The sequence below is a fragment of the Vigna unguiculata genome, chromosome 1, assembly GCF_004118075.2.
Source record: "Vigna unguiculata cultivar IT97K-499-35 chromosome 1, ASM411807v1, whole genome shotgun sequence".
Taxonomy (NCBI): Eukaryota; Viridiplantae; Streptophyta; class Magnoliopsida; order Fabales; family Fabaceae; genus Vigna; species Vigna unguiculata.
The window spans coordinates 5,287,191-5,409,359 of NC_040279.1; the positions used below are offsets into that span (position 1 = coordinate 5,287,191).

At 33.1% G+C, this 122,169-nt stretch overlaps 7 protein-coding genes across 8 annotated transcripts; 3 read left to right on the top strand and 4 right to left on the bottom strand.

The window, feature by feature from the left end:
- The first annotated feature begins 5,827 nt into the window (after positions 1-5,827).
- On the top strand, positions 5,828-18,272 carry LOC114185162 (beta-glucosidase 42). The gene is made up of 13 exons (XM_028072723.1): positions 5,828-6,067; positions 7,303-7,369; positions 7,480-7,538; positions 7,904-7,979; positions 9,640-9,714; positions 9,793-9,880; positions 14,527-14,752; positions 15,136-15,251; positions 16,559-16,773; positions 16,855-16,889; positions 17,346-17,445; positions 17,676-17,784; positions 17,880-18,272. The coding sequence occupies exons 1-13, from the start codon at positions 5,954-5,956 to the stop codon at positions 18,073-18,075; spliced, it is 1,476 nt and encodes a 491-aa protein (XP_027928524.1). The 5' UTR covers positions 5,828-5,953; the 3' UTR covers positions 18,076-18,272.
- A 2,561-nt stretch (positions 18,273-20,833) lies between these two features.
- LOC114187450 lies at positions 20,834-24,770 on the bottom strand. The gene is made up of 7 exons (XM_028075713.1): positions 24,613-24,770; positions 24,376-24,530; positions 23,603-24,285; positions 22,968-23,182; positions 22,297-22,802; positions 20,914-22,229; positions 20,834-20,869 (listed from the first exon to the last, which is right to left on the bottom strand). Exons 1-7 carry the CDS (start codon positions 24,768-24,770, stop codon positions 20,834-20,836), a joined length of 3,069 nt encoding a protein of 1,022 aa, XP_027931514.1.
- Positions 24,771-28,982: 4,212 nt separating this feature from the next.
- LOC114187459 lies at positions 28,983-36,008 on the bottom strand. Its single transcript, XM_028075724.1, has 11 exons — positions 35,928-36,008; positions 35,495-35,849; positions 30,831-30,927; positions 30,659-30,747; positions 30,457-30,541; positions 30,147-30,279; positions 29,913-30,067; positions 29,702-29,822; positions 29,456-29,635; positions 29,278-29,355; positions 28,983-29,192 (listed from the first exon to the last, which is right to left on the bottom strand). Exons 1-11 carry the CDS (start codon positions 36,006-36,008, stop codon positions 28,983-28,985), a joined length of 1,584 nt encoding a protein of 527 aa, XP_027931525.1.
- A 7,028-nt stretch (positions 36,009-43,036) lies between these two features.
- LOC114187470 lies at positions 43,037-43,507 on the top strand. The gene has a single exon (XM_028075734.1). It carries the CDS (start codon positions 43,037-43,039, stop codon positions 43,505-43,507), a length of 471 nt encoding a protein of 156 aa, XP_027931535.1.
- A 7,484-nt stretch (positions 43,508-50,991) lies between these two features.
- On the bottom strand, positions 50,992-54,128 carry LOC114191950 (protein PNS1). The gene is made up of 5 exons (XM_028081427.1): positions 53,821-54,128; positions 53,461-53,733; positions 52,343-53,257; positions 51,701-51,934; positions 50,992-51,569 (listed from the first exon to the last, which is right to left on the bottom strand). The coding sequence occupies exons 1-5, from the start codon at positions 53,836-53,838 to the stop codon at positions 51,393-51,395; spliced, it is 1,617 nt and encodes a 538-aa protein (XP_027937228.1). The 5' UTR covers positions 53,839-54,128; the 3' UTR covers positions 50,992-51,392.
- Positions 54,129-68,758: 14,630 nt separating this feature from the next.
- LOC114192815 (pheophytinase, chloroplastic) lies at positions 68,759-72,158 on the top strand. Of its 2 annotated transcripts, XM_028082639.1 has the most exons (6): positions 68,759-68,947; positions 69,164-69,938; positions 70,167-70,393; positions 70,833-71,024; positions 71,127-71,283; positions 71,761-72,158. In XM_028082639.1, exons 2-6 carry the CDS (start codon positions 69,234-69,236, stop codon positions 72,013-72,015), a joined length of 1,536 nt encoding a protein of 511 aa, XP_027938440.1. In that variant the 5' UTR covers positions 68,759-68,947; positions 69,164-69,233; the 3' UTR covers positions 72,016-72,158. The 2 variants fall into 2 exon arrangements, with proteins under 2 accessions (XP_027938440.1, XP_027938448.1); XM_028082647.1 differs by lacking the exon at positions 71,761-72,158 and having other exon boundaries at positions 71,127-71,289.
- Positions 72,159-73,280: 1,122 nt separating this feature from the next.
- LOC114162108 (late embryogenesis abundant protein 3-like) lies at positions 73,281-75,203 on the bottom strand. The gene is made up of 2 exons (XM_028045888.1): positions 74,771-75,203; positions 73,281-73,615 (listed from the first exon to the last, which is right to left on the bottom strand). The coding sequence occupies exons 1-2, from the start codon at positions 75,164-75,166 to the stop codon at positions 73,442-73,444; spliced, it is 570 nt and encodes a 189-aa protein (XP_027901689.1). The 5' UTR covers positions 75,167-75,203; the 3' UTR covers positions 73,281-73,441.
- Positions 75,204-122,169: the final 46,966 nt, after the last annotated feature.

A 122,169-nucleotide genomic window follows, 5' to 3' on the forward strand; every position in this document is an offset into this window, starting at 1 on the left:
TTCAAATTCATAAAACTTGTATTAGCAGCTAATCCGCTTTGTAATTTCAATTTAAAGAAACATTCTTTCACCCGTGGCACGCTTGTATTGTTCATTAAGACCTCCGTTTTCAATTATTAAATACAAAATAAACATGTTTTATGACATTGACATGTGTGTCGAAATGTCTATACATGTTTAGTGAAGAAAGAGAATGTCTAGGAAATGTTAAAACAAGATTTTGAATCCAAGAACAAAGAACGTTCTAAGAAGAAAACATATATTTGCTGTTATATTTAAATATACTATATCCAAAGTTAGAAATTATGTGTCAAATAAAGTTAGATAGACAAATTAATGTTATATTATCAATGAAGTGCATTAGGGAAGTGTATTAAATATAATTTATACCGAATAGTGGCCGTTTTTATCCTTCTCATATCGTAAACGATATTAAACAATAGACACTCGTAGCTTCTTGCAAAAACTTGCTTTCAGAAATAGAAGATATGACAACAATCCATCTATCAATTTTAACTTTTCTATAAATTGTATTTCTTTCTTTGAATGTTTTCCTTACTAACCTCAATTTAATCTTTACATTTCTCTATCTAATTTGCTTCTGTGTGGTACCTTTTTTCATATTTATTTGGAGTAACAAACAAAATTTGAAGGGGTTAAGAGAATACCTGAGGGTGTGCACATATTTCAAATATGCTATTGTAAAAAAGTACTTTGAAATTCATTTAGAACCTTTTGTCATATTTATTTGGAGGAACAAACAAAAATCGAAGGGGTTAAAGAGAATACTGGAGGATGTGTACCTATGATGCACAAATATAATATGTGTATTAAATATAATACGTATATGATATGTCAATATGTATATTTTGAAAACAATAGGAAATGATGTTATAGACACTTAATAAAAGAATATTGAAAAATGTACAATAATTTTTAAAACATAACAAATATGTAATTGTTATTGTGTGAATCTAAATCAAAACTATATATACTAAAGTTGTTAATATAAAAAATATAAATTATTATCATCATAAAATTATTGCTACAAGAAAACTCTTCAATAGTGACTAATTTTAATAATCAAAGATGTTAGAGACCAATTTTTTAATTAGAGATTAATTATTTTAATAGTCAAATCCTTGGTAGCTAATGTTAATGATAAATTTAAAAATCAATTTATAATAAAAACTATTTTAATTATCAATTTAGTGACCAATTATAATTTTTTGGAATTATTTTAGTTGTCAACAATTTTTAGTTTTTAAATTGGTACCTAAATTGGTCACTATATAATGATTAATTTTTTTTGTCACAAAATTGGTTATGATTCAAATATTTTCTTGTAGTTTATTACGATTTTATAAATTAGATACTTCACTGAAAAGTATCGATAAAGTATCTTACAGTATTAAACATGGATATGTGTCGGACATGGATATATGATCCAAGTTGAAGTATTGATGCATCATAGGCAATGGCGGATTATTATGAGTGCAAGGAGGGGCCTTGGCCCCCCCAAAATTTTGAAAGTTTTTTTACAATAGATATTTTAATTTTTTTAATTATAAATATTAGGTATTTTGATTTTATTTTGTTATAAATATTAAATCAAATATTTATTTCTTTTATAAACATAATAATTAATACTAATAAATAATAAAATATAAAATCAAATATAATAAAGAATAAAGATTAAAAAGATTTATCAAAATATTTTTTATTATTTGTTTTCATTTATAGATTGTGTTTTTCATAAATTGTTTTCATATTTAATTCTCATTTGTTTTCTTTTGTTTCTGAAAAGAAAAAGATCTATTATTTTTTCTCTTATTTCTCCTTTATTCTCTTCCATCCTCGAGGAAGAAAAGAAGAAGATCATTCTTTCGTCTCACTTGATAGTGAAATATTAATTCAATAATTTATTTAATGAGCCTCTTTTATATGTCTATGCCTTGAATTTCTTACAAATTGTTCTCATCTTCCATTCTTACCTATTTTCTTTCCTTTCGGAAGAGAAAAAATCAATTATTTTTGCTTTCATCTCTGAACTGTTCTCTTCCATTCTCGAAGAAATAAAGAAGAAGGTAATTCTCTTTTGTATCACTTGATAGTGAAATATTAGTTTAATAATTTATTTAATGAGCCTCTTTTAGATTAATTTTTTATTTTATCAACATAGAAGAGAAAATAATTGTACTCTGTGTTTTTTATAATTGAATTTTAAGTGTGGTTTGATTATCATCGAATTTTTTTTTTTGTATTTATGTCTCTCAATTTTTTATTAGATTATGATAAATCCTTTTTTAGTATTTTTTTTAAAATAGGTATATTGATGAAGAATAAAAGAATAGATTATTTAAATAGGTATATTGATAAATCATTTTTGGTATTTATGTCTCTCATTTTTCTTCTTATACTTCATTTTTTATTGTGTTAGTGACAATAATAAAATGTATAAATTTTGGATGTATTATTTGGGCACCCCCAACAATGTTGGTCAAGATCCGTCACTGATCATAGGTGTGTACATATTTCAAATAAGGTATTGTAAAAAAGTACTTTGAAAGTCAACAAGAGAGACAAGTTAAAAGAAGAGTGACTTGTCGTAATGTAAGGTGTAGAATACTAGGGAATATATATATATATATATATATATATATATATATATATATATATATATATATATATATATATATATATATATATATATATATATATATATATATATATATATATATATATATATAGATATATTAGATATTCGCTTAAGTCTACACTCATTTAAGTCCGTATCTTGCATAAATTTACATTTAGAAATAAAAAATTCTCAGATAAATAATTTTATAACTTTATTTTTAAAAAATCAGATAAAGTCATTTGACGATTATTTTTTATTCATTCACGTGTGATTGTTGATTAACCATTTTGTAAAATGCGATGAAGGGTAAAGAGCGTACTCTTAGCTTGATTTATTTAACTGATGACAAATAAGAGAAATCTTTCAACTCACTCACATTGATATCAAGGTTGATAACATTTTCTAATGAGTTGAAGATAACATTGTGTTGGTTAACTTCAACTTCGTCCAAACCAATTACTTATATTTTATATTTGGTTACATTTTTGTTATATATAAAGAGGGTATATGAATAAAATAAAATAAAATAAAATAACAAGTTCTTTCTGTAACATATATCTTATATCTATCATATATATCATATCTCATATATTTTCACAATTCCTAAAAATTTCCAACACCTATAATATTTCATATTATAATTATATGATTTGTAATATTTCATATTGTAATATGACTCCTAAAATTTTATAAATCTACATCAAACTTTCAATATCTAAATGCAGACTTAAACAAATATTTAATATATATATATATATATATATATATATATATATATATATATATTCCTAAAACATAGAAATGAGTTAGAAAATATCTGAACTAAATTGTAATTCAGTTTAACTTTAATTTTAATTATTGAGGTTATTAATGAGTTATAAAAAGAGTGATTAAGAAAACAGAATTGTTGCATGTATACAAAACCACTCCGAATTATACAATAAAAATGTTTGAAGGAAGGAAACTTTTAACTATGGATGACGTATGAGTAAACTTTTGTACTTGCTATAAAGTCTAACAAATTAGAAGTGAAATTGTGTTTTGTACGTTAAAATGCATCTTGAGTCTTGAATATTTAACAAATGAACCTTCTTATATAGGCATGGTTTAAAGCTTGTTTACTGTGTATATCTTTATGTTTCATAATTTGATGACTATAAGATAGTTGAATGATTTCTTCAACACACTCAAATAAATATTAGTTTATTAAAAGTTAATGTTATTTGTCATTATAAAACATAAGGGTCCTTTTATCAAGATTATAATAAAATGTATAAGTTAGAATGTCATAAATAAAATTAGATTAGACAATTATGGTTAAACTATCAAAATATATTATACATAAATGGTTTCACTCAAACTTTTTAGTTTTATTCTTACAAATATAATTAATTTTATTAGTTAGTGTACTAAAAAATTGTAAATATTATAAAAATTAATAAAATATAACAATCTTGTGTATACACTTTTTTATAATATTTTCTTATTTTAATGATTAATTTTGTTAGTAGATATTTTATTCTGTCATGTGTTTCCACCGATAAAAAAGAAAAAAAATCCAGAGACATGACTTCAAACCCCTAATCACCCTCCTTGTTGTGTGATTTTCTTATTGATAGATCACTGCAGATTTCATGCTGCTTTTCACGATGTTCAATGGGATCCAATTTGGGTCCAACATGATCATTTAATTATAATCACAAATTTAATATTTTAAAATTTATATCTTATTGTTTAATTTGTTGTTAGGAATTATTTTGAATTATAGGTTATCTGAGTTCAATTTATAATGGATTAATTATTTTTAAATTTAAATTTATTTTTACTTTAAATAAATTTATCAAAATTTTAGTAAAAACATCACGAATGTAATTTTAGTAATTGTTTTTTATAATAGACGGTAACTTTATACAGTTTATTACTAGATTTTAATTAGAGCCATCAAAATGGGTTGAAACCCGCGAGCCAATTCGGTTCATCACGGGTTCGGACCGGGTTGAGTTGAAATTCTTTTACAAATTTTAATACGGGTTGATTTTTGACCCAACTCATTGGCTCACCAACTCGTAGATAAAAGGGTGACACAAATGTTTTTATTTATTTTTATTAAGTTGGACTTTACATTTGAGTCATGTTAGGTTGTATTTTTATCCAACACATAAATAATTTGTATTTTTTTTATATTTTGGTTTGTGTTTGGATTGTATTAAAGTTTATTTAGATTTTAATTCGAATTACAATTTAGTTTTGACTGAAAAAAATAAAAAAAAATAATATTTTTTTTAATTAAATGAACATGTGAGTCAACCCGTTTAATCCGTCAACCCGTGGTGGGTCGGACTGGATTCGAATTTTTTTGGCTCGCTAAAAAGTGAGTCGGGTTGGGTTGACTCACTAAATCATCAACCTGTGGTGGGTCGAGCCGGGTCGGGCCGGATTACCCGTTTTGACAACTCTAATTTTAATAAAAAAAATGATATAAAAAAATATAAATATTAGAATATTATTTTTTAGTTAAGTCAAATATCTATAAAAGTATAATTATTTATCCAAAGCCGATCAATATTATTTATTTTATTTATCTAATATTATTTATTAATTCGAAATAGACGTGTTTCAATGTTTTTTTTTTATTTCTTTAAATACTGTTTGAATTTTTCTCAGGCCTAGTATGAGCTACTTGATAGTGGACACCTAAAGTATTAATTGGTTATTACTTTCTTATTAATTAGTTACCATACGGTTTCTTTTTTCACTGCTTCTCCATTAGATTGTGGATGACTTTTGTACAACTTTCAATGTTTTTTCCTTCACTAAAAATAATTCAATGGGTAATTTCTTATGATATTTTAACATACTAATTCATATGTTACTAATTTACTATTAGTTTTTTCTTATTATATTTTAAACTACCATTTGTGTTCTCATTATGTTAAGAGTATGAGTGTCTTCACTGCTTCTACCATTTGTGTCTCTTAGGAATTTTTTTTATAAAGTTTTACTTTTTAAGAAATTTTACCCTAATTTTTATGTCAAATTAACGAATAAACGACTAAAGTAAAACACAACAAATTAATTTATTGCGAAAAATTTTCGTTAAAGAATAATAAGTAAATTTAAATCTAGTTTTTTTTTTTTTTCAGAAGATAATGTGATGATATCGAACAGTACAGCGACGCCAAATGTTTGTGTGTGAGTGGAGGATCGTGTCATAGCTTGAGTTGAGTCTATAAAAACCGTTAACGAAAAGCAGAAGAATCGTTGGAATCACTGAACTGAAGAGGACGGTGCTGAGAGAGCGAGTTGAGAAGAATGGTGAAGAGAGAGGAGTTCCTCAGAGAGAATGACCACAACGAAGACGCTTCTGTCTCGCGCAACGACTTCCCTCCCAACTTCGTCTTCGGAGTTGCCACTTCTGCATACCAGGTTCCGGCCAATGCAGATTCTTTCTTCCATTTTTTATGTCAATTTCAGCAGCATTTTGTTGCCAAATGTGAATGCCTTGATTCTTCGTTTTACCTCTCTAATCCTATTAAGTTTATTCTGTTGATCTATTTTTTTACCAAAAGAAGAAAGAAGAAAGAGAAAAAGTTGTGTTGTTGTTATTGAACTTTCTGTATGTGGTAATGTAGTGAATCTAAACCATGATAGTCTAATGAAGAGTGCACAAGACCGTCTGTTAGATATTTATTCGATAATGTAATGTTTTGTTAGACTGTCTACCCTTTATTAGTTGTATTAGATAATGTTTTGTGTTATTTGTTTTAGAGGTTTTCTGTCATTTACTTTCCTTAGTTCTATAGATAGAGAATACCCCAGACTTTATGAGATGCTATTGTGTTGATATAAAGTTGCTTTCATTTATTCTTGTTTTTTGTGTTTTTTCTTACGATTCTTGCGAATCCAACAACCTTTTATTGTTTTTATTATTTAAAAAATTCGCTTCAAGATCTCTATTTTGGCTTTCTCTGGATTAGTGTTAGCGTTTGGGGTACCGTAAGAAGTTTATGTTGTAGTTTATTTAGCTTGATTATACTTTATTTTATTGTTTTTATATAGATCTATACGGTTCCAGTGCTTGGACACAATTTTTGGAGGAGAATACTTGGATTTTTATACTGTCAGTGAGTGTTCAACTTTGATGTGTTTGGTGATAAAAAAAACTTTGATGTGTTTTAACAACAATTTTACATAGCATCACTTAATTTGGATTTGCAAACATTTCCTGCACCTCATATAAATTCATCTTGTCATTTGAACTTCGAAATTCTTGGTCGTTTTAAACTTTGTAGTTCTTCCTTCTTCCGTTGAGGATACACTGCAGTGCTTAGTTTGTTCGATCTTTTTTACTCCTTTTTCTTTAAACACAGGCTTCCTCTAATTTCTGTTAAGCATATCCTAAATTTGGATTTGATCAAGAGGAATTTCTATGATAGCTATAGAGCCAAACTAGGTGACCATTTATTCAAAATAGCTTGTAATGTGTACTTATCATGAAAGACAAGGTAGTTAAGATAAAATATTCTATGATAGGGAGATCTTGGATCAATGTCTTTTGGCCAATTACTTGGAGAATGAAATATATTAAAATAAGTAATTTCATAGTTATAACTGACGGAAAAGTTGTTCAATTAGACATTAAACTACTTGTTAATTTATAGATAGAAGGTGGTTGCAAGGAGGGTGGTAGAGGTCCTAGCATATGGGATGCATTCTCACACATTGATGGTATGAGAACTTTTTTCTTGATATTAATAGATTGTGAAACTCTTCAATATCATTTTGTTAATGGCACCCCTTCATGCTTTCTTACTTGTTTGTCTATATTGTTTTATTAGGAAATATTATTGACAAAAGCAATGGCGATGTTGCAGTTGATCATTATCATCGGTACATGGTCAGTAACAGTTTTTTTTTTTTTTTTTTGACATTCATTTATTTCTTTTTATATATTGCTGTTGTCAATTTATTTTGGGCTAAACTACATTGCTCAAGCAATGTTTCTTCCTTGGAGACTGGCTTCTTCTCATGCATGCATCTTTTTTCTTTTTACCACTTCATTGATAATTCTACACCTGTTTTCTCTTCGAAGCCAAATACTTTTAGTTGGAAAGTCATTGTTCTATTTTTGCTTGAATATGGAGGAATATATGAAATTTTATTTAGGGTATCTTATAATTATTTCCATGAAGTATTAACTGCTGGTTTGCCTTATGCACACATTTTCAAATCTTAACATTCTGAATGTAATAATCGTAACAGGAAGATATTGATCTAATAGCCAAGTTGGGATTTGATGCTTACAGATTTTCAATTTCGTGGTCTCGTATTTTTCCTGGTATGTTATACTATCTATGAATTTTAAACGTTCTTTCTATACGGTTAGTAGTTTCATAAATCATTTTCGATGTCCCTGACGTCATGAATCCTGAGAGTTTATCTGTTTAAGCATTACTTAGTGAGTAGCTAATATATTCATCTTTTTGCTCCAAATATATGTTCACTGTTCACAAATGTTGACCAAAGGATTATTTATAGATTGAGAGGGAGGGGACTAGTTAGGAAAGCATGTTATGTGTGTCATTTCATAAGACGGAGTCACGGGTCAAGGAACTAAAGGCTCCTTGCGATCTATAGTGGATGCGAAGAGCGAACTTTTCCTTGTTTGAAGCCCTCCTAAACTAACACAACATTTTATGAGGAGAAGGAAATGTTTTTTTTTATGATTATAGTGCCAATGTGCCTTTTTAAAGCTACCATATCAACTAAAGATCCTAACTTACTCCACATGATGCATATTTTCAGTCCGTGTTTTTCTGTATTAGATGTCATCAAAAGCATAAATGAACTTATGAAAGTGCTGGTACAAGGATTCATTCATCTGACTTTGAATAGTTGAAGGGGCATTGGTGACCCCATATGGCATGACAAGAAATCCAGAGTCTCCATGGTTGGTTCAAATTTCACTTTTCTCCATGTTTGATGCTTAGCCACTCATGACTATGAGTTTCTTCATCTCCAAGACCAAAGAATTTGTGGGGAAAACTCGTCTATTTATCTCACAGTAGACTATAGTTTGCTTATGCTGTGCCTGTGTTTAGTTAATTTATGCATGATCCTTGAGAAAGACACTTGTATATAGTGAATCAAATTCTTCAGTATTTGAAGGAAAGTTATATAATTATAGATATAAGGGGTTGATCCTATATAATCAAGAATATCTAAATTATGTGTTATTTTGAAATGTTTTTAATTTATTCCTTTATCATATATTTGTTAGTAGAGGATATCAAATATCTTCTATTTATTGTATTGATTCATTTTTCTCAATGTAAATAAAACTTCCATGTTGTCTCAGAAACACACTTCTCGCTCAATGTTACACTTTCTTTCTTACATTTTAACAACAAGTATGGGAAGAGGATTGGTATTTAGAAGAAAGGGTATTATCAATTGAAGTGTTTACAAATGTAGATAGAAGGTCCACCCAAGGGCATTTCATGGTTTTGGGAGTAAATTAGGTGATACAGAGAAATCAAAAAGTATGAAAACGAACTGACTTCACTAAATGAGTCAGAAGAATTTTATTTCTAACAATCATCTATTTTATAGGGGAAGAACTATCCTTAAACAAGAAAACTTTGAGGTACCGATAAAAGGAAAAGAATTGTTAAAGAAAAGATCAAATAAGATTATCAAATATTTCTGTGATTTACAATACTTCTGCTCAAGTTGGTAAATGAATATAAATCATTCCTTATGATACTTGCCTATAAACTTTTGGAATCTATCAGTAAGAAGCCCAATGGTGAAGACATTAGCCACTTGAAACCTTGTAGGAACTTGAGCAACAACTATAAGGTCACTGTCCTGTTTTTCTTTGATGAGATACTTCTCATTCTGAAAATGGTATTTGTGTTGTCTTATTAGTGTATATAGAAGCTAAGGATTCTTTGGATTTATCATTTTATTGTATTGTAATGGTTGTTTTGGTGTAGATGGCTTAGGAACCAAAATCAATGACGAAGGGATAACTTTTTATAACAACATTATAAATGCTCTTCTTGAAAGAGGTAAGATCTGCATGCAGCTACTTTACCTTATCTTTTTATCTATTAAAAAAGTTATATTAAGTTTCTATTTTTCAACAGGCATACAACCTTATGTAACTTTGTATCATTGGGATCTTCCTCTGCATCTTCATGAAACAATGGGAGGATGGTTAAATAAACAAATCATGTAGGTTTCATGTAATTGAGTTTTTATTTTACAGTCTGATTCTTTTTAAATAATCATAAAATTGATTTGTATTGTGCTTGAAAGTAGTAAAGTTTGAGATAGTAACCTATTTATGTGGAGCTGGAATGATTATGTTGATTGTATATATTTTATGACCATAAAGTAATAAGAATGAAAATGGACGCACATGACGAGTGTGCCAAATGAAAGTTTTATGTTCTGTTCTCATTTAAGCTAAAATTACAAAATCAAGTAGTCTCTATCTAGAACATTTTTTAGTTGACTCCTTTGGGCAATAAATCTAAGAGGATGCTCCATGTAGAGTTCATTAAGATTCCTATGGAAAAATGCATTCTTGATATCAAGTTGAAAAAATGTCATGTATGTACCTAATCATTAAGGACGGATGATGAGATTTTGATTAATAAAATAACATTTTGTCAGAATAATATCCCAAAAAGTGATGAGGAACATGACAATGAAGAAGAAACTAGTTGGAGTATTTTTAGTGAAATTGAAGATAATGTCATGGGATTCGGTCAAGCAAGTGACAAATAGTAAATTAAATGGTCAGTTAGGTACATAAAGAACACAGTCAGTAAGAGATGAAAGGGAATGGGTTGTGCCAATGTTGTAAGCTTGTGTTTATGAATCATTGACAAGGGTAATAGAGAATAAATGAACAAATTGTGAATAATACTAAGGGAAGAGAAAAAAGAATGATTACAAGATATATAACCGATTGGTCCAGAGTCAATGACCTAAGGCCCAAGGAATAACCTAAAGCCCAAGGAAGGAGATTGAGTGTGATGATTGGCTCTAAATTATGTTCAGCAAATGCTTTGTTGAAGAGCTCATTTAGATGACATCGTCCGATAGAAGAGAAGAGAAGACCGTCCACTTGAGACAGTCTAGTAGTGTTAACTAGTTAGATTGTCTAGTGCGTCTTGTTGTAATTGTCTTTAACAGTTTTCTTTTAATTTTTTTTTTCCTTTTTATTTTGGCTCTTGGATTTTATATAGCGACCATTAAGTGTATATATCGTACAATGTATCTTGTGAACTTTGTGTTAAAAAAAGTACACTCGAAAGGTTAATCTGAAAGAAAGAGATTTTTTATTTAATTGATTAATTTGAAACCGTACATCAACCTTTCTATATAGAGAACTCTAACTCTATAACATGGTATTGTTAGCTAGTATAATATGGTATTGTTAACTAGTATAATATGGCATTGGAACATTTAGACGTTAAGACAACTCTTCTACATGGTATCTTGGAGGAGACCGTTTACATGCAACAACCTGAAAGGTTTGTTGAAGACAAGGGATAAATGTGTCTCTTGAAGAAGTCATTGTTTGGCTTGAAACAAAGTTCGAGGTAGTGGTACAAGAGATTTGGTGATTTTTTAAGGCAAAAAGGGTTCCAAAGGAGCAATTATGATAGCTATGTCTACATGCTCAAAAGAGAAGTAAGCTTTTTGTTCTTCTTTCTCCTATATGTAGACGATATTCTAATAGCCAACTATAATAAAAATGAATTGAAGGAGCTCAAAGAAAAATTGAGCTCGAAGTTTGAAAGAAGGATCTAGGTCTTGCGAGGCACAAGATAGACATATAGATGGATCATACGGTTGGGACATTGTATCTATCTCAATAGGGATACTTGCAAAAGATGGTTGAGAGTTTTATGATGCATGAATCTAAACCTATGAGAATACCTTTAGAACATTATGCAAAGCTCTCAGTTACCCAAGCTCTTATTACAGAGGGAGATGAAGGCTACTTCATATTCTAATGGAGTAGGTAGTATCGTGTATGAGATGGTCTATAGCAGACCGGATCAGGCACATGTTCTTAGTGTAGTTAGCAGGTTCATGACAACCATGACAAGCTTATTGGGAGGCTTTGAAGTGAATGCTAAGATATCTAAATGGAACAACATTGTTTGGTCTAGTGTATAGGCATTCTACTAATAACATAACTACTATAGAGGGGTTTGTATATGCTAACTATGTAGGTTATGTTGGTACAAGAAATTCTATTTTTGGGTATGTTTACTACCCAAGCAGAGTATATTGTGCTTATACTTTGCTTACTGAGAGGGTGAAGGAGGCATTGTGATTGAAAGGGATGATGGGAGAACTAGGTATTGTGCAAGATTGTGTGACTATTCACTATGATAGTCAAAGTGCTATTCATCTAACTGATCATCAAATCTACCATCAGAGGACCTAATACATAGACGTTAGACTACACTTCGTGAGAGAGATTGTTGAGTTTGGGAAGGTTAGAATCTAGAAGATAGCCTTGAAGGAGAATCTTTCAAATGTGTTTACAAAGTCCTTGTCAAGATCGAAATTCAGACAATGTTTGGAGTAGATTAGTTTTCCATTGAGGAACAAGGAGATGATGAATGAAGTTCTTCCATGACCTAGAGTCAAGGTGAAGAATTGTGATGATTGGCTCCAAATCATGTTTAACAGATGCTCTGTTGAAGAGTTTAGTGAGACAATGACATTGTTTGATAGAAAGAAATGGAAGATCATCTACTAGAGACATTCTTGTTCTTTCGTTTTCTTGCTTGTTATTGTTGCAAACCCAATAGAGAGACAAGTGGATGATTTATCAGTGTGCTACCAAAGCAGTGTTATTAGCAATTTGGTGATTCTCACACCATTGGAGAAACTTGTCATATGTTGTAGAAATCATACAAGGTTGGTTAGCTGGAAATGCATGGGCGACAAATTGCAAATTAGTAGATGCATCAATAATATTGGTCGAACAAGGAGGTTTCTTGTGCAATGTCCAACACTTATCAATGGTATGGCCATTGTTGTGACAATGCGCCCATAATTAGTCCTCTGTGAGGCAAATGCAGCAGAGTCCCTAGTTGAAGAGATATGTTCTCCCAGTTTATTTTTAGGAGTACTGTCCAGAAGAGGAGGAATTCATAGTACACTGGTGATCCCAAAATCCAATCACGAGTAGTGGTATACTCTTGGGTAAGCCATACAATACAAGGCTAAAGTCATAAGAAGTGTATTGCGGTTCTCAAGTCCTTTACATTTCGTAGGTGGTAGGAACTAATGAAAATCATGTAAGGCAACGTGAATCTAACCAACCTAAGCAGACATAAGGCCATCAAATCATCATAGAGTAAGTACTATCAATAGGTCTTGGCAAATATTGTGCAAAGGTTTGGCATCGTTACTATAGAGAGCACATGCCTCTCTCCAAACTGATGTACACATCTCATGAGGACGAAAAATAGGTGAGTAACATGTGGGGTTTAGACTTGAGAACACTGCACAATTGAGTATCAATCTTTGTCCATTGTTTTTGTTCATTTGTTGGGATGTATTGAGATCGGATTTGTGACTCCACCCATGGAACGATCACCTGATTTCGGAAACCTAAGAGAAATAGTTAGACTTGTCCATCTTCTCAATACTAACAATATGGCTAGAAAAGATGAAGGAATCTGTTCTGGATGCATAGTTTGTACTGGAAACCATTTTTCAGAATCTGATGGAGCCAAAGCTACACAGGTATGCTTGCATGGAGTAGGCACATTTGGGTAGGGCTGGTTAGTCCTCAAGTGTTGCCCATGCACTGGCAAGGAAGTCATTTGTTTCTAGAGAGCACACACTTGAGGGTGAGTATGAGGTTAGGTGTTTTGGGTTGTGCTTTGTACAGACATGATCCCAACCTTGTGGGGTTGCTGGAGTAAAAATGTCATTGAAAAAGTCACTGAAATAATTAGTGAACCTTTGAAGGAACGAATGTTTAAAAAAAAAATCTCCGCACGCAAAACATGGGTTCGACGAGCCAACACAATTTTCAAGAGGTTATAGGTACTATGTCAAACGATAACAAAACGAGAAATTTAGCTAAAAACACGTGGATACGTATAGGTGATTTTTTAGAAAAAAAATAAATCAATACAATAAATAGAGGAGACTTCATACTTTTTCATATGAAAAATATAATCCTAGAAAAAATAATAAATCTCACTAATAATATAGATATGATCTTGATATGACGCTGATATCTGTAATTCTAAAGATATGATCCTGTGCATATAACAATGATTTCAAGAACATCTCTTTGATCTTGAAACATGTCTTCCCTATCTCTAGATTATCCTATATCTACTTCCTTTTTCTCTCACACAAATGAGATCCTAAAATTTGTTTCATGGAAGCAGCAAGTAGAGGGTGATCACGGGCTAAGAGCTCCTTAAATTTATTGTCATTCCCTCCATTCCACACAGTCTTTCTCCGAGCATAATCACAACTTTGATACTGTTAATCCACTATATTCGGTATGGGAGCAACATGACTCCTTGCTCTTCGAATGTCTTTCTAAAAAATTTATGAAACAATGTCACCTTAAGTGGTTTACCACTTTCATTCTTGGCAAGTTTGGCAGGGTATTTCTGAGTTCTTCCTCTCCCGTACGAATGCTAAATTGAGATATCCTCTGAGTTAAAATCAATCATCATTGCTGAATGTCTTGCTAAATAAATATGCTAGTGGCCTTGAATACCTAATACTGTTTTTGACCCATTATTCTCTTATAAAGCCCAGGATTGATTTTCAATATCTATTATTGAATGGTGTGGTTCTGATGTGGCTCTTGCCAGAGAGTATTTTGCTGTTTATGCAGACACTTGCTTTGCAAGTTTTGGTGATAGAGTGAAGAACTGGATGACTATTAATGAGCCACTTCAAACTGCGGTCAATGGATATGATACTGCAATTTTTGCTCCAGGAAGATGTCAGAATACTCGTATAGAGCCCTATTTGGCAGCACATCATCAGATTTTAGCTCATGCAGCAGCTGTTTCCATATACCGAAACAAGTACAAGGTGCAGGGCTGTACTCATTTATTTACTCGAAAATTGTATTTTACAAGTTGGATTACTTTTATTTTGTGCACTATTTATTTTATTTTGATGCTTTCCCCACCCTCCCCTGTGTATTTTATTGATCTTCATTTATTTGCCTATTTTTCTATTTTGCAAACTTGATTTTCTGTATTCAAATTATCTGCATATGGTCTGATCTAATAAAACATTAGTAGAAACCATAGAGAAAAAATGTTGGAGTGAAAAGGTGGATTTTGGTGGAGATCAGTGTAGTTGATCGATCCATATATCCAAATTATCCGTGAATTTTGTTCATCAATAATTTAATGCTCTGACCACACTAAAAAATAAAATTTTATTCTTTTTAGTTTTTGATGATCTAGGAAAAACAAGGGGGACAAGTGGGCATCGTGGTAGATTGTGAATGGGCAGAGGCTAACTCTGATAAGATTGAAGATAAATCTGCTGCTGCAAGGCGCCTGGATTTTCAGATTGGATGGTAGTTCCTTGTGCATTTGTTTCATATTATTATGTGGTTTAATTACACACTTTACTTCCTTAAATTTAGGTTGAATCCGAATTTGATCCCTCAAATTAAAAATTTCAGTTCAATTCCTTAAATTTGAAAAAAAAAAAAAAGTGATTTTAGTTCCTTAACAATAAATTTGAAGTATTAAAAATTAGTTTGGAAGGTGAGATTTGCAACCACACATATATACTTTAAATTAATATGTTAAAGGGTGGGATTTAAGCCTAACTCAAGTCCCACAAACCGGCTTGTAAGGTGAGGTTTGCACCCCATTTATATATTGTGAATTGACCTTATTTCTAGTCGATGTGGGACTTCCAACAAAGACTAAAAATAAAATTTATCCTGATTTCATAGACTGAATATCTTCAATTTTTTATCCAGTTCTATCGACTAGTATCAAGGACTCCAATTTAGGTGTTGTGTGTGCTGGGAAGCACCGCATATGGTTATCAAGAATATGAAAGGAAGACTCAACTCAATTGAGAAAATTATAGTTAGCAAATCGTGCAGCAATAACCCAAATATTTTTAGCCCTTTTTTTCGGAACGAGTTAAATGGTTTGAATGTTCTAAGGATGTCCAGTATATTGGGTTCCACTCAGTGCCTGTGCCACAATATAGCACAAAGCTAAAAGTTCGGCTTCTTCCATTTTTAGTGTTTTTTATGACACTTTGTTGATATTGTTTTTTAAATGATCATAATAACCTTGACCAACAAACTAGAGTACACGGTAGACTAGATAAATAATTTTGGCCATTGAGTTTTTTGGTTTGTGGTTTATTTTTCCCTTTTTTCAGTTTCCTGCCATTTAAGATGAAATTAGCTCCTCTAATTCCGGACCGTGTACAGCTGTTTACTTGTATATACCTCTGCCTTATAATCAATCATTGATGGTGGAATACAATCGTTTTCTACAGAAAGCTTTTGCTGTTATAGCCTCCAACCGCTACTCACTTTACAGAAAATTTATTTCAATGGAGCACCACCATTAGAATTCCTTATCATAATCTTATAAACTGTTGAGCTTATTCAGCTCAAGGTCTTGATTTGAAACTTTTCCTTTGTGTTTTCAACTTAACGCCACAAAGTTAATGAAGACAAATCTATATCCATTTTTTCTTTGACCCTGATGCACACCGCAAATTAAAGATAAATGAAAACTGAAGAGAACAACACAAAGTAGGATATGAGGCTTGCATAGGTTTGCTGGTGAAGTCACATATCTAGCCTTGGTATGAGATGCATGCTTGTGCTAAAATATGATTTTAACCCAGGTACTTGCATCCACTATATTTCGGAGACTATCCTGAGTCTATGCGTGAACGACTTGGAGACCAGCTTCCCAAGTTCTCTGACGAGGATAAGAAACTTCTCTTGAATAAACTGGACTTTATTGGTCTAAATCACTATACATCAAGGTTTATTTCTCACGTGACAGAAAACGCTGGAGGAAACTACTACTACAAGGTGCAGGAAGCAAAAAGGACTGGTAATAATTGGAAAATTTTCTCATTTTCTAAAATATCTTCCAGAATGAATTCTCCTTGACATGTGTGCTTCCTGTCATTAGTGGAATGGGAAGGTGGCGAGACCATAGGTGAGAAGGTATGTATTGTCCCTCATTCAATGTGCTTTTTGTAAGATTAAAATGGATAACATCCAAGAACAAAATGATCCAAATGAATTTAAAACACTGATAAAGACTAACTTGTTGACGACGTAATCAAAATCGGTGGAAAATTTAGAGTTTTCAATTGTTGAATACGTAATCAACATCCATGAAATTTTCAGAGTTTTCAATTGGAAAACCCAGAGGACTATTGACAATGAGTGTGTGTGACAGTGAAGGGGCCTAGCCTTGCTATTTCTTAACCCCAGACACCCCTCATTAGGGGCCTAGTGGTTAGTTAGGCTCACACTCTTTCTCCAACTAATAAGAATTAGGTGTCTAAAACTTGTGAACAATTAATCCCATTGTTGGTGGGCTTAACTATCATCAAATATATAATACTATTAGCCTGTATTTAGAAAAACAAAATATTGCTTTTTATTGTGTAACAGGCAGCATCAGAGTGGCTTTATGTTGTTCCCTGGGGTATACGGAAGGTTCTCAATTACGTATCACAAAATTATGCTACTCCCATATTTGTCACAGAGAACGGTACGTAACTATACTTATCCTTCCTATAAATTTGCCAAGAAAAAGATATATAAACAACTAATTAGAAAATGCCAAGAAGGCATCAATGGCCTTGTTTGGCTAAATTCCTGTATTGAATCTTTGACTATATGGCGGCAATTAAGAATTGTTTGATGCACACAGATATACATGTGCACGAGTACATTATAAAATCGTTCTCTTCTATCTGAGGCCGGAATTTTCTTTGGCAGGTATGGATGACGAAGATAGTGATACCTTGCCGCTACATGAGATGCTAGATGACAAACTTAGAGTTCGCTATTTCAAGGGATATCTTGCATCAGTTGCTCGGGCTATAAAGTGAGTTTGCCACTTTCGACATACTTATATCCTATATTTTCTTTGAAATCAACACAAGGACCAAACTTGACCTTGTTTATGATTTGAATCCACAGGGATGGAGTAGATGTGAGAGGCTACTTTGCGTGGTCTTTACTGGACAACTTTGAATGGGCTCAAGGTTATACCAAACGCTTTGGATTGGTGTATGTAGACTATCAAAATGGACTCAGCAGACACCCCAAGTCATCTGCGTATTGGTTTTCACGGTTTCTGAAAGCTGGTGAAAACAAGAATGGTAAAGAACAGTAATTGACTTTCTTCACTGCCTCTTGCTACCTACAAGGAATTCAATAAAATATGAACAAATTCCACCCATATCACTAGTTGGAAGCTTTGTGTGTTATGTAATGTCATTTCTCTACATTTTCATTTTTTCTGACTATCCAACTTCATTACCAAGTTTGTGAAAACCCTCTTATTTTTATATTTATTTGTCTTGCTTTTTATGTGACTGTTGCAAGTAGAGATGTTACCATAAAACTAAACTAAACCACTATCTCAGTTATAATTCACTTCAAGTAGTTATATTTAAGAATTCAATTTTTAAAAATTTAAATTAATAAAATTATTTTAAAAAATTAAGTGTTTTTTATACAATTGAAATTCAGTTCAGTATATTAATTTGGTTAAGTGTAATTTTTTTAACAACCCTAATTGGAGCTTAAATTCGATTCCTGTGTGGACCCACTTCGGTGCATACCAAAAAGAAATAAAACACATGCCGCACGCACGTAACCAATTTGGATTATAATATAAGTATGTTATCGAGTTAGGTTGGGTTGGTTTTTGTTAAAAATATAAAAATCATAAGTGGTTTAGTTTGGTTTGACCTTAAAAAAAGAAATATTGAATCAAACCAAACTAATTTTTTACAATTTGATTTAGATAAAGTTATTATACGAATTTTATTAGCATATATGAATTTGAGTTTATATTTTTTATAAAATAGTTTAATGTTATATCATGATAAATAATTGTACTATCTATTTTTATAATGATTAAACATTGTGTATATTATTAAACAATATGTATCGACAATTTTTTCTTTCTTTTTTATTGGGAAAGGAAAAATAAAATATAAAAATACTCTTTGTTTTTACAAAGGTGAAATAAATAACAAAGGCGTTTGTGTTGTATTTATACATTAATATAAATACTAGATAATTTTCAGGGTTTGTCTCAATTTTTTTTTATTTTACTTTAGCACTTTTTCCATCTAAGATTAATAATGAAACTCTCACTTTTTCTGTGATAACCATATTATATCACTCTTCATAACTTTATAATCATGAATCAGGTTAGATATATTAAGTTTTTCTCTTGCATACACAACTATACCATGTGGTTGAAATAATAAGTAATACAGTAATATCTAAATAACTAATTTCGGTTAAATCAAATGGAACCGCTGGGTTTTGAAAGAAAATATTCAAATCAGTCCAAAAAACATTCAGTTTTAATTTATTATCAGTTTTGTGTGTTGATTTTGTTTATTTTTCTTAGATGGGTTCAGTTCCCCTAGATTAAACCTTAAAAATATAGTTTCAATTTATCATCATTATCCACATCAAAATTTATTAAATGTAACATCTATAAATGGAATTCATAATTATTATTCATATAATATTTAAATATAAGTCGTGTCAATCAACATTTCTTCCACACAAGACACAAGGAATACTCATTCGTTTTGAATGTCCACACGATATTTCAACTATATTATCCTTAGATTGATGTTCATTAATCATTCTAAACATAAATAAGGAAAATTACATGTTTTGGGATTAATAACAATTTACATCATGTAAGTCAAATATTAAGTAATTCAAAAGCAGAGATGATTGATATTAGATAGTGAAAGGTGGACACTTAATAAACACTAAAGGATGTCTAATATTTCTCTACCAAAACATACTTAAAACTTTAAACCATGGAAAATATTGTATTGGAATATGAAGAAAATTTATGGAACCAAAATTGGATTTAAGAGTTTTTTAACAAGGAGAAGAAGCCATGGAATATCTCCCTTTTCACCACACACACCCGATTATATAGAGGAAAGTGTTGAAATGTAAAAATCAATAGACTTTTGGACTTAATTAACCTATGGACAAAATTTTCTACAAACTGAAATACTTACTCCACAATGATATATTTCTTTCTTTACAAGTCAATTCCATCTTCGACAAAAAAAAAATGTCTTTTTCTTTTTTAAAATCTTCACAAAAAAAAAGTTAAAGCAGATTGTAAAATACTAGTCCTTCTACCCGTGCAATGCACGAGTTTTTTTTATATGTAATAATTGTGGTAATAGCAATTGGTTTTTGAATATTTAATAATCTATATGATGAGAATCTAATGTTTTAAAAAGATGTTGAAGTTTATCAAAAGAATAGATCAATTTAGAATGTAATTAAAGTGGTATGTCAAGTTAATATTTGATTTCATTGAATACTATCGTCAACCACCAACAACAAAAATATGACTAATACACTACTTTGTTAATATAAGAATAAAAAAAGAATAAATTACATACCTAGAATGTATCCTTTGGTATTGAAGTTCATAAATTCGTTTTGTACAGAATTTCCTTTTGTACATAATGACTTCTTTGTTCAACTTTTTCTGTACCATGATTTTCCTACATGGCAGAAAATAACATAAATCAATTGATATATATTTATAACAGTTTTGAAATGAAAAAAAAAAATTAGAAATGACATACCTATAATTGATTTCTTTTCAAAGAGTTTCAAAAATTTCTTTGTACACAACGTTTTTAGTTGTGTTTGTTACCTTTCCATCTTCATCCAATATAAGTATTTTCAATCCTCTTTTGGTTTTGACTCTAGAAATAGCAACATATAGTTGGCCATGTGTGAATACAGGTTGTGGAAGATAAAGGCCGACTCTAGAAAGTGTTTGTCCTTGACTTTTGTTAATCGTCATTGCAAAGCATAAAGATATTGAAAACTGTCTTCTTTGAAATTTGAAAGGCAACCCTGAATCAGATGGCACTAAATCCATTCTTGGTATAAAAATCCTGTCACCAATGTTTTTTCCAGTAATTACAGTTGCACATATTACATTCTTGCCTAAATGGTTGACTTGCAATCTTGTGCCATTGCATAGACCTTTCGCTTGATCAATGTTTCTCAAGAGCATAATTTGAACACCTGTTTTCAACTTCAGTTTATGATTTGGTATCCCTGAACATTTGATATCATTTAAAAATTCATATGTAAACCATTCAGATTGCACTTCATCTTGTTCATCAGATTGGCAAGGTGTATCTGAACTTAAATAAGTCACCTCTTCACCACCAATTAAAGACAACATGAAATCATTTACTTTCTCTACAGAATCATTTGTTGGGCACAAAATTGCTCCATCATCAAAATAATTAGGATTCAACATGTTAACCACAAATTGAGGATAGACAAATTCAACCAATGCCAATAAAGGTAAATCTGTGTTTGTAATCAGGATCTGTTCTGGAATTTCAACCATGCACTCACCATTCTCATTTAGATCCATTTTCCCATCTCCAATCTTCAATATCCAATCAGCAAATTCTTGAATATCATTGGCTGTTTCAGTATTTGATGTAGTACTTAATCTCATGTTCTTGGATAACTTTAGCACTTTACAACAATTCCATAACTCTGAATAGTTGATTGATGATTTTATGATATCAAACCTAGATCCTTTTTTGATAACTGGTAGAATTTGTCTAAAGTCACCTCCTAACACAACTGCTTTGCCACCAAATGGTTTGTCTTTATTGGCATAATCAACATTTCGCATAATATCTCTTAGTGTTCTATCAAATGCCTCAAAGCACATTCTATTCATCATTGGTGCTTCATCCCAAATAATCAAACTGGTTGCCATAAGAAGTTTTGCCCTGAGACTATCTTGTGCTATGTTGCAAGTTGATGCATCATTAATTAACAGTGGGATGCAAAAGGTAGAGTGTGCTATTTTTCCACCAGGAAGTAATAAAGAAGTAATTCCACTTGATGCTACGTTCAAAACAATCATGCCCTTGCTTCTTAGACCAGCCGACAATGTCTTCCACATAAAAGTCTTACCTGTACCACCATAGCCATATAAGAAAAAGAATCCTCCCTTCTTTGAAAGAACAACTGTCATGATATCCTGATATACATGAATTTGTTCATCATTCAGTGCTTTAAACAAATTGTCATGTTCTTTCGCCATGTCTTGTTTATTATATTGCAGCTCATCAACAATAAATATATTATTGAATGTATGTACATCTGAAAGATCAAGTTGAGGTAATGAAGGATAATCTTTCAAACTTCTACCATTTGACATTAGCATTTTCTCTATTTCCAGCAGACATAGTTTTTGTAATTCAGCATTCTGAATTTGAAGACCTGCAATAAGTAAATAATACAATTAAAATATATATGTATAGCAAATTAAAAAAAAAATATAAAATACCTGGTAAGTTCATCTCCTTCCTTTTTTGGTACAAAATTCCATCACATAAGATATTCCAAGTAGAATTCCAAACTATATCTGGTTTAGAAATTGTATTCATCGACAACAAAGTAACAAATAATCTTCTAAGTTGATACCCAGAAGCAAATTCACTTGCTTCTTTGATTGCATCAATATATTCTTTGTCGTCAGCCAACAATCCCAAAACATAGCAAGCTTCTTGGTATGTTTCATAATACTTTCCATCAATTGTCTTAATGCTTTCATAATCAATACAACCTTTTTGAATGGTCAGTAATATCCTCAAATAATAAAGTTCTCCAGACCCATGAGGAATATAAGTAAGTCTACCAATGTTGTAGCCTTTCTTCCTTGGTTTCCATTCTTTTTCTTTGGCAAACCACACAAATTTGCTTGGAAATTCTGAATAAGTCAATTGTTTTCCTTCCTCATAAACTTTGTTAGCCTCAAACCAAGCTAGAAATATTGTGTTAGCATTTTTGTATCTGTTGAAGACCACATTAATATCATCATCATCTTTAAACAAAGCTGATTATTGGCCAGGAAGATGAAAGGTCAATCTCTGAACAGGAGGCCATCTGTGATGGATGTCAAAAGCAAATATTCTCCAAGCAGCTTCACATGGTGATAGATACCTACAATCGTAATACCTTTTGATCTCATCAATAATGGTTGATTTTTCAGACTGTGCAGAGTTGTTGCTTATTTTAAGAGTAGCTCTGTCGGGACCTTTGTTCACATATTTGAACAAATATTTTATTGAATTGGTCTTGTTGCAATACTCTGTATTGACGTGTGCTTGATACCTCATTAGAAGTAGTGGATTGTAAGGAACAACACTTCTATTGTCCAGCTTAATTCCATTCTTCTCAACAAATCTACCATTATCAAGTCTTCTATAGCATGGATATCCTTCTTCATCAATTGAAGTCGAAGATGTGAATTTTTTTGGATAAAATTTAGAACATCTTCTTTCCTTCATGCAAGGTGAATTATGTCTTGCAGGTCCGCATGGTCCATGAATCATGTAAGTTGAGACAACTTTTTCCAATTTGGGGTACAAATCAGCATTTGGTAATTCAGCTGATATTACTTTATCAATATCAGTTGAATTCTTCAACTTGCTTTCTCCATCCAACCATAAAAGTATATGTGCATGAGGTAAACCTCTTTTTTGGAATTCTACTGTGTACATTCCTACATATATAAATAAAAATAAATATAGTTGTCAGAATTAAATTTAATAAAAATTTATATAATGTATATTACTTCATATATAACATACCTGCATTGCTTTTCCAAAGAAGTCCTTTTTCTTAAAATCTGTCATCATTTCATCCAGCTTCATTTTGAACACTCTACATACAATATCAGGTCTATCCGAAGCTGATAAGCCTTTTGCTAATACAAATTCTTTTATTTCACTCCAATTCACATTGCATGTTATAGTAATGAACAAATCCGGATATCCAATTTTTTTACAAATTGCCATAGCATCTTGACAATTGTTGAATATGTATCTGGTACCACCAGTGAAAGAAGCAGGCAAGACAATACGTCTTCCAATTAAAGAAGAATCTGTCTCTCCTCTATTAACAGCTTCTTGTAATCCATTAAGAATATCACATCGAATTAACTTCTGATTAGCTCTGATGAATGACAACCTTTGGGCTTCAACCATTGTATAGCAATCGACCAGAAACTGTTGGAACAATCTGCATGCATTCACAATATTTCCTGCTTCTACAACTCTTTGTTGTATTCTAAAGGCAATAAATTCTCGCAAAGAAATTCTAACTCTTACCCTGAATTTTGTTTTTGAATGAGATTCTCTTATTGGGATATCCTCTTGATAACCATCTTCTCCATATGGAAACATGAGAGGATATTGCAGTGGAATGAAAGCTGTGTGAGTTTCGTGCAGTCTGGTTAATTCACCAGAACATTTTTTTACCACTATATCTCTGCCTACATCCATATTGCCAAAATCACCAACTATAAGTGCAGCTATTTCATCACATTAAGGTGTATTGTAGACTCTAGGGTCTTTGTTTCTGCCTCTAAATAGTCTTAGCGTGAAATCTGATTCCATATGTTCCAGTGACAAATCTCTTACTCTTCTAAAAGATTTCGCAAGAACATTGTGATTGTCAATCATTTCAATCAAATCAACAACCAATGATTCATCTATAACAGATTCCTTGGTGTTTGAACTAAAAAATAATAAAGAGAATACATGTCAACACATGTATTTAAATATTTCATATAATCAAATTAGTTAATATATTCACTGACCTGAAATGCTTGACTCTGTTAGTCATTTCATTTTCGGTATCATATATGTACAGCTGTGCAAACTTTGGCTTTGATCCATGCTCTGGCAATAAACTGCCAATACGGTGATAGTTCTGTCCATTCAGAATAAATTGTGGTGGAGCAGAACCATTGTTCATTGAATTATCAATTTTACCACCAATTGAAGTAAATGAAAACATGCTATTGTATAATCTTATGTTTTATAGAAATGATTTGCTTCTCTGATCTTCACCATTTAACAAACCTTCAAGAAGATTAGGTGGTCTTTTTAATAGTGGAATTTGGACTTTCCCTTTTGACAACACAATGAGAATTCAACTTCCTTTGAGGTGTTACATTTTTTTGCTCTTTCTTCATACCAAAGTTGAGCTTTACAGTATTGGCATTCCAAGCAAGGTTCTCCAATATTGAGTAGTTCTGAACATCATTACAAAACAGTAGCATCAAAATGCGTATATTTTAATCTGCAGTTATATACAATTGTGTTGGAGATTATGTACCTTGTAACTCTCCTTTGCAATACAATTCGTTTGTAGTTGTAGTACTTGTAGTATATTCTTGAATATTAGTAAGATGAAAATTAATTAATGATTTTAAAGAAATTTATATTAACATCAATAAGTTTAATATCTGAATTACCATCATCTCTTATCGTTGCTGAATCATCATTTGTTGTGTCTGAAGAATTATGTTGTGTTGTTGTTTCATCATCAAGATTGAATCTATTTTGAAGTGATTGTATGACTTGAAAAAGATATTTGACAACTTTATTCTTAGAAACAGAATGCGAATCATTTACAACCTCTGATCTCCCACCTATGAAAAACAACAGAAAACAATTGTCCTACCTGCATTGGCATTGTGAGTATGAATCCAAATGTACTTACCTGCACTGAAATTGTAATTATTTTGTCCATAATTTCTCTGACTGTTATTGTTAAAAGCTGGAGTCATTCAAAAACATTGATATAAATTTTAAATTTGTCATTTAAATAGGTATATAAGAAATTAAGATGAATGTAGAAATATACCGAAATGACTATGGTAAGTTAAAGTAGAAGTTGCAGATTGTGAAGTGATTTGTTGTTCAACTAAAGTACTTGAACAACTTGAAAAATTGTTGACAGTTACTGCATTGAAACGAAGGTTAGTTTAAAGTGAGACAGAATTAATATTATTCACAAACAATGTTAAAATTAAGTATTGGAAGAACTTCAAAACTGACCAATTTGTCTGTGAAATATTGAATTCATATTCTGAAGGTTGTTGTTGTTGTTGTTGTCAACATCTGGAAAAGGATTATTGTAGAAGCATTATTATTAAAGAAATAAGCAACAATACTTCATTGATTCATTTAACAACAATCTGTAAAGATATAGCTTAGAAAAAAAAACTTACTAATATCCAACTGTTGTAATGAATTCCTGTCTATATTTTTCTGAAATGATCTTTGAAATACAGTTGGTTTATCTGTGATTAAAACAACAAAAATGTTTGAGTATGCATCTGTGTTGTGAAGTTACAATCCAAAACATACATTTACAAATATATACATATATATAAAGAAATCCTGAGATTTATTTACTTTGAGAAGAATGGTTTGCAAATTTAGTTTTCTTTCTTGCATTCTCTTCTTTGTCATCTGCAACATAAAAAAACATACAAACATACAAATGCATCATTTTTAAATCAATTACTGATGAAGAATTAGAAAAGATAAATGCTTTAAGTAAGATGTTAATGACTTACATGAATGTTGATTACTTCTTGCATTGAACCTTTGTTGTAGCACCAGTTTCTTTCTCAGCCTTGCATTTTTACAATCGTTTTGCTCCATTACAGTACCAAAATGTTATGGAATAGTTTCAAAGGTTACAATGGAAGAAGCAAAAATAAAGGTAATTTGACTCAATGGATGGAAAAGTGTTTACTGTTTTATTACTATATTGGTGAATGTATTTGTTAAACTTTTTTGTCTAGGTTGTACCTATAATCACAATTGTGGAAAGCTAAAATATTTGTAATTATAATAGGAAACACTTGTTTCAGAAGGCAAACATTAAAAATAAAAAGAGCATGCAGTGCTGAGTGTTAATATATCAGAATCATTCATATATATAGCACTTTTTGTTCTTGCAACTAACAAAACATTTACTTTTTATGTAGGTACAATCAGACGTCTTTTTTATGCACTACTATATATAGTACAACAAAGAGGACTGTTTGATAGGAAGTATCTGCAATCTTAACCTCATTATGTGTCAAAATGATAACATACAGTCAGTGCATGCACATACTAAAGCAACATATATCCATACATATGATTATAGAACAGAAAACTTTTCATTATTCGTCCAACTATTAATCTTTCAATTGCATCATATATATTTCATTTGAATTATAGAACAAAATAATTTTATTTATGAATATCATACCATAACATGTATCACTTTTCATCTTTCAAAGAAATTCAGAGAAGCTTCAAAGAGATTTCATTGATAAGAAGGTAGAACTATACATATGCATTGCTGAAAATAAAAAAACTTCTAGGTTGAAAACTACATAAGTGGCAAAATAAAAAGAAAACTATTTATACTAACTGTAAATTAAAAATTACAATATGTTAGCACTTTGACATTCTGATTGCTTTTCATGTGGTCCACTTCAAACACCAAGTCAATAGTTTGATGAAATTCATGAGCAGTACAAAATTCCTTCCAGCCACTTCCAATTTTGCTAGACTTCTTAGGATGATTTCTCAACAGTAGTTTGCACTTCACTGTTTTACGCGGTCCATAAAGAAAAATGTATTTAAATCTTCCTTGACGAAGATAATTGCCAAAATCAGCTGGCAAATCCTAGAACATACATAAAGTATTAATGAAATTATTATATGGATTAAATTTTTAAAATAATTTGGAAACATAAATAAAAATATGAAATAAACATCCATTTAGTAAAAAATATGAAATGAATCTCACCAGATGGCTAGCATTGCATTGATTTGGATTCAGAAATATGAAGAAATGTAACTTCGGTCCATTGAAAAGGGGTTGATCTGCCTCAATTCTTTTAAGAAAACGTGCAATAGACAAAGGTTTGCATTTATTGGGAAAAACAGTGATGTGGAAGCAAGAATCAGCCACATATCCAAAATAAATAGTGTGGAAATCGTGAAGTTCATATATGTGCCTTAATTTAGTCCATCCTCCAATTAGCATTGGTTTTTGTAAATTCTTGTTATAAGTAACCACATGTCTATTCCCTTCTTCATCTCTTAAAGTCCATTGACGCTGAAGATCGTCATCATAAAGAATGGCGAATGCACAATCCACAAAACCAACAGCCTCCAAAGAGAGAATTTTTTAAAGAAAAAAATGGATTAGTTAAGGTTAAAATCAGGATATTGTAAAAGAGAAGAAGAAATTCGTCACACAAATAAAAAGAGTAGAAGAAATCTTGTAAAAGAAAATATGTCTGAAAAATTTGACAATGAACTTACCTCGTCCTGAAGGTGAATAATAGAGAACTGGTACCTACTCATTCTATTAATAACGTCATCTTCATTGAAGTTGTTTTCCATTTGCTTGGACTTTGAGAGAGATAGTAGAGTAAAAGTTGGAAGAATGTAGAATATGATTGAACTGATCTTGAAGTTTAAACTTCTGTAATATATAATATTATACGTAAAAATATAAGATTTCATTCGTACTTTCTGTATAAAAATATCTCAATTATATTGTACAATGTTTAATAAGTTAGTAATTAACAGAAGATAAGTCAAAAAAAATAGTCAATAAAAATTGTATATGGCATCCAATTCTGTTGTGACAACTTAAAATATGTCAACAGATAATTGCTTTGCCATATTTATCTTATTTATGAAAAGTAAATATTATGAAAAATAGACATTTATAAATTCTGTTGTCAGAAAAAATAGATATATCTTATTTATGAGTCACACAAGTTTAAACAAAAGATCTTTTTCACAAAAGATATGTTATTTACGACTTTCATTACATCATGCTACAAAATGAAATCAATTTTCATAAGTTTTGATGTAGCTGGTTGTCATATTTGTTGACAAAAATTGAAAAATGTCAACAATATCTTGTGGACCAGCGTATGAAATAAATAAAAATCTAAATAATGTAACTCAAAAGCGCATAATATTGTTATCATGAAATTGAACATAGAAGTTGTAGTTCAGATGAAATTAAAGATGAAATTTAACATAGAAGTTGTAGTTCAGATGAAATTAAACACAAAACGATGCGTAGACATATTACATTCCCAAAATGAAAGGCATAAAATAAATTGTCTTAAAATAGAATAACTAAAATCAGATCTCAAATCACTGATTTTTTCTTCTTAATATTTCTTTTTAAAAGCTTCAATGGAACATTGTCGTCTTCGATGGATTCAAGTGATGCAGTCTTCTTTCTAGATTCTCTCTTATGTGAACTGTTAACATCATCGTTGGTTGGATTATCTTGGATTAGTTCAGGTGATTGGGATCCACACTCAATTGTTTCTTTGGTAAATCGGACTAATAAATCCTACAGTACATGTTCAAAATTGATAACATGATTAAAAGTATTAAAAAAATACATCATGTCAAAAACATTTATATAATTTGTATACCTCTGAAATATTAACGGTGGACTCATTGACTATACGCATTTTTCCCCTGCTAAACTCACCATTCCCAGCATAAACATCCTTCAAATAGGTATAAATAATGACATTATAAAAAAGAAAAAGATAACTACATTATAATGAGATTATAATGTAACAAATTTGATCGTAAATTATATCTTACCACAGATTTCAACGAAGAATCATTGAATTTCTCAATTATATCATCATCAACACATATTTTCTTCACTCTGAAAGATTGCTCAAGTTTGAAATTCTTATCGTTCCTACTTTCCACTTTAAACAGCAGACTTCTATCAACTAACTCATCAAACTGCTTAGGCAAATTTCCAGAAGAATTCATCTACAAAAACAAAATAATTAAACATTGTGTAATTAAATATATAAGTGGATATATTGAAGAGTATACCTTATCATGAGTGTCTAACATATCAGCACAAGTTTTTTTGAAAAGGGTAGTTGCATCCCTATCAAAGAGGACAAATGTGGTTGAATCGGAAGAGTCAATAACTCGGATCTTAATCCTATATCTGAAAATTGAAAAAAAAATTTAATGAACAAAAGTTGTAATTACAATGTTGTTTTAAATTGACATTAATATTAAAAAACAATTAGTTAACCTTGGAAAGCCTTTTATAACATGCTTGTTACACTTCTCACAAAAGAACATCTTGGAATCTGGATAAATAGCTTTGTTGCACACACAAGCAGTATACCACCAGTCATCGTCAACCAAGATATGCTTAATTGTTCCAAACAATATGTAAGTGGTGACCTTTCAATATAAAAAACATTAATCAAGAGATTATTGTGAATAACAAAAATTGCACAATAATAAAAAAATCTATTCTAACCTCTTTACAATCTTTTAGACCTTGAATGGTGGTCCTAGGTGTAAGTGTTAAAAAGTCCTCTTCGACAGTATTTTTGGAAGTCTGAGAAAGTTGCGTTAATCCTTGAGAGGGAGATTCATTGTTCTCAAACATTCTGTGCAAAAGAAAATATAGTTGTTCTCATAAACAATAAATCTATTATTGAATGTATGTACATTTGAAATATCAAGTTGAGCAAATGAAGGATAATTTGCATTACAAAGTAACGAAAATATTGTTACAAAAATGGATTATAAAGTTCGAATAAACTGAAGAACAATTTCAATATTACCTTGATTTCAGTTCAGATGCTTCCTTGAAGTTAACATTGTACTTAATACGGGTGCAGAACTTACAATTTTGAACTTGAACCTTATCTATATTTAAAAATATAGTGTATGTGAGAGTAACATGGAATAAGTAGTACAAAGTACTTTGTAAAAGTAATAACAAAATTTTACTTTGAAAAGTTTTGACTTTCGCAAATTCTATACTTACAGCAGCATTTTGTACTTCTCCACTTGAAAGAAATACATTCAGTTCATCCACATAAATACCAAACAAAGTACACTCTATTCGAAACCTAAAGATTAAAAAAATGTTATGTCAAATCGTTATTTGAAAAGAAATATAAAAGGAATTTAGTATAGTATAGATATAAAATACCCATCAGCTTCTATTGCTATGACATTTAATTTTGTTGTCTTTCCATCAACTTGCAATTCTCTTTCAGTCCCCAGTCCGACCAGTAATCCCAAAATATCTAAAATGCAATTCATAAATGTTAAATCATATACTTTAACAATAAATGTTTATTAATAAAAATATTAATAGTATTGGAACTAAAAAGATTGACTTACCAACTAAATAATCAATATCAAATGCAGTGGTTGTCAATAAGGACAAAGGTGTGTATTGTGGTTTCATATCAGGAACCAAATTAACATTAAGCAAAGAAACTTTTGTACCAAACTAGAAATTTATCTTATAAGGGTGGTGTGTTGTTCTGTATATTCCAGAATTCGGAGCAACACTGAAATTTTGTATCGCATAAACATGGCCTTCAGAAATCTCATTCTGAAATTTGTAAATTAAAGTACGTCTAATTGAAGCATGTATTTTAGAACCCTGAAACAGATAAAAAGAACATATATAAATTTAAGTATAAATATGTTTAGCATACAAATATTTAATTCATACAAATTTGTAAACGAAAGTAGGTGTAATGGAAGAATTTAAAGAATAACATGAATAATAACCTCTTTGTCTTGAATAACGAACTCCATGGAAAAAGGACACCTCTGTTTAGTGAAATCAGGAACAAACCATGAACGAATGACCCTAACGATAATATTTCAATTTTCCTTCTGGGGACTTACTTCGCTTACGCTCTGGCTTTGGTTTGGAACTTCACAGAGAGACATGTTGAACTCACAACAACAATATTGAAAAATGAAAAGTAAAAAAGTCAGGATTAGATTGGAGACATATTTATACTTACATAGAGAAATAAGGAACTAATAAGACAAAATTGTAATTCATACAACTAAAGTAAAGAAATACCAAAAAAAGGTTGAAATAATAACTTTATCAGAATCTATTTTTTATTGGTCAAAGGAGAGTAAAAGAAGTGTAACAATTAATCAAAACATGGATATGGCAATTTTTGAAATGGTAGAAGAAAGCAAAAAGTAGAATATATTCAAATAAGGACTCTTCAAACATGGAGTACCAACGTTTTGACAGAAGTCATGCGAATATATATTGGTGAAACCTGCAAATAACAGCTATTGATGTCAGAAGAAATTAAGTATTCATATTGATTTATTGACAGGTTTCATAGAAAAGGAAAATTAAGAGAGAAGCATTCTGATGAAAATAAAGCATGAAGCAGATGACTTGAAAGTGAATAAAAAAATTGTTGGCGTGATGGATTAAGCAGTGAACAATTAATTGAAACAGTAATGTGGAAAGAATCAAAAACTGCAAATACATCCTGGTTTCTTATGCATTAACGAAAGAGGAAATGTAGAAAAAAGTGATAACAAACGATAATGTCTTAGACGAAATTTTAGAACTGCAAATCTCATATCATTTCGTCTGTACAACAAGACTACTATATTTGTACATAAAACAAATGAAGTACATACCTGTGATGTGAAACATTAATGGCTTGTAAGAATACGTGAATGGATGTGAAATGTGTTCTGGATGAAGAAACTGTTGGGTCTCTACAAAAAGTCAAATAAAAGTGTGGTGTAGAGAAGCCAAAGAATCTTCTAGGAGAAGGACCTTTGTTAGAAACTTCGAGGAGAAGGCACTGTGTTGGATTATTTAAGTTAATAACGTAAAAAAATAAAATAAAAAGAAATATAAATAGTACAATTAAATATTTAATGAAATGACGGATGCTTACAGCAGAAGAAATCTCGTGGAAGGTGGAAGATAAAGAAACATAATGAAGCAGTGCAAAATGTCATATCAATAGACATTGAAATAAAATATTATAAAAGTATTATAAGGGATGTGTATGAAAAATGTTCTGGAAAGTGATATATTTAAATAAATAAATAAAAATTTTAAAACGCAAAGACATGATATGATTTGTGTCTGACAGTAATTAAATGCCACAGATTTTCGTATATGGAAGAAGATATGGAGCAGGTATGAGTAAATAACTTTGCAGAAGTTCAAAATACACATAGTAAAACATATACATATATATATAATATAATAATAAACAACTAAACTTGATACAAAAAATACATATTATCAATCTGTTAAGTAATATTGTTTATAGATTCTTCATAGCGGATGATAATAATCATTTATATTAAGAAGAACATTGACAGCATTGCTTGCTTGTTGACCGTCAACCTCAAAAATAATTAAATCTTTTCTCTCCAGTCCATGAACTTCACGAAAACGTTTCCATCCACTTCCTATCTTGACTGGTCTAGGTCTAATCAACAACTTGCATTCAACTCGTGCCTTTGGACCGTAAAGCACAATGTGTGAGAACTGAGTGTTGGCAAAATATTGACGTAAGTCTGAATTTAAACCCTGAAAATAAAAAATATAACAAATAATATCAAAAACAAATGATTTTGTATGTGTCAAGGTTAAAAAGAATAAATGAAGTTTTGTATAGAGATTGTATTCAATGAAAAGAAGATAAAAAAAGTCACCAGAAAGCTTGCTTTGCAATTGTACTTAGAAAGCCGGAACTCAAAATGAATTAACTTGGACCTTATCAGAGGAGCATTTGTTCGAACATGACTTAGGAATTTATGGACAGTTGATTCAGAACAGTGATCATAAAAGTGTATTTCAAAAGCAGAATTCCCAGTATGCCTTAAATAACATAGTTTGGGTGGTTGGACTTGATAAAACTTTCTTATATCAACCCAGCCATCAGTAATTCGCGGACCATAGGTATTAATGTTGAAGGTAACATGGTGAACATGGCCTTTTTTATCAGAAATAGTCCAACGTGGCCCCAGTTCATTGCCTAATTGAATGACAAACAAACGATTGACGAACGCAAAATCCTTCAAAATAAAACCAATATAAAAAAAATTAGTAAAGGATGTCGGAGAACAATGATGGTAAATAATGTATAAGAAGCAAGTTCACAAAAACCTGGTCTTCCATGAAAATAGTAAAGAATCCACCCTTCCACTTTGAGCCAAGTATGGATTGTTCACCAAGGATGCATTGCTTAGTGGTCATTTGTAAAATTGGTAAAATAGGTTTGTTTTTGGAGAAATAAATTAAACGCACTCTAACAATGTAAAACAAATTGTTGAAGATGATGAAAATAACAGATTATAAGAACGTCTGTTTTAAAAAATGAAAGAAAGATGATGAACAGAACCGAATATAAAAACGACTGCTTACAAAAATCAGAGAAAGATGAACAGAAAAGATTATAAAAACCACTGCTTATAGAAATGTCTGCTTAGAAAAATGAAACGAAGATGAAGATCAAAACCGATTATCAAAAAGTCTGCTTATAAAAACATGCATAGAATATGGCGAGAAAGAAATATGGCGAGAAGATATAGGAGATGAAGAGAAGTATAGTTCATAAAAGGGTTTAACAGTCATACCTTTCTGTAATGAATAAGAACTTCTTGAAATGACAAAGGATGGCTTGTTATCACAGTGTAATGGTGTTAAGGTGAAGCAGAGAAGATAAGTGGAAATTTGATGATCTCTGAAATGTTAATTACTTTCATCCTGCAAAAAATATTAATGAAACAAATATATACCGGACAGTGGAAGAGTCTGGAGACTGAGATAAGTATGACGCGGCAACAGATGTACAGTGCAATCATCATTGTCGTGAGAAGTGAAAAACATAATGAGAAAAACGTTTCAAATATTTAAACGTCTCTTGGAAAAAGGAATGGTAATTAATTTAATCGGCTGAATCAGTTGAAATAATGAATGAGTGTTGCAGATGATCGAGGAGTTCAATCATCATTACCTCGAGCAGTGGAGAATTAATGCGGGGAATACTGATAGACAGGGTGATTTCAAATTAATTAAAAGGATTATTTATTGTAATATTAAATTAAATTAATATTACAAATTAAAAATTTAAATATTTTGATGTCTTCTCTACAAATAAATAATGAGTAATATTTTCTGTCTTTTAATGACGTCTAACATTAAAATTATATATGTAATTAACAATAATTGATATTTTGTTTAAAGTATTGATTTAAATGTAATAGATTTATTTTATAAAAATATATTAGTGATTAATGTATTTGATAAAAATCTACAAAACTCGTCAACCTAAAACGAAAAAAACAATTAACTTCATACACACTAAATGTATAAAAGCAAACACAGAGAGTAATATATGTTATAAGTGCATACAAAATATAATTCACCTTAAAATCTTCTTATATATATATATATATATATATATATATATATATATATATATATAAAAGAAGATTAACAAAAACAATATACAAAATGTTATAACTTAAAACCAGATTAATGGATAAAAAACTTTGATATGGTTGGTTGTTGTGTGACCTTCAACTTCAAAAAAAACCTCACGATGATCATCTGCAGAAAGTTGATGAAGATTACAAAAAGTTTTCCAGCCAGTTCCAATCTTAACAGAATTACGTCTTATGATCAATTTACATTCGACTTCTCCCCTTGGTCCGTGTAGAACAATAGATCTAAGACCACTGCTTTTAAAATAAGTGGCAAATTCTTTTTTCAAATACTGCAACAAAAAGGATAAAATATCTTACTTATTAAGAAGTCATGTAAATAAATAATCCAAAAAAATTAAAACTAACCATGTGGCTGGCTCGACAATAGTTGAACTTCAAAATGCTTTAAGTTTGAAGTATGTAGAGGACGGCGAATAGAAAGATGGTTGAAGAAGTTGGCTTTCAATGTTGAGTCGCAAACACGTTTAGAGACGTGTAGTTGGAAAGACGAATTTCCAAAATATTTGAAGACAACCAATTTGTCAGACTCATCTGCATAAAAAGATATTAAATCATTCCAGCCTTGGGTGATCATTGGAGTGTGAATATTCATGTTGTACGTAACATTATGAACATTCTTGTCGTAATCAACAATGGTCCACTGTGAACCAAGGTCCTTCATATTACGTATTATGAAGAGTCGGTCGATGTGTCCAAAATCCTTGAAAGATAAGGAAGTTTAGAATAAAGAAATACAAACAAAGAATACAAACGAATGTGAAGGAATAAAAAAAAATACCTGGTCTTTCAAAAACATAGTCACGAATCCGTCAAGCATTTTGCCAGAAAGTATGGCTTGTGGTGTGCGCACGGATTCCATTGTTTGAGAAAAGAGTGGGTATGAAGAATAATTTCAAGAGAAGATAATGGGTCACACAACAGAAATAAGATTTTTCAGTATGTAGTCGCCAATATATAGAAAGAGAAAACGAAAAGTCATCACTGTTGCAAATATATAGAAAGAGAAAAGGATAAGTCATTCCTTTTGGTAGGGTCCGTACTTACAGGTGAAGCGTGCATCATAATTTTTGCAATTAATTGTGAATATAAAAGTGAAAAAAAAGTACGATTTAAAAGATAATAGGGTTGAAATAATAAAATAAATAAATAATTAAAATTACAAATTTAAGATTTGTGAACTGTTTTTTGGACATAAATTAAAATATCTAAAAATATTTGAAATGTCGTGAAAAATGGAAAGTGGCAATCAGAACAGAATACACAGAGTTGTGAAAAATTTAAAGAAATAGTCGAAAAAAATTAAAAATAATAACAAATTACGACATGAACAAAGCTGACATGCATGTGTTGGTAGTCTGGAGATCAAACCTTAAAACAAAAGAAAAATGATGAACATAAGAAGATGAAAAGAAAAAAGCTTAGAAAAAAATATAAAGCATCTCAAGAATCGGTATTTTGCGGTTAAAATAAGATGTTTGTGGTTGTACTCTTGATCTGAAGAATTAAAAAAACTGAATATTAAGATGAAGCAAAGAATCAATTACAATTAATAATAAAACATAAAGAACCATAACATGAACGGAAAATCTCATATGCATGTGTTTGTACTCGTCAGTTAAAGCATTTAAACAAAAGAAAAATGATGAACAAAAGAACATGAACAGAAGAAAGTTCAGAAAAAAATAGAAAGCATCTACAGACTCGATTTATTGCGGTTTAAAAAAGATGTTTGTGGCTGTAATCTTCATTTGAAGAATTAAAAAAACTGAAACTTAAGATGAAGCCAAAAATCAAATACAACTAAGAACAAAAAATAAAGAAACATACATGTTGGCTTGAGAAAGCAAACAAAAAAAAGATATCGAGAAAAGAAACATAAGATGAACGGAAAATCTCAAATGCATGTGTTTGTACTCTTAAGTTGAAGCCTGTAAACAAAAAAAAACATGATGAACAGAAGAAGATGAACAGCAGAAAGCTCAGAAAAATATATAAAGCATCGCCAGACTCAGTTTTTTGCTGGTTAAAAAAGATGTGTGTGGTTGTAGTCTTCATTTCTAGCATTTAAAAACCTGAAACATAAGATGAAGCCAAGAAACCATTAGATCTCAGTAAAAAACATACAGAACCATACCAGTTTGGTTGAGAAACCAAAAAAAAAAAGGTTTCGACAAAAGAAAAAGAAAATCAAAGGAAAATATCACATGAATGTGTTTGTACTCTTCATTTGAAGACTGTAAACAAAAGAAAGATGATGAACAAAAGAAGATGAACAGATGAAATGTAAGAAAAATAGAAAAAGCATCTCCAGACTCGGTTTTTTGGTGCTTAAAAAAGAGGTTTGTGGTTGTACTCTTGATTTCAAGCATTTACACACTGAAAAATAAGATCAAGCAAAGAAACCATTAGATCTTTGTAAAAAACATAAAGAAAAATACCAGTTAGCTTGAGAAACCAAAAAAAAAAAAGATATCCACAACAAAAATGGACAGATGAACGACAAATCTCAGATGCATGTCTTTTTAAGCGTCAGTTGAAGCCTGTAAACAAAACAAACATGATGAACAGAAGTAGATGAACAGATAAAATGTAAGAAAAATAGAAAAAGCATCTCCAGACTCGGTTTTTTGCTACTTAAAAAAGAGGTTTGTGGTTGTACTCTTCATTTCAAGCATTTACACACTGAATAATAAGATCAAGCAAAAAAACCATTACATCTTTGTAAAAAACATAAAGAAAAATACCAGTTAGCTTGAGAAACCAAAAAAAAAAGATATCCACAACAAAAATGGACAGATGAACGACAAATCTCATATGCATGTCTTTTTAAGCGTCAGTTGAAGCTTGTAAACAAAACAAACATGATGAACAGAAGAAGATGAACAGATGAAATGTAAGAAAAATAGAAAAAGCATCTCCATACTCGGTTTTTTGCTGCTTAAAAAAGATGTTTGTGGTTGTACTCTTCATTTCAAGCATTTAAACACCTGAAAAATAAGATCAACCAAAGAAACCATTAGATCTTTGGAAAAAACATAAAGAAAAATACCAGTTAGCTTGTGAAACAAAAAAAAAAGATACCCACAACAAAAATGGATAGATGAACGGCAAATCTCAGATGCATGTCTTTGTAAGCGTCAGTTGAAGCCTGTAAAGAAAAAAAAATGATAATGATGAACAGAAAAAGATGATCACAACAAAGCTCAGAAAAAATAGAAACCATCTCCATAGTCTTTTTTTTTTTGCGAGATGTGGAGAAGATGAAACCATGATCGATGCGGAGAAACAGGGACAGAGAAAGAAAGAGAAAGAAGTGAGAAGGGGTGCCAGAGAGAATGAGAAAGAGAGAGAAAGAAGAAAGAAGGCGGTCGCAGAGAAAATGAGAAAGAGAGAGAAAGAAGAAAGAAGGCGGTCGCAGAGAGAATGAGAAAGAGAGAGAAATAATTGAGACGGAGGAAGCTGAGAAGACTGAGGAAGAGAGAGAAAGAAGTTTTAATTAAAACTTTCGATTTTAATTTCTTTTCCATTTTTTTTAATACTTCAAAATGCTGAGAGAGTGACACATCAGCATTTTTACCTTTTATAGATAAAAATTTGAATTGTGAAGTAGATCAGATATATTATTCAATTGAAAATGTTGTCTTTTGTTAGTTCCCAATTGTATATAGTATTAGATGATAGAAGTTATATTACCAAAATTAATAATTAAATTCAAACTTTCAAACTGTAGAAGTGCAAAAATGCGTTAGTGCGAAATGAGAAGGACAACGTAGAGTCAAGATTAGTGTGCATGTGTGTTTGCTATGGTGAATTTGATTTTTTTTTAAAATAGAGAAACGAAATAAAAATTTATATCATAACCCCTTTTTTTAGTATTAAGAATGAAATTTGTGTCTTATTTCAATACATTTGTCTTCATTCTTGTTAAAGAATGAAATTTGTTTCTCATTTTCGTTAATCTCAAGTAAAGGGGATATTTCATATTATTCCAACTATCAATTAAATAAATTTTACAAAAATAAAAGTCACAAAAAAAAAATATTAAATATTTAATTTCAAAATAGTACACATATTTTTTTTAATTTTAAATTTTAGAAAAAAGTTATGATTACATAAATATTAAAATAGATTATCAAATAACAATTCTTCGGAGAAGATCACATTAGGAAAATAGTCTCATTATTTTTTTAATATGTTCAAAATAATATTTTCATTAAAAGAGGGGAAAGTTTAAATAAAACTAATCAATACATTTATAAGTGAATGGATAATTGATAAATTGTAATTCAGATATATATATATATATACATATATATATATATATATATATTGATTTGTGTTAGAAACATAAGTGTTGGGAATAAAGTTTTATTAATATATTGCTGAAAGCTAATGATATAAATTAATGTAAAGACGGTTCATTAAGGTGATCATAGTTCATTAGAAAAAAGGTTATCTCTTAAAAATTAGAGAAGTTGCTTCTACTATATTTATCAAAGTATATGAAATGGGTTAAGGATTGAGAAGGAAGTTTCCTGTGAAAATGCATCAAAACAAAAGACTATGTTTATGTTCTTGTTTACCAATTTCCACATTTATGTTCTTGTTTACTAAATTTTAAGGAAGCAAAATACGAATATTTATGTTCTTGCTTACCAATTTCGGATATTTTTTTTTTCAAATTTATTTTTTGTCCTTAATAATTTATTTACTCATTCTCATTCTTTATTGTCAAGTCTCATTTACAATTTATGAATTTCTCGTATCATAATTTCTTTTATGTTTTTGTGATATTTAAATTTTGTAAATTTCTTATTTAAAAATATGTTCTATTTTTCCTGTGAAAACCTAGAAAATCACATTAAAAGAATGGCTGTGTTTAAAGTAATGAGATCCTATTATTATTATTATTTAATAATAAATCGCTTATATATAAATAATAGAAATTTCATAAAAGGATTTCATTATTTAGAAAATACTATTTCTCAAACTCCATTCTCTAAATTCTCTTTGACTTCTCTCTAAAATATCTCACCATTCTCTCATCCTTTTTGAAATCAGAGATCGCTAGAGTGATCACTACGACGAGATCTCCAAGTCTGTTTGATCAGAACCTTGTATTAAGTAAGTTATAATTCTGCTCTTTTCTCGGTCTTTTCTTGAAAATCCTGCATGTGATGTAATTTGCATCGCATGTGAGGTTTGTGTATCTTGTAAAAACTTCCTTGTCGATCAGTGGCTCCAATGATGTTCTCTGATCGTGTTTCTGATAATTTTAGGTTGATTTGTGAGCATCGACAATGGGAAGGGGTTTTTAGGTTATAACTGTAGTCGCGCGAATTAATCAGGTAAGGGAAGCTAATAATTGAATTTAATTAAAGGATACAATGAATGTAATTGTGTGTAATCAAAATTGATTGTTTGAAGTGTGATGCAATGTGAATTGTTTGATGTTTGGTATAAGTGAAATTGTGATTGCATTGCGTGAATTGCGGTTGAATTGGAAAATGAACACTTGAATCATGGCTCTAATTGGTATCATCTCACTTTGCTTAAAAACCATTTTGAAAACTAGACAACATTGTCATGGAGCTGCCAATTTGGGTCATGAAATCAAGTGAAACATCTCCCAACGAAAACCAGAATTTGTGTTATTTTCTGGTGTGAGGCTGAGCTTCAGAATTCAAGGTTGAGCCTTGAAAACTGCAAGAGGATCATCAGTGAGTGTTAGCCCAGCAGTGCCTAACGTTGAAAAATGCGAGAAGAATGAGGCTAAGCGCTAGCCGAGCGGTGCCCCAACGTTGGGACCCCTACAAGTTTGGAACAAAATTTTAATGTTGAGGCTGAGCATTGGATCTGAGGTTGAGCGCTGAGCTGCCAGATTTCATGTGTTTGTTGTTTTGATGTGTTTCATTGCATTAACTGATTTGAAATGGATTATTTTGACTGTCTTGGTATGCTTTGAGTGAGATTGGGTGAATATGGACCTGTTGTATGTGAATTATGGAGGAATTTCGTGGAGAAATTCTAAGTGTGGATGAGGTAGGGTATGCAAAGACATAAGGACTCAGTTTTGGTTGGTATCCTGACGCTCCAATAACCATTAAGGCTCATATAGAGTATAATGAGTTATGTCATGAGGAGTAGTAAGATGTCTTAGCCATTGGACTCGATCAAGTCTTTGGCGCGAAGGAGATTTACCTGGTGTGATGATTGGGTGATAACCCCTTGAGGCCAAACTCTGCAGATTTTGGGAATCATACACCGGTGCAAGCCACCAAGAGGTTCGATGTTAATTGCATATATCTGGATAATTGAGTCAAGAGTTGAATGACGTGTGAGTATTGGAATGTTCCTGTGTGAATTTGTGATAATTGATTGTTATTATGCTCTCACTCTAATGTAACATTCTTTAAATCATTATTAGCTTACCATACGTGTTTTATGTTTGTCTACCCTTTGTTTTATTCTTTGTAATGATCACTTAAATGTGTGAGCAGAGGAGGCTGTAGGTGGAGAGTTTTCGTGTGGTGTTGATAGTAGGACTGAGCAGTAGTTTCCAGAGGTCCTGTAAATAGGTGTGTTTTATAGTAAGTGGTTAGAATTTACCTTCCCTTTCTTCTAGAGGTCTTGTACATATAGTATTGTCATTACTTAGTTTTGGATGATTGTATAAGATTATACTTAACTTCCATGCTATCTACTTTGGTTTATCACTATATAATGCTTTATTTAGTAGTTTAAAAGCTATTAAATGAGATGTTACATTTTGGTATCAGAGCAGTAGTTCCTTTAGGGTTTATGAGTGTGAGCTTGCTTAGTCTCCGTTATGTGTTTTAAGTAGATGTCCAGGTGTTATGATAGTACTTGTGGATTGAACTGATGGTTTCTTTCTCGGTGTGAACATAGCTCGGTGTGAACAAAGCTATGGTTGTAGCTATGCAACAATAGAATGCAAACATGGTGAAACAATGTAATCTAGCTATGCAACAAATGGAATCTGCAAGATTGGCAGCTGAAGCCACTCAACAAAGGCATCTATAAGCCTTACAGAAACTGGGAGAGTCTCGATTCCCAACTAGTTCTTCACGAGTCCCTCCTCCTAGATCTCAGGAGTGAAGTTTAGAAGATTTTCTCCAGCATCACCCCCCCCCCCCCCCAAATTCAGTGGCAAAGTTAGTCCAAATGAGGCAGATCAATGGCTAAAAGACTTAGAGAGAATTTTTTATGCAAAGAGGTGCCTTGCAGAAAATAGACTGGCCTATGCAGAGTATCTTTTGGCTGGAGAGGTAGTGCATTGGTGGTCCAGTATGAAGATGATGTTAGAAGACAGTAGAAAGGACATCACATGAGATTTATTCAAGAAGTTTTTTGTTGAATATTTCCCTAACAATGTGAGATATGCAAAGGAGGTAGAATTCTTGCAACTCTTGCAAGGAAACATGTCTGTGTCAGAGTATGGGAGAAGTTTAAACATCTGGGCCAGTTTCACACTTTGTGCATGGATGAAGAATGGCAATGTAGAAAATTTGAGAAAGGAAGAAGCCATACTCTAGGCCACCACATCAAGGGCCTAGGAGATTCTCAACACAGCCACCACCTCAATCGTTCAAATCACAATGTTTTCAATGTGAGGGACCGCACCTAAGAAGTGCTTGCCCACAACTTGCTAGAGGGAGAACGTGCCATGGTTACGGCAAAGAGGGACACTTTGTCAGGGATTGTCCATCAGGCAGAGGCCCAATCTCAAGGCCTACAGTCCAGTCACAAACTCCTCAGAGGCGAGGGAATGAGAGACCCCAGGTTGCGGGTAGAGTATATGCTTTAACGGGGGCAGAAGCCACAAGTTCAAGTAATCTTGTTGTTGGCTCATGTGTGATTGGCGGTATGAGTTTGTGTGTTCTATACGATTCTGGAGCAACACATTCCTTTGTGTCAGAATCTAGAGTTCAAGAGTTGAGTTTGCCAGTTAAGGAGCAACAGTATGATCTGACTATATCCACTTCAGCGTCGGGTTTAGTCAAGACATCTACATTATGTGCTAGATGCTCCATTGTGATTGAGGGACGTCGATTCAAGGTAAATCTGGTGTGTTTACCCTTGAAAGACTTGGATGTAATCTTAGGAATGGATTGGTTATCTGCCAACCACATTCTTATAGACTGCAATGAGAGAAAGTTTTTGTTTCCTAATCCAGAGGATGAAAAGTTGTTGTCTCAACTATCAGTTGAGGAAGGAGATGTGTATGCCAAGATACCGATTGTAGAGGAGTTTGCTGATGTTTTTCCTGAGGATGTACCGGGATTGCCTCCGAAGAGGGAAGTAGAGTTTTCTATTGATTTGGTGCTTGGAGCATGACCAATATCAATATCTTCCTATCTTATGGCTCTAGCAGAGTTAGCATAATTAAAGAAACAAATAGAGGAATTGATAGAAAAGCAGTTCATCAGACTGAGTGTATCACCTTGGGGAGCACCAGTGCTGCTAGTGAAGAAGAAGGACGGCAATTCCCGGCTATGCGTGAACTATAGGCAATTGAACAAATTAACCATCAAGAATAAATATTTGTTGCCAAGGATAAATGACTTAATAGATCAGTTGCACGGGGCTGTTGTTTTCTCTAAAATAGATATGAGATTGGGTTATCACCAAATTCTGGTCAAGTCTGATGATGTGCAAGACGACCTTCAGATCTAGATACGGGCATTATGAATATGTAGTTATGCCTTTTGGTGTGACAAACCCCTGCTCTGTTTATGGATTTCATAAAAAGAATTTTCAGGCCTTTTCTTGACAAGTTTGTGGTAGTCTTCGTTGATGATATCTTGATCTATTCTAAGACCCAAGAAGATCATATAGAACATCTGAGGATAGTTCTAAGTATTTTAAGAGAAAAGAAGTGATATATCAAATTGTCTAAATGTGAGTTTTGGATGAAAGAGGTTCAAGTCTTAAGGCATGTAATATCGGCGCTTGGTATTGTTGTGGACCCTTTTAAAGTAGAAGCCGTGTTACAGTGGGAATGCCCAAAATCCGTCATGGAGATAAGAAGCTTTGTGGGGTTGGCAGGTTACTACAAGAGATTTATTAAAGGATTCTCTAAAATAGTAGCCCCATTAACACAGCTAACCCGCAAGGATCAGCCGTTTGCTTGGACAGATCGCTGTTAGGAGAGTTTTCAAACGTCGAAGCAAAAGTTGACAAGCACCCTAGTGCTAATAATTCCAGACACCAGTAAATTCTTTGAAGTATTCTATGATGCTTCTCTTCAAGCATTGGGATGCGTGTTAATGCAAGAGAAGAAAGTAGTGGCCTATGCTTCTAGGCAGTTGAAGGTTCATGAGAAAAACTATCTTACTCATGACTTAGAGTTAGCAATAGTGGTGTTTGCTCTAAAGACTTGGCGACACTACCTGTACGATGCACAATTCCAAGTCTTCAGTGACCACAAGAGTTTGAAATATTTATTCGATCAGAAAGAGTTGAATATGCGGCAACGACGATGGATGGAATTCTTAAAAGACTATGACTTTGAATTATTTTATCATCCAAGGAAAGCCAATGTGGTGGTTAATGCGTTAAGCAAGAAAAGAATGCATGTTTATGCTTTGATGATAAATGAGGGCAAGTTGATGGAGAAATTTAGAGACATGTAGTTACATGTATTATTGGGGAAGGAAGTCATTAGATGTAGTCACTTGACTATAACTAGTGATTTTCTTGAGTTAGTAAAATAAAAGCAGTTGTCAGATTCTAAGATACAGAAAATAGTGAATTTGCTCGTGTCTGAAAAAGCTAAAGACTTTGTGATGGGAGTAGATGGGGTACTGAGATTTAAGAACCGAGATTGCATACCAGAGAACCCATAGTTGAAGCATATCATTCTTGAAGAAGGGCACAAGAGCCACCATAGCATGCATCCTGGTATGACTAAGATGTACCACGACTTGAAATAGTCCTTTTGGTGGTCAAGAATGAAGCATGATGTAGCTCAGTTCATATCTTCCTGCTTGACTTGTCTGAAAGCAAAGGTGGAACACCAAAAATCGGAGGGGATGTTGCATCAATTGGTAATACCAGTTTGGAAGTGGGACAACATTGCTATGGATTTTATCACCCACTTACCATGATCCGTTCGGAATCACGATGCTATTTGGGTGATAGTAGATCAACTAACTAAAAGTGCCCATTTTCTAGCAGTTAACTTGAGGATGCCAATGGATAAACTGGCACAGTTGTATATCAGAGAATTAGTAAGGTTTCATGGTATACCTTCGAGTATAATGTCAAATAGAGACCCTAGATTTACTTCTAGATTTTGACAGACTTTACAAAATGCTTTGGGCAGCAGATTGGCCATGAGTTCTGCTTACTATCCTCAGACTGATGGACAGTCTGAGAGGACAATTCGATCACTAGAGGATCTACTGAGGACTTGTGTGTTAGACCATCTAGGAGGATGGGATGAAGTATTGCCTCTAGTAGAATTCACGTACAACAATAACTACCATGCAAGTATCGGTATGGCACCTTATAAGGCTCTCTATGGTAAGAGATGCAGAACTTTGTTATGTTGGTATCAGGAAGGTGAGTTAGTGTTGTTAGGACCGGAATTGTTGAAGCAAACCTCAAAAAAAGTATCCAAAATAAGAGACATGATGAAAGCCTCCTTGAGCAGACAAAAGTCGTATGTGAATCAAAGAAGAAGACCTTTAGAGTTTTCAGTAGGGGACCATGTTTTCTTGAAAGTAACTCCCACCACTAGTGTAGGAAGGGCTATTCGTTCAAGAAAACTCTCTCCTAAGTTTATTGGCTCATATCAAGTATTGAAGAGAATTGGACCAGTAGCGTATGAGATCGCCTTACCCCCTCAACTAGCAAATCTTCATCTAGTATTCCATGTTTCTCAATTGAGAAAGTACGTACCTGATGCATCACATGTATTAGAGATGGAAGAATTGCAAATCAGAGAGGATCTCACCGTGGATGTTCAACCTGTTGGAATAAAGGATCACCAAATGAAACAACTTAAGGGGAGAACCATCAGTTTAGTCAAGGTTATGTGGAATAGGAGAACAGGTGACTCTACCTGGAAATTAGAAGAGGATATGAGACAATCTTATCCACATCTATTTTCTGGTAAGTCAATTTTCGAGGTCGAAAACTTTTTATGTTTGGGAGAATGTGAGAACCTAGAAAATCACATTAAAAGAATGACTGTGTTTAAAATAATGAGATCCTTTTATTATTATTATTATTTTAATAATAAATCGCTTATATATGAATAGAAATTTCATAAAAGGATTTCATTATTTAGAAAACATTATCTTTCTAAAACTTCGTTCTCTAAATTCTCTCTGACTTCTCTCTAAAATATCTCACCATTCTCTCATCCTTTTTTAAATCAGAGACCGCTAGAGTGATCACTGCGGCGAGATCTCCAAGTCTGTTCGATCAGAACCTTGAATTGAATAAGTTATAATTCTGCTCTTTTCTTGGTCTTTTATTGAAAACCCTACATGTGATGTAATCTGTATCGCATGTGAGGTTTGCGTATCTTGTAAAAAATTCCATGTCGATCAGTGGCTCTAATGATGTTCTCTGATCGTGTTTTTGATAATTTTAGGTTGATTTGTGAGCATCGGCAATGGGAAAGGGGTTTCAGGTTTTTGTTGTAGTCGCACGAATCAATCAAGTAAGGGAAACTGATAATTGAATTTAATTATAGGATACAATGAATGTAATTGTGTGTAATTAGAATTGATTGTTTGAAGTGTGATGCAATGTGAATTGTTTGATGTTTGGTATAAGTGAAATTGTGATTGCATTGTGTGACTTGAGGTTGAATTGAAAAATGAACACTTGAATCATGGCTCTAATTGGTATCATCTCACTTTGCTTGAAAACCATTTTGAAAACTAGACAACACTGCCATGGTGTCAATTTGGGTCATGAAATCAAGTGAAACATCTCCCAACGAAAACCATAATCTATGTTGTTTTCTGGTGTGAGGTTAAGCCTCAAAATTCAAGGCTGAGCCTTGAAAAATGCGAGAGGATTAGCATTGAACGCCAGCCAAACAGTGCCTAGTGTTGAAAAATGCGAGAAGAATGAGGTTAAGCGCCAACCGAGTGGTGCCCTAGTATTAGGACCCTTTAGGTCTGGAACGAAATTTTAATTTTGAGGCTGAGCGTTAAGCTGCCAGATTTCATGTGTTTGTTGTTTTGATGTGTTTCATTGCATTAACTGATCTGAAATGGATTATTTTGACTGTCTTGGTATGCTTTGAGTGACATTGGGTGAATATGGACCTGTTGTATGTGAATTATGGAGGAATTTCGTGGAGAAATTCTAAGTGGAGAAATTCTAAGTGTGGATGAGGTAGGGTATGCAAAGACATAAGGACTCGGTTTTGGTTGGTATCCTGACGCTCCAATAACCATGAAGGCTCATATAGAGTATATTGAGTTATGTTGTGAGGAGTAGTAGGAGGTCTTAGCCATTGGACTCGATCAAGTCTTTGGCGTGAAGGAGACTTACCTGGTTTTATGATTGGGTGATAACCCTTTGAGGCCAAACTCTGCAGAGTTTGGGAATCATGCACTGGTGCAAGCCACCAAGAGGTTCGATGTTAATTGCATATATCCAGATAATTGAGTCTAGAGTTGAATGACGTGTGAGTATTGAAATGTTCCTATGTGAATTTGTGATAATTGATTGTTATTATGCTCTCACTCTAATGTAACCTTCTTTAAATCATTATTAGCTTACCCTACGTGTTTTATGTTTGTCTACCCTTTGTTTTATTCTTTGCAATGATCACTTAAATGTGTGAGCAGAGGAGGCTATAGGTGGAGAGTTTTCGCATGGTGTTGATAGTAGGACTGAGCAGTAGTTTCCAGAGGTCCTGTAGATAGGTGTGTTTTGTAGTAAGTGGTTAGAATTTACCTTCCCTTTCTTCTAGAGGTCTTGTACATATAGTATTGTCATTACTTAGTTTTGGATGATTGTATAAGATTATACTTAACTTCCATGCTATCTGCTTTGGGTTATCACTATATAATGCTTTATTTAGTAGTTTAGAAGCTATTAAATGAGATGTTACATTTTGGTATCAGAGCAGTAGTTCCTTTAGGGTTTGTGAGTGTGAGCTTGCTTAGTCTTCGTTATGTGTTTTAAGTAGATGTCCAGGTGTTATGATAGTACTTGTGGATTGAACTGGTGGTTTCTTTCTCGGTGTGAACATAACTCGGTGTGAACAGAGCTATGGTTGTAGCCTTCAAGCATCTAAGGTCATTATCCTGGCAAAGACTAAGGCCTCCCGCTACTCTCACCACTTGGATCAGTTTACTCTACGTGAGACTAACTGGTCCTTTAGAGCTTCGGGATGTGATCCTTACTTGAATCTTTACCTTAATTATATACACTACACACCACCATGAAATCTCACCAAGAGATTCATGGAATTACGTCTATGTCATTCCACATCCTTGTTTCTCACACCAAAACCACATGTTACACTATAACATCCAAATAGCATGCCGATATTCAACCAACCACCCATGACTCATGATTTAATTCATACCAAGTTCATCAATCCCAGTTCACACAAGCTCATAAGACAAGCATAACCCCATACTTCATGCATTTTTAAGATATACAGCCTATCATAGATAAATCAAAGAAGTACAAATCAAACCTGCACCATTCTTGCTTAGGCTAGGAGCCTTCGCCCAAGTGACAACGACTGTCTCGCTTAAGCTAGGAATTCTCGCCTGAGCGAGACCTGCAATAGTGGCACAGTGAGCACTCTACGAATTCTCGCCTAAGCGGGGCCTTCTCGCCTGGGTGAGATCGCTCTTCGCCCAAAACTAAGTCCCTCGCCTAAGCTACGATCCAACAGAAACATACAGGTTTTCCACAATTTCTCGCTTAGGCGGGACCCTCTCGCCTAAGCGAGATGGTTCATCGTTCAAATCGAGAGCCATCCGCCTGAGCTCGAGCTCGAGCAGAAAACCAGGGCGAGCTCCTACTACTCTTGCCTAGGCGAGACGAGCTCGCTTGGGCGAGGATATCAGTTCTCACCATTGTTCCACGCATGCAAAGCCAGAAACAGTTCCACAAAACATTATAGTTCAGTCTCACACAAGCACAAGCATTTTCCAATCATTTTATGCATAAAACAGAAGTGAAAAAAGCAACATACTTCAAAAAGCAAAAAACGCTAGCAAACGCAAACAGGTTCTTAACCAAGGAGCACCACAACTCCAAGAACTAGAATAGTGAGCTGAAACGTGGAAACCAGAACAAAACAAGGGTATGAGGTTAAACCCTAACCAAACCAACGTACCCAAACGGTAAAAAAGGGAAGAACATACAAGAAAGTCCTAAGGTTTAACTTACTTGGAGGTAGGATGAACTTAGCTAGCTCGAAGATTGAAGGATTTTCGTGCCCTAATAGAGCTCTCTAGTTCCAGTAGTGAGGGGGAGGAGAACAGTTCTCTGAAAGGAAAAGCAAAATGAGAAACAATGGGACTGAGTGGGGGTTCTGGAGGTCCCCTAATGGGCTGGCTTTAGGCCCACGAAAAGGCCAGGCCCAAACCTCCTTAGAGCAGAAAAATGGGGCTTACAGAAGAAATATATGAATCTACCCTTAAGTGATTTTACTCGAAAATCGAATCAAGCTAGAAGAATTAAACAAATTAAATTTGAAAATATATATTAAAAAATTATGAACAAGTGAACGAAAGAAAATATAATTGTACGGTATAAACCGCACAGTCTTGCAACTAAGACCGGACGGACGGGTTAACAAGTGAACTTCTTTTGTATTATAGTTGTTCAATCAATATGGACCGAGCGATCAGAAATAGGAAACCTACAAGTTAGATATCTTAATCATGATTAAAAAAATTAGTTCGTAATTGTACCAACCTTAATAAAAACCCATTACAAAATCTATAAATAGAAGTCCAAGTAGAATGGTAGGTAACTTATTAATTGCACCTTTAATACCCTTTTGTATTTGGATCTAACTACCTTAAGCATCAAAATCTTTAACTAGTATCATCAATTGGTTTGAACGATAACATTTAAATATTTAGATTAATAATAGAGTTGATTGCATACACGCATTGCATGAATTAAAACATGATACCTCTTTATATGAGCAAATTGCTACGTATTAAAATAACAATAAAAACATTTATGATAAATTCAATTTGTATTACAACTTTAATGTTTTTTGGTGTTCATTATTAGGTAGGTTTGATGCATTTAAATTGAAATCTAAAAAAAAAAACCACAAAAAGAAATCATTTATTTTAAATTAACTTAATATATTTAAATCATTAAATAAAACACAAGAGATAAGTAACAAAATATACTTCCTATAAAATCAGAACAGTTGAAAACAAAATACATTCATCTTCATTCTTATTATTCAATCTTAGTTGAAAATAGAACTTCAAAAAAGCTATTAGACTGAGAAAAAAAAATATATGAAGGACATAGATGAGGTAAATACTAATTTCTTGTCTTATTTTAGTTTTTCAAAATACACTTTATTGCCTTTCAATAAATTTAAAATTTAAAATTTAAAATTTTCTAACATTAAGAGATGTATAACAAAAAGTATTATTATTTTCACACCCAACAAATTTTTACACACTTTATATCAATTATTTTATTTTCTAATCTCTTTTTTTCTTTACAAATACAAATATTAACTTTTATAATTACTAAAATACCCCTTAAAAAAAGTAGGTTGTCAAGTGTAAATGGTGAAAAAAACATTTTCCATAATAAAATCTCATACTATTGGTTTGAATTAAAAAACAACCTTTTATACGGAGCATGAAACAACATGCAATAACTTGGTTTAAATTTGTGTCGTGGAACACTTGCAAGAATAAATAAACAAAAAGTTAGTGGCTTCTACGCATCATACAATAAAATAACTTCACCTAACGAATATCCTAAAAGTATATATGCAAAAACAAAAACTATACATATGAGTACAAAGAGGGGGCCACAAATCACTTTCTGCAGTGGCCATCTTGATAACCCTCCACGTTTCTCCCATTCCAATAATGACTCTTTGTGCCAACCAGATCATTCTCAACAAAACCATCACCAAGAATTGGTTTTTCACTCCAAATTTTCAACCCTTTTGCACAAAATGGTCTCATCTGCAAAATCAATGCAAATAGGAGAAGCAAGTTAAGAACACTTTGAAGTTAGATCAGTTCCTCGTATACCTCCTGAATCCCCTTGGTGTTGGAACCACATCACGCCCAGTTTTTAACAAGGCTTGGCGATCCTTAATTGTTTTATCAAACAATCTATTGTCTGGTTTCTCAGCATAGCAAACATAGTAACAGCTCACACAGGCATGAGGCACTGCCATGGCAATTCTGGTCTGCAGAGTCAAAAAGTTGGAAATGTTAATTAATTAACACCACTTGCCCACATGTTAATCATTCATTTGTGAGCTGCTACTACCAATAATCATAATAATAATAGAAAAGTTGTGAGATAAAGGGCACCAACCAAAAGGTATCCAATGAGGAATGTGAGAAGGGATAAGGTAGCTGTGAAAGATTGGTGTACTTTATGGGTCCAAGCAGCTACAACAATGACACAAATAGAGCCGCTGCAAACTCCTGTGAGGAAGCAAATTGAGCTGGTTATATCAGAGTCTACAATTGACACCATGTCCTCCTTCTCAAAGAGGGCCCAAGTGTCTCGAGATGCTTTCACGAACCCTTTTCCATATGCTGCTATCTGTTAAGATGAATTCAAATGAGTTAAAACAAAACCACTTGGTTTAGTTAAATATCTGGTCTTGAACTATGCACTAATGGTGGTGAATGTTCAGTCAAATAAAGTTGGAGCCAGGACCACAGATGGTGATTGCTCAGTCATAACTTCAGAACAAGAAAGATGGCTCAATAAAAATTTGAAACTTGGTAGGGACCATGTGGTGAAAGAATCCAAAGGGTATCAGACAAACACACAAAACTATCAAGCTTGCAGATAAATCTTACTTTGAGAAAACTAACCAATAAAATGTAATAAAGGTATCGAAACTGAAAGATTAACAAATGAGAATCACACATTGATTGAATTGCAGAAAATGCAGTTATGTTATGTTATGCATAGCGATTACTGTGTTAATTTGCAGAGAGCTACCTGAACATATGCCCAGCCATTGCCATTTCTGAAAACGGAATCCATGACTCTTAAGCAACAACGAGCACAGCAGAACATGAATTCATCTTCTCCCTCAAGCAAATTGAGTCCCCGTGCAACAATCCTCAGGGCCTCAATTGCAGGCACAAAGAGAGAGCCCAAACAAGCACTTCCAAGATTCCGCGTGAGAGCTCTCAGAAAACAAAACTGGGTGCTAGATTGCATTCCTCTGAGGTAATACAAGGCAATAGCCCTACTAACAGTGATGTTAACCACATTCCTCATGACCTCAGTGGTCCATTGCAAACTCAGCACCAGCAAAATGATGGTTAAAGGAGGAAAATAGAAGTTTAATGCTCCAATCACAGCTAAAATCCACAGAGATATCCACAAGAATCCAGCCCCAAGCACATGATATGTGGGTTTGTTGAGATCAGGGAATGTGGACACAGGTTGAAGAGACAGACTCAAGACCTTACAACAAAACTTAATTCTGTGACTAACCCAACAACCGTATAAGCCATTCCCAATTGCAAAAGCAATGAAACACACTCCAACACCATCAGTGGCAGGCTTTTGGAAGCAAATAAGGAGAATCCCAGCAGCCAGAGACATCACAAAAGTAAACCAAAGTATGAAATGAAGCATCAAAGTGGGCCATTTTCTGATCGCCCCTTGCCAAATAAACGCAAGGATTATGCTCATAAAAGATGAAGCCTCCACTTGTGGAAGAAAATACTTTAACACGTCTTTCTCTTTCCTCTTGGTAGATTCCGAATCTTGGATAAGCCCTTGAACTCCCTTGAACACAAGAAAGCACACCAACGCAACAGCTATAAACATGTGGAGAACAAAGAGAATCAAGGATATTTTGTTGGTATACTTTCTCGAATTCAGATTCGCCACTTCCGGTTGCTGTTAAAAAAGGGAAATAGAATAATACCCATTAAGATCGTAACGTTCAAAAATTCACAGAAATAACAACAAACACAACACATACAGAATTACTGCAAACTCAAGGAACCAATTACAATCTTCAGCAAAAAAATTGCAAATTTCCTTAAAAAAATTGAGCTGAACAATGCATTTCATTCCTCTGCAGAGAGAAAGAAAAGTACTTGTAGTGGGGTTGGAGTGGAGCGCGTTTGAGTGTGAGGACGTTGAGACTGAGCAGCAGAAGGAGTTGCAACTCTGGTGGAACTATTGATCACAATTCTCAAAGGGTTAGTGGGGTTCAACCTGTGGAAACCCGCAAGATGAGATTCTTCATGATCATCCACAACATCATTGTTCTGAACCTTTCTCTCTTCTTCAACACCCACTTCCCCTTTCTCCAAGTCTTCCTCCTTCTTTGCTCCAACCACGGTTTCATTCTCTTTCTCAACCACCACCTACCTCGCCAAAAACAAAAGAAAGATTAAAACTTGGCACAGAATAGCAACCCCCATAAACACATAAAGCTGAAACCATCAACTTACAGGCTCTCCGGCACCCATTGGCGGCGGCGACGGCGGCGGCGTTGCGGTGTGTCAGCTGAGTTGAGAAACGAATGTTGGTAGAGAGATGACGTTACTGTCTTCAACTGTTATATTTTATTTTCATTTGGAATTTTTCTTTTTTTACCGTGTCTTTGCCTTCTAAGAAAGTATCTTTTATGTTGGACCCACGAGTTGCGAACTGCAAACATGCCACAACAGCGCGTGGAGCTACGCCGCCGTCACGTGTCAGAAGGAAACACAGCACGTGGAAATGGGTTCGTAAAACGCAAATATTTTATCAGACATGCAAGGAAAGTGTAGAATTAGAAAGTAAATGTTTGCGTATCATTCTTTGTTCCTCAATAATAAATGAACAATTTTTTTTCTTTGGAAACTGTTAATCTTTCGTTTGTTTGTAACTCCAATAACATAAGAAGTGCTTTTACGTGTTTTTTTTTTGTCATAGTTGACACATTTTTATATCGCGTTCTGTTTACGAATTGGGGTGTCAGCCACAAAGCACGTGGGCCTTCCCTAAAACACTACACTTTGAAAAAGAAAAAGGAAATAGAAATTGAGGTTAGTTATATTACGAGATGAGGGTAGAAACTAAAAGAAAAGAATTAAAATGATTTTGGTTAAGTTGAATGATGTAATAAAATAAATTATTTAATTTATATATTTAAAAAACTTAATAAAATTAAATTTTGAAAATAATTTGATCTAAAAGATAATGTTTTAAAATATAAATTAGAAATAAATATAATTATTAATGTGAGACATTTTTTCTCTTTCATCCCTTTTATCTTAAATGCACGAAATTAGTTTCACCACAAAACACTCTTGCCTTCTAAAACTCTTAGTTTCCTTATTACTCTCTAACATCTCTGTCCTAATTCACCATCTAAAATTTTCTCCCCTTCTTGTTTCATCAGGCAAACTTAGGGCCAATACATAATTCCTCATTCAAGCTGAGCATCCATTCCTTTCGTGTAAGTCAATTTCAGTTCCCAATTCTCCCTTAATTCCTCATTTTTGGAAATTCATCCCTTTCTAAGTTGAATTTAGGATCTCATTCTTATTGTTTGGTTCTGCATTCCAGTTCCTTAGGTTTCGGACAGTTTGGGTACCCTTTCTATTGAGTTTTCTTTCCTACAAGCCAGTGTTGTTTAGAGGTAAGGGAAGCTAATTGTTTTCTTGAATTTCGCATGGGAATCATCACCAGTGCAAGCCACCAAGAGGTCCAATGTCGCTTACACAATCCAAATAATTGAGTTTAGTGTCATCTTTTTTTTTTTGTATTATGGTGAACTGGGTGATTTTGTTGGAAATGTAAAAATTACAATTGTGTTTATAATTGAAAGATTTTAAATATGTTATTTTCTCGTATTTTGTGATTATTTTGTTTCGATTTCAGTATTTTCAGTTCACTTTTTTATGTATAATAAATTGTTGTTTTTCAATTGTTAGAAATAACTTCGAGAAAATGTAATATCTCATCTTAACGGTTTAAAATTAATAAAATATGATATTTTATTATAATATTCAAAATATGTAATTTAGTGTATAAAATATATTAATATCATCTTACAACAAAATAGGACTATAAAAATGTATCATTTATACAAACCATCTAAAATAGCAAGCTTTAAACATAAATTAATCACTACTAAAGTTCCTCGAAACCCTTACTTACTCTAACTAATAGTTCCTCATCTTACAAAGCTATCTCTAAACACACAACTTCATCTGTTCCCACCAAAATGGTGATCATTGCAAAAGAAGAAAACAACACAAGATCATAAAGTGCAAGGGTAAGCTAACTATACGAGATCAATCATACCTCACAAACAACCAATTTCATAACAATTATCATAAGCGATCAAGATCATACTCATCTATTTTATCATACTTCTAGAACTCGATTTATCCAAATAAATGCAACTAGAGTGGAACTAGGGACATTATACACTTATGGTGGTGGAATAACTCACCTACCCAAGCTACCACACACAAGGTAAATGCTTTTTATTGTCATAGAACCATGTGGTCGTTCTCATGACAGGACCTTCTGCCACTCACTCGTACTACCTAATCATCATCCTCTACATGAGTATAAAGAATGACTAGTAGGATTAGCTTCCCAAAATGTAACAATTTTATCCTTAGTGCACACCCTAAAGATTTAAGCATTCAATGGTATTCCCTCACCAATCCTTCAATCCCAACCAATTACAATTATCGTAACAAAATCTTCACAAGATCCTCAAACCCACAATCATACATCAACATACCTTATCATATTCATTTTCACCAATTATTCTATACGACTCATCTCATCACACCAAAACATACAAAAACATGGTGCCTCAATCATTCATTATGTAAGACAAGCAACAAATGCCAAAACTATCAACAATCTAATCTACGTGAACCTTATGAGAAACACTTTTCTCACTATAGATCTTTGATTCGAGATATGATCAGTCAAAGTGAAGATGTATGTGTTAAGGGCCCGTAATTAAAATTTCATCTCGATCTGACGTTAATGAAGTGGAAAACTTCATTTTTACCAAGAGAACACATAATAGAAAAAAAAGGGTGGCACCAACGCCTAACCCTTGGAACCCACTAATTTATAGCGCTTGACGATCCAAAAATGGTGCCCGACGACACCAAGTTAGTGGTCTAGTGCCCGACGGCACTGTAACGACACCCAATAGTGTATCAGAAAGAATAATTTGGGGGAAATTGGTCATGTGTATTTGACTAATTGGGCACCTTTCCTTTTAGTGTTTTTTACTCCAAATGGTTTTAGAGAGTTCAAAACTGATACCCAATCACTTAAACATAGATTCAAACCTTTCCCAAATCAATACCAAACACAGATCAAATATCGAAAAATTCAACATACAACTCATCAATTCAACAAATCACATCATAATTAACTATCAAGATGATCAATTCAACAAAAAACTAGCTTCCCTTACCTGACAAAGCAGCTCCTCAGACCCAATCAACTCTAAGAACACCAAAACACTTCTAACTTCACAGGATGTTCTATCTACACATAGAATCATCACAATAACGATTAGGACATACTGGTATGATCACTGATCAACAAAGACTCATATAGTAGATGAAAACCTCACATGCAAGCAGAAAAAAGTCTCACATCAACAGAAACAAAAAGAAGGCCAAGAAAAACGGTTGACACTTAACTTACGGGAATGCAAAAACTGATCGTTTTAAATTGAAGAGCTCGTCGCGAGGATCATTCATATGTTCTCAGATCTTCAATCAAGCAAACAAAGAAAGAGAATCCTTAGAGAGAAGTCAAATAACTCTAGAAAAGTAGTTTCTAGAGAGATAATGTGTTTTAAAATAATGAAATTTGTTTATAAAAATTCTATTTATACTAAAACTTTTTAATGTTAAAATAATTTAGTCTTACTGTTTTTAAACCACTACTACTTCTAAAACACTATTTTCTAGGATTTTACATTCTCCCTAACTATTTAAAATAAAATTGTTTAAATATAAGAAAAATAGTTAAAAAGACATTGCAATTAATATTAGTGAAAAATAATAATAATTAAATGTTTAATTTAATCTTTTATTAAAATATTTTTTATTTATTTTGTTAAGATTGGTATTTGAATAATTATATTAAACGTGTATGTTTATATTTAAAAGTAAACATACATCTTAATTAGAGAAGAAAATTCTAAATTTCTTTATGAAAATAATATCACAATTTAATTTTCAAAATGTGTTTTGTTTAAGAAAAATTAATATATGTACTGAGGGCATCAAGAACCGAGAGGTGGAAGAATAAGAGAAGATGAATAAGGTAATGAAATTAAAGAGAGTGATATGATGTAAGCAAAAGAGGAATGTATTGAAGCACAATAGATTAAAAATGAAGATCCAAAGAAGGATTATAGCTAGCTCATCGAAAAATGTATAATGAAAGACAACATTGAGAAAAATGTGATCAAATCAGATAGAATAATATTGAGAGAAGCGTGACAAAGCCCATGATTAAAGTCGGATTGAAAGAGAAGTTATTTATAATAACAGTTACACAACATTGGAACATTGGAAGAATGGGCAAAACAAAAATAATATGGGCGGTTTTAAGACATGTATTATAAATTAATTTTTTTTCTTCTTTAATTTATCTTAGTTTAGCTATCAAAAAGGGAAAAATATAAATAGGTCATTCAAATGTAAAACAAAGATAACAAATTGTGGCTACAATTCAAACACATTAAGAACGTCGTGAATAGAAAAATTAGAAATCTAATTATGATTGTTGCAATTTGGGTCACCGCTTTCGTAAATATTTTTTATCAGTTCTTATTTTATCCTTGGTAATTTATTTTATTGCAATTCACCTTCTTGCAATCCTTCATCTCCATCTACTTTCTTTTCCATTTTAATATCTTTTTTCACCATTCCATCTCTAAATACAAAAACACAAAAAAAAAGTTAAATATATTTTTGGTCCCTTAACTTTCAGTGAATTTGGGAATTAGCTCATTTCGAAACTTTGAACCAATTTAGTCTTTCATCTTTCAAAATATGTGGATTTAGTCCTTTTAATTAAATTTTGTTAGGTTTATTTGATGTTTTGTACACATTTCAAGATTGTATTTGAGTTCTTTATACTGTTTGATATATTTTTGCTTTAATGTTAAGTCAAATACTATTATGAAACGTGCTTGAAATATCAAATAAACTTAACAAAATTTGATTAAAAGAACTAAATCCACGTATTTCGAAAGATAAAGGACTAAATTGATCCAAAGTTTCAAAATTGACTAATGAAAGTTAAGGGACTAAAAACACAATTAACAAAAAAAATTACTGTTGGAGAGAAATGCATGAATTATTGATAGAAATACATATTAAAAGATAATTAAGTGGCTTAAAAATAATTGTAATTTTGATCCACAACATAAGCAAGTTATATATCAAGTTTGTGTTAAATAGTGGAATAAAACTCTTAGTGAGTCTTTGTCCTAATCATTTTACAACTTAACAATTACTGATATTGGTGCAAGAATTTATTTGTAGTAAGAAAACTATAAGTGCTCCTTCATATCTAACAATTCCAGTGGAGTTGAAATGTCTAACCCCAAATTTGAGGTATTTCTTATAAATTGGGCTTTGGAGTTTGGACATTTTTCGTTTTACTATTTCTAGAATTGGTATTGTGTAAGATTTTTATTATTTTAATCTGTTGGACTGATGAAAATAATATGTCTTGAAAAGTCACGCATCACCTAGGACAACCAAGGAAGTGAGTGTTAATGACTATATAATGAGCTTTATGTTAAAAACAGATATGTCTAATTATCTTAACCACAAAGGGATCTGAATTGATTAACAAGCTTTTATATGGTTTAAGATGAATCTTGAATAAATCTTTAGGTTTTAAAGCTCAATTAATCAATTTCGCAGTTTTGGGTTAATGGACTATTTAAATCAATCAAGAAAGATTATGAGAGAGAAGAAAGAAGCAAGACACACAATTTATACTGGTTCGATTCAAAAAGAATCTACATCCAGTCTTCTCCTAAGTAGCACACTTAGGAGGATTCCACTAAACAGAAAGGTTCCAAGAATTACAAGCACACCTATGTAATTCTAACCCTAAAACCCAAGAACTTGATTCAACAATCAAGAACTCCCCCTAGGAGCAATGCATCCACACAATTGCACCTAGGTCCACACTTCAAACACTGAAGCAACTGTAATCAAAAATACAGAAAACAAAACAAGAAACAAATACACCTAAGCTGTGCAGATTTGACTTGATGCTCCTTGAATCAAGCAAGATCCATCATGGTAGAATCAACCATCAATTCTTCTTGGATCTGTACTTGAGTTATCTTGCAGAATCTTCTGAAACTTTGTGTCTCTCAGATGGCTCTATCTCAGATGAAAACTGCGTGATCTTTCTGATTTTTCCAGACCCAAAACAGATTCCAAAACAGCTTTTATACAAAGGTTTTTGCTGTCACTAATTCGATTAGCAATTTACCTAATCGATTATCGTGAGTATATTTTCACTTACTTTGTACAATACTCACAGCTAATCCATTAGTTAAAGAACTAATCATATGCAGAATTACACAGCAGGCCTAAAATACATTTGATAAAGAGAAGCTAATTGCCTAATGCATATCCTAACTTGACCAAGCTATGTTTTATCCTAGATCAGTAGACATCATCAAAACTGTTCTTCATTTATGGATGAAAGGCTTCCCCTTTCAACAATCTCCCCCTTTTTGATGATGTCCAAAACATGGATTGTGATAAGCCTGCCTGCAGCACATTAAGCAAACAACAACAACAGTACAAGCACACAAAGCAAACAACAACATAGGCATATAACAAATATCATTTTCATTACATACTCCCCCTACCAATAAACCATCAATATATCAAATTCTCCCCCTTTTTGGACATTAGCAAAAAAATCAGACAGATTTAGGATGCAATACAGGACAGCAGGAAAATTGTATCTAAACAGCGCAGCAATGTAAGAGATGTAGCAGGAGATAATGCATAACAACCAGGATAACAACCAGAATGCATAACAATTTCGCATAATGGATTAGCGGGCTCCTTTTGAGAAATTAAGTAGCAACTATGTGATGCAGAACTTAACACAGACTAAGCTTCAGACAGAACACGATAATGGATTAAGGCCAAGGTTAGGCAAGCAGCTACACAGTTTGAACACAGTAGGCATACAAAGTATGACAATACTAACAACGCAGCAGGTGAAATCAGTAGCACAGGTTAACATCAGAGTGCAGACAACCATAAAATAGAAGAGGAACTTTTCACCTTAGCAATACCTAAAATTTGACCTTTGTTATTATCACCTCTTGTAACATGACCAATAATTGGCTTTGTAAGATATCCTGCAGAAGTTCTTCACCTCTCCTTTCATGTGTCTTGAGCATCCATTATATAAAAGCTACATTGTTTTCCTTGCATCAAGACACACCTGAAACAAAGATTAAAGAGAAGATGCAGGTACCCAATTGAACTTGGGTCCTTTCATGTTAGTGGTTTGAGGTGTTCCTTTAGGTACCCATCTGTACTCTCCTTTAGGAGCCCCACAATTTTTAAAGTAGCAGGAATTAGAAAAATGGCCAGGTTCAGAACAGTAAGTGCAGATAATAGAGGATGGTTTGCTGATGTTGAGGAAATTTCTACACGATAATCGATTAGAGTTGCCACTGTAACCAATTCCCTCTTTATTCAGTACACTCCTTTGAGATCCTAGTACAACATCTAGGTTGGATCTTCCTAGGGTAAATTTTGAGAGAGTTTTCATCAAATACTCTATCTTTTCTAGCTGTCCTGGGCAGTGCTCACATCTAGACCTGGAGTGTTTTTCAGATTTTTCTAATCTTTCCAAGCAAGTTGTTAGATTCTCATTTTCCTCTTCTAACTGCTTTATTCTACCCTCCAGCCACTTAATCTCTCCTTTACGTTTGCTATTTGACTTTTGTAGTTTTGTAGCTTCCTTATGCAGTTCATTAAAGGCATCAAGCAGTTCATAGTAGTCATTTTCCTCATGGTCAGATGTGAAACTACTTACACTATTTTTGGATGATTCTGCTTTAATGGATATTTCAACTTTAGCCATCAGACACAGATTATTCTCCTCTTCAGTGCTGTCATCTGAATCATTGGATGTGCTGGAGTCATTTTCCTCCCATGCAATGTAGGCTCTCTTTTTCTTCATGTGCTTCTTTGCCTCATTTTTCTCATCCAGTTTCTGCTTCATCTTCAACATTGGACAATCAGCTTTGATGTGTCCTGTCTTACCACACTCATAGCAGGTTTGAGTTCCAGATCTGGTCTGCCTCTTGTTTCCTGCACAACTGTTGTTAGTCTTGTTCTTACACTTCAAAAATTTTGAGAACTTTTTCACCATTAAGCTCAAAGCTTCACTGTTAGAGTTTCCATCATTGGAGTCATCTGCAGAATCTGCCTTTTTTTGTTTTACTGCAGATTTCACTACACTCTTCAAGGCTATAGTGTGCCTCTTTTCTCCATCCTCTTCTTCCTTGAGTCTTCCAAGCTCTAATTCATGTTCCCTCAATTTTCCAAAGAGAGTGGCTATGCTCATGCTAGTGAGGTCTCTAGATTCAGAAATTGCTGTCACTTTGGGCTGCCATGTCCTATTTAAGCTCTTCAAGATTTTGATATTGAGTTCCTCTTTGTCAAAGGTCTTGCCAAGAGCTAGGAGGTGATTTACTATATGTGTAAATCTTTTCTGCACATCACAAATGCTTTCTCCAGCCTTCATTCTGAACATCTCATACTCTTGAATGAGAGTATTCTTCCTTGCCCTTTTGACTTCATTCGTGCCCTCATGGGTTACTTCCAAGACATCCCACATTTCTTTGGCTGATTCACACACAGATACCCTGTAAAATTCATCCAAAGTTAGTGCAGAAGATATAATATTTTTGGCTCTAACATCATAATGTGCCCTCTTATTCTCATCAGGGGTCCATTGTGAGAATTCTTTAGGAAAAGTCTCTCCATCCACTATTTTAATTGGTTTAAAAGGTCCATTTACCACTGCATCCCATACCCCTTTGTCTACTGATTCAAGAAAGATTTTCATTCGAATTTTCCAGAAGGGATAGTTTTCCCCAGCAAACAGAGGGGGCCTGTTAATGGATGCCCCTTCAGCAAAGGTTTGAGATGTATTAGACATAACAGGATCTTTCTAATCGATTATCGTGCGATTAGCCAGCTCTGATACCAATTGTTAAAAATAGATTTGTTTAATTATCTTAACCACAAAGGGGTCTGAATTGATTAACAAGCTTTTATATGGTTTAAGATGAATCTTGAATAAATCTTTAGGTTTTAAAGCTCAATTAATCAATTTCGCAGTTTTGGGTTAATGGACTATTTAAATCAATCAAGAAAGATTATGAGAGAGAAGAAAGAAGCAAGACACACAATTTATACTGGTTCGATTCAAAAAGCATCTACATCTAGTCTTCTCCTAAGTAACACACTTAGGAGGATTCCACTAAACAGAAAGGTTCCAAGAATTACAAGCACACCTATGTAATTCTAACCCCAAAACCCAAGAACTTGATTCAACAATCAAGAACTCCCCCTAGGAGCAATGCATCCACACAATTGCACCTAGGTCCACACTTCAAACACTGAAGCAACTGTAATCAAAAATACAGAAAACAAAACAAGAAACAAATACACCTAAGCTGTGCAGATTTGACTTGATGCTCCTTGAATCAAGCAAGATCCATCATGGTAGAATCAACCATCAATTCTTCTTGGATCTGTACTTGAGTTATCTTGCAGAATCTTCTGAAACTTTGTGTCTCTCAGATGGCTCTATCTCAGATGAAAACTGCGTGATCTTTCTGATTTTTCCAGACCCAAAACAGATTCCAAAACAGCTTTTATACAAAGGTTTTTGCTATCACTAATTCGATTAGCAATTTACCTAATCGATTATCGTGAGTATATTTTCACTTACTTTGTACAATACTCACAGCTAATCCATTAGTTAAAGAACTAATCATATGCAGAATTACACAGCAGGCCTAAAATACATTTGATAAAGAGAAGCTAATTGCCTAATGCATATCCTAACTTGACCAAGCTATGTTTTATCCTAGATCAGTAGACATCATCAAAATTGTTCTTCATTTATGGATGAAAGGCTTCCCCTTTCAACACTTTAAGTCCATGATCAGTGGCGGATCTTGACCAAAATTATTGGGGGAGTCAAAATAATATACTTAAAATTTATATATTTAACAATAACTTTTACTAATTCAATAAAAATAAAAAGATAATTTACTATAGTTATAACTATAAAAAAAACTACATATATACGAAGGTTTGTTTATTATTTTTTCATATTCTTGAACTTATCAAATTATTCAATCATAACTAAATTTTTCAACTATTTTTTTTTAATATAAATAACCATATTATCTATAAATATTCATGTTTCATTTTACTAATGTGCATATATCGATTCAAAAGTCATCACAAACATTTTATTTCATTGTTATGGGATGACCAACGATATTAACCTATTTTGATCTTCACTTCTCTTTTATGAATTTTAAAAAATGGATTTATTCTTTTTTTTTCCATCAATATACCTATTTAAAAAATAAGTTTAAGATTAAAAAATAATTTATCATAATCTAATAAAAATTAAGAGACAAAAAATTATGATAATCAAGTCCACTTAAAAATTGTCTATAAAAAATCACATAATACATTACTTACTCTTCTATATTCATAAAAAATAATATACAAAATATCATGAGATAAAAAATTATGCTAAATATTAAACAACTATTTCACTATCAAGAGAGACAAGTTTTTTTCTTTAAAAATGGAAGAAAAGATGTAAAAATGAGAACAAAAATAATGAATTTCTGTTTAACTCTTCTCTTTTTTCTTTGATAACAAAAGAAATTAGGTAAAGGCGAGAGATGAGTACAATATATAAAAACCTCAAAAGACAATAAGAAAAAAAATGAAAATTATCTTAATAATTTTTGATTTATTATATTTGATTTTATATTCTTCTATTTATTAACATTAAATATTATACTTTATAAAAGAAATAAAAAAATATTTAATTTAATTTTCATTAATTTTTTAATATAATATTATCTAATTTAAAAAGATACATTTAATTTAAATAATTTTAAAATATACATAATTTAAAAAATATTAAACACATATAATTTAAAAAATTTGAAAAAAAATTGGAAAAGTTTTGGGGGGCCGTGGCCCCCGCCTGCTCTTTAAGAGCTCCGCCCCTGTCCATGATGTTCCTTGCCCCAAGTCAAAACACTTCAAGCTTGTATTTGACTCTTCTTATTTCTTATACTCTTGTAATAAAAACTTTGTAAAGGTTGGGTTAAATTATTGCTTTGGAGAGTATGAATATACTCGGGGTCAAAAGGCATGGATATATTATCTATGTCAGTGGCGAATCTTGACCAAAAGTTTTGGAAGGGCCAGAATAATATAATTTTTTGATTATTTGATTGGACCACTAGTATAACATTCTAAAAAATGACTCTTTTATAAAACAATTGGATCGTTAGATTGGATTATTAGTATAATGCTTTAAATACTTTAAAAGATGTGAAGAAATATAATTTAACTTGTTTTCATCTTCACGTGTAGCTTCTTCCCTTTTACTACTTCTACCAAATAAATTCATTACTCTATTCTTCATCGATATGTTTTTTTTTAAATATATTAAAAAATAATTTATCATAATCTAATAAATATTGAGAGACATAAGTATTAGAAGAAAAATATATTATAATCAAGTCACAATTAAAAATCGGTTATAAAAAAAACACATACATTTTTTTTCTTCTATAATCATAAAAAGTAAGTATACAAAAGGCTCATGAGATAAAAAATAATTTTAATAACTATTAAAGTAATATTTCATCATCAAGTAAGACAAGAGAGAGTTACATTTTTTTTTCTTCGAGAAATGAAGGAAACAGATGAGAAATGAGAGCAAACATAATGAGTATGTGTCTAACTTTATTTTTCTTCAAAAAAAAAAACATGTGATAGTGAGAGATGAGTACAATTTTGTCAAAATTTAAAAAGGCAATAAAAGAAGAAAATAAAAAATATTTTAATAAATGTTTGGTTTAATTACTCTTTTGGTTATTGTTTCCAAAAATGTAAGTTGATTTTTCCGTTCTTTTAGTTCCAATTTAGTGGCAATTTGATATTTTTAAACGAAAATAAATACTAAAAGACTAATTAAACCTATTTTTTTTTATTTTTTTATTTTGGATTTTATGTTTTATTATTTATTAACATTAAATGTTGTATTTTATAAAAAATAAAGAAACACAATTTAATTATCACTAAAATATACTATTTAAAATTTTAAAAGTTTTTAAAAATAAGAAAATGGATATATAATTTTAAAAAAAAATCAAAAATATTGGGGCTATGCACCTCCATGCTCCTATGATGCTCTGCCCTGATCTATGTGTGTTTATTTTATTAGTCTATTAATAAAATAATTCTTGAGTATATTTTCTAACACGATCAACCTTAAATTTTGACATTTTGATGGGTAAGATTTTTATTATTTTGAAACCTTCTGAAACTTTGATTGATGTATTTAATTTAAGCTAAAATACGATTCAATTAAAATTCAACAAGTGGAGTAAAATCAAGTCAACTATATGCAATACAATATATTGATTTTATCATTATATATACATACATAGAATAAAAGAAAAATGAAATTTCAAATTAAGTTACATTTATAGATAGATGTTTAAAATTTTAAAAATATCATTATAAACACAATACCATGTTATACAAAATGTTTTTAATTAAATACGAAAATTACATGTTAAATAGTTCAAAGCTTTATATATATATTTAAATTATTAAAAAAAATCAGATTGTAACAGACAAAATACAACCTAAACCTCTGTATATAAAATTTAAATCGGTTCACTTTGGCATTTGTCTTTTAGACTTATGAGTTTGCTAAAAAGACAGTAACCCAAATCTTAATACGCCTTATCTCCACGCAACCTAAAGAGAATCCCTTTACGGTAAGTTATCTTTGTTTTTTTCTACACCTCTCAATCTTTCTCCTCCACACACTCACACTTTCCTTACTTCTTCACACTATTAAACAAATTTATTATTAATTAACATGTGCAAAATCTATCATTCACATCAAATTATCTCATCCATAAATATTACAAAATACTCTACAAAAATATGAAAAATATTAAAAATGTAAACTTTATTTTATTTCTTTACCTGATAACATTAAAATAAAAATGCTCATACTACATTTTATTTAACACCTTTTAGTTTTTCCAAACTAACATCAATAGTTTGGTTTGTATTCTCTTAACAAAATTAGTTCTGCATTAAAATATGAAAAGAGTCGTGGGATTTAGTTTTTAAACAAAAAAAAAAAACTTTTTAAGCCATGCCAAATTATAATTAATCAACTCACAAACCATTTTTATGTACTTAAACCAAAATTAGTGTGAAATTGTACTATTTGAACACGTGGCTGGTGGGTGGTTTCATTAGGTAGCCAGAACATTCTGGACGAAATGTCAAAATGGGTCGGGTAAGCGTGACCCGCCAATCTATTCAAACGGGTTTTGGTAATTTTAGTATTCAATCTAATTTGGGATGTTCGGTTTAACGTGTCGATCCCTGAATCAGAAATAAGATGGAATGGTTTGCTAACTCGATTCTTTTAAAAATAAGAATATTGTTTAAATTTTTTATTTTTTTATTATATTATTTACGAGATACAAATATATAATATTGTAATTTTAACATGATACTTGTAAAGTTCAAACTATTCTTTTAAAATTAACTAATGAAAAAAATACGTTAAGTGAATTTTTAATATGTATATTAAACTTAGAATTAAAACTAACAAATTTTAAAACATAAAATAACGGACTAACACGAGTTCAAATAAAGAAAAAGCAACTCCAACAAAGAAGCCCGTTATGTCACTGTTCCATTCACACAAACAAATTAAATATGATAAATTTATAAATTATTTAAAAAATTCAAAATATATTGAGTATACATAAAATTAGAATATATAATATATATATATATATTATTTAAAATTAAAAAATAAGACTTTAAAATTTAAATACTAAATTTTGGAACTACAATGACTTTTTTAAACTATTTTTAATTTTTCAAATTTGGTGTTTAAAAGTGTTCCAGCGGAAAACAAATAAGAGATGTCAAACACAAGTATCATCTTACCTCAATTCGCAATCTTCCTAGTAAGTTTTCTTCCGGCATGTATGTGTTATATGCTGGTGTCTCGGTTTGGACCGATTTGGACCCGGGAGGGGTTACCTGCGGAAGAGATCCGATGCTCAAGTCAGCTAAGAATTCTCAAAAAGTCAAATATCGTGATTAAGGAATTAATGAATACATACCTTTAATTCGTGGGGTCCATGTGTATTAATAGATTATTAATTATGCTTGGCCACGTCATGGGTTGGGCTTTTGATTGGGCCACAGCTGGGCCTGGGCTAAGCCCAGGTCCCATAGTCTGGTTATTGAGGGTCCCAGGATCATGGTTGGTGGTGTTTTAGGTTTACCAAGTTCTCGTTCAATTTTCTTAAGTTAGCGGCTTAGGCCGCTTACTCTTGATTGTTGACATATGTTATTATGGTCTGCGTTCTTAGGGGGCTATGTAGGCGGATGTCATGGTTGTAGTCAAGTTAGGCCGTCTAAGTGTAGTACACCAGTCCCCCAATCTCTGTCGGTGCATCTATAGCGACAAAGGATGATAAATGTTGACGTACTTTGTTGGGCCGACTAGGTATAATACAAAAAGAAATTAAATTATATTTTACTAATTTTAAGAGACTCAAATAAATTACTTTAAGTTAAGGGATTAAAAGTAAACTTGTCATCAATTTTAAAACTAAAAATATAATTAAATCTTAAATTTGAACCAAATATTAATCCTTGAATATTTTTTGACGCAAATATTTATCTAAAAAGGAATCAAATTTATTTATTTATAGAAAACATGTTTATAAAGTTTATATTAATAAGAAAAAAATACTTCAAATAATATATATATATATATATATATATTATCACTATTTAGGTATATATTTTGAATTATGTGTTAAAGTTTATAAAAAAAAGAATAAGAAATGGCGGAATTCTTTATATTTTAATATTTTAAAAATATATGATAATTTTAATTTATATAAATGAGGTATTAAGTAAATTTTAAAAATATATATAATATGTCAGATTATAAATTTTGACAAATTTTTTTAAGGAAATTGACAAATGAGTGATAGTTATGTAAGTTATATCAACGTGATCTAATAAAAAAAAATCATACAAATCATACCAATGTGATGTGATAAAAAGGAAAGAGAATCTTTCAAGCAAGACGAAACATATCTAGGATCGTGGAACATGTCTCGGTCCATAACTCTTGTTCCAAACTCTGAAAACCCGGAGAAGGAGCAGATTTTCATGTTCCTTTTTCACTAAATTAAAGGTAATTTTTCCCTAAACAATTCAAGGTTTAATCGTTATGATTGTTTTTAAGCTCGAATTGCTAATTTTCCTGTTCTGTTCTGGGTAATGGCTAAAAAATCATTTTACACTTTTATTGTAAACGCAGTTCATGATGTCGGTGATAAAAAATGATCCATTTGTTGTTAAGAACTACGAGAATTTTTAATTTGGCTCTTTCTCTTGTCTATTATCACAGGAAATCGAGTGAAGTTTGCAGTGAACCGTTTTGTTTTTCTCTCTGTTAGAGTTGAACACAGTTTCTGGGTATGGAAACTCTTTCTTATGGGTCAGCACCATGCTGTCAAGTTGTGAACTCAAAGTGGAAATTGGTTGAAAACAGTTTGAATTCACGTCAATCAATAGTTTCTTCAGTAGGAAAACTTGGAGTTTGTTACACCAACACTACTTCTACATGTGGGTCTTTGAGATTTTGTGATATGGGTCGGGTGCAGCTAAGAGGCTCTAAAAGATTCAATTTCAAAGTTTGTAGTGGAAGTTATGATGGTTATGTGATTGAAGAGGGAGCAAGGGATATTTCAGGGGTAGGGGAGCTTGCAACAAAGGTTCTAATTCCAGGTCTACCTGATGGTTCAAATGGTGAATCTGGTGCAGAAATAAGTAGTTGCTTTTGGAGATGGAAGCCTAAACTCAACGTGCACTATGAGAAAGCAGGGTGCGAAAACGTGGATTCTCCTGGTGTTCTCTTTCTGCCAGGTTTTGGTGTTGGCTCTTTCCATTATGAGAAGCAACTTAAGGATTTGGGGCGTGACTACAGAGTTTGGGCTCTGGATTTTCTTGGCCAAGGGATGTCTTTGCCTTTTGAAGACCCTGCCCCTCTTTCCAAGGAAGAGGTTGCATCGAATGAAGGTGTTTCTTCATGGGGTTTTGGAGATGAAACTGAACCATGGGCGGCTAAGCTTGTTTACTCAGTTGATCTGTGGCAAGATCAAGTTCGTTGCTTTGTAGAAGAGGTAAGGCACATGAGCTGTTTGTTAATATTCCTTTATTAGCTATCTGAGTTCAGCTTTTTAGCTACATGATAGATCTGTATTTTAGGTAATCTGAAATATAGTTGATGCAAAGGGTTTTGATATTCTATAATTTGAAGGCTCAGGAGGATTAGTTTTAATATGAAACTAATTTGCTTTTGGAAATTAATCATTGAAGAAATTATCCAAATTAACTATTTGTTACAACAGGTCATTGGTGAACCAGTCTACATCGTGGGCAACTCACTAGGAGGATTGGTTGCATTGTATTTTGCAGCTTGCAATCCTCATTTAGTGAAAGGTGTCACGTTGCTTAATGCAACACCTTTTTGGGGGTTTCTTCCAAATCCAATAAAAAATCCAAGACTAGCCAAAATATTTCCATGGGCTGGAACTTTCCCTCTACCTTCAAGTATAAAGAAATTTACAGAGTTGTTGTAAGTATGGATTTATTTTTATTTATTGCTTCGTTTCTATCTCTTTTGCTGACATTGTTTCAATATTTTAGTTAAGAACTTGAATACAAGTACAGTTCATGCATGTTAAGTACTTATCCATTAATATGTGAGTGATAAATAAGAAACTCTGCTTAATGAACCTGGTGTTCTATCTTGAAGAAGAAACTTTACAACACTATTAACAAAACATCACTCCATTAACCCTGAAGAAACTCTCATGCAGACAAAGTCACTGAGGTTTACATCACAATGAATAAGATTGTTCTGGATGATTCATTTGTTTTTTCGTTGATGTGTTCTGGATGAGTGTCTGTCATTTCATTGTGTTCATAATTGGTGAGAGTGAGAGTGCAACTCCAGGTTTACTCAATTGTATGTTTTCCATTAACTTAACATTTTATAATCTTTTATCTTCTAGGTGGGAGAAAATTTCTGATCCTAAAAGCATTGCTGAGGTACTTGGTCAGGTTTATGCAGATCATTCAACAAACGTAGATAACGTTTTTTCACGCATAGTTGAAACCACAAGGCATCCAGCTGCAGCTGCATCATTTGCCTCAATAATGTTTGCTCCTCAGGGAGAACTATCCTTCAGTGAAACATTATCCAGGTAGAAATTACAAGCTCTCTGTAGTGAAACACTATCCTTCAATCAAACTGGTACTAGATGTTCATGAATTCACATAGGATTTTCATGGTTTCTGCATTTTAGATGTCGAGGAAACAATGTGCCAATCTGCCTCATGTATGGAAAAGAAGATCCCTGGGTGGGGCCACTTTGGGGATTCCAGGTTCAAAGGCAGGTGCCTAATGCTCCATATTATCAAATCAGTCCTGCTGGTCACTGTCCTCATGATGAAGTTCCTGAGGTATGAAAATCCTCTCATATCTGATTGAAAATTTCCTCTCTGCACTTTTCAATTGCAATCTGAGACCACGAAGATATAAAAGTTTATCAATTTTATATGATAACGAACATGCACTCAAAATTGGATTATGGAACTACTGCTATATTTCTTAATGAATCGGAATCATTTCTTCCATGTGCTTGCCTTTCCCCATTGATAAATGCTAACAACCATTATCCACTATTGATTGAAAGTAGTTGAAAATCACCAATTTCACTTTTCCCTTATTGTTAAGAAACACTTTCTCTGTAACTGGGTTTCATTATACACAAAACCATTACTTGTTGAGTCACTAAACTTTGGCTGGAATCTTGAGAAAAGAATGTTAATATTTAACTTTTACGAAGTTCTTCAAATTGATTATTAAAGTTTGTTCCTTCTTTAGAATGATTGTCATGATCATGATCTCAATAATTAATACTAGAAGTTTCTTTGTAGATAATAAATTTCTTACTTCGTGGGTGGATCAGAAACCTAGAGTCTCAGGGTTCTGTATCGTTACCACTGCTTGAAGATCTAGACAGTGTGAAGCACAGGGTTATTGACAGGGAATTAGAATTTCCCAGAGAAGGATCAAGAAGGTCTGTGATGGTGAGATTTTTCACTTCCAATGTCTCACTTAGGGACAGGATAAGATCTTTGATAAAATTTCAATCAAAGTTCAAAAATCTTCTGGCAGCCAAATCTCAGTGACGTGGTGAAGCTCATGGATCTTCAAATATAAATCAACTTTGTATAGTGATTAATTAAAAGAAGTTATATTTATGATTCAGATATATTTGTAACTTCAATTTATTCTGTGTTTATAATATTGGATTAATGACTGAATTGATTCAGGGCAGTGTATGAATTATAATTGAATCGGTAAAAATAGATAATATTTTTAATATAACATAATATTAGAATAAAAAAAAAACATGTTTCTCAGTCATTTATTAAGGTAAAATAAGTATTCAAGTCGCAAAATTTCATTCTAATTGTTATTCTTTTAAGATAAAAAAAACATGCTCTAAGTATTTGAAGTCTCAAACTACTGCAATTATAATTATTTCTTTCTCGATCAAAAATATTTGATATAAGTGTTTAAAACTTCTTATTTCGGTTCTTAGAAAGAAAAAAATGGACTCTAATCAGTAGAGAACAAATTGTAAATTTATATAAGAAATATTAAGATACTACTTTCGATTTAAAAATTTTAAAATGATAACTTTAAAATGATAATTCATTTCTACTAAATGAATTCATAACATAATCTACTATCAATATTATAGAAAAAAAAAACGCTATAGTCTAAGACCTCAAATTTATGCAGAGTACAAGCACGGTACAAGTCGCTTCATGCGACAATGTCAATATAATGTACAAAATTAAAATAAATATTTACAAAAATCTATTATAGAATATGAAAAGCAAATAGAAACCAAGAATCGATATGCAAGGGTGTCACTATCAGTTTTCAAAATATAGTTTAAATGGTATTTTGAGGTAAATTAGTAGTAATTTAATTGCTGAAAAAAGTAATGTAGTTCTTAAGTATGTAAAAAATCATAAATGATGTATAAATTTTAAAATTTAAAATAAAATCAGTCCTTAAAAATATATATTTAATATCAAGTTGATCATTAAATATAAAATATTAATCATAAAATGGTCTCCCGAAATACAACATATTCTATTCTCCAAAAAATTAAATGGATGCTAACTTTTTCTAAGACCAGAATAATCATTTACCACTCTTTCAAATTTTCTTTTTTTTTCTTCATTAGCTAAATGATAACAAAATGTACCAAATATTCAATAACCCAAACTATTTTGTTGTGTCTCTAAATCTCTCTTTCACACAATGTGTTGTAAAAATCTTAGCTCAAAGTAGAGCTCTGCTTAAAAACTAAATTTGGAAACAAAAAAATCATAATTAATTTACCGTAACTTAAACATGCTTATAATTTAAGCATAAATTGATAGTAAATCTGTGATTATCAATTTCAATAAAAGAAACATTTAATTGTTAAAACAAAAGCAGAAATAAAAATCAGTATTAAGATTCAGTAGTTACAAATTAAGCTGTTTCTACCCAAAAACACGTTTTCAAAAAGGGGCAAACACTATACTCCAAGGCTCAATTTTGTTGATTTAGGTTAGCTGCAGTGGCCATGGATGCCGCCACGCCGCCAGGTTTAGCAGCCACTTCTTCAGCCTCCCCTCGCCGTGTAGACTGCACCTCCGCCGCATGCACAGCCTCAGCGTCTTCTTTCGTCACTGCCTTGTCCACCGAGAGCTTCTCCGTCGCATCCTTTTAAGATGCGATCGTCATCCCATCCAAAATTATTAGAATGATTAAGCACATCAAATAAACACTTTTTTTTTTCTTTAAATAGCAAACTCATTTAATCTCGTATAAAAATAAACAATTTTTTTTAAAAGAGTAAAATGAAAATATTTACAAAAAAAAAAAATCTATCATCTAAAAACACATTTACTGAGAATCAAAACAATTATGAAAAACTAAAAATTTATCCACAAATTATCGATCAACAGCGATGCGTGACAATTTAAATAACATATTTTAGTATTAAGAAAATTGAACATTTGGATTTTCTAAATTAGTTCTTAACCTTTACTGTTTTCATAAGTAAACACTTTAATTTAAGTTCATACAAAAAAACACTTCTATAAAGACTTTTAACAAGATTGAACATTAATTAACTATGTAATAATTAATAATTTTTTTCTATAATAACTTTCATATATTAATAGTCAAAATAATTTTATAAATAAAGAAAATAGTTAAACAATATAAAATTTTATTATAATTTTTAAAACATGATTTATAGAAAACTTCATAACTAATTAAAATTTGAAACCAATGCTTAAATATAATTTTAGTCTTCATAATAGCTATTATTAATATTTTTATAGATTAAATTTTAAATACTAAAGTAAGATAGAATTTAAAATTAAAACTTAATAGAATCCTCAAATTTTATTTTAATTCAACTGTTTGACTAATTTATTTTTATATTAATAAAGTTTGATCAATTAAAAATTTTATATACGAACTAAAATTTATGACTTTCTAAAATAGTAGATCTAAAGGCTAAACTAAAATTACATTTAAATTTAAAATAAATAAATCATAATTTTTAATGTTTAACTTCTGTTTGACATAAGAAAAAATCACCTAAATACATGTTTATTGTAAAGGAAATAATTTTTTTAAAATGAATTAAAATTAATTAAATATGGTCCGAAAAATATATAAAATTTTAAAAATTTTAAAAATCAACGTATCTATGGGTTTCTTAATCTATATGGTAAAATCTAAGTGATAATCTCTTCTAATGTAATTTTCTAACCAAACATTTTTCCTGTCATTATTATTTATTTTTTATTTAGAAAGAAAAAAACTAAGAAGCAAAAGAAATGGCTTCGGCGGCAATGTTCTTACCGTTAAGATATCGGAAAGTTTCGTCTTGTCTTGTGGTCGCGTGACGTGACTGTTGAAAGTGGCCGCCGCCTGCGCCGTTTCACCCATGCCGCCGGACCTCACGCTCTTCTCGCCGGAAGCCCTAATCTCTGCCGCGCTGATCGCAGCTGCGTCGTCTTGGTCCACCGCTTTATTCCCCGCCGCTATAGCCGCCGCTTCCAAAGCTTCTCCGATGGTTATGGGGTCGCCATCTATGGCAGCAGAACCGATGCCTGTGGGAACCACCGGCTCGAGACGCTCGACGCTCTTCTCCAAGACGCTGCTGCGGTCGTTCACCGCGCTGGAGACACCGGAGAGGTCGCCGTGATCGGAGATCTCATGATCTGCCTGTGGTTTCCTGAGCTGTTGATGACTCATTTTGGGGATGAGATTAGAATGTCTGATGGTATTGCATTTTGTTCTAAATATAAGCATGCAAGTATTGGAATGTTTTCGATGGTGCATGCACAACACGTGTTCGTTTTGCACTATTCTTACTTGTGTTGTAGTGTAGGATAATATAACACGTGGCTTTTGTGGTGCGTGTACAAAAAATGGTGATTTTTTAAATCTGGATGAATTGAATATGTGTTAACATTTTACCTTTTAGGAGTTTGGAAAAGGGGGTTGGACATGCTAGTCGTGGGATTGTTTTATTTGGCTGGCAAGTCTAGTATAAGATATAACAATGATTTAATTTATTTTGAAAGAATTTAATTAATTTTTTTATTAGTAGTTTTGTTAAGTTATAAAAGTTTTTATGTTAACTCAATTTTCTTGCTACTTATTAATATAACTTTTATTTAACTTAAAAATGTAAAAAAAAAAACATTACAAGTAAATCATGATTAGAAATAAAAAATAAGTTTAGATTTCTTTTCTTTCTCGTTCTGCTTCGTCTCCTTTCTCCTTTCATTTATTCTTCTGTCGACTATATTTGTTATCCAAGATGACTGGTTTTGGTTGTGGGGTTTCGTTGGTTTGGTTTTTGTAAAGGCGTTTTCTTGAGACAGTGGTTGTCGTGCAGAGCTTCTGTGGAAGGTGTGACCGTTTTTGGTTCTAGATTTTTTGTTGTCTAAGGTTTTGTTTGATCTTTTAAGGGTTTAGGGTTTTGATCGTTTTGTTTCACTTGGGGTTGTGTTCGTACGTTGATTGTGGGTTTTGCGAGAATTTGTGGTTATGTTTTTGATATTATTTGTGTTTTCGTGTTTGGGTTTGAGGGTTGTGGGTTGTGGAATCTATTTTTGTTGTTTCTTGATTTTTGTTGTGCAGTTGTTTATTTACATTATTTATAAGCTTTTTGTATGATATTTGTGGTTGTTTTCTTGTGGTGTTTAGGTTACAAGTTTTTATGTTTGGGTTGAAAATTTTACTGTAAATTTGAGAGTTATTTTTTAGTTATTTTATAACTCAAATAACTTGAATTATTTGTGTTTGTAGGCATACTTGGGTACCAAAATTGTTGTTAAAGTATGACGAAGAAGTTTGATACGGTTAAGGATATTAATGGAAATATGGAGACCCTAAAACTTGGAGTTAGAATTAATGATCTTTGGGAGGTCAAAAATAGGAATGGAGGTAAACATATTGAAATGGTTTGGGTGGATGATAAGGTAAGTGTGACTACAATTTCTAACTACGTACTTCTTTTGTGTTTAACTTAAAGTTAGTCATGGTTATATATATGTTGTAGGGGGACATGATTCCTACTATGGTGAAAAAGAAAGACCTGGTTGTTTGGGTGGAAAAATTGGTAGAAGGTGAATCATATGTGATGCATAACTTTAAAATTTTGAAAAGCCAGGGTCAATATCGTATATGTGAACATGATTATAAGTTGTTATTTATTGGTGCAACTGTTGTGAAAGCTCAACCTATGCCGAATATACTTCTAAAAGTATACAAGTTCAAAAGTATAAAGGAAATCATTGATGAAGATTGTTGTCCATCAATCTTGATTGGTATGTATATATTACATTTTTTGTTATTTGGTATCTATATAAATGGTTAGAACTAATTACTTTGTTGTTGTATTCAGATATTATTAGGATGGTTCAAAATGTCAGAATCAAGCCATGCTCCAAAAATGTTATTTTTTATGTCTCAGATTTAAGGTACTTGCCAATATATATTTTCATGGTTCTTTTTGTACTTTTTGAATAATTTTAATTTTGTTCAAATGATATCATGCAGTGGTGCTATAATTAATTGTACTTTGTGGGATGGATATGCTGTTATATATTTATAATAATATTGCAAAAATAATAGCGTTGCAGTTGTTGCAACGTGAGCAAGCCTCCCTCCTTTTTAGGATGGTGCATGCTGTTGCAGTGAGATCTCCTCCACATGTTGATCCCACATCCACATTTTATGGGATATTATTTTCCACACTAAGCTTCAGTTACAGAGCATGGATTTTTAAATTCATTCATCACCTATAAATAGGAGCTTAAATCCTCTTCCAAAATAACTTTTCTCATCCCTCCTTTTCTTATTTCTTCCTTCTCTCTTCTCTTATATCCTGGGTTACTTATCTTGCTAGTTTCCTCGGGATATATCCGAGATGTTCCTGTTGTATCCTGGGGGATTTGCGCATATATTGCGGCTAAATCCTTAAGGATAGTGTTTTTACACACCTCAAGAAATTCCTTTTATCTATACTTTTATCTATTTTATGCATATTTGCTAACATATGCCACAAAGTTTAGGGAAGATGTGAAGGATATGAAAAATGAAGGCGTCTTTGTCATTATTTTGACTCAAACAAAGATTAAGGTTGCTTCAGGTAGTAAATATATGTTTCTATATATTGTTTTATTATGTATGAATTTAATAAATAATTCCTCTTTTAGGGCAATGGCCAATTTTGATATCAAACTCATAGCATGGTTCAAAGCTGTTAATGGATGATAATATACCTGAGATTAAAGAAATGAAGCAGAAGTTGATGGAGTAAGTGATTTTGGAATATCTTATTTTTTTTGTTATGTTTTGTTATATATTTATAATAATATTGCAAAAATAATAGCGTTGTAGTTGTTGCAATGTGAACAAGCCTCCCTCCTTTTTAGGATGGTGCATGTTGTTGCAGCGAGATCTCCTCCACATGTTGATCCCACATCCACATTTTATGGGATATTATTTTCAACACTAGGCTTCACTTACAGAGCATGGATTTTTAAATCCCTTCATCACACAACCCTTTTCTGATATCTCTTTTTTTCTTTTTTTTCTTCTTTTTTCTCTCTTCTCTTATATCCTGGGTTACTTACTCTTTAAAGAGTTTATCTTGCTAGTTTATGTTATCTGCGGGATATATCTGAGATGTTCCTGTTGTACCTTGGGGGCTTTGCGCATATACTGCGGATAAATCCTTAAGGGTAGTGTTTCCAACACGCCTCAGGAATTCCTTTTATTTATGTTTTTATCTTTTTTATGCATATTTGCTAACAATCTTAAGGATTTATCTATTTATTTATTTTTTGATACTTTGATCCTGGATTATTTTCGGAAGAGAGATGGATTATTTTTCTGACGAGATAAAATTACGAAACACGTGATTGGCTAAATGGGAAGAAGAGATGCGCACGAAAATGATGGTGTAGAAAACGATGGTGACCATTGGCGGCGACGACAATGGCTAGGTTAGGTGCTTGCAACTTTCGAAGGTGCTCTCGCAAAGTCACAATCGTGCAACAGTGGAAACCCTTTCGTTGACAAGAAGAAGGCACTAGAAGGGATGGAGCCGCTGTCAATGTCTGCAATGGCTCTGGCGTCGCTGGCATCGGTGGTCGCGCTAACGACGACGGTGGTTTGTGGAGGCATATTCCCACGAGAGAAAAGGGAAGCGATGATGCGAAACCCACGGTCTGGCGGTGGCTGGACGAGGTTGCAGCGTCGTAAACAAGCGGCACCGCAGCCTCGACGTGTTTGAGTGCTTCAACCTTGTCGACTACTATCCAATGGTTGTAGGTGTCACAAGGAACAACGGTGGCTAGACGGGGTTGTGCAGCGAAAAGGTGCACCCATGGTGGTCGTTGGAGTAGGAGGAAGAAGCTGTCCCATTTCACAGTTCGAGGAAGAAGAAGAGAAGAACACATTCACCTTTGCCAATGTTGGTTTAGGCCAGCATGAGTCACGCGACAGCATCCCAGTCTGCAGCGGCGTCAACGAGCTTCCGATGGCGCCTCCAGCCTTCGATCATGGGCGACACCACGACAACGAGGATGTGGTTGTTTTCTTTGTTGGCAGAGAGGTTGCCCTCGCAGCTGAGACTGAGTTCGACGGTCAAGCGGCTCTAGCATGCAAGCGAATTGATGTTGGTGAACTTCTCCATGTCTAAAACGCAAATGAGCCCATCTTCGTACAATTCATTGTCTTTAAGGGAGTGGTGCTTCCCATCATAGCATTCCCGACGTCGACATACATCCTGACGAAGCTGAAGCTCCTCACTATGCACGTGGAGAAGGTTGTGATGGCAGCAACGACGTTCAATAACACAGACGCATGGATCTTTTAGCGCTGGCTGTGGTTTTGGCAGGCAATGTCAACGAGTCGTGGTACTCGCGTTGTAGGTGCTGCCACTACAATATACATCCTTGTGTGAGTGTTAATAAAAGATGTGAGTGGAGCATATGCTTGCACATGACATATGGCCAATGTCAAGGAGAGCTTGGTGCAGAAAAAGATGTAACCAAAAGACTGTGAGTGTGCAGGTAATGCTGGTAAATTTCTGAAAAAATTAGAAGTTAGAATCAATTCATAAGGAAGGGAGATAATATATTATTATCCCAATGCAATACATGCGAAACTTCTTAGGAAGTTTAGAAATTATAAATGAGTGAATATCCTTTATGATACTAATTAAAGAAAATAGAGGAGAATTATTTTCTCAACAACCTCAGTATGCCTAGATAATTGGGAGCTTACTACATGTGATGGTCTTTTCTAGACCAGGTGTTGTTTATGTAGTCAGTAGACTGAGAAGATACACTTAATATTCTAATTAGGAATATTGAGACTCATGAGATGTTTAAGAGATTCAGTGGAATATGTCATTGAATATAGTGGTTTTTCCCATTGTACTAGAAGGTACAGTGATGCTAACTGAATCTTTGATTCAGACGAGACAAATCTATTAGTTGTAATAGATTCACACTTGGGTTGGTGTGAGTTCATGGAGATAAGCCAGAAAAAACAATTATTGTTAGATCAACAAGAAATATGAGTATGTTGTTCTTGAGAAGGGCTGATAGTGAAGCTGAGTAGTTGACAAACTTCTTAGCTAACATTCCACTAGGAATGAAAATACATTGTGATTGTCAATGGGCAGTAGCTACTAAAGAGTGCAACATTGAGTATGTGAGTATGTGAAGTCATAATGGAATCTAACAGATCCTTTGACAAAATCCTAGGATGAAATATGATTATAGAAACATCGAGGAGAATGAGACTTAAGCCACTTGAAACAAACAAGTGATGGTAAGCCAACCTTTGTGATTGGAGATCCCATGAATAATGTAACATCCCTAAAGAATATTACTTGATAATATATAAAATAAAAACAAAATTACAATAAAGTCCACATTTAATATAAATTATTTCCCAAAAACACGGGAAATTTAAAACTTTAAATATACAAATTATAAAACCAGGAGTCCATAATTCATAAAACTGAAATAAAAGTCAATGGCTCCTGCCAAGTTTACATAATCTTCACAAGGATAAAATAATAAACAAAATACATATGTATCTACATAATATCCCATGCTAGGCCTCGCTCCGAGTCTAAGCATCTCCTGGCCCACCTGTCACATCATCTGCTCCCGGATAACAAATTACCCGATCATCGCCACACACACACAAAAAGGGTGAGCTATGCACAAAAAATATATATAAAGAAATATGAGAATAAATATGTTTCCCCACCCAAAATAACATAACTAATTTCATATTTCATAATCCCCCAACCATGACCTCACAATCCTTCATGAGTCATATGCAACTAGGTCTTGGGACTTCCTGTGCTCCCACGAACTCATTCATGGTCCAACCCTATGAGCCTATCCCACTCATAGTCCTGCCCTATAGACTCCTCGCCTGTAGTATAAACATCCAAGTCTCACACTTGGACCCTGGCACGCACGCAATCACCATACTATGGACTCCTCGCCCAATAGTAGCTGACGGGAACATCACAGTTCCTTGCCCATCGTGCGCCCGACACATGCAATCACCATACTAAGGACTCCTCGCCCATTAGTAGCCGACGGGAACTCAACCAGTTCCATGCCCATCATGTGTCCAACCACCGAGCACATCCCAGACCCCTAATGGACTTAGTCCTTCAATCCCACCCATCACAACACATGCATATACAATCTAAGTATGGTATAACAACCAACACACTCACAAGCACATAGAAACATACAAAATAGCATAAACTCGCTTAGGCTAGGGACCCCTCGCCCAAGCTAGACCCTCAATCTTGCTTAGGCTAGTCCACCTCGCCTGGGCGAGTTTAACTCAACAACCAAACACGCCATCTCACTTAGGCGAGATCCTCTCGCCTGGGCGAGTCACACGTTCGCCCAAACACCCATTCCCACCTCGCCTGGGCTAAAATACACGCGAAGCACCAAACATGACCAAGACATCTCGCTTAGGCGAGGCCATCTCGCCTGAGCGAGACTCTGGTTCGCTCAAAACCCATAAAACCTCGTATGGACGAGAAATCGCGCTCAACATGAGCACACCTCCTTGCCATCTCGCCTAGGCGAGCCATTCTTGCCTAAGCGAGAGTGTCACTCGCTCAATAATAACATAGCTCGCCTGGACGAGCTACAAGACCCTTAAATCAGAAGAGTAGCTCTGCAATTCTCGCTTAGGCAAGATGGACTCGCTTGGGCGAGACTTGTAGGGTTTTGCCTCTGTACACGTACACAAATACTCGAAACATACACAAACAAATCCCAAATTGCAACCAAACATGTTCAAACAACTTGTATCATCAACCAAGCCCTATATATGCAGTGCAACACATTTGAATCTTCTGAACCCGCATATTGGCCATGACCCAAAAATAACAACACCAAAACCTCTCAATCACTGCACATAATACACGAATTGGCCATGACCCAAAAATAACAACACCAAAACCACCACAAATGCCAAAACCCTTCCTTTCCCCTTGGCTGCCCCATTCTGCTAGGCTTCTCTTTACCCCTTCACTTTCATACCACAACTATTAGTTAGCAAAAATAAAGCTTATTCTTTGCCCACCAAGGTTTGAACCCATGACCTTCCATTCATAAGGCCATATCACAACCACCATACCAAATCCCATTTGGTGATACTTACAAATCAACAATATCTTACAACACTAATCACATACTCATACATACCCTTAAAATCAATAACAAAATAATCACACATAATTGACATACTTAGGACTCGAACCTAAGTCCTCTCACACAATCAAAGTACTCTCAACCACTTGAGCTAGCACTTTTCCATGTCACATTAAACAACAATTAATGCCATAAAGGCGTCTTCTACCCGCATTTATTAATTAATTAATTATTTAATTAATTAATTTTTCTGGGTCTTACAAATAAGGTTCATATGGGTAAGAACAAGTCACTTGTTAGTTCTGATAGCACTAAATTAATTGATTGATTTTAATCAATTATGTCTATTCCTATGGTGTGTGTGAAAGTGCTAGAGACTGCATTATTGAGAGGTTAAACTTTGTAATTAAAATTTTCTGTGGTGTAAGAATTTTAGTGGAAACAAAGTTTTAATGATTTTCATATCCCTTACGGGTGGTGTATGATTTGCAGCATACACTTGATGAAATCACCTATATGAGTGTCGAGTGGGGCCGCTTGTTTGAGATCTTGGCATGATTTCTAGAGCACTCATGAATACCGGGCACGCGCATGGCCTAATAGCATAACACAACGATAACAACAAGAATTGTGGGGGTGTATTGTGATTGATAAACCGCTAACACACATCAAGTGTCCTTGGTTCATATAGCTTGCTATACCAACTACATTGTGTGTTAAGTTTCTCAATCTAAGACTGGTTCATATAGCTAGCTATACCAGCTCTAATGCATTACATCTTAGTTGAGACCCATGATCTTCTTTCTTTCTTTCTATCTCTTATCTTTTGCAATATGTGGGGGATTGTTATATATTTATAATAATATTGCAAAAATAATAGTGTTGCAGTTGTTGCAACGTGAGCAAGCCTCCCTCCTTTTTAGGATTGTGCATGTTGTTGTAGCGAGATCTCCTCCACATGTTGATCCCACATCCACATTTTATGGGATATTATTTTCAACACTAGGCTTCAGTTACAGAGCATGGATTTTTAAATCCCTTCATCATACAACCATTTTTTGATCTCTCTATTTTTTCTTATTTTTCTTCTTTTTCTCTCTTCTCTTATATCCTGGGTTACTTACTCTTTAAAAAGTTTATCTTGGTAGTTTCTGTTATCCTCGGGATATATCTGAGATGTTCCTGTTGTACCCTGGGGGGTTTGTGCATATACTGTGGATAAATCCTTAAGGGCAATGTTTCCAACACGCCTCAGGAATTCCTTTTATTTATGTTTTTATCTTTTTTATGCATATTTGCTAACATGTTTGAACTTATTTTAATGATTTAGACATTTGTAGAATGCCTCCAATGGATTTCTCTCAATCTTAACATGCAACTCAACTAACTGGATGCTCCCAGAATAGTGAACAAGAAAAGTTTATGTTGAAGCCTAGTGTTAAGATGATTTCTAAAATTATTGCTATGAAGTAGGTAATTATCAGCGTAATTTTTTCCCATACATGATATTTGAAATTTTAATTGTTAAGCTCAGTTTCAGTTTCAGTTTCAGTTTATTTATGTACTAGTCCAGAAAAGGTTGCTCGGTTTGGGGCCGAGATGATAGTTAAGTTGGTCAGATTTTGGGCATATAGCAGATCGGGGGTAGTAGATCGGAGCATCACCGAGGGGGAGAATAGTAACTGAATTTAATTTCGTGTTTGGCGGGATTTTAGGGATTAATAAAAGTTGTTATTATATTTAGAGATATTTTAGGAGAAAGAGATAATTATATTTTATTTTGTATTATTCATAGAATCTAGTATTTGTAACTGATTATTCTATAAATAAGAAGATTACTCCCATGGTCAAGGGATGGAAGGTTTTTGACCTAAATAAGTCTCAAACACTTTCTTTTTGTTTTGGCGAAGAATTATCTAGTATTTTTTTGAATCAGAACATTGGCGCCCATCGTGGGGTTCCGGTAAAACTTGATCCTAACCCCACTCAAAGAACGAGCAGAAAGAGAGAGAACTGAGGATGAACAGAGGCAGAGGTGCGGCACGTGAAGGGCCAACTAGGTAAGAGATAATGCAGAGTATTTTGGAGCTGCAACGACAAAATGAGGAGATCAAACTGAAAGCGGAGGCTGACCAAATTCAGTTAGAAAAGGAGAGGGCGGAAGCCCGTAAGAAAGCAGAGGAAGATCTACAGGCTCTTCGGGAAGATGCTCTGGGGGAGAGAGAAAGACTACGCAAAGAGGCCGAGGAAACACACCGACGCCTAGAAAATGCACTTCGACAACAGGAACAGCTACGGAAGGCGAACGAGGAGATGCAAAACAGACTGGAGACCACCAGGATTGCTTACCGATATGCCAATCGGTTGAATCCCGAGGTTAGCGACGCCAACCCTCTGGCAAATACAATCATGGAGGAGCCGATTCCATAGAATTTTGTGATCCCAAAGATCGCACCCTTCACAGGGAACTCTGATCCAGAGTTACATTTAAAAGCGTTTCAGGAAAGGATGTTGATATCAGGGGGAATGACGCAATACGTTGTAAAATGTTCGTGGACACGTTAGCTGAAATCGCTCTTGAATGGTTCAACACTATTCTGAGCTCCTCAATCAACTCGTTCGCCAAATTCAAACGTGTTTTCCTGGAAAGATTTTCGGCTAATAGGGCCAAACCAGTGGAGATGGCAGACATGTTTGACATACGACAGTATGCTGAAGAATCATTGAAACAATTTCTCAATCGCTTCACCAATACTAGCATGAGAGTAGTTGATCCTAACGAAGGCTTACTTGTAAAAGCCCTTGTGAAGGGGCTCCGAGCCAGTTCTTTCGGTGAATCCTTGTATCAGATCCCCCCAAAGACCTTAGTGGAGATTAGACAAAGAGCAGCAGTGGAGATAGAGACTGAAGAGGCCATGCGTCATAAAAAAGCAGGAGACAAGAGAGCATTAACCCATACCAAGATTGAACGAGATACTAAAACTTTTCGAAGAGAAAGGACCCCCCTCGGACTAGGACGGATCGCTGGTTCGTCCCTTATGTAGCACAACAAAGGACCGAGTATCGTCGAACTCAAAGAATCCCTGATTTCAGATCGACTCCAGCCGAAATATTAGAAGATGCGGAAATATCTAAACATTTGCGCTATCCTAATAATACAGGGAGAACACTCGAAAGCAGACCAAACGCTTGGTGTAAGTTTCATCAGGCCAGAGGTCATGACACAAATTCGTGTTATGCTTTAAATAACCAACTCTCCATGTTGGCAGATAGGGGACTCATGGGGAAATATATAAAAGCTAATACAGATGTGGAACCTTCTGGAACTCGTTCGGTCCCCGATTTGCATGAAACACCTGTCCTGAGGGATTTCAACACGATAGCAGGAGGCTTCGCGGGAGAAGGATAGACCAGCTCGGTAGGAAAAGATATGTAAGGAGTGTCATGACCACAGCCAAAATCGAAAGGCTGAAGAAAGTTTCGGACATTGTGTTTTCAAGCGAAGATCTAAAAGGAGTAATTCCACATGAAGATGATCCTATAGTCTTATCTGTTATCATGATGGGAAGGAATGTTCATAGAGTGCTAGTTGATCAAAGAAGTTCGACAGATGTGATGTTCTGAAACACCTATGTAGGGCTGCAAATACCGGCATACCAATTAAGGCCTTTTGATGGAGTACTTGTTGGTTTTTCAGGAGATCAGGTGGAAGTTAAAGGGTATGTCGATCTTCGAACGACTTTTAGAGACAAATAAGATGCTAAAACTATATTTATACGTTGTATAGTTGTCAATGCACCTTCATCATACAACTTGCTGCTAGGAAGGCCTTCTATCAATAAATTGGGAGCTGTGATATCGACAGTTCATTTGAAAATGAAGTTTCCTACCGATGATGGAAAAGTGCTCACTTTATCAGTAAATCAGGAAGTGGCTCACAAATGTTATGAAGATAGCCTAAGGTAAATAAGGAAGGTTGCGTATTCAGTCAGCACAACGGAGGTAGTGAGGATCGTGCTCAGGCAGCTGCCGAGGAGGTATGTAAGCTATTAGAAGCAGCTCACATCCGGGAAATACAATATCCGACTTGGTTAGCAAATGTGGTGATGGTAAAAAAGTTTAATGGAAAGTGGAGAATGTGTGTTGATTTCACTGACCTAAACAATGCATGCCCGAAGGATTTGTATCCTTTGCCTAATATAGATGTGTTGGTTGATAGTGCATCAGGATGTGCTTTGTTAAGCTTCTTGGATGCTTATTCAGGCTATAATCAGATAAAAATGCATTCATCAGATGAGGATAAGACAACAATCATGGGAGGAACAACTAATTATTGTTATCGGGTAATGCCTTTTGGGTTAAAAAAATGCAGGAGCTACATACCAAAGACTAATGGATCGAATTTTGGTGTCCATGTTAGGGAGGAATGTGCATGCGTATGTTGATGATATGGTAGTCACCTCGGTAGAGGAAAAAAGGCATCAGGGAGATCTGGAGGAATTATTTGTCACGATTAACAAATACAGGCTCAAACTTAACCCCGAGAAGTGTGTTTTTAGGGTTAAGGCCGGGAAGTTCCTGGGTTTCTTACTCACCGAAAGGGGAATAGAAGCTAATCCGGATAAATGTGCAGCTATCATAAATATGAGAAGTCCAAGCAATGTTAAAAAGGTACAGAGGTTGACAGGAAGAATGGCAGCTTTGTCCCGTTTTCTTGCTAAAAGTGGGGATCGGGGTTTTCCCTACTTCCAATGCTTGAAGAAAAATGAAAAGTTTCAATGGACCGATCAATGTGAGGAAGCCTTTCAAAAGCTAAAAGAATATCTAAGTAAACCACCAGTATTATGCAAACCCGAGAAGGGCGCTGATCTAGCGTTATATATCTCGGTAACCGAGCATGCAGTTAGCTCAATATTGGTACGAGAGTCTGGTGGGGATCAGAAGCCTGTGTATTTCGTAAGCAAGGTACTTCATGGTGCTGAGGTAAGATACCCGACTATCGAGAAGGCTGCATTGGCTATAGTGGTATCGACTCGGCGTTTAAGACATTATTTCCAAAATCATAGTGTCAAGGTGATGACGGATTTACCGATCAAGTACATACTGCAAAAACCTGATATATCAGGCCGGTTGGTTAAATGGGCAATAAAGCTCTCGGAGTATGGAATACAATATGAATCGCGTGGGCCGATCAAAGCTCAGTTTTTAGCTAATTTTTTAGTAGAGTTATCTGAACCACCTGTTGCTGATCGACACGTAAAAGAGATATCATGGATTTTATCAGTGGACGGGGCTTCTAATTTGAGAGGAAGTGGTGCTGGTATAGTATTAGAAGGACCAGAGGGAGTTTTGATTGAACAATCTTTGAGATTTGCTTTCAAGGCTAGTAACAATCAAGCAGAATATGAAGCTTTGATAGCAGGGATGATTTTAGCTAAAGAAATGGGTATCACTAGGTTATTAGTCAAAAGCGATTCCGCATTAGTAGCAGGGCAAGTGACTGGAGAGTTCCAGGCTCGTGATCCGCAGTTAGCTAAATATTTAGAGGTGGTTCAATCTATTGCAAAAAATTTTGTTCTCTTTGAATTTGTGCATGTTCCGAGAGAGCAAAATTGTCGAGCTAATTTATTATCCAAGTTAGCTAGTTGTTCGAAACCAGGGCAGCATAAATTGGTGATAAGAGAAACGTTGGTGGCTCCTCAGGTAGATACGCGGGAGAAACATCAGGTCTTGGAGATTTTGATGGCTGAAGAATCTTGGATGACACCTTTAAGAAGCTATCTTGGGGATAACAAGTTACCTGAGGATGTGAATGAGGCGCAAAAAATAAAGAAAAACTCAAGTCGATATACACTGATCGATGGTCATTTGTGTTCTATTCCAAGCCGATTTGCTTGAGGTTTAAAAGAGCCTTTGTGTTCTATTCCAAGCCGATTTGCTTGAGGTTTAAAAGAGCCTTTGTGTTCTATTCCAAGCCGATTTGCTTGAGGTTTAAAAGAGCCTTTGTGTTCTATTCCAAGCTGATTTGCTTGAGGTTTAAAAGAGCCTTTGTGTTCTATTCCAAGCCGATTTGCTTGAGGTTTAAAAGAGCCTTTGTGTTCTATTCCAAGCCGATTTGCTTGAGGTCTAAAAGAGTCTTTGTGTTCTATTCCAAGCCGATTTGCTTGAGGTTTAAAAGAGCTTTTATGTTCTATTCCAAGTTGAGTTGTTTGAGATTTAAAAGAGAGATTAGCTAAATTGTTGTGACTGAGAGCTCGGTTTATAACCGAGGTCAGAGGTGGTAGTAGTGTAGGTATTGGCTAAGAGAGATTAGCTAAACTGGTGTGACTGAGAGCTCGGTTTATAACCGAGGTCAGAGGTAGTAGAAGTGTAGGTATTGGCTAAGAGAGATTAGCTAAATTGGTGTGACTGAGAGCTCGGTTTATAACCGAGGTCAGAAGTAGTAGAAGTGTAGGTATTGGCTAAGAGAGATTAGCTAAACTGGTGTGGCTGAGAGCTCGGTTTATAACCGAGGTTAGAGGTGATAGAAGTGTAAGTATTGGCTAAGAGAGAATTACCTAAATGGTGGTGACTGAGAGCTCGGTTCATAACCGGGGTCAGAGGTAGTAGAAGATTAAAAGAAAGTGGCTAAGAGTTCGGTTTATAACCGAGGTTAACGCTAGAAGGGACTGACTAAATCCGTGTGATTGAGAGCTTGGTTTGTAATCAAGATTATAGGGCATTGAAATCGGTTAAGGGTGTAGTGTAGAACAGTTAGAAATTGAGATTATTTAAGAGTTGGTTAAATTAAGATTGGTTGTACGATTTAGAAGTAAGTAATTTTTTATTATCAAGTGGAAAGTTCAAAGGAGAGAAATAAGCGAGAGATTTAATAGTAAGATATGGAGAAGTAAGGCTAAATACTGAGAATATTTGTTCGCAATATTAAAAAGATAGTCTAGTGAGAAGTAGCAAAGTATAAAAGCCATGTACAAAAGGTGATACAAAGAAAATAAGCCTAAGAACGAAGTAGGGAGTTTCAGTCATCGGCATCCACCAATTGTCCGTTGACCACGGATTTAGAGATGTCCGCTGGAGATAAATCTACATCGGGGTAGAGAACACGGACTTGATCAAGGGCAAGTTGGAATCCCATGTTTAGGGAGGAACCGATTTGGTCTTTGAGAAGTTCTGAGCTGTTAAGAAGATCTTTCTCTTTGAGAATCTAGCTTTTCTTCTCGGCTTCTAGAGTTTTTAGCTGATTATGTAAATCAGCAAGCAATTCGTCCTTTTCCTTTATTTGGGTTGTTAGCTCGGCAACTTCACTGGTCAGACGAGAGGTTTCAGTTTGGGAAAGCGCCAAAGCTTGATTCTTTTGTTCTAAGTCGAGGGATTTCTGAGTGGATTGGAGGTTGAATTGGTCCATAAGCATGAAACTGGATGCTTCGGCTTTATGGAGATTTGCCAGGATACTTTCGTGCAGAGTTTTGAGGTCTTGGGTCCTTAGCAGGTTGATATCGTGACGGAGGTAGTTGTGCTTTCGACCATGCTAAGAATGAAGGAACTGGGGGTGCCAAAAGCTCATCTCAGTGTCGTCCACTGTTTGATGAGGAGCCAACTGAATTTGTGAGGTTGAGTGTTGCGAGGTGGCTTCAATTACCTTTTTGCCTCGGGATTTGAATTTTCTGGTCAAGGGCTCAAGATCGGGTTCCGATGTCTCTTCATGAAGTTCAATACGAGGAGGGGGTGCAGAAGGACTCGCACCAGATGTTGTGGTTTTTATCTTTTTGAGTTGACGAGCTCGTTTTAACATATCTTCATGAGACATTGCCATTAGGCTCTCTGCAAAAATAAGTAGAATTGGTTAAAAGGGAGGTGATATTAAGTACAAAATAATAAAAGGACATTAGTAAAGTAAGTACCGATGTGGAATTTTAGATCCACCACTCGGAACTCCAGCTCTAATAATTTTCGAGTATCAAAAATAACATCCAGTTGTTCCAGCATCAAGCAGTCTTTTTTCTCAGAAGGGTCCAGGTCTTCTAATTGCCGAGGGGATTGAAGGTTGGGCGATTGGCACCAATATAAAGGGAAGCCTTCTAGGAGGGAAGGGCTGTGGTCGGGGGCGACTATTTTTATGAAAATACCCTTTAAACCCTTGTAAGAAGAGTTGTATAAGGTTAGGAGAGCTCGGCTACTAACTCCACTAAGGGAGGCTAACAGTTGTTTATGGGGAGCCCGTAATTCAAAAAAGTAAAGAAACATGTTGCTTGAGGGGGTAATACCGAAATGAGTGCATAGAATTTGGAAGGCGCGAATAAAAGCCCAGCTGTTAAGGTGTAGTTGGCATGGGGAAACGTTCAAAATGGTGAGGAGTTCTTTTTCGAAGGTATTGAAAGGAAGTCGTAAACCTAACTTCCCGAATAAAGTAACATACATATAAGTAAATTTTTGAGGGGAAATGGGGAATAAATTTCCATCTCTACAAATAGGTTCATCACCATCGCAGGCAATAACGGTTACATCAGTCTCATTGCTTTTACACAAGGTTTGGTGGCGTCTGAAAGCCCTAATCCTAGTAAGGGTAGTCATGGATGAGGTTTCCCTGCGTAAGGCTAGGGGGCCCAGGAATAGAGGACATTATAATGGGTATTCATGGAGGGCGATTACAGTGGCGGCGTGGTAAGGGTTTTTTCAGAGTAAGATATGGATAATTAGGGAAGAAGGAAAATAGAATTGCAAAGCTAAAACACAGTACAAAAATAGAGATAAAGCATAAGAAGCAAGCAAAGGGAGCAAGGGGACAAGCATGAAATTTGAAGGAGAAGGAAGAAATACCTGGAAGAAGGAAATGGCGGTTGAGAAAGGATAGGTGGGAGTCGAAGGAGCGTGAGTGCAATGTGTGAGAAGATGAAGGGATGGTTGGGTTGCGTAGGTTAAAGAGGGAGATGAGTGACGTTTGATATTAAAAAAAAGGAGAGTAAAATAGGACCGTTGGATGAGTTACACGTGGTTGCGCAAATGCAGGGAATAATTATGATTTTACGGGAAGTGGTGAAGAGCAGTTATTGACAAGACAACTTTTGCTCTCCTCGTTCTGGAGACGAGAAAGTGCAGAAGTTGGAGAGCTGTGTACTGGTCCAAAGAAGGTGGCTCGGTTTGGGGCCGAGATGATAGTTAAGTTGGTCAGATTTTGGGCATATAGCAGATCGGGGGTAGTAGATCGGAGCATCACCAAGGGGGAGAATAGTAACTGAATTTAATTTCGTGTTTGGCAGGATTTTAGGGATTAATAAAAGTTGTTATTATATTTAGAGATATTTTAGGAGAAAGAGATAATTATATTTTATTTTGTATTATTCGTAGAATCTAGTATTTGTAACTGATTATTCTATAAATAAGAAGATTACTCCCATGGTCAAGGGATGGAAGGTTTTTGACCTAAATAAGTCTCAAACACTTTCTTTTTGTTTTGGCGAAGAATTATCTAGTATTTTTCTGAACCAGAACAATTTAATATAAGAAGCATTTTGTGTGATTGTTGCAACAACGATGAAGTTTGTTTTGGGCAAGGATGGATGGAGCTATCTAGCTTGCAATTGCTATAACAGAATAACTAAACAAGTCAGTGCTTTCAAATGCACTACATGTGATGGATATAATCTGAATGCTGCAATCAAGTTAGTATACTAACCTTCCTTTATTATAAGTCATTATATTATCTCAAATGTTATTGTTATTTGGAAAGAATTAGTAATAATTACTTGGCACAATTTTAGGTACAAGTTGGAAGTTCAAGTTTGCTATGAAGGCTCTTTTGCTAATTTTGTTATGTTGGACAATATGTACTAACATAATTGGAAAGACAGCTGCTGATTTGAGGAAGGCTATGATACATGTCATGGTTTAATAGATTAAATTGAGATTTAATTCCTTTTTTTAATGTATCCTTTGTCTATGGATATATAAGGAATTATAATTTAGTTTAAATAATAAAATTGACAATAGGCAGGTGAGGATGATCCAGGATGTTTTCCTGATGACTTAGATATGGTATTAGGATGCACTTTATGATTTAAAGTTAGAGTACAACCACGAAGTAGAAATGCATCAGTAGTAAAAGCTTATGCAAATCCTGATATCATTACACTAATTAAAGATCAATTCCAGAATAGTGAGGTAATAATTGGTAATGGCTGGAAATGGTTAATAATGGACTCTTTAGTTATATAGTATGTTTGCTGATTTGTAGTGTATGTGTTTGTAACATGTTGTAGATGTAAGTCAGAAAACTATTTTGATGTAGTTCTTGAATAGGTTGTAGATGGAAGTCAGAAAATTGATTGTGATATACCAGCTGCCAGTGACAACTAAATCGTAAGTATTCATATGGGTTCCATTTTTGTTGATTGACTGTATCTATTTCATACAGATTGCATAATTTAGCTCGAAAAGCATTTGTGATTTAAGTGCCGATACAATAGCTTTATTGTAAGTATTTAGCATAAATCAATTTGGTTAACTAAGCAATAGTACTACTTTTGTTTTTTTCACAGTAACCATATTTATACATTGTGGAATAGAAATAGCTAAAGTTATACATTAAGCAATATATACCATAAAATAGTTTAGTTATAGATTGTATAGGAGTCATATTTATATTCATATGTGCATTTGTGCTTATGCAACATAATCTCTCGGGTACAATAGACCATGATCTTGATTCACAAGGTTATAGGACAGTTGCAAAAAGATTGTCTACTCAATCTAGCAGTGATGATGAGATGTCACAAGAGGAGTAATTAGGACAATTATCAACTACTAAGATGACTAAAGTGATCAAGAAGGAGAAATGAAAATTTGTGAATTTGTGAATCAGGTGTGTATATAAGTAGTGTACTATTTTTGAAGCTTTAACTTAAACAAGGACTTCATTGTTGATGTTTACCCTTTTGGAAGCTTTAGTTGTGTATATAATAGAGTCGTCAAAGTGGGTCAAAACTCGTGGACCAACCTGGCCCACCATAGGTTTGGGTCGGGTTGGGTTGAAATTTTTTTACAAATTTTAGTACAAGTCAATTTTTGACACGGCCCACCAAGAACCCGACTCACCCGGGTTGAATGTAAGACCCGTAGAATTTAATTAATTAAATAAATAATTAATTAGAAAATGCGAGTGGGAAGAGCATTTATGACATTAAATTTTGATTGGTGTGACGTGGAAAAGTACTAGCTCAAATGGTTGAGAGTACTTATTTATGTGAGAGGACTTGGGTTCAAGTCCTATGTGTGCCATTTGGGTGTTATTTAATTATTATTGTTTTGATAATATGTTTAGTCATGTTTCTTATGATATAATGCTTGAATTGTATTAGTTACCAAGAAACATGAATTGGTTAAATGGTTGTGTATTGAGTTGGCATTAGTATGGTCATGGGTTCAAAACTTAGAGAACCTAAATTAAACCTTATTTTTGGTATTTTTGGCTTTGGCTTGAATATGAAAAGTTGATGGAAACCCTAGTTGTATGGCAGCCTAGAGGTGGCTGAAAAACAGGAGATAATGAATTTCATTAACAACCAATTTAGCCTCATTTTTCGTTTTAGGTAATTAACCTAGCTTTTAGGCACCCTTTAAAAAGCAACATTGGGTTAACAGAGAGGGTTTTGCAAGGCTGGAGTTATACTCAGAAACAGAGCACGAAATTGAGACTTGGTGAGGTTTGAGTGAGGCATTTTGGGGCTGAATAGAGAGGAGATTAAGGAGGTCTTTGGTGTAGGGTGAATTCAATTGCCAAAGTTCAAGCTAAGGAATCCAGGTTAGGGGAGTTTTACACGATATTTTTATGTTTGAGTATGAATCATATGAATGATGGTATGAACTATATGCATGTTCTTGCTTTGATTGTATTTTTTCATAATTTTGGAAAATCTCCAGGAACCGCTTGGCGGGCTGCTCATAGTCGCCAGGCGACACATGCGCTTTTATATGGTTTGGGGTTCCTAGAGAGGAACCGCCTGGCGGCACATTCCCGACCGCCAGGCGACGCATGACTTCGTACTAAAATTCTGGGTTTTTGGATGAGCTGTCTGGCGGTGATGAACAACCGCCCGGCGAAGCGAGTTGAATTGACTCGATTTTTATGTTTTCGTGTTCTGGAAGGTTTCTGATCGGTGGAAAAGCTAACTTGAGTTATAAATGAATGATTTTGATATCGTATTATGTATAATTATAAGCGTTAGCAGGCATGAATGAATGGAATAGTGACAAAGTGTCTTAGGGTTGAACAATTGGGGTTTTGATGTCGTGAGGATTACCAGCGATTGAAATGCTTTGGAAAATTGTTAATGGATGTGTGTGTAGACTGTGAAGTATTATAATTATAAGTGGGTTTGCGCAAGATGTAATGGAGATTAATCTGGAATGGAAAACTGGGAAAGGTTGGAGGTTTGCAGGTGTGGAAATACTTGGAATTTGCCCAAAAGACTGATGCACCGCCTGACGGCACGGGGCTTGTCGCCAGGCGCCAATGCAGGGATAGCATCTCTGCGTGGCTATGAGGTGTAGTTCTGTTTTGGAGGTTTTGATGTGTAGTGGATATTGGAAATTGATCGGGGTTGGTAGTGTATAGTCTTGAGAATGAGGGATGGATGAGGAGATGTGTGTAAGTGAGAGTATCTAGTATAACTATTACGAAAGCCTAACCATGATATATTGGAAATTTGATGACTAGAGTAATGAAGGGCATAACCAGGTGGAAAATAGTTCGAGAGAATAAAGAATGCATTTTAAATGGAATACAAATGATTAATAAGTACACTGTTTGATATTAGAGATTTAAGACTTAGCCAGGCTAATGTATGGTGCATTGAGAATCAGGATTTTGAATAATTACAGGAGTGAATCTGACATTGAGGCAATGGTGATAGTAAGTAATAAGTACTATGGGCACATTGTGTTATGGAGTGATGAATGAGGTTTTCTTAAGGCAACCAATTTTGTGCACTTGGATAGTTTGCCTTAGATATAAGTAGGAAACTGGATAGTAAGTTAGCCACTAGGAGAACAATTCAACTGAATTGATGAAAGGCAAAGTGAGGATTGATGCTTAGAGTGAATGATTAAATTTGTGCGGAAGTACTCAGATACTAGAACTGTGTAGGTACTGATACAGCGCCTAGTGGTTGGTTTAGACCGTCAGGCGATAACTGTAGTTCCCGTGAGCAGCAGAAAGTGTGGCGCCTGGCGACAATGGATGATGCACCAGGCGGTGATGATGAAACAACGAGCAATAGGGCACTTAGCGCCTGGCGGTACGCGTCACCCGCCAGGCGGTCTGGAAGCTGGCAACGCCTGACGGTATGTGTCCCCTGCTAGGCGATTTAGCTACTGCAGCCAGGCGATTTAGCTACTACAGCATTGAGTTCTGGTTTTCCTGATGGTGTGATCTACAAGCCTTTTGGTAGTGCTTCAAAGGTAGGATGGCTGGTGTTCCTTGAGTTGAGCTCAAAACGTATCCCTTGAGTTGAGCTCGGGATAGGGGTTAAGCACGTGTCATTCCTCGAGTTAAGCTCGGAATGACATCCCTCGAGTTGAGCTCGGGATGGCGGATGAACACGAGGAACCCTTGAGTTGAGCTTGGGTTGGCAAGTGTTGCCGATGTGAGTGTGCTGGTTGTGGCCAGTACGGATGGGTCCAGAGATTACCCTCTTCAGTAGTTAACTGACGAGTTTGGTAGTCTTGGACGTTGCGAACTATGTTTGTATTTGGGAACTCCACCTGACGTTGTGGTGTTTGATCCATAGCAATGGTTTCCCGCACGTGCTCTATCGGTTGTGGCCGATAGGTATGGTAGCAAGTCACCTAGAGGTTATCACTAGAAGAAGTAGAACACGAAAGTCATGGTTGTGGCCATGACATATAGAATCAATTGGGGAAAATCATTTAGTGGTGGCATGGTGTATGTATATATAAATGATTTATATATATATATATATATATATATATATATATATATATATATGTAGTTATATGCTTTATCTGTTAAGCTCACCCTATCTGCTTGTGTTTGGTGATGATCGTGTGTGCGATACACGTGAGCAGAGGATGTTGATGCAGGTGGTGTTGGTGAGACTTAGCCACGGAGCGGGGATAGCATGGGAGTCTTTTTATTTGTTATGTTTTGGAAATAAATTGTAAACTCTCATGAGACATTTTGGTCATTATTCCAGTTTTAAACGCTATGGCTGTTTTATATTATTTTGAGTTTTACAAATTATGGAAATTTGGACTATTCATATATTTAATAAAGTTTTAAATTTCCCGCGTTTTAGGAAATGGGGTATAATTAAATGAAAATGTTTATCATTTCTTTATTTATTATTTAAAATTCGTAATATCCTGACAGGGTGTTACATTGAACCCCGTGGTGAGCCGGGTTGGCCCACCAACCCGTATGGTCACACACATTATGTTGGGTTTTGCAATGTTGGGCTATTTTTTTTTACCAAATACATTAGTGGGTTGGCAAATGAAAACCTAGCTTCAACTCCAAATAGATGGGGATAAAGAAGAAGCTTCAAAAGATGAAAATGTTGTGGATTTATCCATTCAAGACTCTAATATTATAGTCAGATAAGTGACAAAAATGATTTGATATTAAATAGTAATTTGTTTATGTTTTATTTTTGGTTTGTATTGGAGTTTAACATCATTTTGGATTGTATTTAGATTATTGAAGTTTATTTAAATTTTAATCCGAATTTTAATTTATGACTTAAGAAAAAAAATTATATTTTATTTTAATTAAGTGGGCTAGTGAGTCAACCCGTTTAACCCACCAACCTGTGGTGGCCGGGTCGGGTTCGAAGTTTTTTCAGCTCGCTTATAAGTGAGCCGGGTTGGGTTGGCCCACTAAGTGACCAACCTGTAGTGGGTCGGGTCGAGTTGGGCCGAGCGACCCACTTTGACAACTCTAGTATATAAGTACTTGCGTACTAGGATTTTCCATTTTGGAAGCTTTAAATTATATAAGTAGTGAAGTACTAATGTTAATTAGGGGTGGCAAACGGGCTAGCCCGGCCCGTTTTGGCCCGGCCCGTATGTGGCCCGTCAAAAAATGGGCTGAGCCGGGCTGGCCCGTCAAACAGAAACGGGTCAATAGTCACAATTTGTCCCGTATAGGACGGGCTAAAGGGTTGGGCCGGGCTGGCCCGTCTATTTTTTTTAATTTTTTTAATTAGTTTTCAAATTTTTTAATTTGTTTTATTTTTTAAATTTGTTTATATATACATATAAATTATTATTAAAGTCATATTTAATCAAATAAAATATTATTTTAACTTTTAATTGATTAGTTAATGTTTTTAATTAGACAAGTTAAAATAATTATTAAATTTACATATTAAATTATTCAATTATAACTAATAATTCAAACTTAATTTGTAGGTGTTAATGATTTAAATTACAATACTATTATATATTTATACATTTAAAATATATAATCTAAAAAATTAATCTTTTTAATTATTTTTATTTTATTTTTTAAAAAGGGCCAACGGGCCAGGACGGGCTGGCCCGTACTTTGGCCCGTCAAGTTGACGGATTGGACGGGACGGGTCAGAACGGGCTGACGGGTTGAAATCTTCAACCCAGCCCGTTCCTTTTAGCACGGGCTAACGGGCTGGCCCGTTGGGCCCAACCCGTTTTGTCACCCTTAATGTTAATCTTTATGTATAGTTCAGTACTTATGTGGACCTTTCTGTATAAGTTGTGATACATACTAATGCCAATTTATTGTAATGTTTGTAGATGGTTCTTTTATTTATGTCCATATATCATTGCTTTATACTCACAACATTTGAAGCAGTAAATACATGGACAGCTATTATTTTATATACGCAACATTAGAAGAAGTAATACTAGATTTCTAGATTTGTTTTGAGATTACTCTACAAAAAAGATGGAAAGCTAAGTAATACATGGTTTTATACATATTTGAATTGTGATATGAGAAGATTTGTTTTCAGCCCTTTTGCTTTGAGTTGTGCTGATATTTTTGGTACTTCTGCATATATATTATATAATTTCCTAAAATAGATGGTGCTGTAAAGTCACACCGAACCAATTTGTCTACTTCTCTTATGATATTAAAAGTCTTTCACAGTTTTATTATAAGTAAAGATTACATGTTTTTTTAAATATTTAATAATTCTATATTAGTCTTTCTTTAGTAATTCCTTAAATTAAATTCTTTCATATTAATGGACTACTTTTACTTATATGATATTATAGATCCAATGAATTCTACATGAAGTCTACTTTCACTTATGTCGTATTACAACTCTTTCACAATTTTATATAAGTAATAGTAAATTTTTTATATATATACTAGTCTTAGACCCGTGCGTACGCACGTGTCGTTATATTTTTCTCTTTTTTATTACATTTGTTAGTTTAACGTGTGTATTAGTAAGGAAAATTGATTTATTATCATCATGTATTCAAAAAGTACGGAGTTGTATTTACTTATAATAACAATATGTTTTATAATAAAATAACAATATTTTTAACCTAAATCTAATTAGTTTATATGAAATTTTCATTTTATGTAACACAAAGAAGTTTTGAATTCATTATGATGTGTAATCGGTCATGTTTGATATGACATAAGTAAATAATTAGAAATAGTTTTAATTATGTAAAATCTATATAAGGTGTTGTAGATAATAATTAAGCACACATATCAATCATACTATTAATACTAATATTACTAATACTAATGCTAATATTATTATAAATAATAATATGATCACCTAGAAAATATGCAAGTTATTGAAATATGATTTCATAGAAAATAAAAGTGAAATGTTTGTACAAAATAAAAGTAAAGTGTAGACATATTTTCAGAGATAAATGATCCCGTACAAAATAAAAACAATATGAACTAATGTTAAAATTTGTAAATAGAAGTACATGCAAATATAGACAGATAAAGATATATCGAAAGATAATGACATATGAAATCAAAGATTTTTTTTTACATGACAAATGTTAAAATTAAAAAATAACACTTGGATATGAATTTAGTTGAACTAAATTATAAGATCGACATAATAAATAATTAGTGATATATATATATATATAATTAGATATTATATTAAATGAAATATTTTAAGTTGTCTTTTGTTGGTGTTGTTTGTGAATATATGGTATAAGAATTATTTGTTAATAATAATAATAATAACATTACTAATAATAATAATATCAATTCTATTATTATAACTAATATTACTACTATTAGTGCTAATGTTAATTTAAACAACAAGTATGAGGTGAAATGTGAAAAATAAATGTGAAATGTATTTACAAAATAAAAGTAAAGTGTAGATATATCGTAAAATATGAATGATCTCGTAGAAGATAAAAACGTGAAGTTGATGTTAAAATTTATGAATAGAAACATATGCAGATATCGATATAAGAAAATAAACAATCACACAAAACTAAATATGATGAATCAAAGGTATTAGTGTTTCTTTTATATGATAAATACTAAGATAAAAAAAAATAACATGTAGATATGAATTTATTTGTACTAAACTATAAAATTGACATAATAATTTATTAGTGATGTGTAGTTATATGACTAAAATTTCTTATTAGACATTTTAATTAAATATTATATTAAATAAAATGTGTTAGTTTGTCTAATTGGTCTTGTTCATTTGTTTATTTGTTTATAGATTTATGATATAGGAATGATCGGTTAATAATAATAATAATAATATTATTATTATTATTATTATAATTATTAATGTAAATGTTAATAATAATATTATTATTATTACTAATAATAATATTAATACTATACTAATAATACTAATATAATATAACTAAATTTAATATTAATTTAAATAATAATAAGATTCATAGAAAAAATGCAATTAATTAAAATATCATAATGTAGAAAATACTAATTCAAATATACTATAAATTCCATATAAAAAAATAAGTAAATTGCTAGGTGTCATTTAACTATTTAGTTTTTATTTTTGGTTAAATCATTTCAAAAGTTTCCATTTTTTAAACGAAATTTCAAGTAAGTCTTTTATTTGACTCAATTGGGTTTCTATTTTGGAAAATTCGTTGCATTAGATCATTTCTGTTAGTAATACACTAACTGTGTTAACTATGTGTCACGAGTTAGCACGTGGTTTTTTTTTTTTATTTTTTCAAATTGTTTTTAAATATTTTTATAATTTAAAAAAAAATTAAAAAAAAATTGCCACATGTCAATCTGACATTATGTCACGTGTCAATCTGACATTGTACCACGTGTCAATCTGACATTGTGCCACATGGCAAAGACAGTGTGATGCGGTTGTGGCAATGCCATATGTCACTTTATGCACCATGTGTTTCTCTTATGCACCCTCATTCCCATGTGTGTAATTTTTCTCATTGCACCCACATATTCAGTTATACACTCCCATTTTCTATTTCCAATTTTATCATTTTCTAATTAAATATCATATTTCAATCACATAATTTTTTAAAATAATAAAAGTATTTTAAATTGAAATAAAAATTAAAAAGGATAAAATCAGGATAAATAAAAATTTTAAACTTTTTTATTTTATCTTTTAGTGTCTAATCGACCGTTCACATCGCATGACACTTTATTTTTAAAATACAAAAATTTATAATAATCTTTTTGTGTCTAATCGATCGTTCGCGTCGCATGACACTTTGTTTTTAAAATACAAAAATTATAATAATTTTTTAGTGTCTAATCGACCGTCTGCGTCGCATGCCACTTTCTTTTTAAAATATAAAAATTATAATAATATTTTGGTGTTTAATCGACCGCTTGCGTTGCATGACACTCTTTTTTAAAATACAAAAAATATAAAAATAGTTCTAGTGTCTAATCAAACGCACGCGTTGCATGATAATTATTTTCAAAAATGTCAAAAGACAACTTTAAAAATTAAAATTAAATTTTTATAAAGAACTACGTAGTCTTGATTTCTCATTTTCAATGAGAATACGTAGGGCCAAAGTTTTAACCCTTGTCGGGTCCTTCAACTCAAAATATATATTATTTCAATTTATTTTCTTATTTTTTGGGAAAAATAAATATTATAAAATAAGCACATATCTTTTTGCAAATTTAATTAAAGGTACCACTTTTGGGCAGAAGCAGTAGGGTGCTAATACATTCCCTATGCATAACCGACTCCCGGGCCCTAAATTTGATTTTCGCAAACTTTATATTATTTTTATGGTTTTCCATAGTTTTTCAAAATAAATTATGGTAATGACTTTAAATCTCTATTTTCAAAACAATTTGTTTTAGTTCGCCGTCCCGTCGCGATTTAGGTTGTGATACATACAATCCCAAATTGTTAATAAAACTAGTATTTATACCCGTGCAACACACATGTTTTAAAATTTATGATATATTTATTAAAATAATTTTAAATTTTAAATATAATTAAATTAAATTTAAATATTATATTTTATAAAAGTAAATAATAATCTTTTAATTTGTTTTATAATAAAAATATATTTAAGTTATTTATATATATTTTTAACAAAAATGTATTATATATAATTATTTGTATTTGTATTGTATAAAACTATAATTAAATTTAATATAAGTAATTTATTTTATAAAATTAAGTAATAATATCTTAATTATTTTTATTATAAAAAAGTAATAATGTTATTTATATTTTTTAATAAAATATGTTATATATAATTATTTTAAACAATAGAGTAAGGTTGAGTTAATCAAAACTAAGAAATAAAATTTAATTTTAAATAAAATATTTATTAGACGATGTAGAAAAATATAAATAGTAGATTCCCAAATAATAAAAAAGATGAACAATATAAAAATTGTTGATTATTTAAAAATATAAAAGTTAGATGACACAAAAATATGAAATAAATGTAAATAATAGATTTTGAAAAACTAAAAATATTAGACATGAAAAAAGTTAAATAGTAAACTATCAAATACTACAAAAGATACACCCTTTCTAAAATATTTACTTCAAAAGTGTACAACGAAATATTTAATTATATATTGAATTATTATATATATATATATATATATATATATATAATTTATATATTTAAAAACATTATTTTTTAAAAAGTTGAGAGTTACAACTTTGTGTACCTATTATCAGTTAAAATTTTTGAATGTCTTGTATTCCATAAGATGTTTTTGTAATTCAAGATTCTTTCAGTTTTTTATTCATACGTTTTTTGAATTTATTCTTTCAATGAGATTGAGGGGAAAAGGACATGAGTTGGTGGTATAATAGTGTTGATATGAGAGGAGTGAGAGAGTCCAAAGATATTTGTTGAAAGATGTATTGTGGATTTTAAACTCTCTTTATTAAGTAAATAATAATACTATTTAGTAAAAGCAATTGATACATACTTTTAAAGAATTTATACACTATTATTTAAAAAATATATATTATTATAAATTAGGAATACATTAAAAAACTTATTCATGGGAAGATGTGTTTTCAAAAATTGGAATTAGCAAAGATTTTGTAATATAAAGAGATTTTACAGTATTTCTTGAGCAGTGCAAAACTTTAAATTATCTTGAAATACGTTTTCATCAAATGTAATTATAATCTCAGAATATGAAAAGTATTAATGACGGTAAAACAATTAATTTCTAATATTAATTTAATTTAATTTAAATTGTAATATTTATTCAATTTAATTTAAATTTATTTATTTATTTTATAATAATTAATTTTATCTATTAATTTCATATAGAGATTTTTAGTTCATATTAATAAAGAATATAATGTGATACAAAAATTCATATTAACGTGATATCTTTAAAAGTTGAACAATATTTTAAAAAGTTCTTTAAAAGTCTTTACCCATTTTGTCTTAAAATATAAAATAGAAAACATTAAACATTGTAAACATAAAAAGTCTTTAAAAAAAACTTAAAATGAAGAAGAAATGAAATAGAAAAAGACTAATCAAAATGGATAAATAATTATGATATCCTTACTGAGTTTATTTCTATAACTTTCGAAAATCAATGAATTTTACTCATCAAGTTTAAATTTTGTAAAGGATATCGACAAATATGAATCTATTATGATAAACATTCCTCCGATATTTATTTTTTTAAGTATTTATTTTGTTATAAATATTTTTCTTTCAAACTTTATTTTTATTAATTATTTATTTTGTTATCAAAGTCTTTATTCTTTGATTATTTTTACTACAATAAATTAATTATGATATATTCAGATAACATATTCAAAATATCAAATTAGAGGTTTTGTACATACTTGGTATTGCATTGAGACACACAAAAAGAAAATTATTAATCTTTTCATAATTAATGATGATGCCGTGTTGAAAGAAACAAATCAATTATAATTTAATAAAAAAACTTATTAGCAATTCCATCTATAACTTTTATTGGCAAATCAATTAGTATTGAATTAAAATTTAATAAATTTTTTTATTAAGGTTAAAAAGTAGTATTTGGATATGAATTAATTTGTGCTAAATTATAAAATTGACATAATAATTTATTAGTGACGTGTAATAATATGACTAATAATTTAAAGGGTTTATTTTTCTATGGCTTAACCTTATAAGTTAAATAAACAATTTGAATCAACTACTTTTTTGGTAATTAGTTAAACTTTGATAACTTGCAATAAATATTTCATCTTTCTTTTTTTCTTTGGATTTGATTCAACATAATTGATGGAAACTGTGTGAATAAGTATAAAGTTTTTTTTTTATGATAACTGTTTTAAGGATAAAAAAGATTTGAACCCAATATCTGATAATTATTACTTTATTGTATAATATATGTGATCGTTGAATAAATAACATGATTAATTTGTAAGTTATCAATCGTATATGTAAATTTTAATTTATGGATTGTGTATGTTAATTAATTTCTTAAATAAATTGTTCATTTTTGAATTCACTATTACTTTTAGAATTAACTTATCAATATTTATGGTATCAGAACCTTATTATTTACATGAAAATCATTACTTTGAGATTATAATCTTCACTACATCTTGGGTTCACCACATAAATGAAATTCATAAATAAAGAAAAAGAAGAATCCTGTAAAGTGTATATATAAATCAATATATGTCATATCATATTTACAAATCAACAAACTTGAAGTCTGCAAGTTTGGGATACTGAAAAAAAAAATACACTCAAATATAAAAAAGACAATTATTAAGTATCCAAAAAAATAAAATGTACAAAGTTTACAACTTCTCTTTTTAATTTTTTTTTGTGTCTTTGATGTTAAGGGATATCTTCGAAACCATATCATTCAAAGCTATTGTGTGGTGATAATTGTTTTCAAGGTACGGAATATAACTCAATATCAAGATTGTGTTCTGCAGTGCCACTCAAACTTATATGCAATAAATAAGATCAAATTAGCAAACTACACTTTGGGTATCAAAAATGTAATCAAACTAAAGATCTCATTACACATACTTACCATTAGACTGCCAGTATCAATTCCTAAGTCATAGTTACTTTATCACGACACCATATGCATTTCCACTCATATTCATCTACAATGATTAAGATCCACTCATATCAAATTACAATTGGGATATAAAAAACACTTCATCATAGCAATTGGGATATATATATATATATATATATATATATATATATATATATATATATATATATATAAATGAAGTAAGAATAAAGCAATATTAATAGTTGGTCCTTTTCTGAAATTATAGTTAAAAAGAAAGAGAATGTAAAGAAACTAAAGCTTACCAAGTTGGAGTGATTCAGCGTGTTGAATTGATTATTGCAGAAGATGGCAATGGTTAAATCTCGCTATAATTATGTTTGAATGTGAATAGCCTGGAGTTTCAAGAAAAGGAAAAACAAATAAAACTCCTTAAATTCACAATGTATTATTGTTCATTTTACTCTCTTTATGCTTTCTTTCCTTTCAATTTATTCAAAAGATGAGAATACGCTTTAAGGAGACATAAACACACAACAAAATAAAAAAATACAAAATTAAAAAACATCAGAAGACGATGAAAACAATAAAATAAAATAAAATATATACCACCATATACCATTAGAGAGCGAGAGAGTGGAGCAAGAAATCATAGCTTATGCACTTTACTCTTCAATAATGAACTTTGCACCAAGATGATGTTAAACAAAAAAGAATCAAAAAAAAATCAAAGAACCGAAAGAAGATGAAAAAAAGAAGAAAAAATGTCCTTGCAAATGCTAAGTGAAGGAACTATTGACCTAAATCAATAAAAACCAAAACTTTAACCCAATGAATCAAAAAAATGATAAAAAAAAATACCTTATTGTCTTTGATCTTCAAGACCTCTTAAATCTTTGATTTGTCCACCATTTCATAGACCTAAACAAAAATGAAATTAAAAAAAAATAACATGAGTTTGTTCAGTGAGAGAGGAGAAACAACTAAGAGTAAAAATCGAAACTTTGATAAGAAAACAAAAAAAAAATGAAAAAAAAATACATACCATCGAACAATATACATGGAAGAGCAAATCTGAGAGCAAAGAAACCATTCAAAAGAGAAATAGATATGAGAGAAAAACCTAAATTCAACACATCTCGTACCAAAAGAAAAGTAGATATGAGAAGATGGTAGAAGAACAACAAAATGAGAAGTGGTTACCTTCTTTTAAGTCTCGTGAAGGCGTTGAAGAATATCAGAGGAAAAAATCAACCAAAACAAAAGTAGATCTGAGAAAAAAACCTCGATCCAACACATTTTGTCAACAAAGAAAACAAAATCTAAAAAAATACACCGAACAAAAATAAGTAGATCTTAGAGAAAAATTACCATGAAAAACAAAAATAATAGAAAACAAAGCAGATATGAGAAGATGGATGAAGAACGAAAAAAAACATAATTCTTGTTACCTTTTTCTATTCGTCAAGTTGCTCAAGGCTCTCAGAGCAAAACATCAACCAAAAGAAAGGTAGATCTGAGAAGAAAATATCCATCGAATAGTATACATGGAAAAACAAATCTGAGAGCAAAGAAACCATTCAAAAGAGAAATAGATCTGAGAAAAAAAACCTAAATCCAACACATTTCGTACCAAAAGAAAAGTATATCTGAGAAGATGGTAGAAGAACAACAAAATGAGAAGTGATTACCTTTTTTAAGTCTCGTGAAGGTGTTAAAGAATATCAGAGGAAAGAATCAACCAAAACAAAAGTAGACATGAGAAAAAAACCTCGATCCAACACATTTCGTCAACAAAGAAAACAAAATCTGAAAAAATACACTGAACAAACATAAGTAGATCTTAGAGAAAAATTACCATGAAAAACAAAAATAATAGAAAACAAAGTAGATCTGAAAAGATGGATGAAGAACGAAAAAGAAAACAAAATTCTTGTTACCTTTTTTCTTCGTCAAGTCGCTCAAGGCTCTCGAAATAAAACATCAACCAAAAGAAAGGTAGATTTGAGAAGAAAAAATAAATCGAACAGTATACATCGAAAAACAAATCTGAGAGCAAAGAAACCATTTAAAAGAGAAATAGATTTGAGAAAAAACCTAAATGCAACACATCTCGTACCAAAAGAAAAGTAGATCTAAGGTAGAAGAACAATAAAATGAGAAACGATTACCTTTTTTAAATCTCGTGAAGGTGAAGAGGTTTGAGAAAAAAGAGACAAGAAGCTGAAGGGGTTTGATAAAAAGAGAGAAGGAAATGAATAGGTTTGAGAAGGAGAGAGAAGAAGTTGAAGAGGTTTGAGAAAGAAAGCGAAGAAGCTGAAGAGGTTTGAAAGAGGCTGAGAAAGAGGAATTATGTGTGGGAAACGTAGGGTCAGAATGGAATAGTGAGAGAGTGTTTGGTTTTTGATTTAATTTTTAATGTTCAAAATTATGAGAGATTGACACGTATCCATTATTTCCTGTTGTAGAAAAAAAAATTTGAATGCAAGTGGTCCAAAAATATTAAAAAATTGAAGAACTTTCCATTTGTTAGTTCACAATTGTAATAGTATTAGATACCAAGTTCATATCAATGTGGAATGATGTAATCGAAGTACTTTGATTAAGTATTTATTCAAGTATATTAACAAAGGATATGACAGGATAACAACTGCAATAGTTGCTAACCATATTGATCCGTCAACAACTGAATCTGTGGAATAGATAAAGCAATATGTGGATTGTAGGTATGTCTCTCCATGTGAAACATGTTGGAGAATTTTTGCATTTCCAATCCATGGAAGAAATCCAGTTGTTGAAAGACTATTTTTTTCACTTACCAGGTGAACATCAAATATATTTCAGAGATGGAGATATCATTGACCAACTCATTGTGAAACCAAGCATTACTAAGTCAATTTTCACAAGTTGGATGGAATGTAACAAGAAATTTCCAGAGGCAAGGCAACTAACCTACATTCAATTTGTATCTAAGTTTGTTTATGTAACAAAAGATAGGTGTTGGAAACCACGGAAAAAGGGAAACACTATTGGAAGACTTTTGTAGATATCACCAAGTACAAGAGAACTTTCCTACTTAAGAAGAATGTTAATAGTAGTAAAAAGGGCCATTATGATTTACAGATATCAGAACTATTCAGAACATAGTATATCCAACTTTCAGGGAAGCCTACTTTGCATCAAGATTTCTAGCTGATGATTCTGAATTCATAGAAGCTATTAAGGAGGGCCAACGCCTGGGGTTCTAGACACTACTTAAGAAAATTGTTTGTAACCATTGTGATCAACAACAGTGTCAACAACCCTCAAAATATCTGGAACAATACTTGACAATGGCTTTGTGATGGTATTTTGTACAATGAAAGAAGGATAACAAGAAATATAGGCACTACTACAAAACAAATGTTGTATTCATGTTTCCTTTTAGCTTTGATAATTAATCTAGTAAGACTGCTTTCCAAATCTTCATCTAAGTGATGCACAATTACAAAATTTAACATTGATTGAGATAGAAAAACTCTTTCAATCGTATAGAAGAAGTTTGAAGGACTACATGGGAATTCCTTATCCTAAAAACTTCACACCATCTCAAACTAGAAATGATCTGATTTATGCAGAATTGGATTACTACCCAGCTCAAGAACAAACAATTTTTGAATCAAATTTCAAATCCTTGACTGGTAAGTTTTTTTAATATAAACCACAACACAACTACATTCATACGAGTACTAATATTTATTTAATTTTGCAGATTAACAAAAGGAAATCTTTGAAAAAAGTATTACAAGTTGTAAACTACAACAAAGGAAGAATGTTCTTTTTATGTGGATATGGAGGCACAGGAAAAACATTCATGTGGAAAACACTCATCTGCCATACCATCCAAAAGAAAGATTGTCTTGAATGTTGCATAAAGTGAAATAGCTTCTTTGTTGCTACCTGGAGGAAGAACAACACATTCCAAATTCAAAATTTCAGTCCCTACTCTAGATAACTCAGTTTGTAACATTTTTCAAGGTTTTGAGTTATCACAATTATTAAAACAGGCTAATTTAATTATTTGGGACGAAGCACCTATGACACACAAATATTGCTTTGAAGCTCTTGATAGAACATTGAATGATATAATGAACACAGAAAATGAAAGTAGGACAATTTTTGTGGAAAAATTATTGTTTTTGGTGGGGATATCAAGCAAATACTACTAGTTATTCCAGAAGGAACAAGATCAGATATTGTTCAGTCCATTATCAACTCATCTTATCTTTGGGATCACTGTCATATCTTAATTTTGACAAAAAAAATATGCATTTATAACAAGCTAGACTGGACCCGACAAGGTTTAATTGTGGAATAAGGGTGCAAAAACTAAACATAAGGGTGGAAAAAGGAATTGGGCTATCAACCCAGTAAAAAGACAAGAATAAAAAATAAACTACCCAAGCAAAAATTAATTATTATTTTTTAACTCTCACAAATTTTATATTTTTTACTTTTCCCCATTTTATTTTACTTATTTACCTATGGAATTTACCTTAAAAATGTTCTAAAACATTTTTACTTACCTAAATGAAACAATGTGTTTACATAAGGTAAAACAACTTTTTCTATGATGTTTGTTACTGCAGTGAATCTTGTACGTTTAAAGCAGCTTTACAAGCTAAGAAGAGGGGGTTGAATTGGCTAAGTATTAAAACATATTTCCAATTAAAACTTATGAAAACCCTTTAAAAATGAATTCAATTGACTAATAAATCATAGATGTATTGCTATAGAATTACACTTTTCAGTTGATTAAAAACAAAAACAACAAATTAATTTGTTCATGCAATATGATTCAACAAATTAAAAGATAAAATCAATCCGCTGGTATTTTGGGAAATTATGCAACAACATGTAATGCACGAAACTCACTTAAACAACATTTTTTATCAGCTAAGATTTTTTCCAATTGATATACGTAGCTTAGTTATATTTAGATAATATAAAAACACATGCACATCTTACAAAGATAGATTTAGTGAGTTTTCTTGAGATTTTAAATGAAGAACAAGATGAGGGAGAGAGGATCACATACTGATTTTTATACTAGTTCACTCAATAGCTGAGCTACATCTAGTTAATCAAAACAACCTAAGCTTGATCATGCACTATATCAAAAGTTTTACAAAATCCCTCAAAATTACACTTTTGAATAAAGCAAAACACCAAGATTCTTGAATCCCACAAGAATCTTATCCCTAACACTATAAGAATCTCACTTACAAACCTAGAATCACACCAGGAAACACACAAAAGCACAAGAACAACCAAACATGTGTTCTTCTAGCTTCAAATAAGCAAAACTTTGCTCCAATATCAAGCAAAATCTTCAAACACCAGCTGCAAACTGTATAATCCAAAGAGAAAGAGTTTTCCAAATTTGTATTACTATTTTTCGCACTTAGAAATCTCAAGTTGTATCTCATCTCTCTAAAAACCAACTTATATAGCTTGGTCATAAGTCAATTCAACAAGTTGATTTGTCCATACAATCTATTTATTTCACTTTACTTAAGTGAAATCAGTCGATTGAATAACAATTCAACTGATTGAATACATTCATACTAAAATAATATGCAGCAAGCCCTTTAACTTGTTAAAAACCTTTTTAACAAATTGAAAAGGGCACACACAAGACAAAATGACATCTAACCTATGTCATATAGTCTACAAATATAATAAAAAATACAAGCTCTATGACCTTCAAGAGAATTCCAGATTTAGCAGATCCCTAGCTTGATTATCAATGCATCTTCATTAATTCCTCATCAACCATATATGATCTCATGCACTTGCTTCACCAAATCCATGCACCAAGGTCACTTATGCTAATAAAACTCACACCACACTTCCTTATTTGTACTTAATCATTAATCGATCCTCCCTGGATATGAGAAAATGTCGGTTGCTTGAACCTTCTACAAAAGCTGAGATTTGGAAATTTTGAGAGGTGTGATAAGTACATACTTTTGCCCTCAGTTAACGTTTAAGTTTCAGGGTTTAATTGATTTTTTTTGCTTAAAAGATTGATTTAATCAAGATTTGTGATAATTGGACTTAATGAGTTTTTTTAGATAAAAATGACTTAAAAAGTGATTTTAGTTGTATAAAATATTTTTAGATATTCTAACATATGTTAATGCAATTGAAGTTAAATTTGATCCATTAAAGATTTGAAAATTGAACTATTACAAGTTAAAGAATAAGGCCAAAGTTAGTAAATTCTAGAAAGAAGTATACAAGGAGCTGAATGCACCCCTGGTTTTTACTCATACACCACCATTTTTAAATGGGTCACTCAAAACCTACTTCTACACCCCCTGCCTTTGTCTATTTTTACCCTTACTGTCACTTAAAATCTACTCAACCAGATCATGCCATGTCGCAATCTCCACTCGTTAAACTGCCCAAACAAAATACGCAATGTCATCTATCAACCACTAAACATACGATCCAATCACAACCTACCACTTCATCACCTTCAAGCTCTCAAACCCTAGGCAAATTAGGTCATCATCCACCACGTCACTTCCGTCAATAGCCATTACAACGCTAGAAAACACGTTCAACGCTGACCACCATCGTCAACCATGTTGGAGCAAATCATGCCTGAAGCACCACCACTGTTGCCACCATAGCGTACAACCACAAACCACCGCACAACCTCCATTGCAGCAATGAACACAGAAAATCTGCACTGAAAATGTCGTCAACAATGCACCAGTAGTAGCACCTCACAAGCATACATAAACGAAGAAGCGTTAAACGTTACCATCTTTTCCATCAAGCAAAACGTGAGCAGATCGACAACCACCTGCATAAAATGCGCAACACCACCGCACATTTGAACTCGTGTCGCCAGAAAACACAATGCCAATGTAAGCTTTCGTCATAGCACCTATTAAGCCACTACAACAAGCTCCATCGCGACTAACCATAATGCAGGTCGCACCTAAACCGCAACAGCGCGACCACGAAGCCATTGCAGGACCTTCAAACCACCATTTTCTCCATGTCGTGAACAATCACAACCCTAAAAGGGAGAGAAAGAGAGAGAGAGAGAGAGAGAGAGAGAGAGAGAGAGTTGCCACATGTCAAACTCTAATTGCATAGTAAATAAGTCAAAATTAGTCAAACCTGGTGAACTAGTCAAAGAAGAGGAGCTATAGGGAAAATAATGATATATTTATATTTATCTACAAATTTGGACTACAACATTACAAAGGGATTGATTTGGAGAATTTATGAACATATTAGTTTGTGATAATTTATCAAATATCTTTAAGTAATTAAGTTATTTAATTATATCAAAGATTATCAACCAACTATATTTTTCAAGTAGTTTTAAAATAGGCTATATATCTCTAAATATTTTTAAATATTCATAATAGCTATAAAGATAAATAATATTTATCTTTATCTTTATTTTAAAAGATATTTGAGAGATCTTTTTAGCAACAGAAAAGTCAAGTCCAATAAAGGCCTGTATAAAAAGACCAAGGGGAAGCATAAAAGGAAGCTCAGAAATTTGGAGTTTAGGAATCCTTATAGAGGCCTAATTTTCTTCTCTCTCACCACATTCTCTTATTATATTTTTATTTTATTTTGCATTCCATAGAAGGCTAAGCTTTAAGGGTTAGTTCCACTATAATTTTTTAATTGGATTCTGAGGTTAGATGAATAAATTTGTTTGTTCTTTTGATTCATGTTGTGATTTATTTTCATCCATGTCTTTTGGTTCTTAATATAGTAAAAGTAATGATTTTTACATTGTAACAAGTTAGCACAATGGTAAATCTACATAACATAACAATACTGAAGTTGTTCTAGATGAGTGTTCTAGATGAGTAGTATTAATTTAATCGCGTCAATGATAATGTTATTAAGGTGTTTGATCAATGTTATGTTTATGCTTTAAATGAACATTATCCCTCGAATGGTACGATCATGGTCGGTCTCGATGACGTCAAAAATTGCAACCCTTATCCTGGTCTCATTATCTCTTTGCTACCTTAGGAACGATGGGGTTAATGATGTTAAATCGTTCTGCCTCACTCCATTTCTGAAGTGTGACATCCTTTGCTTCAATATGTGAAGCTGCTCTGAACCAAACTTCCCTCGTACTGCTTGAGGGACGTTGTATTAGGGACTTACACAAAGATCCTACCTTGAAACCCTTGATAAAGGCATATATGAACATGCCCTCATTAGGTTGCGGGACTGATGCAACAGTCACTGAGGACGAGAATGGGCCAATTGAAGCTGTCAGCACTAGGCCCAAAAGACGTATTATGAGGCCATCAAATTGGGAGGATTACGTGCATTGAGAGAGTTAAATTGTTATTTTGTCTTTTATGAAATAGGAATCTTTTCTGTTACATGGTTACCGTGATATGCGGAAACCATTATGCATGCAATAAAAGCAGTGTAATGAACCTTTGAATGGGAGGAATATTTTTACATTGGAATTCTCTTTTCTCTCTGGAGGCCTGGTACCTCGAATACCAGATTTCTTTCCCTTTTGCTATCATTTGGTGCTTTCAATGACGACACCTCAGCCTTCTGCCCTCGACCTATTGATTGAGCAAGTCTCACGTTTGACCACGCGCATTGACGGCCTTTCTTCGGAGGTTGCGTCTCTTCAAAACAAACCAACCCCCCACGCATCGTTTTCGAAGCAAACCCTTAAAGTTCGGTTGGACTGCCCTCGTTTTGATGGTTCCAATGCCTTCGATTGGATTTTTTCGGCCACTCGTTTTTTCGACTATCATCAAATTCCAGACCTCGAGCGTCTCCAGATCGTTTCCTTTTACATGGATGGTCCCGCCCTTAGTTGGTTTCAGTGGTTGGAGCGGAATCACCTCCTTCGTTCTTGGCCAGATTTCTTACAGTCTCTTGAAACGCGCTTTCACAATGTTAAGGGGCGTCTTTGTAAGCTTACTCAAACTGGGTCAGTTTTGCAGTATCTAAACGACTTTGAAGGACTGGCAAACAGGATCATGGATGTTCCCCCTTCGTTTCTTCTTGAGTGCTTCATTTCTGGACTTCGTCCGGACATTCAACGTGAGGTTCTTGCATTCCAACCGGTGTCTTTTTCGGAAGCGGCGGAGTTGGCCAAACTTCAGGAGGATAAATTCAATTCCATGGTACCTCCTCCTCGGAATCCCACTGTATCGGTGTCTCGTCCCCTGTCGACGTCTCGTCCCTTACCGCCGTCTCAACAACCACCTTTGCTTTCCCAATCGGTTACGCCAGCTATGCCATTTAAACGTTTGTCAGCTACGGAAATGCATAATCGACGTGATCGTGGTTTATGTTACAACTGTGATGAAAAATACAGTCCTGGTCACCGTTGCAAATCTCGTTTTTTCCTTCTAGTGCATGACGATGAAGAGACGATACCTCCTGATTCCCCTGTAACCGAAAATACTGTTTCACCTCTACCTGACTCCGTTCAGTTAAGTCTAAATGCATTGTCGGGTCATTTTAACTCGAAAATGTTTCGTGTTACTGGACAAATCTTAGAGCATTCTGTTCGTGTTTTGATTGACAGCGGAAGTTCTCATAATTTCCTTCAGTCTAAGCGCGCCCATGCATTGGGTCTTCCTTGCAGTACCACCACCCCACTGTCAGTAATGGTTGGTAATGGCCATGCTCTAACTTGCTCTCAGGTGTGCACCCAAGTTCCGCTCGTAATCCAGGATCATGCCTTTTTGGTTGATTTTCATTTAATTGATCTTTGTGGACCTGAAGCGTGCTTGGGGTACAATGGCTTCGCAGTTTGGGTCCTGTTTTAACGGACTATGAGAAGCTTACGATGCAGTTTATGTGGTCCGGCCAAATGGTCAAATTGATAGGTGATATTAATACAACATCTATACCCATTTCGGTTCATCATTTACGTCGATTGTCCCAATGGGGGCAGATTGCCGAATGTTTTCATCTCACTATGCTACCCATCGTGCCTTCCTCGGTTGAGCTGTTTTGTGTGATACCCACTGATAATATGGAATTATCTGATTTACTACAACGTTTCCAGTTCTTATTTGAGGAGCCTTCAACCTTACCTCCGGAGCGTCCTATTGATCATGCTATTACTTTGTTGCCTAATTCTGCTCCTGTTAAAGTTCGTCCATATAGTTACCCTTATTCGCAAAAACAAGAAATTGAAGCTCAAGTGGCTCGCATGCTTGCTTCAGGGGAGATTCAACCTAGTACTAGTGCTTTCTCATCTCCTGTCCTCTTGGTTAAAAAGAAAGATAACACTTGGCGGTTCTGTGTGGACTATCGTGCCTTGAACGCTATCACGGTTCCTGATAATTTTCCTATACCGACCATTGATGAATTATTGGATGAATTGGGTGCTGCCATTTGGTTTTCCAAACTGGATTTATTGCAAGGTTATCACCAGATTCGGATGAAGCCAGAGGACATTCATAAGACCGCTTTTCGCACTCATGATGGACATTTTGAGTTTCGAGTTTTACCTTTCGGTCTTTCGAATGCGCCTGCCACATTTCAGGCCACCATGAACGCCTTATTCAGACCTCATCTCCGCAAGTTCATCATCGTGTTTTTCGATGACATACTTATCTATAGCACGACGTGGAAGGATCACTTATTGCATTTGCAAATCACTTTTGAATTGTTGAGTGCTAACCAATTTTACTTGAAATTGTCCAAATGTTCATTTGCTTTACAACAGGTGGAATATCTTGGACATGTGGTAAGTGCTGGATCAGTGGGACCTGATACTGCCAAAATTAAGGTCATGTTGCAATGGCCACCCCCTACTTCTGTGCGGACATTAAAAGGCTTCTTGGGTCTAACGGGGTTTTATCGCAAATTCATTCGGGGCTATGCTTCCTTGGCTGGACCCCTCACAGATTTGCTTCGAAAGGATGCTTTTCATTGGTCTCCAGAGGCACAAACCGCTTTTGACAAACTCAAGCAGGTGATGTCCACAACCCCAGTCTTGGCATTACCGAATTTTTCAAAACCTTTTGTTATTCAATCAGATGCTTCAGGCATTGCCATGGGTGCGGTTCTCTCTCAAGATCAACGGCCAATTGCTTTCTTTAGTAAAAAGTTCTGTTCCAGGATGATGCAAGCATCCACCTACTTACGTGAATTGCACGCCATAGTTGCAGCCATTAAAAAGTGGCGTCAATATTTATTGGGGCACTTTTTCATCATTCAAACAGATCACAAACCTCTTAAAGAATTATTGACTCAGACCATCCAGACTCCGGAGCAGCAATTCTATATGAGTAAACTCCTTGGATATAATTACACGATTCAGTATCGTGCTGGCCATTCTAATGTGGTTGCTGATGCTCTTTCTCGCATCTCTAAGGAAGACAACTCTGGCCATTACTATGTGCTCACTATTCCTCACTTCCAATTTTTGGATGAATTGCGCACCACTTTACAACGTGATCACTCTTACACTCAGCTTTTGAATGGTATCAATCAAAATCCTATTGCGTTCTCTGATTATACATTGCAGGATGGATTAATTTTGTATAAAAATCGCATTTGGCTGCCTTCTACGTCTCCTTTTCGTGTGATTCTCATGCAAGAATTTTATGCAACCCCTTTGGGCGGACACTTGGGTATTGTTAAGACACTCCATCGGTTGCAAGAAAATTTTTTTTGGCCTTCTATGACTAAGGATGTGAAAACCTTCATTCGTCAAAGTGTGGTGTGTCAACAGATTAAATATGTGCCTCAGAAACCTGCTGGGTTACTTCAGCCTCTTCCGCTGCCGCATCGTGTTTGGGAAGATTTGGCCATGGACTTTATTACTGGTTTACCACCGTCACATGGGTACACTTCCATTTTTGTGGTTGTTGATCGTTTCTCCAAAGCCGCCCATTTTGCCATGCTTCCTACTCAGTTCTCAGCCTATCAAGTGGCTATGCTTTTCTTTGACGTAGTTGGCAAACTCCACGGCATGCCCAAAAGTATTGTTTCCGATCGTGACCCTTTATTTCTGAGCAAATTTTGGCAAGAGTTATTCAAAGCCAGTGGCACACAATTGCGAATGTCTTCTGCTTACCACCCACAGACCGACGGACAGACGGAGGTTCTTAATCGCACTCTTGAACAATATTTACGTGCTTTTTGTCATGCCCAGCCATCAAAATGGAGTCAATACATCCCTTGGGCTGAATGGTGTTACAACACTACTATTCATTCGGCTACGGGTTACACCCCATTTGAAGTTGTATACGGTCGTTCTCCCCCTTCCTTGCCAGGGTATATTTTGGGTCACTCTCAAGTTGAAGCTGTTGATCACTTGCTTAGCTCACGGGACCACATTTTGTCTCGCTTACGTCAAAATTTGCAGAAAGCTTAAGATCGAATGAAGGCAATGGCGGATGCTCACCGTCGTGATGTTCAGTATGAGGTAGGTACATGGGTTTACGTCAAACTCCGCCCATATCGCCAAACTTCGCTTAAGGATAAAACCCCACAAAAACTTGCCAAACGCTATTTTGGTCCATTTCAAATTCTCAGTCGGATTGGCCCAGTGGCCTATCGTTTAGATCTTCCGGACACTTCAAAAATTCACCCGGTATTTCACTGCTCTGTTTTGAAAGCTCACAGTGGTTCTCCTCCTCAGGAACCAGGAACACTACCATTGGGTACTTATAATAATGGACCCTTACTTAATCCATTAGTTATTTTAGACACCCGTGAAACCACTGCAAATGATTCACCTCAACTAGAAGTTCTGGTGCAATGGCAAGGACTCTCTCCCGAGGAAGCTACGTGGGAACCTTGGGGTGATATCAAACGTACTTTCAACCTTGAGGACAAGGTTCTTTTGCCTGACGTGACGAATGATGCAACAGTCACTGAGGACGAGAATGGGCCAATTGAAGCTGTCAGCACTAGGCCCAAAAGACGTATTATGAGGCCATCAAATTGGGAGGATTACGTGCATTGAGAGAGTTAAATTGTTATTTTGTCTTTTATGAAATAGGAATCTTTTCTGTTACATGGTTACCGTGATATGCGGAAACCATTATGCATGCAATAAAAGCAGTGTAATGAACCTTTGAATGGGAGGAATATTTTTACATTGGAATTCTCTTTTCTCTCTGGAGGCCTGGTACCTCGAATACCAGATTTCTTTCCCTTTTGCTATCAGGGACCATCACCGTAACCTTTGTGAACCTCTTCACATATGCCTTTAAGCTTTCCTATTGCTTTTGACGTACATCTAATATGTCGCTCAATTTCATTGTTTCAGTTTTGTTTGCCGAATACTAAGTTGTGAACAAGTTGAAAAAATCCTCAAAGTTGCTTATGGAATTCACCAGCAGGCGGCTAAACCAATCCAACATGATACCAGCTAACATTCCGGTGAATATCTTGCACCGCACTCCGTCAGTACCTCCGTTTATCAACATTTTGGCTTAAAATGTCTTAACAGGGGTCACTAGATCTTGTGTCTTTGAGAACATGTCTATTATAGGAATCATGTAATGCACCAAAATGGTGGCATCCATCACTTCATTAGAAATGGATGGAAATTTGGGCTATCTACGGCGGAAGGTTCCTCCTGGACGGACATCTTAGCATAGTTCTCATAACGGTCTTTGCCTTTTGCTCTATGGCTTTCGCTTGCCGTCGTAGCTCTTTCATCTCATGTATCATCTGTATCACCTGGATTAACTAACTATTATCTCCCATTGTACCTCAACATGCCCCACTTGGTTTAATTGCAAACTCTTCTTGACAACGTAGGGAACCGTTCTACAGGGCCCTATGGTGGGTGCCAAAATGTTCTGGCCTAAACCTTTGAGTAAATATAGGCCAAGAACATTTATAATTTCTCCAGCCTTGTTAATTTGTCCAATAAGCCTTTTTAGTGTTTGACGTCCTTAAATACTTGCTCCTTTTTCCCACGTTTTCCCACTCCATCATGTGGGTACGTCGTCCCTCTGAGTGGAAATCACTTCGCTTAATGCGACGTATCCCTAGGAGGCACGAGCATCGTGGAAGTTATTTCATGGACACAATGTATGGCATGGAATTCTACCCTTACATTGTCCATTATTCGATGTTAAGATAGATGGTCCTAGAAATTCTACCCTTACATCGTCCACTATCCGAAATTAAGCTAAATGGGCCCTTTCTGTGGTAAAGCTAGGGCTTGACATTTGCTCTGACTTTTGCTTCTACACTCTTGATGGGGCTATTTTTACTTTGCCCTACGGGAGATTTGGAGTTCCGCCTTTAGAAGACATATAGATCACAAGCCCCCAAGGCCTAAGCTTGTACTTGTGCCAAGCATAAGGTTTGTTGATAAGGCAAGGTCACCATATAGCCTAGGTCAAACACAAGCTTCTGATAGATGAACAAAATGATTTTCCGAAGACCTACAAATCACTAACCCATAAGCCTAAACTTGTATTTGTATCAAGCATACGATAAGGTTACCATACAATCTAGGTTAAACACAAGTCTCTGATATATTGATAGAACGATCTACAAATAGTACTCATACCTTTCCAAACACTTTGTCATGGAATAAGAGGAGTTTTAGGGTTAATACACTTACCTTTTCAAACAAGACCCTTGTTTTTAAGGTTATCCTAATATCCAAGTATTTTTAGAAAACTAACAAGCGTCTGATAACTCTATTTGAGAAAAAAGGAAATATGTTACTACATTTTTCTCCATTAATATTTGAGAATATGTTAAGAGAGGTATTTTTAATATTCTCTTATAATAGTCTGACCATTTCTCTTGTCAATCTTCCTCTATAATCTTATTGGATCACTAATGCAATAACAATCAATCATATGAAGAGGAGAATTGTTAGTGTATTATTGTGTACGAGAAGAAAAAAATTATCGACATATTTAATCTTAAACTCAAACTTGGATATGGTAAAACATGTCAAACAATATAAATTTCAAACATAAAGATATTAACAACACGATACTTAATACTCCTAATTCACCTAATAATAGTATATTTTTGTTTATTACTTTGATGAAGTTAGAACATGAATACATTAATAAGAACCTTTCTTATATAATAATGAAGTTAGTAATTAAGTATATATTATTTTTTTAAAATTTCTATTACTTGTATTTTGTACATGAAATCACATAAAGTGCTATTAACAGGGAAATAAATAAATTTAACATATAAAAAGAAAAAAAAATGATTTCTAATACTAACCCAATGTAAAAATACAAAACATCAGAAAAAGGTAAATACATAACATAACAATATATAATAGAACTATTAAATTATCATTTAAGTAATATATCTAATATTATTTAGTTCTTGTTCTGGTGGTGCTGTTAAAGTTATTATATACGTTGTTCTGTATGTTAAATGTTATTGAGCCTGAATCTAAGAGGGTCCAACCTGTTCAAAGTTGTGGTCGCATTTGAAGATTTTGAGGTCTGTTTGCAAATTTTTGCCATGAGTCATGATTAAGATGAGAATGTTTGATGTTACGGTAACTTTCTTTTCCTAAGTGCGCAAGTGCATGCCAAACACGTGTTTATTCTACATAGATAAAAGTGACGAATGTCGCTTTTAATACTTCGTCCATTTGATCAGACTCTGCTCTTAAGGTGTTGGTTTAGAAATTAATTTTAAAAATAAAATAAATTAAATTAATTAAATTTTAAAATTCAAAATACAAATTTTAAATGGATACATATTTGGGTTGTCCATGAATTATGTATAATGTCATTAAATATAAAGCTGAATTGAATTGAGGGTTCTTCTTTAATTGTGGGTCTTTCAATCTTTTATACGTTAGTATCAAGATTTTGCAGTATTAAATATAAGAAAAGCAAAACTAAATCATATTTTTTTGTTAAAGAAGATATTCTAGGGACGAGTAAAGCTTTTATATCAACAAATATTAATAGATTCTAAATTGAAACATTTTTTTGAATTTATTTTTTTCATACCTGTTTAGATCCTACTGTGAAAGTGAATGTAAATGAATACTAAGAGAAAAAAAGGAAAGATGTGGTTAGAAGAAAGATAAGTAGAAAATTTGCTTTTAATTTAACTAACTAAATAAAATAAAACGAATTGGTTAAGTAATATACTAAATGAGAACAATAACCTTAATTAATATTTAAAATAAAAAAATTAAATTTGAAATATGATTTAATATGAAGTAATAATTTGATAGAATTGGAAATATTAATTAAAAATTAATTATTGCAAATATTATTAAGAAGTGAAAAAGGTTAAAAAAATAGATTTTAATGTGATATTTCAAAAAATTCAAAACATTATTATTGTTATTTTTTTCTATTATATTAAACACATTTTTTTTTATAAAAATATAGTAAACTATTAAACTTTTATGTATTTTTTATTTGTTGAAATTGGTAAATAAAACTTTCACTATTATTATTATTATTATTATTATTATTATTATATTGAATAAAACTAGTAAACAATTAAGTAAAGTGGGATAAATATTTTAAATAAATAATATAAAAATTCTCTTTCAACTTCTTATAAAGACATTTTTAGTAATATTTATTATTTTATTTCATTTTACTTTAGTAAGGCATACATAAACATTTAAATAAATTCAAATAATAATAATAATGTTATTTTTAGTCAGGGTTAAGTATGATTTTATTCTTTTGAACTTTGACACAAAATTATAATTTGTACTTCTGAGATTTTGATACATTTTGGTTCCTAAACTTTAAAATAAATTGATATAGTCTTTTTAACCTAATTATGTTAATTTTTTTGACGTGTTAAATGCATTTTTCAACAAACTTTGAAGCGATAACATTTCAAGCGATGTAAACAACTCAAATGCTAGCATGAAACATGTTTGACGAATAAAAAATATTAACATAATTGAGTTAAAATAACTATATTCATTCAATTTTAAAGTCTGAGGACCGAGATGTATCAAAGTTTCGGACATGGATAAATCTCAATTTCGCATCAAAGTTCAAAGTCTAAAAACATATTTAACCCTTTTAGTTACTATAAATAAATGTGTTTTGATTTTAATAAAGACATTCTTCTTAAACAAGTCATGGTGAACCACTTTGATGTTATTTTTTTTTTCCATTTCAGTGCTCTTTCCTTAAAACAAACTACTTATTAGTATATTCTTAAATATCTTCACCTATTTTAGCTTATAAATAAACTTAATATTTCTTGACTTGAGTTGGACTTTCTTAACCTTTAACCCAGGTCGGATTGTTTCGACCTTCAATCCAAGTCGGACTGTCTCGACTTTCGATCCAGACTGACTCATCCTAATCTTTGGGACAGGACGACTCGTTTCGACCTTTGACCCTAGACAACTCCTCTCAATCTTCGGCTTGGGATGAGTCATCTCAACCTTTGTCCCGAAACGACCCGTCCATCTTGACCTTTGGTGGGTCAGTCTATTTCGACCTTCGACACGAGAAATCCCTTCTCAATCTTCATCTCGGGATGGTCTGTCTTAACTT

Coding starts and splice junctions, on each gene's coding strand:
- LOC114187459 (XM_028075724.1), bottom strand. CDS start 36,008: ATGGAATCCGTGCGCACACCACAAGCCATACTTTCTGGCAAAATGCTT. Junction 30,068..30,146: donor GTCTAAAAGATTGTAAAGAG/GTTAGAATAGAT, acceptor TTATATTGAAAG/GTCACCACTTACATATTGTT. Junction 29,193..29,277: donor CCACCGTTAATATTTCAGAG/GTATACAAATTA, acceptor CATGTACTGTAG/GATTTATTAGTCCGATTTAC.
- LOC114192815 (XM_028082639.1), top strand. CDS start 69,234: ATGGAAACTCTTTCTTATGGGTCAGCACCATGCTGTCAAGTTGTGAAC. Junction 70,394..70,832: donor AAGAAATTTACAGAGTTGTT/GTAAGTATGGAT, acceptor TTTATCTTCTAG/GTGGGAGAAAATTTCTGATC. Junction 71,025..71,126: donor TTCAGTGAAACATTATCCAG/GTAGAAATTACA, acceptor TCTGCATTTTAG/ATGTCGAGGAAACAATGTGC.
- LOC114185162 (XM_028072723.1), top strand. CDS start 5,954: ATGGTGAAGAGAGAGGAGTTCCTCAGAGAGAATGACCACAACGAAGAC. Junction 14,753..15,135: donor TATACCGAAACAAGTACAAG/GTGCAGGGCTGT, acceptor TTGATGATCTAG/GAAAAACAAGGGGGACAAGT. Junction 15,252..16,558: donor CTGGATTTTCAGATTGGATG/GTAGTTCCTTGT, acceptor ATTTTAACCCAG/GTACTTGCATCCACTATATT.
- LOC114191950 (XM_028081427.1), bottom strand. Junction 53,258..53,460: donor CCACTCCAACCCCACTACAA/GTACTTTTCTTT, acceptor CTTTTTTAACAG/CAACCGGAAGTGGCGAATCT. Junction 51,935..52,342: donor ATGGCTGGGCATATGTTCAG/GTAGCTCTCTGC, acceptor TCATCTTAACAG/ATAGCAGCATATGGAAAAGG.
- LOC114162108 (XM_028045888.1), bottom strand. CDS start 75,166: ATGAGTCATCAACAGCTCAGGAAACCACAGGCAGATCATGAGATCTCC. Junction 73,616..74,770: donor AACTTTCCGATATCTTAACG/GTAAGAACATTG, acceptor GCATCTTAAAAG/GATGCGACGGAGAAGCTCTC.
- LOC114187450 (XM_028075713.1), bottom strand. CDS start 24,770: ATGAACAATGGTTCTGCTCCACCACAATTTATTCTGAATGGACAGAAC. Junction 22,803..22,967: donor ATTATTGATGAGATCAAAAG/GTATTACGATTG, acceptor GGTCTTCAACAG/ATACAAAAATGCTAACACAA. Junction 22,230..22,296: donor GAAGGAGATGAACTTACCAG/GTATTTTATATT, acceptor TACTTATTGCAG/GTCTTCAAATTCAGAATGCT.
- LOC114187470 (XM_028075734.1), top strand. CDS start 43,037: ATGAGTTTGTGTGTTCTATACGATTCTGGAGCAACACATTCCTTTGTG.